This window comes from Equus quagga, chromosome 6, assembly GCF_021613505.1.
Source record: "Equus quagga isolate Etosha38 chromosome 6, UCLA_HA_Equagga_1.0, whole genome shotgun sequence".
Taxonomy (NCBI): Eukaryota; Metazoa; Chordata; class Mammalia; order Perissodactyla; family Equidae; genus Equus; species Equus quagga.
Window position 1 is genome coordinate 128,225,781 of NC_060272.1, and position 144,179 is coordinate 128,369,959.

The window sequence follows — 144,179 nt, forward strand, 5'->3', positions numbered from 1 at the left end:
AGCACAATGTAGAAACAACAACCCAAGATAATATTCCAGGATGTTATTTTTTTCAATATAAGAAATTATGGAACATTCAAAGAAACTGTTGAACACCCAGTCCTCTGCAAATGGCTGTGGGGTACATAAAAGTAGCTAATATTTAGGTTAATACTTTCCTATTCAGTTTGAAATCAATCTCACTCTTCTTCCCATCTCCTAAACTGGCTTCCTCTCCTATTTTTAATATCTCAGTAATTGGCATTATCACAAATCCAGTTGGCCCTATAAGTCATTTACATTCCTCCCTTCTCGATCCCCACAGCCAGTCAACAAATCCCATCACTGGTACCTAATAACTACGTCTCTCGTCCTTCCCCTTGTCTCCATTCCATTGCTTCCATTTCAGTCAAGATTATCAACACAGTTAACACAGTCTACTTACCACGATGACGAGTCCTTGCATATCTTTTCCCCTTTCACTGGACCTCAGTTATACAGAATTAAATGAATAATGATCCGCTTTTCATGGTACACGCTTATCATTTTTCCATACGAACAGTGCTGCAATAAAAATACCTGTACTTATCTACCAGTGAATATACACAAGAATTTTTTTGGTAAGTGATATGTATCTAAAATTAGAGTTACTGGGTATGAGTAGGTTAAATTACAAAGTAATCCCAGTTGTCTGAAATGGTTGTACTAGTTTACATCCCTACCAGCAATATATATGCAACCTTCTCGACCCACATTTGCTACAACACTTAAGATTGTCAAATTTTTCATCTTTATCAACTAAATGGATGAAAAAATACTTCTATCTTAATCATCACTTCTTCTGGGCCCTAATGAGGTGGAGCATCTCCTGTTATTAGCTTTAGCTATGCCTCATCCCTGCCCCTGGTGGAACTACAAAATGCCCACATGCAAATACACATGCATACATACACTCCAACTCATACTCACACACCCTTCCTTTACATAGTTTTCACTCATCTGTGTCTCAGCCTAAACACCATCATCTCTTCAAAGGTGTTTTTTTCATGATTTCTTCTGTATCTGGCTTAGTAACACACCTTTGCATGCCTTACAACATTTTCTATTTCTTTTGTAATGGCACTGAACTATTCCATGTCAAACGGACATTTACTTGTTTGAATTTCCAAACAGGAGCCCATGAAATCAGTGACCATTTATCTCACACACTAGTGCACCTCAATGCATAATAGGATGAACACTAAAGTTTCTTAAATGTTTGTTTTGCTAATCTTAATATAAATTTGTGCTGCTTCTAGTAAACTGAAAATATGAAAAAGTGCTTTCTACTTAGTGATACCAATTACTTTGGTTTTAATATTCATTATGCTGTTTTAGCTTTCAGTATTTTTAAAATGTGTGTATGTGTATATGACAGAGAGAGAGAGATCCAAATAATATAGACTTACATATATAAGTACTTAATCCTGTTATATATATTCTTATCCAAAATTGTATACTTGAGACTTTAACATCATGATTACCGGAACATGAAACACTGTGAACCCCAAACACCCCAAGTGATTTCTGGTTGATTCAAAATGCGTGTCCTGGAAAAGTTCCCAAATTATCCTGTCTACTGATTTACTGTACACCTTGGCCATATTGATCCTCTCCTGATCCAGCTCCCTGGATTATTTATTCAATCATTCCACCAATACTTCCGAGCCCTTGAATATTCCAAGTATGTCTCCAGACTGAAGATAAGGTTGTGATCAGTACAGTCAAGGTTCATGTCGTCCAAGAACTTCCATTGAGGTGGGAGAAACCAATATTGTACAAACAAACAAATGAAAACACAGGATCATTTCAGAGACCGGTAAGAGTTAGGAAGAAATTTGATTAGAATATCCTGCTAGAATAGCTGGGGCAATGACTGCTATTGCAGAAAGTGCAATGAAAAAACAATGAAGTGACCTTTGAGCCTAGAACTTAATAGTGAGAAATTGGGCTGATGTTTATTTCTTCGAAAGTTGATGAAAGAAATCTCTTTTTTGCCAGTTTTTTTAGTGCCCTTGATGAGATTGCCAATGTCATGCCAAGGATGCCACCTCCAAACACTTTCAAATGCTAGGACACCCTACAGATTGCCACAGGGGTGCTATGTTCTGTGCATCAGAGAGGAGAGGGCCCTCTCCCTTGCCTCCCACCACATAAGCCCCCGAACACTCCAAGGCTTCACAAAAGATGCCCTTTACTTCAACGACTCTCCTTTGCTCATCGTCTTCTGCAGGCAATTTTCAAAAATTCAACAACAACAAAAACAAATTCTCTCCACAGGAAAAGTTTCTGTGTAATTCAGATGCTCTGGTTACAAACCTGAGAAATCCATATCCCCTCCCTCCAAAAATGGCCTTCAAGGTAAAAGCTCTGACATAGACATAGTGCATGGACTTTGAAATGGGAAAGCTCAGATACAAAGCCTTACTTCGGTTACTTCTATGGTATTTAAAATGAGACATGCAATCTAATGGTGTCCTATGGCTTGAATCACCTACTAATCTTCAATGAGATATGTTTGAGTCTAGGGAACTCAAACCTTAAAGAGTACTCAGCAGGTCAGCTGTATCAGAAGGGAGTGGATGCCCAGTAACCACCCTTATAGATTCTGTTGATAGAGAGTAGAATTCAGGAATCTCAAACAAGCAAATGAGATCATGGTACACATGCTCATGTTTGAGAACTGCTGTTCTCTGTGACAGCAAGAACAAGAGCGATAATCAAGCTGATGCAAGACAAGCATCCATTTGAAGGCTCTGAGGATCTGTTCCATGCCTCTCTCACAGCTTCTGGGATCAGCTGGCAATCCTTGCCGTTTCTTGACTTGTTGACCATCACTCCAATCTCTGCCTCCATCTTCACCTGGCATTCTCCCGATGTCTCTCTCTTTCCTCTTCTTATAGGGATGGTTATACCGGGTTAAGGAGCCACTCCATTCCAGTATTACCTCATTTTAACTAATTACATCTGCGACTACCCTCTTTCCAGTTAAGGTATTCGGGGTTGGGACTTCAACCTATCTTTTTGGGGGAACACAATTCCACCCACAACAAAGAGTAACTGCATTTTCAGTCGAGGGCTTTCTCATAATGATTTGAATCAGAACCTTCTGGGGAGCAGGGTAATGATGCAGATCTCTAGCCTCACCCCAGGACCCCTGAATCAGGATTTTCAAGGCAGTTGACTCCACATTGAAGATTTTTAAGAAACGTACAAATTCGTTTTAAAATCACTAATGTAAACAGATATCCTAATGTTTCTATGGTAATGCTTTGTGTTATTCATAACATAGTAGAACACCTTTTTGACATTGGAACTTGGGGCAAAATAGAATACTAAATTTTAAGTTAGGCCAGTAGCATTAAGCATTGCTTGTATAGGCTTGCTGTGTTACAAAAGGAAATAAATCGTTTGAAATTGTATCTGAAAATGAAGTATCTTATAATAGAGTTCTGTTTCTAGCACATTTTTCACACATCTCTTTATTCCTGTTTTGTATTAATCTTTATTCTTTCTTATATGTTTATGTTTCTTTTCCTTTGTAGATAAAGAATTCTTTCACAAACACATTTCCAATTTAACATATTCTTAGTGAGTACTTACTATATATTTGTTTTGTGCTGAAAGCTGAGGAAATGTTTTCTAAGACTCCATCTCTTGGAGAAATTCTTGCTTTATCAGTGGAGAGAGAGAGAGACATAGAACCTTAAAACAAATAACTACTGTGAAATATGTAAATATGTACTTAAACCTTAATGTGCACAAGAATCAACTTGGGATCTTGTTAAAAAATAGACTCCGATTGAATCAATTTGGGGTGGAGCCTGAGATTCTTCACTTCTAACAAGCTCCCAGGTGAGGATGCTTCTAGTTTGTGATCTATGGTTTAAGCTGGAAATAAAATGGAGATACATACAAAATGACAGTGGAACACACATGGGGAAAAATTATGACAGAGAAAAAAGATGTAGATTTTGGACTTCAGCTATCACTAGCAGTTAATTGCCCAAAAGGATAAAGAATTTTCTTAGCAATGGGAATGGAATAAGTAAGGGTTCAGAAATGAAGAGTAATGACTAATATGTGTGGTTAAACCCATGTTTTTCAAAAATGCACTTGTTAAGGGGGCTGGCCCTGTGGCCTACTGGCTCAGTTCAGCACATGCCACTTCAGTGGCTGGGGTTTGGTTCCTGTGCACCAACCTACACCACACATGGGTGGCCATGCTGTGGTGAGACCCACATCCAAAATAGAGGAAGATGGGCACGGATGTTAGCTTAGGGTGAATCTTCCTCAACAACAACAACAACAATTTTAAAATGCACTTGTTAAAAAGGCAGATTCTTAGAAAACGACCTAGAAATAATGATTTAGAATTTCTGAGACTAAGGGCATGAGAATCTCCCTCTTAATTAAATTCTCAACTCCTTCTCTGTCTCTGCCTCCTCTAGTTTGACAGCCCTGGGCTTGAGTTGTAGCCCTGGGCTGCAGGCTGGACGCCTGTAGGAGGAAAGGAAATCATGTTCTGAGCATATCCTTGAACACAGCTTAGGGCTTAGTGGTGAAGAGCATTCCGTGCCTTGCACAGGAGTTTGGATTTTACTTTTCAAAAGTGGTATTCAGACTTTTTCAATGCTTTGTTCTTGTTGGAAAAAAAAATTGAAACCACCTTCCATATGTGTGTCATTGTATTTTTAATATATATGCAGATATAGTCATATGCATATACTGTTTTATTCTAAATCACAACTCTCTAGCTGATAGAAGCCCTGGACATCAGCCTTATGGGTAGCCTAACAGTGAGACATTTTTTGTCTCTGATTTTAAAAGATCTTGATACATTGCTTTTAAATGTCTTGAAATTTTTTTTTGTCAACACAAGCATTCTGTTCATCATGAGTGCTAATTGCCATGAAGATGAAATTAAGGTAAGCCAAAGGCACCAAAAGCTGCTTTAGAAGCAACTCTTTGTGTTCTCTCTCTCTCTCTCTATCTCAACAGCTGAAATGGGAAAGAGACAGAGTAAAATTGAGCTTCCAGATTCAATAAGACTCCCCCATGTTTCCTATTTACCTCTTTATATTGGAGTAGGAAATGTTTATAGCCTATTGGGTTACACAGCAAAACTATTTATAGCTGGCGTTGGTTGTCAGTTTCATGATAATTTTAATGAAATGTTCTCCAGTCCCTCCAAAGATAAAGGCTGTTTAAAGTATAAGGTAATGCTCAACAATTGCAGGGCTACAACCAACAGGGGACAACTGATGCGGTTATAAGCAAGCTGAATTGTTGGAATGCGACTGTTCTCTTCCAGCAGACTCCGTCACTTCTTTTTATGCTCTGGATAAACTATCCTACGTTGTAGTGAATAAGTAATAATGGATCATATCCCAGCTGTGCACAGTTTTGTGGATAGTAAAATAGGGAGCAACCAGGGATTTCCAATCTCAAATAACATTATGTGTGACAAGTAAAACTTCAGTAATTTGCAGGGAATAATTCTATACAAGAAGAACAAAAACCGATGGCTATGTGGCTCAATTCTTTACAGATAATTGGATCTGTGCTTACGACTTGAGGCTTGGGAATTTAATAAAAAGGGAATTCATCCTAGTTACCTCACTTATGATATTAGGCAAGTTGTTTAACTTTCCCCAAACCTTGGTTATTCCCCTCTGTAAAACAGGAAATTGAATGAGATTTTTGTGTGGAAATCACAGAGAACATAGTGGTAGATAAAATTTGGTTGCAGCCTCTTCCACAAGCACTGGTTCCTTCTCTTCTCCCCATGTCCTCAGCTTTGGAAAGCTCCAGGACTCGGCTGTAGGGCTTTCCTCTCCCCTTTTTACAATCTCTCCCTAGAAAAGCTTTTCTTGCCGCCTGTTGTAAGTACTGCAGATATGCTGGTGGCTCCCGGGTTTTTATTTACGACCCAGACCTTTCTCTTCCTTGAACTCTGCCTTTGCTTATTGAATGATGGCAACTGCATACTCCACAACCCGCCTTAGATGTCTGAGGAGCATCTCCAACATCACACATTCAAAACCCAGATCTAATTTATTGGCTCCCCAAACCACTAACCTCCTGTTGCCCCGCTTTACCCTATATCAGCAAATAAAACGAATCCTATTGTCTTTAAATCAAATTCAATCCCTCAGCAAATCCCATCATCTAAACTTTCAAAATACCCCTGAACCTCACTCATTTGAACTACGTTTACTGTTTTCATCATGGATCAAACTACCATCATGTCTCACTTGGATTGTTACACTAGCCTTCTAATTGGGCTTCCTGCTTTGACCCTTGCCCAGATGCAGTCCACTCTCTGTTTAGCAGCAAGAGTAATTATTTTAAAGTGTAAGTGGCTTCCCTTATCTTTCAGAGCATAACCCAGGCACTTGCATTGGCTTCCATGGCCCTGCTATGCCTCTGCCTTCATCCCCTTCTACTTGTCCTTCTTCACTTTGTTTCACCCGAACAGTCAAATTGAACAAGCTCCCATTGCAAGGCTTTTGGAATTGGTGGGCACTTTCATGAATTTGGGACATAGCTGCTATGGCTGGCATGGCTGGAGCATCTGGGATGGCTGAGGTCTCTCTCTATCCATTTGTATTCTCCTATCCTCAAAGAGGCTAGCTTGGTAGATAACTAGTAGTCAGATAACTGGATCATAAGGTATTTCTATTTTTAGTTTTTTGAGGAATCTCCATACTGTTTTCCCTAGTGACTGCACCAGTTTGCATTCCCACCAGCAGTGTATGAGGGCTCCTTTTTCTCCACATCCTCTCCAACACTTGTCGTTTTGGATAAAGAAGACGTGGTATATATTTACAATGGAATACTACTCGGCTATAAAAAAAACAAAATCATCCCATTTGCAACAACATGGATGGACCTAGAGGGTATTAAGCTAAGTGAAATAAGCCAGACTTAGAAAAACAAACACCATATGATTTCAGTAATATGTGGAATATAAACGAACACATGGACAAAGAAAACAGTTCAGTGGTTCCCAGGGGAAGGGGAGTTGAGGGGTGGGCACAGGAGGTGAAGCAGAGCACTTGTGTGGTGACAGACAAGAAATAAAGTACAAGTGAAATTTCACAATGATGTAAACTATTATGAATCTCAATTAAATAAAAAGAGGCTACCTTGGGAATTTTCAAAGGGTAACAATGTTTTCCCACAGCAAGAGGGGACAGGCTCTAAAATATATGCAAGCTTCTGGTTCTTTCATGTGTGTTAATGTATCATTGACCAAAGTAAGTTCCATGATCAAACCCAAGAATGATGTGGGAGGGGATTAAAAAAGGGCATGCATAAGTGGCACTGTAATTTAATGGTGGCATTATTGTACCAATTTCATTGGTTTCCTATTGCTGCTATAATGTTACCACAAACTTATGACTTAAAACACATAAATTGATAAAGGTCCCAAATGAGTCTGACAGGGCTAAAATCAAGATATTTTAGAGGTCCGTGTTCCTTCTGGAGGAAGACTCTGTTTCCAGAGAAGAATGTGTCCCTGCCTTTTCTAGCTTCTAGAGGCTGCCTACATCCATTAACCTTCTTCCATCTTCCATCTTCAATGCACATCACTCCCACCTCTACTTCTATCATCACATCTCATCTTCTGACTTTGATCCCTTCCTCTCTCTTATGAGGATGCTTGTAATCACACTGGGCCCGACAGGACAATCCAGGATATTTGTCACATCTTAAAATCCTTAACTTAATCATATCCGCAAAGTCCCTGTGGCATGTAAAGTAACATACTTACTCCTTCCAGAGATTGGGATATGGATATTTTGGGGTCCATTATTCAACATACTGTGTTTATCACATAATGTATTCTCAGGGCCTAAAAAAAACGCTGGTACAGAGTTAGATATTTCTTGAATGAATGAACAAGTTGGAGTAAATTTAAAAACCTTTTTATATTTATAAGATTCTCTAAAGAGTCACTGTGTGTACAAGACAATTCTTCAAATATACTGATCATCTATGATGTATACAAGCATGTCATTGTTTAATGCATTGATACAAAAATAAGAAAGATAATATCTGTTTTAATACATTTATAATTGTGTTTGCAGGTGTATGTATGTGTGTACTGTGAGCACAGGATAAATGTAGTGGTTGATAATGCAACTGATATCGTAAAAGTTTTATATTTATTTTATCATAAAATGGTTTTATGCAACAATAATATTAAAAAATTCACATATTATGTAGTTCTAACTAATGTGCAATGTGTTTTTCTAAGTGTTTTACTTGTATTAATTCATTTAATCTTTGCAACAACCCAATAAGGTAGACACTATTAATATCTGTCATTTTCTGATTAATATACTGAAAAACAAATTGATTAAATGATTTGCCCACTATCTCGTAGCTACTAAGCAGAGGAATCATGAATGAAAGCCAGGCAGTTGGCTTCAGAATCGGCTACGTAAATCATTAAGCAACAGTGCTTTTCTGAAAACAAAGAGTTTTCTGGAAGATAAAGAAAGAAAAAAATTGCATCTGACTGGGATTATCAGAAAGACTTTTTTGGGTTGGTATCATTTATGTTCAGACATATTTTCCAGAGAAAGAAATATTCCAAGTAGAGAAAACAGCTTGAGATGATTCACAGAATCAGAGAGAATCCGTGCCTCTATGGGGAATAGTGAATATTGTTTGAATGGAGCATCTGGAATATGTTTCCCTGTAGGAGAAATTAGGCTAAGAAGGTAGATTGGGGATATGTTATGGGAGAACTTGACGAGGTGAGACATCTGCCTTAAATTTGGCAAACAATGGGAAGCCTAACTGGGGGAATATTCTGATTAAATTGGCTTTTCAGTTTGCTCTCACAATAGCATATAGGGGGACTTGTAGTATGGAGGGGAAAGTGAAGCATTTTGCGGAATTCCAGATAAATCACCGTTTATATGACGTAATAGGAATAAGCGGAGAAGGAAAGGAATAGACAAGATGAAAGAAATTTTAAGAATTTAGCTTCTGTATAACTTTTCAGCTTTATGAATTTTCCGCCAAAAGTTAAGAAAAATCTAAAGACAGCTGATTTTTTAAGTTGGTATCATTTGGGGAAGTCATTATGTTATTTGTTCTATCGTTTGAAAATATTTAGCAGGCACTTACTGCGTACCATACACTATCCCGGTTATTGAAGTTTCACAAGCAAAAATACAAAGGCAAAAATACAAAGTGAAAAAGGGGACACATATAAAGAAATAATTTCAGCGTTGTTAAAATATAATCATAATTATGCCCTTAATGTAAGGAGGAGAGATAAAAAAAAGAGCTAGTTTTTCACAGAAAAAAAATGAGTTGTTTAATGTTCAGAACCAAAACAATAAGAAGTTAAAGATATCAAGGAAAAAATGGGAACTATGGATCTATAAGAGAGGAAAGAAATCAGAGTCAAAAATAAAGACTGGGTTACTGTATAGTCAGGATAGGATAACCATTACAACAAACAACCTTGAAATTTTGGTGGCTTTAAATAATAATGATTTGTTTCTTTCTCATGGCTGACATTAATGTTGGAAGTTCAATATTGGAAGGTTGGGGGTGGCTAGGTTTAGGGTGTAATCTGTTCTGCACACTCAGTTAAGGATCTAGGGTGCTTTCATTTAGCACTTTTATCCTCTTCTAGGGCCATGGAATCATCCACTGGATGAACAACACACATGCAACGGCCAGGGAAGAAAAGCCTGTGAAAGTGTATTGAGTATTGTAGGACGTATATTACTTCCAGCTCAGCTCCATGCATTAGACTCAGCTTCCTTCAGGGGAGGCAGGGAAATGCCATTCAGCTGTGTGCCTAGAAGAAAAAAATAACCTATCTGAAATAGTAGTATCTTTACTGCGGTGGAATTTGCATAGATTGAGAGTTGAAGACATAGAAAGAAGAACACCCACAGGACTGACTGCAGAGGAGACATACAATGTTACATTCTTGGACGATCCTACCATTCACAGGGCAGTTCCATGAACCAACAACGTTATGTACTATTAAATCAAAGAAAGAGAGAATTTACTACTGGACAAAAGTATAGTTAGTAGACTAAATGGTGCAGAGACTTTACATAGATGAAAAATGCATGTGGACATTTGATTTGGTAGTAAGAAACACTTTGGTGAATTCCAGAAGATATTTTACAATAGAGTGATGGCAGCGCAGAACCAATTTCATTTTGTTCCTACACCATACAAATTGTTGATAATTTGTTTGGATTCTACACATAGCCTGAAGTTAGAGAATTCTCAATTAAAATTAAGATATTTGTTGATATGTTCAATTTCTTTATTTCTCTGCCTATTTATTGATACTCACATTTCTTGGAATCAGAATGAAATTGTGTTCTTTTCCTTACTCCCTCCCCACAAAAAAAATCTTAATAACATTAACCACACTTTCCAAACAGGAATTGGAAACAAAAACTTTTACTTCACTCTTAGCAAAGGTTTGAAAATACTAGAATCAGTTGGAATGTTTCTGCCTCCTTTTCACCCTCTACCTTCTTAGCAGGGAAGCACCAAGGCAGGGCAGAGAAAAATGATGGAGTTGGTTTTGATTATGTAACTGTCCAAGGTTTACTTATCTCTACCCAAGCCCATCTCCACCCTTATCCTTCCTAGTTTGGCTGTTTACTTCAATATAGTCTCCATTTTTTCTTGATCTAGTTCAAATTGGGTTTCTTTCCCTTGAATTGAGTGCTAACGCACATGTAGACTTTTATATAAGAAATTTGGGGAATAAGTTCTTCTACAAAATTTATTTAAGGGTAAAGGAAGCTCAGAAAGAAGGAAAAATAGTAGGAATTAAAGGCTTAAAAGAAAACATGTGAACATGAAGGGATGTTTACCTGTGTCTGAGGAGTATGGGAGAATGGGAATCCTCAACGGATGCTCCATTCCCTTACATTTCAAATGAAAGATCATTGTTGTTCTGTTGCATTTTATTTATGCCTTTCCTTCCTTTTGTACTAAAGTGTTTATCTTTTCAATATGATTATGATAACTGTCACACATCACTTCACAAATCTCGATAGATACCTAAGATAACAGCTTTGAGGAAGCCTTTCTCATAATTCTCAGAAACTCACTCGGTGATTTCCAGGTACCATCTTGCACTAACATATGAACAAGTACTTATTTTATTAATTAATTTTGAAATCCCAGTGTTTCACAATGGAGATCTCATTTTTCTTTAAAACTAGTTAATTACTAGCAGGTTGTCTTTCATCAACACTCTAAAACACGATAACAATACAATAATTTGCTTTTCAAATTAGCTAAGTTTTTTGTTGTTATTTTAATGAGACTATCCTATGTGTTCAAAGAAGGTCATATATATTGGAAACATAATTATATTGTTAGGGAATTAACTCAAATTTCTAGAAAGTAATTTGGGAATATTTCCTAAGAATCTGAAAAGTGTTAAGGTCTTTTGACCCAACAATTTCTCTTGTAGAATCTACATGAAAACATAATTCAAAATAGTGGAGCAGGCAGAAAAAAGACTAATGTATAAAAATGTGCATTGCAAAAATTTTTATGTTAAAAAATTTGAGATAACCTGTGTAATGAAACTGTTTTAAAATATGCCATATCCATAAAACAAAGATTATTTAACAATCAAGTGATATTCAGAAGTTTTTATAGCATGAAAAAAATGTGCAAAATTTCTAGTGTAAAAAGTTATCAAAGTGCACATTATAATATTGTTATGTTAAAATATACATTAATAAGGGCATTGAGGGAAACAGACCGAAAGGTATTTTCTGATTTTCTCCTTATAAAATAAATAGTTCTCATGCATATTAACGTCAACATATAATTTAATCTATTGACCTTATATCTGCTAGATTTTTGCAATGGTTCAGAGAGTGCTATTGGATAATACTGGAGACACTTGGGAAACAAATTTGAGGGAAAAAAATCCATCAGTTAATACAGTTATTCCCCAAGTTGATGATACAGAAACGAAATGAATTTTCTACCTTCAGCATGGTTGAATAAACAACACCATAGAACCTCAAGGATGGAATGAGCACTGGAGATGTCACTTATTTCATCCCTTGCTGTCTATAAACTGCCCCTAGAAAAATGAGAATGTATCCTATTTTTTATTATAATTCTCTAGAGAAAGCATTTCTAGAACTTCTCACTTTAACCAAGTTTATTCAATATTTCAAGGTTCTTTTAAGCTGATACTTCTTTCTCAAAAACCCAAGGCAAAAATATTAAATAACTTTCTTTGGAGAAATTTAAATTTATTCTTTTGGTGAGAAAGATCGGCCCTGAGCTAACATCTGTGAGAATCTTCCTCTATTTTGTATGTGGGATGCTGCCACATCACGGCTTCATGAGCGGTGTGTAGGTCCATGCCTCGGATCCCAATCCATGAACCCTAGGCCACTGAAGTGGAGCACGTGAACTATGCCACCGGGCGGACTGGAGATTTAAATTTTTTAATCATCAACTTGAATTCTTTACATTCTTATTGGTCACTAGTCATTTTCTAGTTTTCTGCTTTAGTTAAAATGGTTTTATATCCTTCAACTTTCCCCAATCAATGTACGTTGTTTTTCAGTCCATTAATTAGTATTGAACCCTTTTCTGAATAGTCTCCAGCTTCTCTGCATACCAGTTAATGTGTGTAGTAAAGAAGTGATTGAATCCTAATTCTTTACTTCGTAAATTCTAGTATTCACTTTAATTTCTTAATATATTGCTCAAACTAAAATTTTGGTGTTAATTATAAACACGGCCAATATTTTGTCACTTAAAAGTTTATTGGTAAGGAAAATAGTAGCATTCAATGAGCATTATTATATATCTGCCATCAAATTTTCTTTATTATGATCTCAGAATAAGGTATAATTTCAAATTTTTCAATATCAGGCTTTTATCTTTTAGTTAGATTGCTAAAATAGCATGCCAACTTCCTAAAGGAACACCTACTTATGTTGCATGATCCTTCCATAATCAAACTTACAAAAGCATCATTCTTTAAAATGAAAATATAATTTTACCATACTCTCCTCAAAAAGCTTATAATGACTATTGCTTATTAGGTTAATTTTTGTGTGTAGTAAGAACACAGTATAAGATCCACTCTATTAAATATTTATGTGCCCAGTTCATTATGAGCTATAGGCAAATGTATCACAGATCTCTAGAACTGTTCACCTTGCATAACTGAAATTGTTTACGTGTTGAACAGCAATTCCCCATTTACCCCTCCCCAGCCCCTAGCAATCAGCTTTCTACTCTACATTTCTACGAGTTTGACTATTTTAGATACGTTACATTAGTGGAATCATATACATTTGTCTTTCTGTCACTGGCTTATTTTACTTAGCATAGCATCCTCCAGGTTCATCCATATCATATCGTCACATGTGACAGGATTTCCTTCTTTGTTAAGACTGAATAATATTTCATTTCTATGCCACATTTTCTTTATCCATTCATCCATCCATGGACATTTAGGTTGTTTCCATATGTTGGCTATTGTGTATAATGCAGCAATGAATTTGGGAGTACAGCTATCCCTTTGAGATACTGAATTCAATTCTTGATAAATTCCCAGAAGTAAGATTCTGGATCATATGGTATTCCATTTTTAATTTTTTGGAAAAACTCCATACTGTTTTCCATAGTGGCTGCACCATTTTACATTCCCACCAACATTGTGCAAGTGTTCCATTTTTTCCACATTCTTGCCAACACTGTTTGATATCTTTTTGTCTTAATACTGGCCATCCTAAATAGATGTGAGGTGATATCTCATTGTGGTTTTGATCTGCAGTTTCCTGATGAGTAATGACATCGAGCATCTTTTTGAAATCTGTTGGCCATTTGCATGTCTTCTTTGCAGAGGTGTCTGTTCAAGGCCTTTTTCCATTTTTAAATCAGATGGATTTATCGCTATTGAGTTCTGGGAGTTCCTTACATATTTTGAAAATGTATCCCTTATCTGATATATGGTTTGCGAATATTTTCTCCCATTCTGTAGGTTGCCTTTTATCTCTGCTGTTTCCTTTGCTGTGTAAAGACTGTTTAGTTTGGTATAGTGCCACTTGTCTATTTTTGCTCTTGTTGCTTGTGCTTTTGGTGCCATATCTAAGAAATTATTGCCAAAACAAATGTCATGAAGTTTTCCCTGGGTCTTACATTTAAATCTTTAATCCATTTTGAGTTAATTTTTGCTTAGGTTGTAGACAGAAGTCCAATTTTATTCTTTTGCATGTGGATATCCAGTTTTCTCAACACCATCTGTCGAAGAGACTATCCTTTCTCCATTGTGTCTCTTTCCCATTGTGTAATCTTGACCTCTTTGTTGAAGAATAATTGACCATACATCTGTAGCTTTATTTCTGGGCTCCCAATTCTGTGTCATTGGTCCATATGCCTGTTTTTATGCTAATACCATACTGTTTTAGTTATTGTAAGTTTGTAATATATTTTAAATAGGAGTGTGATGCCTCCCTCTTTGTTCTTCTTTCTCAAGATTGTTTAGGCTACATAGGATCTTTTGTAATTGCATATGAATTTTAGGATTGTTTTTTGCTATTTCCGTAAAAAAATTTCGTTGGAATTTTGATAAGGATTATCATGAATCTGAAGATTGCTGTGAGTTGAATGGATTTTCAAGAATAAAAATTCTTCCAGTCCATGCATATAGGATTTATTTCCATTTATTTGTGTCTTCTTTAATTTCTTTCAGCAGTGTTTAGTCGCCTTCAGTGTACAAGTCTTTCACGTCCTTGCTTAAGTTTATTCCAAATTCTTGTTGATGCTACTGTAAGTGAGATTATTTATTAATTTTTTTTGGATACCTTGTTGTCAGTGTATAGAAACACGACTGATTTTTGTGTATTGATTTGGTATCTTGTAACTTTAGTGAATTTGAAACCGCCAATTAAAAAAAAAGCCTTGGACCACATGACTTCACTAGTGAATTCCATCAAGTATTTAAAGAAAAATAAACATCAATCTTCTCAACTCTTCTGAAAAATTGAGAAGAGAACATCTCTAAAGTCATTTTTATTGGCCAACATTACCCTGATACCAAAGCCAGACAAAGATATACAAGAAAAGAAAAAAAAACAAACTAATATCTCTCATGAATACAAATGCAAAAATTCTCAACAAAACATAAGCAAACCAAATTCAACAATGTACTAGAAGAATCATACACCATGACCAAGTGGGATTTATTCCCTGGGATCCAAAGACAATTCAACATATGCAAATTTATTAATGTAATACACAACATTAACAGAATGAAGGATAAAAATCTTATTAGATTAATTTTAAAATGTTTTGCTTACCAGAGTTTCTTGTGCACAGGATATTTGGGAAATCTTTGATTTGGAGTAGGCAAATCCAGTTCGTAGAACAAAATATTTTCATAATTTATATTACTAGATTTTATCAACAAATAAATTCTAAACTACAGTGAATTTAGAGGAGGTGGAATTAAATTCTAGCCTCAAACCTGGAACAGGATGTGGGGTGGGTATTTGAGGAAGTGTTGGTGAGAGAGGTGTAGAAGTAAGAAAACATAACAGGTTTTAGTTACCTATTCGTGGACCAATGCTATGTGGAATATTTTACATTTCCCATCTTAGTTTTTTTTTTTCTTTTTCTCAGCATAGAGGTTTAATTGAAACACAGTAAACTGTATATTTTAAGTGTACAATTTGATGGTGTATATATACTTCCATGACACCATCGGCACAATAATGACAATGAACATAACCATCACACACAAAGTTTCATCATATACCTCTGTAAGTTCTTACTCCCACCTCTCTCACTCCCAGCCTCCCAGGCAACAATTAACATGTTTTCTGTTATTAGAGATTAGTTTGAATTTTATAGAATTTAATATAAATGGAATCATACATTATGGACTTCATTTGTTTAGCTTCTTGCACTCAACATCATTATTTTGAGATCTGTCCATGTTGTTATACGTATCGGTTGTTTGATTCTTTTTATTACTGAGTAGTACTGAGTTGTGTACAGAACCACAATTTGTTTATCCATTTAATTGTCAAAGGCACTTGAATTGTTTTCACTTTTGTGGTTATTGCCAACATCTTCTATGAACATTTTTGTACAAGTCTTTGTAATGGACATGTGATTGTTCTCTTTGTTAAATATCTAGAAGTAGAATAACCAGATAGTATATGTTTACATTTTACCAAAGTGTCAGCCTGTTTTCCAAAATAGGTACCATTTTACATTACCATTAACAACGTATCAGAGTTCCGGTTGCTCCAAATCCTCAGCAACAGAAGTCTTTTTTGTTTAAGCCATTCTAGTGGGTATATGGTGGTATTTTATTATGGTTTGAGTGGACATTTCCCTACTGGCTAAACAAGATTGAGCATTTTGTGAGCTTATTTGCCATCCACATATCTTATTCACTAAAATATCTATAAAAACTTTTCTGCCAATTATCAATTAGGTTATCATCTGGTTATTGAGTTGGAATAAATTTTTATATATTTAAGATAACACATATATAATTCGTATATGCTGGTAAGGATGTAGAGAAGCTGGATGACTTATAAATTATAGGAGCGAATATAAAATGCTATAGCCAATGTAGAAAATAGCTTAATCTCAACATATAAGTACCATATGACTTAGAAATTGCATTCCTGGGCATTTATCTCAGAAAAAGGAAGACTTATGGTCACACAAACAAAAATGTGTACGTGAGTGTTTATAGAAGCTTTATTCATAATAGACAAAAACTGGAAAAAAACTGGATGTTTCTTTAAGGGATAAATAGTTAAACAAACTGTAGTATATTCATATAACAATGTTAGCAATTAAAGGGAATGAACTATTGATACATACAACATCTTGGATGAATCTCATTTTCACTAAGTGAAAAAAAAGCCATCCTCAAAATGTTAATCTGTGATTCCAATTATGTTACATCTTTGAAATGACAAAATTTTAGAAATGGAGAGCAAATTAATGTTGATAGAGGGTAGAACAGGGAGTGGGGGAGATGAGGGGCTGCATGGGAGAGAAGTGGGTACGTTTATGAAAGGGCAGCACCAGGGAGCTAAGTGGTGATGGATTGTGGGGGAGGATACATGAACCTACATATTTTGTAAAATTATATAGAACACACACTCATGAGCACAAGTAAAACTGGTGAAACCTGAACAATAATGGCGGATTTTATCATGTAAATATCTAAGTTGTGATATTGTACTATAGATTTTCAAGATATTACCATTAGGGGAAACTGACTTAAGAATATCCATGGTATTTTTACATTATTTCTTACAACTGCTTCAGAGACTACAATTATCATAATAATAACTTGAATCAAAAATGAGTATTTTATAGCTAAGTGCAGCACACAGCTCTAACATGAAGGTGTTATTAATACATCCAGTAATTAACAAAGTGCTCCCAGGTTTTATATTTGGTATAATCATCTCTGGATGATCAGTAAAAATGGGCAAAGCCACAAAAGACTGCAGCATTGCCATTGTAATATTCTTATCCACATGTCAAAATGGAGGGATTTAAAAGCCTTTGAACTCCTGGAAAACAACATACTTGACAAAGATTAATATTCTCAGCTGAAATATATGGATTTTGATATAACTTGGGCCCTGTATATTGGAAGACTGAGGGAAATGATTGATTTTTTGTAAATGTTTATTCATTACAACTGCAGTTTTTGACATTGTAAATACTTTCTCGTTAAGCAAACTAGTTGAGATTATGTAACAGTAAGAACTGCTATATATTTAGCCTACTTAAGCCTAGGTGAGAATAAACTTGTTACTTACTTGTACATCTACACGCAAAAAAATTGAATCTGGACACAGATCTTACATCCTCCACCAAAATTAATTCAAAATGGATCACACATGTTATTGAAAACTACAAAACCATAAAACTCCTAGAAAGTAACATAAAAGAAAATTTAGATGAATTTGGATATGGTGATGACTTTTTGGGTACAACACCAGAAGCACAATTCACAAAAGAAATAATTGATAACCTGGACTTCATTAAAATGAAAACCTTCTGCCCTACATCATACAGTGAAAAGGGAATGAGAAGACAAGGCATAGACTGGAGAAAATTCTTGCAAAAGCTGCATCTGATAAAGGCCTCATTCAAAATACATAAACAACTCTTAAAACTCAAAAATAAGAAAATAACCAAATTAAAAAATGAGCTAAAGACCTTAACAGTCACCTCGCTCAAGAAGATCTGTTCATTATTACCAAAACTTGGAAGCAACGAAGATGTCCTCCAGTAGATGAATGGATAAATACTATGGTACATCCAGACAATTGAATGTCATTCAATACTAAAACGAAATGAGCTATCCAGCCACAAAAAGACACAGAGGAACTTTAAACGCATATTACTAAATGAAAAAAGGCTCTCTGAAAAGGCTACAAACTGTGTGATTCCAACTATATAACATTCTGAAAAAGGCAAAAGTATGGAAATAGTAAAAAGATCAATGGTTTTGGGGGTTCAGGGGTGAAGGGATAAGTAGAGAGAGCACAGAGGATTTTTAGGGCAATGAAAATACTCAAAACAGTACCATAATGATGGATGCATGTCATAATACATTTCTCCAAACCCACAAAATGTATACCACCAAGAGAGAACCCTCATGTAAACTATGGACTTTGGGTTGTTACTATGTGCCAGTGTAGCAGGGTTATCAGTTGTAACAACTGTTCTACTCTGGTGGGGGATGTTGATAATTGGGGAGGTTATACATGTAGGCGTCAGGGTTTTGTGGGAAATCTCTGTGCTTTCTCCTCAATTTTGCTGTGGACTTTAAACTGCTCTGAAAAAACAAAGTCAATAAAAATGTTTTAAAATAGAATATACCATCTGGCTTGGAAATATCAGTTTCCTTCATAAAGGGGATAAGCTGTTCTTTTTTTAGTTTAACCCAGCTGAAACCGAGAATGTCTGTAGTTTCCTTGTGAATTACTACTTCCGAGAAGGAACTGGTAACTTATGTGCCTATTCCTTTGGTTCCATTTCCACTGCTACTTCAGTCATAAAGAATTTATTACACTTTGCAACTAAATTATTCTAGCTGCCTGCCTCGTATTCCTTCAAACAGTTCTGAACATTACTTATTTTATAACACCTCTTTAATTTCATCACTTCCACTTTCAAAACCTCTTGCCTACAGAATGAAGGCTTTCGGTTCTCTGTTGTGTCATTCTTAACTGCCCTAACTCCCCTCTTTATAGATCCATCTTTAGCAAAACCGTCAATAGCATCATTGTGCTTTTGACCTTTACACATTTATACCTCAAAACATTTGCCCTTGTCAATCCCTATTTTGCTTTTATCTCCATCTTATCCAAAGCTCCACCTTGAAATTCTGTACATTTTTTAAAGGCTGGATCATATTTAAAGACTGGCACCTTCTCTGTGAAGCCTCTTGTGATCACTGTAGGTGAAAATGACTTCATTCCTTTCTTTGATCTCTGAACACTTATTACTGTTGCAACAGACCATAGACAGAACATCAATTATACACTTCTTTTTTTATAGTTACTTGATGGTATATCTTTTCACCCTGTGTGGTAAATTCCTCTGGAAAGAGACTGTGTTTTAAGTTCCTTAAAAATTCCTGACAGACAGAAACTAGGAATATCACATCTACAATGATGTCTTAAATATAATGACTATATACTTATTTGTTCAACAAATATCTCTAAAATTATGATTCATTAAATATTACTGCCTGGCAACAATTTAATTCATATTTATAGAGGGTTTATTTTGACCCAGGACCTGAACAAGGCACGGAAACTGCAGAAGTGACATTAACAGGCCACATGCTTGCAAGGAGTTTATTCTGACAAGAGGTTCAAACTTAAATTAACAACATCAATAAAAAAAGTTGTTGATTTGTATCGGTAAATCGTGTGTTCACAGACAAAAGAGTTCTTAACCAGTCTTGGTATCATAGATATTTATGCTTGATCTGAGTCAAAAGTTGAAGGCAATCTGGAAAATATGGCATATAAAACATTCCAAGAAGGAGGTGAGTAAAGAAACATGAGATTGTGTGGTTACCAATGAAATACAATGTTCGTGTGCAGAAAGGGCTGGAAATGAGACACAGGGAGAATAAGTAGTAGTTTCCAAATCACAGAATCTGGTCTAAAATTATGAGTTTGAAAGGCAAAGAACTGGATCCCTCTTCCCGACTCTGACATTGGTGCACAAGTAGGTCCTTGTGTCAAACATCAGTGGTCATGAATCTTTCTTTAATTCTTGTTTTTTTTTCTCCCCTTATTACCAACCACATTTCGCCTTGACTGAGAGAAATATAATCATATTACTTTGATATTATCAAAGCCTCAAATCAATAACTTGGTTAAGTACTCAAACCTAGTCATAGCATTAGTATGTAAACTTAATATTTATTGACCAATAAAGTAAGCCATCAAAATGAAAGAGTCCTAGATCTTGGGGTTTCAAGAAGAATTGAGAGTACTTATGACAGAATAAGGTGTTGCTTGACCACGAACACTCTTATTTGGGGCAAAGCAAATATTTTAAGTGAAGGACCATGTTTCTTGGAGTAGGACTCTCCTCTCCCTTATAATCCTATAGAATTTTCCCATTTAAAACTGTATATAGAAAAGAAGAGGTATCAGAACAATTGTAAGGAATTTTATAAAAATGAATCATGGAAATTGGTATGGTGAAGAAGCTAAAGTCCACAGGTTTAAGCAGACGTGATATTTTTTTCAGCTTTATTGAGGTTTAATTGACAAATGAAATTTTAAGCTATTTAAGGTATACAACATGATGATTTAATGTACATATACCTTGTCAAAGGATTCCTCAAATTTAATTAACACATCCACCACCTCACATATTTAATTTGGGGGGTGAGAAAATTTAAGTTCTCTTAGCAAATTTCAATTATACAGTACAGTGTTATCAACTATAGTCATTAGGTTATACATTAGATCCTAAGACATTATTCATCTTATAACTGAAAGTTTGTACCCTTTTACCAACCTCTCCCTATTTCCCCAACCCCTAGCCCATGGAAATCACTTTTTCTCCTCTCTGTTTCCATGAGTTCAGCTTTTTTTTTTTTTTTTTTAGATTCTGTATATAAGTGATACCATGCAGTATTTGTCTTTCTCTGTTTGGCTTATTTTACTTAGAATAATGTCGTCAGGTTCATCCATGTTGTTGTAAATGGCAGGATTTGCTTCTTTCTCAAAGCCGAATAATATTCCATATTCCACTGCATGTGTGTTGTCACGTTTGTATGTATGTATGTACGCATGCACATTTTCTTTTTCCATTCATCTGTTGGCGAACATGTAGATTATCTCCATATCTTTGCTGTTGTGAATAATGCTTAAACAAACATAGGAGGACATATATCTTTTTAAGATAATGGTTTTATTTTCTTTGGATATAGCCGGAGAAGGGACTGCTGGATCATATGGCAGTTCTATTTTTGCTTCTTAAGAAACCTCTACATTGTTTTCCATAGTGTCTCTACTAGCTTACATTCCCACCAACAGTATACAGGGGCCCCTTTTCTCCACATGCTCGCCAGCTAGGAGTTTTATGGTTTCAGGTCTTCCATTCAAGTCTTTAATCCATTTTGAGTTGATTTTGTGTATAGTGTAGGATAGGGGTCTAGTTGTATTTGTCTGCATGTGGCTATCAAGTTTTCCCAACACCATTTATTGAAGACACTGTTCTTTCCCCGTCGTATATTTTTGGAGACTTTGTTAAAAATTAATGAACCATATATGTATGGATTTATTTCTAGGCTCTTCATTCTGTTGCATTGATATACGTGCCTGCTTTTATGCCAATACCATACTGTTTTCATTACTATAGCCTTGTAATATAGTTTGGTGATGCCTCCAGCCTTGTTCTTCTTTCTCAAGATTGCTTTGGCTATTTGGGGTTTTTTCTGTGATTCTATACAAATGCTAGGATTTCTTTTTCTGTTTCTTGAAAAATGCCTTTAGAAATTTGATAGCATCTGGGAAAGTATGTATTAAGGCCCTTCCAGGGAGAAACTAGGTGATGGGTGTTTTTGCCTGCTCCGTCTGCACTGATGCTGGGTGTATAGCCATGGGGGGAGTACTCCTGTGCCTTAAAATTTTCTTCTTTGTTTACTACAGTCCTGTGGGGCTCATGAATGTATGCCTCATTCACTATTAGAGCCAGTCATCAAGGGACCCACCCTCCAGGGGCAGTCACAAAAGTTGGGTTGCTAGCCATGTGACAAGCTCCTTCCAGGGAGACACTGGTGACTTGGTTTTATTGTTCAGGTAGGACAGAGGGAGAATGAGGGAGAAGGGTCCACCAACTTTCTCCATCTCTGAGGAGGCTAGGCCAGCCCCTCGCTGTGTGCTAAAACTAGAAACTGGACCCTCTGGAAGTTAGGCCCTTTTCAGGAAAAGACTGGGAGATAGGTATTTTGGCCTGCTACCTCTGTGCTGACCCCCGGGGCAACAGCCCTGCTGAATGTGCAAGCACCATTTGGAACTGTTCCTTTGTTTGCTGTAGTTGTGGGTGTTATAGAGGCAAATCCTGTTGGCTTTCAGAGCTAGGTGTTTGGGGGGCTCATCACTTGGGTGGGAGTCTTAAAAGCTGGCTCACTAGATGTGCAGCTGAAACCCTTCACTCCTCAGAGAGAAGCTGGGAGTTGGAGGTTCCCTCCGCATTGTATGGCACTGCTGTGGGGGTGGGTGTATGGCGAGAGCACATCAGCCTTTCCAACCCGTTTCAATGTGGGTATTTTCTCAGTCACCCAATAGGTAAGAGTTGCTCGTCTAGTTTCTGTATTTCTCTCAGAGGGTATTTCTCCATGTGCATCTGTCCTTTTGGTGCCTTCATGGGAGGAGGGAAGTTCAGAAGCCTCCTATGCTGCCATTTTGGCCGAGTCTCCCATCTCTACTCATTCTTCAACCTAAACAGACACGATGCGAAATTTCAGTTCTGTCATGTAATCTAATGACATCATTTAACCTAATGCTCAGTTTCGTCATTTGAAATCATAGGAAAAACAGTACCCCTCTTACACAGCATTTTCTGAAGATTAAATGAGACAATGGGAAGGATAGAGCAGTTTCTGGTGCTTTGTGCATGTTTTATAACAAATGTTGATTATGATGATTATCATCACTTCGATGAACTCTTTATTTCCAAATATGTGTTTTTCTGAGTTATATCTCAGAATATTCTCCTTGGAATATTAATAGAAAATATTATTTTCCCCTTAAATTTTTTGATACTTTCTCATTGTTTTTATATATCCTTTATTTGTTTTAAAATTCTCTATATTTTTTATTACAAAGTTCATCAAATTTATCATCAACTTAATTTACTTATTTCCAGAGCTATTATAAATATTTGCTCTTAAGCTCTTATTCTAACAAAACTACAGTTATATTTATAACGAACATAAGAAAAAAGAAGCTGGTCATACTGTATATTAAATTCATTTCTTACTTTAATTGACTTGAGATGACTAAATGTGATCCTTCAAATGCCTAATCTCCTTAAAACATGAAAAATGTAATTGAAAATTAGTTGAAAATACTATTAGAGTATCTTAGTTTTAGAAAATATGGAGATTAAGCAAACCAGCAAAAACCAGGTGTTTTTGTTGTATAAAAAGAACATAATTCCTTTGAATTTTCATTTTCATCTACATAACCCCTGTGGTCACTTACTGGCTGCTGCCTTCCAGTCTGTGAAATGCTAACAAGAGGAACAAAGGAAGTTTATCGTGGTCACTACATACGTGAGAATAATCAGATATGACTGACTAATAGCTTTGAGCACATGGTCCTAGGTCTCAGCCTATAATATAAAATGTCCCCCTCGTATTTCATATTTTTTAACTGATGAAAGGACATGCTCAAATTTCTTCCTCTTTTGGTAATGTTAATACCATACTAATCATATTCTTGCATGTCTTGCTGTTCTAAATGACTTTCTGGGACCTTGGATGTATCAATGCTTTAATTATATTGTGTGAGTTTATTACTAGCATCTTTGTTTTGTTGTTAATTAGATGAGAAAAGAGAGAATTAAAGCAATTGAAATAACTGAAGAATTTGGGATAAACAACTTATTTTACTCACTCAAATATATCCTCTATGATAAATATACTACACTATCTGTCCAGAGAACTGAGTGACTGGCATAATTTAGTGAAAATTCCCTATATTTTTCTATGTCAATAAATATTTATTCAGAAAATGAATTTCCAGCAATCAAAAACAGTACATTGCAGCCAATCAACCGATCACAGTGGAAACTCAGATGCACAAAAACATTACGTGCCAAGTGCCACCACAACTGATGAATAATCATGACAAATAAAAGGCTAGTGAGAATTGAACATTGCATGCCTCCAACTCTAAAATCACAATCATATGCTAAGAAATTAATCAGAATGAACTTCTTATTTTATAATGGAAACTTACACAAGGTAAATTGAAACTTCCACTATATCTCTTTCCTGCAGAGCCCAAGAAGTGTCAATAAGTGACTACAGAATGATGGACAATGAAATAACATAAAAAAAGTAGGAAAGGGTAAATGAATCTCTTGTAGATTCCGAGATCTAAGTAGGCATATAACCTACATGAATTGAATATATAATCCTACAATTTACATCCATATTTCATATAATAACATCAATAAGATTATATAATAGGGAGGAAGGAAGGTAGGAAAAGAAAAAAGGAGATTGGAATAATTTTATATTTAAATAAACTCTCTATAAAAAATCAGATTGATCAATAAAAACTGTTCATTTTATAAATAATACTTTCAGTTCTCTCACTAAGGTGTCCCAATAAATAGTGTTCCCCATTGTTACTATCTTTTATTCATCTACAATGCCCCAATGCTAACCTTATTCTTCACTAAAAGAAGATAAGGTTTTTAGGAGTTATCTGTGTAAAGATAGGACGAGAAAACTGAATTGTTTACAGACCATAAGATCACTTTCAGGGATGCAAAGGTGTTGGCTTGAAGACGATTCCCTAAACAACGTGTGATCACCTAAGAATTCAATAGGAAAACAATATTCTTTGAAACACAATAAATATGTGATGATACTAAAAATATGTTAAAGAATGGGTACATAAAATTAATTTCAGCTGTTTACAGAAATTGCTAAACATGAATATTTCCAATTTAGGTGCTTATCTCATTTTGGTCAACACTTAAATCTAATCATACTTATTTGACTGTAAAGGGACTAGTTCTACTTCTGGATGGGCTATCAAAAATCTAAGCAGGTGAAATCATGCAACAAAAATGGTGAGGACAGTGTAAAGATTTATATTAAATTTGTTAAACCCATGGAAATATGTTTCTCCAACTATTGGTTCCACACTGGAAAAGTGACAATTTTAAGGTATAAAATTTACTGATTGAATCCTTATTCTGTTATTTTTTCACCTGTCTAAGGTGAAACCCAGGAACTAACTGGTAAATGTTGTTTTGAGTAAATGAATTTTATTCAACATCCCCTTACACACTCTCCAAACACACACACGCTCTCTCTCTTTCTCTCTCTCTCACTCATACACACATGCATATACATTTAAGCAACAGATTATAAAAGCAAAATTTATGGTCTGTTTAGCAGATGAGGGGTTACCCATGCTGAAAGAAAAATCATCATTTGGTAAGCTGCATTATGTAAGAAATAGCGAACAAAATCAAGTCTGTGTAAATCTTCCCAGAAGCTACATCTAGATCCCAAAGACAGAATCCTAGGCCATTAACTCCAGCATAAAATCAAATCGGCCATAGCAGACGTGAGATGGTCATTATGTTTCACTTCATTAAGAGAATTTATTTGTAACCCTGGGATGAAGAAATGAGTATATTATTGAAAATTTTACGTAGCTGACAGTAATATAAGTACAGTAATGGATTTTGGAGTCATTGCATTGTGTGTTTATACTTTGTTCACAGTTGACTCAAGTGGTTAAATTAACCTGAGTTAGGAAATTTACAAATATGGCTTATTACACTTACAAACGTTGCCTAGTGCATAGGCAAACTTTGCTCATAAGATTTATATATTCACCTTATTAGATGTTTGAAGATGATTAAAATAATCAGATAAATTTTCGCTTGTAGCTTAAAGTCTAAGTGATTTTGTGCAGTGAAGTATGTAAACAGAGGTAAATGTTTAAATAGATTTTAATCTTTCAAGTGAATAAGTTAGTCAAACAAAAACTGAAACCGAGTAAAATGACTAATCTCATTTTATAGGTAATCATTAGATTAAAATAAACAGACTCAAGAAAAATTGAATTGAAATTTAAGTATAATAATTGAAATATTAATTTTAAAAAAGTAACAGAAACTATTTCTTACTGTGTAAAATTGTCCCCCTCAGACATTAAAAAAAAAAAAAAGACCAGGTAGACTTAAATTACATATTTTACCATTTGCTATAACATATGTTCTTGGATTATAAGCATATAATATTTTATTTATTTCATTTTGATGTGAGTAGCAAAGATGTTCAATAATTTTTTTCAAAAAAATCTCAGATTTCTAATTGTCAACTTTTTCAACCAAGATCTTCATATTCATATTCTATGACTAAGAACATCCTTAGGTAGCCTCTCTCTGAACCAAGGTAAGTGGGAAATGAATCAGGAAAGACAGATCAATTGCTAAATTAAATACAATTTGTTTTATTAATGCAGCTATGCTTAGATGAAAAAAATACATTTTAGGATCTGTTGTTTAGCGAGTTGAATATTTTGTAGCTATTTCAGGAAGGAAATAATACAACCAAATATTTTACAGCTTTTTCAGGAAGGAATAATAAAAAACTATATTATCTCGTTTTATATACTTTAGATATCTTACACATCACAACTGGTACGTTTCACTGAGTTCCAGATTCATCAAAACATTACTACGTCATCCTGAGAGAAACACAATTTCTTCCCCCCCGACTCCCTTTATCCCTTTCTCTCTCTTTCCTTCCCTCCCTCTCTCTTTGCCTTTCTTCCTTCCTTCACTTCCATCTTTGTTTCTTTGCTCCCATCATCTATTTCTCCATCTTTCCTTTTCTCTTTCTTTCCTCTACATGGTCCTCCTTTCTCCTCATTCTTACTTTCTCTCACTACCTTTTCTCATTTCTTTCCAAAAATACATACTTTTGTTGATGTGCAAAGAGTTGCATAGCCAGATAAAAGAGGTGGAGTAAATTTTTTATTCAACTCCGTGAACACACACCCCAAAATTAGAAAGAAGAAGAAACAGTTTTTACTGATTCTAGACAAATGCAAAAATCTATGAAGTACGGTTGCCAAATTCTATAAAGCCTAGATAGAAAGGAATGAGGTAAACTGCATACACTGCTTCATATTTTAAGCAATGTAGGAATTTTCTACACGTCAACTGATTTATTTCAAAACACAAATCCAGGGTGACTCAGATTGTAGCAGTGACTCCTGGATACCTGGCCAGACCATTGGAAAGGCAGGACATAGTATTTTAGAGACTTAATTCACCAGTTAGGCATGACCATATATGCTGTCTACCCTCGGGCCTCCTGAGAGAGAGTTTAGAGAAGTTCCTTTCAGAGTGGAAAATAAATAATGTGTATCAGTGTATCATTTACATGCTCTCAATATCCACCCTGCATCTGCCCAGGGGGGAGCAAATCGAATAAGAAGAAGGATATTCTTAAGACAATCAGCCACGGTAGAATCTGTAGACTGACCCAGTTGACACCCCTCTCCCTTTCCTCTTAAACTGTTTAATTCATTAATAGCTTATAAGAGCACCTACATGCACTAAGCCAAAAACACTTTAAAAGCTAAAATGAAAAAGTGGGGGCATATTAAGGTAGTATTTCTCAACTTCAAGTCCACATTTTCTACACTCTGTGAATGTAGACTAAGACAAGCCCGCAAAGCGTGTTTCTTCTTTGCCCGCTGGCTCTGTCGGTCTCTACCAATAGGAGGCAGCGGAGCAGTCAGGAGTGCACTCAGGCGGAAGGAGCAGGCCCGTGCTTTTCCTGCTTCCTGGCTGCATCTGCTTTTGCTCCCAGTTCCTCTTTATGCTTCCTAGTCTATTAGTGTCACCACAGCAACGCCTCCTCAGTCCCATGTGAAAGTTTGTCCAGAAGCGGCAATTCATTCTAGCTTGCAGTTTTCCCAATACGCACACAACCAGATCCGATACACACTCGCAGGGACACCTCCTCCTCCAAGGTCTGATTGCCAGGCTCGTGGGGACCATTCTCCAATCTCAGAGACACCAGTACTAAGGGAGTATCATCTCATTCTTATACAACCAAGTTCCAGCTTTCTGGCCTCCTTCCTAAAAGCATCCAAGTTTCCATAATTCCTATCAATTCTCCTTGTCCTCATAGCCCTGGGTCAGAGCTGTTCCAGCAGTTTCTCTTGCTGTAATATCTTAGTGTTTCTTTGTTACCTTTTAACATCTTCAATACCTAGTTAACAATTCTTTATAGTAAATTATCTCTGTGTTATAATAACTAATATGGCTGTGTTTCTTGACCAGACCTTGCCTAATATACCAAGTAATTAAAATTTTGTTCTCTCAAATTCTCATATTCCCTGCATCCACCTTACTTTATTTCTCCTCATAGTAATGATCTCTAATTGACAAACTGAATTTTTCTTCTTAGCGTTATTTTTCTTAAGTGTCCCAATACTAGAATGCAAGTTTCAGAGAGGCAGAAACTTTTATATGCTATGCTTACCACTGTGTTCACAGTGACTGGAACACTGACAAATAGTAAATAAAGAATAAATACGTGATGAATAAATAAGTAAATGTGTATATTACAAAAATTAATCACTTTAGAAAAATGTGAAGAAATAAGTAGAAAATATCTTAAATCTCCCGCTCAGAAATATGCATGATTAACCTTTAGAAAGCATCTCTCTTAGCCATCTATGGATATTAACAATTGATAAAAAAAAATAATTTAGATAGGAAACATTTAGGAAAGTGAAATAAAACTATTATATACTTTTTATAAAATATTAAATTCATTTTAATTTAGCTGACAAAAAACAAACTGAAGAAAAATCATGGAATAACTGAACATGAGACAAGTGTTTACTATGTTGAAAATTAGTTCTTAAAAAAGAGGTTGAAAACTAGGAGGCAGATTGCTTGAAGAATTTGTTCTACTGGCCTTTTTGTGTGTATAGTGTTATAAATTATTAAAAATGTCTTTATCATAAGCATATGGATTTCAGTTCCTCACAATTCCACCTACTCCCAGTTACCTTAAATCCAATTATTTCATTTCTTTATCATGTGCCTGGCATCTGGTAGCATTTGAGTTTATGACCCCTGTTTAAAGATCTCTATAAAATTAAGGGAAAATGGTTTCATGAACACTTGAAGTAGTTGAACCTTTATCATTTGACAAATGTCTCAGGAGCAGAATTGAAAATATATTGTTCTTCAAGAAATTAAAACCATAAAAGCTGTCTATAATACTGTCAATCCAACAAAATACAGCTGGTTTGCTTCATGACCCAGAAAAATGATTCATTTCCTCAAATATCCTTAGCATAAATGAGCTTTTATTTTGGGTTGCAATATAAAAGTACAATTTATTTAAGAAAACTTTATTTTAAATTACTTCCCACCATGTCAATGTGCTTAGTATGATTATTTATACAAATCTGTTCTTTAGGTCTGTTCAATGGTTGACTGAATTTGAACTGTATGTCAGTCCCTGTATTGGGAAGAGGCAATGTAGACAAAGTAGACTATGAATATGTCTTGGTCCTCAAAAAATTTACTGAAATTTACATTTTGAGATCTTTTATATTTAAAAAGAAAACTGCCATAAAATAAACATAAAGTTTGCAACTCCTTTGACAAGGTCATATTATAATTCCTCCCTTGAATATAGAGTGAGCGGAATAAACAATCCTGGATTATCTTTTCCCCCAATAAAAACTCACAACAAGTTCTCTTTGGCAAGTAACTTGTTTGCTATCCATCTAACTATACATCCGTCCCTCCCTCACTCCCTCCATCCGTCTATATTTTCAGACAGAGAGCGAGAGAGAAGGTGAGATAGCATTACTGAGACCATTTAACTGGGGAGAGCTCTATTTATCAAGTCACTAAATACATTAAAATAATGTTCAAATTGGATATCAAGATGAATCTTCAATTTGTAATTCAGGAAAAATTAAAAGGAAAAAGGGGATGGGGTGCCCAGACATCTTTTCATCCCTTCTGCCAGTTACTAGAACATGCCTGGAGAGGACGGTATTTGGTTGTAAGCAGTCTCTTTCTTGTGTTCTCTACGGATGAAGGAGTCTTTCATATACTAGCTCAGAGATTTCAGAAGAGGGCAGAGTGTGGTGCTGGTAATATCTACCACTGTAGTAGACATGAAAGATAAGGGGAAAGTGCAACCTAATTTGAACAGGGTCTTTTGATTTTATTTGTTTGTAAATTTAAAAACAATTTCAAATTCAAGTGTGGTAACTCTGAGGTTATTATTCCTAAATTGGAAGGGCCTCAGACATCAGGACATTAACATTTTCTTTTTCATTTAGAAGCAGTCTGAAAATTTAAGGGCAAGAACATGGAATTGATTTAACTACTAACCATTTGATGATACCTGGGAAAGGAAAAAAACTAATGGTTATAGAGTATCTATTCAATGCTGAGTACTCAGGTTCTTAGTGGTCATTTCGCTTCATTTACTGATTACAACTCTGTGAAGCATGTTATTCTACCTCAAATTTACAGCGGAAGAAACAAAATTTGAAGAGTTTAACTTATTTTCCCAAGGTACACATCACATAATAGAGTTGGGACTAAACTAAGGTCCGACTAGAAGCTCAGTCCATGAGTATTCCACTCTTGTTTGCCCAGCTGTCAAATTAGGAAAATATCTCTTAGGTTTTTTTCACCTTTGAAATCTTGATCCTTATTTAAATAATATCTCAACTAGGTATTAGTAAAATTCCTTATATCCTTTCCTTTTCTTAGAAGATTGATTTCTTTGTATCTTCAAGTATAAACCTTGAATTGGACTAGCAAATGACATATATGTCTTAAACATTTTCCCTTCGATTCTGGGACATATTTTCACATTGTAATAAGCAAAGAAATGGGACAATAGCTCTAGCTTTAACATAGTTTGGCTCTCCAGTCTCCTTTAACCGAAGGATCCCATGCTATTAACGATCTAAACATTCTCATAACTGCTTGCAGTGCTAGGCAACACAGGAAGGCTTCAATAGCTAGAGACATAACTCCATCATTTCTTCTTCATTTACTTTTTCTGTATTTCCACGCATGCATGTGTGAGCCTGATTTTCCTACCCACAAAATACGCTGGAGGACTGTTAAGAAAGCTGCTGTCCTCTGTCTTTTTCCTTCACTCTTTCTTGCTTCTCATTCTCCCTTAACCAACTTATTTGTGATGTCAGACAGACCTCACACAGAATTCATATCGGGAGTTTGTGGCAGCAGAAAATCTTAAGGAAAATACACACACACACGACAGTTTAGCTTGAGGGGATTTTTGTTTAGTAGGTTCCTTGTGTACCATTAAAAGGAAAATAACATGTTAAAACAAGTACACATTACAGATCTCAATCTGCCTCAACTGCAGCCATCTGCTAAGGTAACATACACACTGATGCTCCCAGCAGTGAAAGTCGTTACCTACTCTTGTGATGACAGAAGGGAAATCTAAATGCAGGAAGAAGCGTTAAGTGAGAAACAGCGACCATCCTTTGAACAGGTCAACAGTCATTTCTATTGCCTCCTGACCTAAGAATAGACATGTAATATGTTCTCTGCTCTTTAAGACACGACACTAGAAAGAGCTCTTCACGGATTTAGAATAAAATGGCCATGATTTCCTTAGAAGACAAAAAAAAAAAAAGTCCTAGGTGTTCATATGTTCATTATGTGTCTCCTAACATGTTTATCGTCCTTGAATTGCTCCATAAGAACACGTTGGAGGAGAAGTTTAAAGTTCTTGCAAAGGTCCCCAATATCCCCTAGGAAAAAACCTATCACTATTTTGTCCATCTCATTCTTTGGATACTTTTGGCAGTGCCATACCTCTGTTAATACTTTTCTTCCTTGTTTCTGCAACAGTGGAAAATTCTGGTTCTCTTCTCATCACTCCTAACTTTCTTTTTGTGGGAATGCTTTTTTACCTCCTAGCTGATAAACGTAGGCATTACCCATTTTTTTCGTATTGCCTTTTTCTCTCTAAATACTACCTTGGAAATATTTCAATCCCTATACTTACCCGTAAGAATGTAGATCCCAAATTTGTGGTATTATCCCTGGCTTACTTTCAGAACCAGCATTTCCAATCACAGATATTTCTATCTTATGATAGAACCGATATTCCATTGATTATCTAAATTTAATGACATCTCAGATGTTTCCTCATAAAGTCTCATGCATAATAATTCCAAAGGTGGTTTGAGCCCCAGAATTGTCTGAAATGGCTACGCAATGATGTCTACATTTCCACTCAATATACCTTGGTATTGGCCTTATCTTTAGGCTGGTAGTGAGAGAGCTTCAATAGTCCTTGGCACCACACCTGGGAATGGAATTGTTCAAAGTTAAAGTGATGAACTAGCTGTTCCTATGGTTTTTATTAGAAACAAGTAGCTTTACTCAAAACCAGCTTTGACCCCAACCCACCAGTAGATTCCCTTCACTTATTTCTAGCCATAACTGAGACTAATTGCCTTTTCTAATCCATTTATTAATAAGGGGTACTGAAAATCATGATTGACTTAGGCTGATGCTAAGGTTGAATGGATGTTGAGGAGGCAATAACAACAGCCACCACTATATTATCTCCTTTCTATCTCCACCTGCCAAAATTCCATTAATCCTTCAAAGTGCATGTTTTCTATGAAAATTTTCATTCTTACTACTGATAAAGCCCTCCTATCTTTTTTTTCTTCACACTACCTATATAGCTCCTATTGTGTGTTGACTTGTAAATCAACATTTCTATGTCTTGGCAAACTTAACATTCCCTTTGCCCTATTAATTTGTAGAAGCCAACTTCACACTGAGAGGTAGACACGAAGTCCTCTGTATCCATGGGCTTCACCAGCCTCACTCCAGCTTGAGGCTGATTATACACTCTAATATCTCTTGTACGTCCCAACAAGGACTCTCACAGTCTTTGGTGCTGCCACTATCCGTACCTCTGTGATAGCTATGCTCTTGCTCTTTTCATTGTCTGATTGACTTCCACTAACTGAGCTATCACTCACAGGCAGGTCACAGTGTTTTCTTCTGCACAGTTCAGCTGACAGCCTAACCGTAAGAACAAACTCCAAATGATAATAAATCAACCGTTTTGAAATATAGAACTTAAATCGATAATATACAGATATCTAGACTTTATTGGGAATACACAGGGAAAATATCAATGCAGAGTATGTATGTAAAGAAACTGTAACATATTTTACAACCACAAAACATCAACAAATATTTACTTATTTCATGAACTATTCAGTCTATAATGGCAAAATGTGAGATAGACTATATATATATTATCTGAGATCAGTTATATTTCTTGAGATATTCCCAGCCTCTAGAGCCAGGTAACTCACATCTTGATAAGAAGGCATTTTATTCATTTTCACTTCTTAACATTTTTCTAAAAAAATTCGAGCTTTCCTAGATAAAGACTCATTTATTTGAAAATGAAAATTCATAAACTTATATGATTGTAGATACAGAGTTGTCTTATTTTATGATAGGAGAAAAAGCAGTATTTTCATGTGCCAATTACATGAAGTTCACATTACTATAACTTCCTTCTGAAAATCTCTGAGAAGCACACTCAGTTGCCATATGCAGATGAAAATTAATTGTCTGTCAGAATGTCAGCTTTATAGATATATATGCAAAGAAAAGAAGTTTTCCTATGTTTCAATCAAATTTTTTTGTTCTTTTCCTGGTAAGGCAAGTGTCGCTGGGAAGTTTTATCTGTTTAGAATTATAGAGATCTTTTTAACTTTGAATCTTTGTTGAGAAAAATGAGAAGACAAAGAACAATCCATTTTGGTCTGTTGTTTCACTGACATCTCTGAACACAATATCAACACAGCTGATCCTCTGACTACTTACAGCTTTTTTTGACATGAAATACATTCTTTATAGATGGAAGAAAATTAAATTAGCTTTAACTCTTGGAAGTCATAGTTTTAGTATTTAGGCTCCATTATCTTCTTTATGGAATTACTGAACTTTCTCTTTTACTACATGAGAGAAGAAAACAAATGGGATTTGAACATGGGACATTTGAGCAAAATAAACAGTTAAAAATCACGTGTTCCTCTTTAAGAAACAGGAAACACAAAGAAGTCATTTGTCAGAAAATATGAATGATTTATTATATGAAGACACAAAAACAAAATAAAAAAATAAATTGTTCAGATAAATGATCTGAAGCCTGATGAAATGGCTGATGGTCAATACCACAGTAATTAATTGATTATTTTGTTCTGTAAAAACAGGTGAAGCCTGGCAAGACACCATGAGCAAGGAATGATAACCTAAATATTTCAATCATGGGCAAACTATAGAATTAAAAGTTATACAATGATTTCAGGAAATAACCAAATCAGCACAAACCAAAATGAACCAAACGAAAACAAAAAGACAAATTAAAAAAAGCATAAAGAAACATGTAACAAAAGATTTGACTATTGTAAATAATGCTGCAATAGACATGAGAGTGCGGATATCTTTTCTATTTCCTTTTCATTTCCTTTGGATATATGTTCACAAGTGATATTGCTGGATCAGCCAAGATAAACAAACACCTAAGTGTCTGTCAACAGATGAATGGATAAAAAAGATGTCGTATATGTGTACAATGGAATAGTATCCAGCCATGATATAGAAGGAAATCCTGCCATTTGTGACAACATGGATAGACTTGAGGGCATTATGCTAAATGAAGTAAATCAAATAGAGAAGGGCAACTTCTGTATGAAAGAGCTGAATTCATAAGAGACAGAGAGTGGAGTGGTGGTTGTTAGGGGCTGGGCATGAAAGAATTGGGAAGATGTTAGTCATGGGGTACAAATTTCCGGTTAGAAGGTGAAGAAGTTCTGGGGGTCTAATGCATGACATTGTGATTATAGTTAACAGTATTTGGTTGTATACTTGAAAATTACTAAGAGAGTAGATCTTAAATGTTCTCACCACAAAAAAGAAATGATAATTAAGTGATGTGATGGAAGTGTTAGCTGACATTACCATGATAATCATATTGCAATATGTAAGTGTATTAAATCAACATGTTTTACACCTTAAACTTATACATTGTTATATGTCAATTATATCTTAATAAAGGTAGGGAAAAGTTTTGAGAAGATTCTCAGAAGACTGAATGCTATATCTCCCTAGTATATGGGGTGAGTTAGAAGCTTTAGCCTGGAGCAGACAGCAGCCAAAGGGGAGCAGTGAGAGTCTGAAGAAAACTCTGTAGATCTTGTTCTTGTCTTTCTGCTATCCAGTGCTCTGCGACAATCATCGCCTTCTCTTACTGCGGTGGACCACTAGTGCTGATCTATGCACAGAAGAGGTGAGCAAAAGACATGCTAAGATAACGTATTAAACAAAATAAGGACTGAAAAACAAACTACACCGGGACATTCAATCTTCACTGTCTCCTCCAAATCAGCTAGATTATAACATTATAGAGTGATGCCATCCTTTCTGCTATGAGATAATAACACTAAATATATGCATATATGTATATTTATATAATATGTATATGCATATATACATAGCACTGTATATATGTGTGTGTATATATATGTAGTCACACTCACACACAAGCTTAAACAGAGATTTGATAATGGTGACATTGAAAAAATATATATAGGCAGTTATTCACATTAGTAACTAAAATAAACCTTAGCATTAGTAAAATACCTAGCATATTTTTATCAAGACATAAAGGAAGACAAATAACTAAGTCAGCCTTAAAAAGAGAATATAAAATGAAATTAGGTGGTCAGATGGTAGTTGGCTTGCTCACCAGATATCAAGATGGGCTACAAAGCCATAGACATAACAATAGTGTTGAAAAGGAACAAGCACAGGAAAAAAGACACCAGAAAATAGTAAAAACTTTAGGAATAGACCTAGGTATGCATGAAGGTTTAATTAAAAAAAGAAATTGACACTATAAATTAACAGGAAAGTGAGTTCTCTAGAAGAGAATATTGGGATATTGAATCATTACATAAAAAAAATATAAAACAGGATCTCATATGCAAATGTGGGCTATACAACATGAACTGTATGTGAAAAGTACAGTTAACAGATTAATACAAAACAATATAGGAACTTATATCAATGGCCAAAAATGAGGAGTGACTTTTTTCACATTTTCTATAACGAAGAATATTATGGACAAAATTAAGCAGGTTACAGAAAGAGAGAATATACTTGCAATGTGCAATGTCAACAAGAGAGACGTATTACTATCTATAATATGCAGGTAACTTATACAAATCAACAAGAACAGGACAATAACCTCCATAGATAAATGAGCACAGTGTGTAAACAAGTAGTTTACAAAGAAGGAATCTCCAAAACTAACAAAGAGATGATCAAATTCTTTAATAATGAGAGAAATACAAACTGAAAGAAAAATTAGCTGTAATTTTATACTCATTAGATTATTAAAACTTAGGAAATATCTAAAACCAAGTATTGATGATGATGTAGAATATAAATGCTCACACACCCTACTGATGGCAACTACTCAGGAGGAGAAACTAACACTGCTTAGTTCCTCAACTGAAGTATCTTAATACACTATCAACCAACAACACCACATTGGGGTACATAGCAGAAAGAAAATTGTACATTGTTCCATACGGGGAAGTGTGCAAGGATGTTGAGGGAACAGTGTTATTCACGGCAGGAGGGAGGTGGAGGCAAATAGAGTCAGCCATTCCTGGGAGTGTGTAGACTCATATCATGAAGAAGTATGAAGCAGTTAAGTACAACAAATATATGTAGTATAGCCAAGTAATTTAATCTATATTAAATTATAGATTAAAATAGAGAATGCAAAACTCAGGCTCGAAAGTAAGGTAAAATCGAGAGTATGATTATAGCACAAAATTCAGAGTATGAAATCCTTTTTATTTACTATTCGTGGAAGACATATTAGTCTACCAGTGCAAAGAAAAAAAATTCAACTATGCAATTCTGCATCCATACAATAGAAATCAAAGCAATTACTCTTGAGAATTGAGGGGCCAACCCAGTGGCATCACGATTAAGTTCACGCACTCCACTTCGGTGGCCCAGGGTTCACAGTTTCAGATCTTGGGTGTGGACCTAGCACCACTCATTAAGCCTCGCTGTGACAGCATTCCACACAGAAATAGAGGAAGATTGGCACAGATGCTAGCTCAGCGGCAATCTTCCTCACACACATACACACAAAAACAAAACAGCAATTACTCCTGAGAATTGAGATTTATGCTAGAACTGAGGCAGCGAGCTATTTCATGTACTCATCCTTATAAGAAAAATATTGTAATATGATAAACAACATCATGCAGTGTACAATGATGAGTTTCAAAGGGCTGTATTTTATTAAAAATTCATATCTCAGTAAATAAGTTAACAACAAAGAATAATTCAAAGTAAAGCAGGTCAACCTGCTATAAGGACAATCAATGGACTCAAGCCAAGAGCTGCTATAGGTTTGTCTTGCTTAGTTTTGAGTCCGCATTAGGGGAATAGTCAGAACACACAGTTGTAGAAAACCTCTACACATATATTGTTTTCCTCTCTCTCAGATATTTAATAGATATTGAGTTTTAATGAGATCAGGACTTAGAAATGAGTTAAGAGCAGACTTTATGCTTTAATAACAGCCCCAAGGGGGGTAAACTTGATATTATCTTTTGACTCTTGAAAGCCCAGAAAGGTTACATCCCCAACGGACCACACCAGTGTTGACTAGTGACTCCCCAAAACGTGCTGAAAAATCAAAGATAGGGCCACTAGTCCTCCCACAGTCAGAAGAAGCACGACTTGAGAGAGTTTTAGTAGTGTCTAAGGAGGAGGAATACAGAGGAGGATGTTTATAGTGTTTTAGGAGTTGGACTGAATCAGTTCAAGATGGGTGTTGTAGGAAGGGGAACAGGTTGAGATTCGGCAGAGTTTATGACGTAAGGTCTTGTACTGGGAACAACAAGTTGAGGGCAACAAATAGAAAACAGTAATACAGTAGATATTAATCCAAGCATATGAATAATCATTTTGAACATCAGTAGTCTAAATGTACCAATTAAAAGACAGAGAATGTGAGACTCAATAAAAACAAGACCCAACTATAGTTGTCTACAAAAATCCACTTTAAACATAAAGACACACATAGATTAAAAGTAAATGGATGGAGAAAAATATACCATGGTACTAAAAATCAAAAGAAAGCAGGGGTGGCTATATTAATTTCAGTCAGAGCCAACTCCAAAGCATGGAAAATTTTGAGCGATAAAGAGGGGCATTACATAATGATAAAGGAGTCAATTATCCAAGAAGATGTAACAATTCTTAACATGTAGTCACTTAGTAACAGAGTGTCAAACTATGTGAAGCAAAAATCGACAGAATTGCAAACAGATTACTCCGCTATCATAATTCAACACCTCTCTATCAGAAATGGACAGATCCAGCAGGCAAAAAGTCAGTAAGGACATAATTGAACTCAGTAAAACTATTAATCAACTGAATATAATTGACATCTATAAACAAATTCATTTAACGAAAGCAGAATATACATGCTTCTCAAGATCACAGGGAAAGTTCACCAAGACAGAGAATAGTCTGGGCCATAAACCACACCTTAACAAATTTAAAAGAATAGAAATCATATGATATCTGCTCTCACACCGCAATAGAAATCAATAACAGGAAGATTACTGGAAAAGTCCCAAAAATGTGGAGATTGAATAACACACTTCTAAATAACACACGGATCAAAGAGGAAATCTCAAGGTAAATTTAAAAATATTTTTAACTAAATGAAATAAAAATACAACTTATCAAAATGTGTGGGATGCAGAGAAAGCAGTGCTTAGAGGGAAATTTATAGCATTAAATAAACATATTAGAGAAAAAGACAATGTCAAGAGAATTAAAAGATAAGCCACAGATTGGAAAAAAATATTTGCAAAAGATACATCTGATAAAGGGCAGTTATTGAAAATATATGAAGAATTCTTAAAACTCAACAATAAGAAAACAAACAATCTGATTAATAAACAGATCAATGATCCTGAGAGACACCTCACCAAAGAAGATCTACAGATGGCAAATAAGAATATGAAAAGATGCTCCATATCATATGTCATCATGGAAATGCAAACTAAAACATCAATGATATACTACTATACTCTTATTAGAATAGCCAAAATCTAGAACACTGACAACACCAAATGCTAGCAGGGATATGGAGCAAGAGGAACTTTCATTCATTCATTGCTGGTGGGAACGTAAAATGGTCTAGCCACTTTGGAAGACAAGTGATGGTTTCTTACAAAACTCAGCATACTCTTACTATACAATCCAGCAACCACACTCCTTAGTAGTTGCCCAAAGGAGTTGAAAACTTATGTCCACACAAAATACACACAAGGATGTTTATAGTAGCTTTATTCACAACTGCCAAAACTTGGAAGCAACAAAGATGTCCTTCAGTAGGTGAATGGATAAACTGTTGTCCATCTAGACAATGGAGTATTATTCAGCAGTAAAAAGTAATGAGTTATCAAGCCATGAAAAGACATTGAGGAAGCTTAAATGCATATTACTAAGCAAAAGAAGCCAATCTGAAAAGGCTACATACTGTATGATTCCAACCATATGACATTCTAGAAAAAGGCAAAACTGTGAAGACAGGACAAAGATCAGTGTTTACCAGGGGTTGAGGGAGGAAAGGATGAATAGATGGAGCACAGAGGACTTTTAGAACAGGGAAAATACTCTGTATGGTATTATAATGGTGGATATACTTCACTATACATTTGTCCAAGCCAGTAGAATTACAATGCAAAGAGTGAACTCTTAGGGTAAACTATGGATTTGGGGGGGCTATGATGTGTCAGTGCAAGTTAATCCTTGGTAAAAGAAAAAACAGTACTATTCTGGTGAATGATGTTGATAATAGGGGAGGCTATGCAGGTGTGGGAGCCATGGGTATATAAAATATCTCTTTATCTTCGATTTTATTGTGAACGAAAAGCTGCTCTAAAAACATAGTCTTAAAAAACAAAAAGGAAATGAGCTAATATGACATGAAAAAATATGGATAAAATTTTAATGTATTTTGCTATTTGAAAGAAGTCAATCTGAAAAGGCTACAAAATGTATAATTCCATTAATATTAAATTCAGGAAAAGGCAAAAATATAGAGATATTAAAAACCTTCAGTGGTTGCCAGCAGCTTGAGTGGAGGGAGGATGTTTGAATAGACAAAGCACAGCTGATATTTGAGGGTGATGAAAATTTTCTGTTGCTATTGTAATGGCAGTTGTGTTACACTATGAATTTGTCAAAACACATAGAACTTAAGAGAAAAAAGTGAACCTTAATGTATGCAAATTAACAGATTGGGGAAATCCTGGGATGGAATGTAAAATGTGACAAAACAACCTAACTGTGTTACAAATCTATGAAAGAACCTCACTGAAGAGGGTAGAGAAAAAGGTACTGACCTAAGTAACTTTGAAAATGGGTGGCACCTGTGACACTAAAGGAAATATAAACAGCACATACGCACTGTACTCTAGTAAATAAATTTTTCCCATTGGAGTATAGATTAACAATGCTGACACAATATATATGCATACCAGATTTAAAAAATCCAAGAAAGGAATGGCAGATGGTGGGAGCCAAGTTCTCATCATTAGAGTGAGAGGTTATAGACAAGCAAGGAGAAGAGACTAGAATTATTCATGTGGTAATGGATTAGAGTTGAAGACATAGGTGTGAATTCATGTGTAGCTGAATAATTACGCATAGAAACAATTATAGATACAAGTGTATATGCAGGTTAGTAAACACACATATATTTCCCTGCTCTGTCAGTGAGAAGACCTAGAAGCAAGACCACCCCCGGAGAAACAAGCACATTTATCACTGAGATCTTGGTTTCTAAGATACTCCCATAAAAGGAACCATGGTTCCTTGGAGAAATGGCCAATTCTAGGAGGGTGCAGAAATTACACAAAAAAGCCAGGAACATTTTGTACTGCCAGAAAGTAAATAAATTATTTTAAAGATAATCCACAATGGTGAACTCTCACAGCTTTTTACTGAAATAGAAAAAAAAATATATTAAAATTCATGTGGAAGCAGAAAAGACCCCAAACCATAAAATCAATCTTCAGGAAGAAGAACAAGGTGAAGGAATCACACATTGTTTTTTAAAAACATATTACAAAGTTATAGTAATTAAACAGTATGGTACTGGCATAAAAACAGACACATAGACCAATGAAATAGAATAGAGAGCCCAGTCAGAAATAAGCCCAAGTATTTATGGGCAACTGATGTTTGACAGGGGTGCCAAGAATACTCAATGGTGAAAGAATAGTCTTTTCAACAAATTGTGTTGAGAAAACTGGATATCCACATGCAAGAGAATGAAATAGGACTCATCTACACCATACACAAAAATCAACTTAAAATGGATTAAAAACTTAAATGTAAGATGTGAAACTATAAAACACCTAGAAGAAAACATAGGAAAACAGCTTGATGACATTGGCCTTAGCCACGATTTTTTTGGATATAACACCAAAAGCACAAGCAACAAAAGCAAAAATAGACAAGTGGGACTACATCAAACTAAAAAGCTCCTTCTCAGCAAAGGAAAGAAACCAGAGTGAAAAGGCAACTACTACAGAATGGGAGTAAATATTTGCAAACCATATGTCAGATAAGGGGTTAATTTCCTAAATGTATAAGAAAGTCCTACAACTCAACAGCAACAAAAACTAATAACCTGATTGAAAAATAGGCTAAAGACTTGAATAGACATTTCTGCAAAGAAGACATACACGTGAAGGATACATACATATGAAAAGATGTCCAGCATAATTAATCATCAGGGAACTGTAAATCAAAACCATGATGAGCTAGCACCTTGTACCTGTTAGGATGGCTATCATCAAAAAAACGAAAAAAGGAAGTGTTGATGACAATGTGGAGAAATTGGAACACTTGTACACTGTTGGAGGAAATGCAAAATGATGCAGCCACAATGGAACACAACACCTAGATTCCTAAAAAAATTAAAAATAGAACTAACATATGATCTAGTGACCCCACTTGTGGACATTTATCCAAAAAATTTGAAATTAGGATCTGGAAGAGATGTTAGTACTTCAATGTTCATGCAACACTCTTCACAGTAACCAAGATCTGTAAACAACATACATGTCCAGTGGCAGATGAATACATAAAGAATATATTGTACATACCTATGATGGAATATTATTCAGCCTAAAAAAAGATGGAAATCCTGCAATATGCAACAATATGGATGGACTTCAATATCTTATGCTAAGTGAAATAAGCTAGTCACGGAAGGACAAATACTGCATGATTCCACTCATAGGATTTATCTAAAATAATCAAACTCATAAAATCAGAGAGTAAAACAGTGGCTTCCAGAGGCTAGGAGGAGGGGGAAATTGCGAGTTGCTAACCAACAGGAATAAAGTCTTAATTATGCAAGATGAATAAGTTCTAGAGATCTGCTGTATAACGTTGTTGCAATAGTAAGTAATACTGTATTGTACACTAAAACATCTGGTAAGAGTTTAGATTTCATGTTGTCCTCTTACCATAATAAAACAAAGTTTAAAAAAATAGCAAACTGGGTAGGGCTGCAAGGTAAAACACAATAAGTGGATGAAAGTAGGTTACCTTGTGTGAAACATTATTTAGTGAGCTTTAAACATAGAATAACACAATGTTGCAAAATACAAAATAATTATCAACAAAATAAGAAATTAATAAAGACAAAAAATCCACAATGGAAAAAAAATCCACAATGATTGAGATATGTCAAAGGAACAGAGGAGCAAACTGAGAGTTCTCAATGACCAAAACCAAAATAATTTTAGAGTATTATTGAATTATAACTCAAAGTATAAAATAAATTTTTATTATTCATACTAATATTAATAAATAATTGAATAAATAAATAATTGAGAATTTGAGTTAATAAATAATTAAATAATTGAATAAATGAATAAGGGAGAATAGACAAATCCCGTCTAGTAGATGATTTAGAAATAATTTATGCAGATACCCCACCTTCAAAGTGTTGGAGCTTAACTCTCCACTTCTTCAACATGGGCTGCACATAGCGACCTCATTCCAAGGAGTAGAGGACGGAAATCAGGAACAAAGTAACCTTGCAGTGGAGAAACCTGGAAAAAAATGACCTCAGCCAGGTTAACATCAACAGTGTCAAGGTTAATGTCAACAATGATCAGTTATGTCAATAGAATGTATCCTAGATATGATGTGATGAAAATGGCACTTTACCTCTGTGGTCCTCCTCCCAAAAGACAAAATCCTTACCTGATCATCAGAAAACATTAAATATATCCCAACTGAGGAACATTCCACAAAATATGTGATGAGTATGCCTCAAAACTGTCAAGGTCATCTAAAACATGGGAAGTCTGAGAAACTGTGATAGCCAAGAGCAGCCCCAAAAGAAGACTACTTATATGTGATTGTCTTACTGTTTCACACAGCCACACACTAAGTTCTAGATCATAGTGAGAGCTTCTGGAAGCTCCTGTTAGCTTATGAATATCATGACTTTAAACCACCTCACCACGCAATCTTTATTTGCTTAGGTGAAAGTTCCAATTTAAACGTCTTCACACGTTTGATGCTCTTTTAGCTCCCTTCTTTAAGGGGTAATTGTTCTAGAAGTCATTGTAGAAGCTAAGACAAAGAGGCCATCCTGAAAAAAGAGACTAAATCATGCAGTGTGTGGTTAACTGTAAGCACACTACGTTACTAAAATTCAACTGTGCACCATAATTCTTTAACGTTTTTTATCTCCAGGAGGATATGTGCCAGGAGAATTAGGCAGTGTCTTTGAAATGCATTTAAAACACTCCAGATATGCTTTGCTGATCCATTTAAAACTCATCTGTGTTTTGTTGTGACAAGGTTAATAGCTGAACTCATGTCACATGTATGTTTTAGTGGAGACTAACTGATGGTCTGACTACTCTCTGTCCACATTGCTGCCTGCTTACAAATAACTTCTGGGGAATCTTAAGAATGGAAAATGTCATATTGCAACAGAAACTACAAAATGATATTCTCATAGTTTTGACTTTTGCACATAGGTAAAAAAATATATACCTTGTTGACATGACATAGCAAATACAAAGATAACAGTGGAGAGAACTAAAAATGTCACACATGACTGAGAGGTCCCACGCCACTAATTTATCAAAAAAACAGAATGACTCACTCTATGTGTGATTGTAGATGTGGGTTTTTCTGTTTTTTAATTGTCATGGTACTGCTCAGTCATGCATGAAGTTCTTTCTTCACTTTATTTTTTTCTTACATTTCTTACATCTGTTTAGATACTGCTCACCATGATACAACTTAATCCTATGGATATAGCAGAATATGATGTACATAGTACTATGACATATCAAGGCAACAACTCTTCTACGTTTCTCCATAGGTACTAATCTCTGCTCTTTCAAGAAACAGTCCAAATTTGAAGATTTCAAACTATGCTTGAAGGGTTTGCTTAAATATGTGTCTTGTGATGATGTTAATCCTTTTATTATCAAGAAATTCTATTTCTAAGTGTATTATTGATTCTTGATGTTAGAAGCCTTGTGAATTTATTTAGAACTGAATTTTTTCTAAGTATACCTACCTTTTATTGAAAACTACGTGCTTAAACCTCCCGATGAATTACTAGTGTAGTGAAAAATTACCACATTACTGTAGGTAGAAGAGCATAAAATTACTATGTCCAGCAGTGTAAAATTACTAAATATTATTTTTAAAATGTGACAAATCTTATAACTTTGAAAACGAAAGTAATACAAACTTTGAAGAAATAGATTTTTTTATTTGTTTAATTTGAAGCAACAATAATGAGGAAGCATTTATTTTTCTGGCTAGCTCTTGCATCAAATGGAACGGCAGTCAACATTTTACAGGGTAAGAACAAGTAGCTCTTTGCTATATTCTGAGACAGAAGAACACAATAGAAAAATGTTGTTTGTCTTCTTTCTTTTGGAAACTCCTTGGATGTGGAGTTTATGAATTAGGTGGCCTTCAGCAATCCTTGAACTAAGCAGCTTGAATTACATGACTCTCAACCATAGATGTAATAATATTGGAATAGAATTAACATGCACTCAGGTAAAATGGAGTATTTGTATATGTTGCTTCCTCTCCTCTTCCCTACAAAGAGCTCCTGAAAAGCAGGATGATATTAACGTCACCAACGGTCAACATAATAGATTTTACTTCAGTTAAAAAAAACAGTCTTCAGAACTTGGACAAAGCAAAAGCCGTCTGTAAATTAGAGTATGGTCAAGAAAATTAAAGGATATGTGTTTTCTGATATCTTCTTCAAAAAATTTAGACTTTAGGTTTTTAAAGGCGTGACCTAGAATCCTGTGATATCTGAAAGGACATTAGATCAGAGACTGCAGAGCTCTGTGAGTGAAGGTGGAACCAGTAGATTGCCTATCTAGAAAACAAAACAAACAAGTTTATTTATATCACCACTCCCTCTTTCTAGTTAGATGGATGTATTTGATTTTGTATTACTTTTATAATTAGTTGGGAGATACTGGGGAGGTTTTAGTAATTTTAAAGCTAATGAGATATATGTTAAAATCTCACTGTACTTAGGTCAAGCTGGAGATGTGATTTGTTCCATGATGGGGAAGTGTAAATGGTTCAACCACTCAACCATTCAAGGAAAAGATACACCTTCTCATGATGTAGCAATTGCACCCTTAAATATATATCCAAGAGGAATGAGTGCCACTGGACTTCAAGAGACATGTATAAGTGTGTTAATAAGAATTCCGTTGATAATTGCCAAAACCTGAAAACAACTCAAATTTACATCAAAATGAGAATGGAAAAAATAGATTGTGGTATATTCATATAATGAAATATCCTTCAGTTACAGAAAAAGAAAAACATGGTTCAGACAACATAGATAATCTCATATCTATAATGATAAATGAAGAAACGCAAAAAAAGTGATGTATAATTCCATTTATATGATGTTCAAAAACAGGCAAAAGTAATTGATGGTCGTAGAAGAGAGAATACTCGACATTTCTGGGTGGAGGGAAGGAGCACAAGAGAGTCCTCTGAAGTTGTTGGGATTGCTCTATATCTTGACCTAGGAGGTGTTTACACACATACATAAAATTTTTCAAAATTCAAGTCCACGTTAGTGTCTCAGTTTTGTAAGTGAGGAAGTGAACGCTTTAAAAGCGTATGTATGTAAATGCCTATGGCCTGACTGGGGGCAAGAGGCAGAACAAGATGAAACAATTTATAATATTAAACAATGTTTGAAAATGTCACTTGAAAAATCAGACTCTTTAATGTTTCAACACAGTCAAATTATTTTTAATGTTCTATGCCAAGTTTAAAATTAAATTTGAACGGTATCTAAAGTTTCAAGGTTAGTAATATTGTCATCTTACATTGCCAGCTTGTTTGAGACATGCATAATTTAGAAAGGCTCAGCCAAATAAGTAATATTTGAGAGATGTTTAGGAAGAAAGCTTCTCTGACAGATATATTTGTATCAGCTTAGAACTATTTGCTATTAAAACTAAATTTTGATATTCCCTAGGTATGGTATTTCAAATAACTGAATCCTATAAAATATAAAGATTACATTTCTATGATTATTTGAATGCATTTTTACACCTTTATACACATTCTTTTTTCCTTACATTGTATTCTTACTGTCAATACACATTCTACTTCATTTTTGTCATTCCATAGGGCACCGTATTGTTTTAAGTGGCCTAAACACATCTGTTTTTATTTCCCTATTGCTTATGTATCAAGTTAGGTTTTACCAAGAAAATAATTTTGATATTTTATATTTATGAACACATCATGAAAAACATTAAGTAGAGAGAACTTGAAGATCCATTTAGTTGAAGAGAAAAGGTTGTGTATAATCTTGTCATTTGAACTAATTTGACATTGGGAGAATATTCTTAGCTCCCTGAATTGTGTTGTCAGCTTGTTTCTAATTACAGGAGACTCACTAAACATGGTTGTCTTAGTCAGCTCAGGCTATCATAACAGAATACCATAGACTGGGGGGGCTGAAACAACATACATTTATTTTCTTACAGTTCCGGAGGCTGGAAGTACAAGATCAAGGTGCCAGTGTGGTGGGTTTCTGATGGAGTTTTCTTCCTGGGTTGCAGACGGTCCCCTTCTTGCTGTCTTCTCACGTGGCAGAGACAGAGAGAGAGATGGCAAGCTCTCTGGAGTCTCTTTTTATATCACTAATCCCCTCAAGAGGACCCTACCCTTATGACCTCATCTAAACCTAATTACCTCTCAAAGGTTCCATCTCCAAATACCATCACATTAAGGGTTAGGGCTTCAATATATGAAATTCAGGGTGACATAATTCCTTCTACAGTATGGTTATTAATAACGTAATGTTATTACATTATTACAATGTTATTAATAAGGGAATGTAACAACTATAGTGATTACAGCATTTCCAGCACACAGTTTAATAGACTTTTCCTGTTCTTCCTTTATGCCTCACATGGTCACTTTCTTTGAAAAATAGTCTAAGTGCTTTTTCATGATCAGTTTTCAATTTTATTTGTCATAATTCTAAAGCAGTCCAAGGTCTACAGAAAACAATTTGATACTAACTATATAAATTATTAAGAAATTTTAGTTCATATTCTCATTTTAACTGGCATGATTACACCAGGGTATACAAACTATTGATAAACTGCAATGAATTTATCAATAGATCAGTAACTCCATAAATACCAATATATCCCTACTGTGCATATAATTAGGTGCAAGTTGCTAAGTAGTGTCTATACTTTAAATCATTCTAATTGTAAACTGACCTCAATCCTTTATTATAAAGGCTTGGATTTCCAGAAAATATGCTAATAAACGTATAAATGTATACATAATAGAAACAAACAGACTGCAAAACGGGAAAGAAATTTCCTTAAACATGCTTTTATTTAAACTTGCTGATCTAGAGTTTAGTTTTGTGATTGGATGTTAATCACACAACATTAAAATTTCCTTAGTAAATTGAACATGAGAAGCTCTTTTTGCATTTTGTTCAAAACAAGCAAAAATACATACACACATATTTGTACTGGAGAATGTTTAGGAGAACACTATGGGACAACTAAAACCATTAATGTGATAATCAGTTTAATTAAAAATAAAGTTCAGGAATTGGTGTGTGGCGATGTCGCTAAGGTTCACTTGAATCCTACAAAAATCAGCAATAAAAGAGGAAAATATCTCTCCAAAATATTATAGTCCAAACTAAAGAGTCAGAAAATGACAGCATGAGAACATTCTATATGCTAGAGTGGGCTCCAGCTAACCTTTAGATATCTATATCTTTCAAATATATTTTTCCCACTCTTTTAAAGTTAAGTATAATTGCTTAAATATTGCAGAGTAGGCAAAAAAATTGTGTTCTTCATTCGTGAGATTTCTAGAACTTCTTAAAAAATAAGACTCTAAAGAAAAATGTTTGCAAACTACAAGTTTTACAATAACCCCCCCTTTTTTTTACATTTAAATATTATTTAAGTATATAACAATTCACGACCCAATTAAAAGTAACCATTCATCCACTAGAACTACAATTTTCATCTCTGAGTTAATTTCCACCATCGCTTAAATTCACTACGGGCATTTTCACCTTTGCTCTTTTGCACAGATTGTTATTGCTGTCTGGAATGTTCTTCTGCTTTTGCCTGCTGAATAACATCTATTACCTGAATTTCTTCGAGAGTGAATTCTCATTTTGATTAATTTTGGACGTACCTTAGACAACTGTTTACGGGGATAAAAAGGCAGGTGCCCCTGCCTCAATAAAGGATAACTCTCTGAAGCAGTGTATGCTACATCTTACCTGGGAACACAGTCTTGTTCTATTCTTCTCCTTTCTGTATCCTACTGTAATTTCTCAATAGATCAAAAGCAACTGAGTTCTTGTCTAGTCTTCTTTACCAGGGAACCTGACCCATTGTAGGTTTAACTTAATTTAAAGAAGACTTAAGCTTCCTTATTCTAGCCATTTACCACCAATCCCCAACTTCAGGTGCCAGGTCCTCATGCCTATGAGAATTCTATGATACAAATTAAGCTGGTTCTTTGTTTTCCCCTCTGCCTGATAAAGATTTGTATTTCATGGATCTTCTTAGTCCATCTGCTTTGTAGTTTCCAAAATGCCACTGTCGTCAGTTTTCTTTTCTCACTGTCTTTCTGCGAGAATACCTTAAAAAAGACCTCCCTGTTACCGTATTAGAGTTTCAGAAGGCAACAAAAGGGGACGTGTGTGTTCACTTTGACATTTCTATCCAGTTACTTCTTTTTAAACATAAAAAAAATTGTTTAATTTTGCTTTGTATCTATAGTGTGAATGCATAAATTTGAGGTGAATTAGGGAAGGGAACATTTCCACGTGAAATTTACACTTCTATCTTAAGTCTAAGCCTTTTATTAGTTGTTATAGTGTTGAAAATATCTTTATTTTCTCTGAAATTTGAATACTAATTAAACTGACTATTGAATTTGGGTTAACAGTTTTTAGTTCCTCAGATTCCTGTATTTCTAGCATTTACAGCTGCTATTGAGATGTTTCCTTGCAGCCAAATTGTCATTGATTGCAGGCTGTGGGAGGGGCCTGGGGGGGCGGTGAGTGTGTACTAGTATAATTTAAGATTTTAATGTTTTTACCTAATTATTGTAGATAGAAAAATTCCTAGGAACTGGTATATACACAAATTCTACCAGTTATTCAATCAAACACAAATCTAGGCATTGATATAAAGGAATTTTACAGTAATTAAGGTCACAATTCAATTGACCTTAAAACAGGGCAATTATCTGGTGTGCCTGACCTAATCACAGGAACTCTTTAAATAAGGTTCTACAGGTCAGAGATAAGGAAATAGGAAATTCAAAGCACACAAAGGATTTGATGTGCCATTGTTGGCTTGAAGATGGAGAACACACAGGGAGGAAGGCAGATAGCCTTTGGGGACTACAAGCAGCCCCTGGAGACAGATCTCAATCCTGCATCCCCAGGAACTTAATTCTGCCAATGACAAGAAAGAGCTTAGAAGCAAACTTTTCCATAAAGCCTCCAGATAAGAACTCCACTCAGTCAACATCTTGATTTCAGAATTGCAATATCCTGACCAGAGAACCGAGCCACACCGTGCTGGACTTCTGATCTGAAATGTGAGCAAATAAATGGGCATTGATTTAAGCTGCTAATTTTATGGTGATTTGCTACAAAGCAATAGAAAACTAATACACTGATCTCCTGCAGTTTTGCTGTACTTTCTATTGCGATTTCCTTCGTATTTATCCTTCTTACTGCTCCATGTAGACTTCTAATATGAAGGCCTATATCTTTCTTTGGTTAAGGAAACCTATTAGCTAGAATTTTCTAAAACAAACAAGGAAAACAAACATGACACAGAACTAATTCAACAAATAATGATCCACTCCTGAGGAAATGGAAATAAATGGGCAAGATCTGAAGAGGATTTTAAAATAAGATTTAAAAAAATGTTCTCAGTGATAAAGAAATTGATAACATTAACAAAGCAAAAATAAATTATAAACATAGTTGACAGACATGAAAAAAGAACAACTGAAGGGAAAAAGAGGAACTAAATAGAAATACCTAACATTACATAGATAACTAAAAGAAATCATGCAGAATAAAAGCTAGATTAAGCTCAAATGAAAAGAGAGTACTGTAAAATTGATTCAGATTCTAGCTCAAGAATATAAAGAAATGGATATATGAAGAATTTCAGAGTCATTTATATGGAGTTCTAAGATTAGCAAATAGAGGATCATGGGCCAGCTCTGGTGGCCTAGTGGTTAAGTTCAGTGTGTTTCGCTTCAGCAGCCCAGGTTCAGTTCCCAGGCAGAGACCAACACCCCTATGTTAGTGGCCATACTGTGCTGGCGGCCCATATACTAAAAAGTAGAAGAAGATTGGCGTAGATGTTAGCTCAGGGTGAATCTTCCTCCACCAAAAAAAAAGAGGAACAAATAGACAACTGCTATCTTTGGCTGTCTTCTCCCAGTGTCTTCACTTCGTCTTCATTCTGTGCACGTCTGTGGCATAATCCCAACAGAAACACAGTTAAATCTCGGTTCCACTCTGTTTGCTAACCCATTCTCTTCTCATATTTTTGTACTGTGCCTTCTGTAAACCCAAGAGCACTACACATGGATGCTCCTACCTCTTCTGACCCTGCACAGGTTTTATGCTCCCTTCTGACCCACCAGAAACCAGGCTTTCCCATGGACGTTTATCTCTCTGTGCCCCACAAGCACCAGCAATCCTTCTCTCCCACTTCCTATATCCGAGTTCAGATTTTGTTCTTAGTGTGAGGATCTGAAGGCTCCTATTGCTACCCTGCTTCTTCCAGATCATTAAGTTCCGGAAGATGGTCATCTGCCCTTTCTGATTTCTTATAGTTGACCTCCTGATTCCTCATTGATTCCCTTATTTGGTTTACGTTTTCCCTCTCTATCCACACACCATCCTTCATCTTGAACAATGTCAATGTTCATACATCTGATGCTTCCACTTCTAAGTAAAACATGCTCTTATCTCTCCTTTATTAAGATAATAATACTAATATGAATAATTGGATTAACTGCAGTCACTTTTCTGTTTTCCCATCAATATCCCTATTTGCATTCTTTTTGCCCCAGGCTAGTTTAGGGGCCCCTCCTTTGTCGCTTTATAATGCAGTGCAAATTCTAACTATATATTTCTCTGAACTGCCATCTTTCCCATGCTCATTTTTCTGCAATACTCTCCCACATTAGGAACACGTGTAATTCCTTGATACTGCTGATCCCATTGGCAAGTGTGATCTGCTTCTGTCTTACAAATACCGTTCACAGAGAAGCTGAAATTTTTACTTCCCTATCATGTTCTGGTGCAGACTCAAAGGCTAACAGTTTTCTTGGACCATTTTAAGTGTCAATTATCATTTAGTCAAGGCACACAGTTGGAAGCCTTCATTGAGAATTCTATATGTAAAACAATGCTACAAATTATCTTCTAACAAAATCCAAAACATCTATGTTGAGACAGATTTTTAAATTCCACATTATGATAAAATCCTAAATATTTGTGCATTCTTTTATAATTCACCATTTCCTTTGACATGCAACATAACATTGTATCCTGTCAACAGACTTGTGAAGATAGTATGTTAGGTGTTGTTTCCAACTTATTGATAAGGACTGAGCCTCAGAGAGGTTCATGATTTGCCTAAGGTATTATATGTAACACAAATACTGGAGCTTGGATTCTAGAACACTATCCATTCTCCTAAGCCTTAGAGCTCTCATTTAATTAAATGATATGTGACATAATTACTAAGATATTATCTAATCATCAGTCTCACAAGTTCATACAGGCTGTATGGAATGTGAAAGGATAGAGTGTGCTTGGACCTCGAGCTGTCAGTGTACCATTCTTCATTGCATAAAATTATCAGTGTGTGCCACTCATCAATATCGTTTGACTGAATATACAACACAAGAATCACAGCATATGGATACTGTGAATCTTCATAGTATCAAATGCTAACAAATAGCCGTGTAAAGCTCATCATTGGTCTAAGATTCAGACTCCACTAATACATACCAAGTACTTCCTATAAGCCAGTTTACTCAAATATTCAGCATCACATTCAATCCCTAAGTGAAAGCTATAGATGTTGCTGTCTCAATATATAGTAGATGTGGCTATCTCAACTCAACAGATGAAGAAACTGAATCTTGAGAAAGATAAAGCCACCTCATATTCTCTAGACTGCAAATATGAAAATGAAATGCACATATTTGGACTCTTCTTGTGTATGCCACAAAATGCCAAACAAGTCTGTGCTAATTCCCGAGTTCTATGAAGCCAGGGAACAAAAGCTTTTTAATTCAATAGGGGGTTCTTTTATACTTTTTCCCTATGGCAAGACTATTGAATCCAATGCTCCATGTGCTAAATTAAAACAACCTAAACTTTTCTATAACACATAAAGAAAACTTACTGTAATTCATTTTAGATAGAATTTACTTTGTTTTTTCCTATGAAGTTAAAACTAGTGAAACTGATACTGGCTTTATCCGAAATGTGCATATGTTGGGTTTAAGACAGCACACATCCTTTTTCTTTAATAGAAGACTCAATCTTATTTTTCTTTCCTTTTAAAGAGCTGCCCATGACAGTCTTTGGATGGTGCTAGACTAAATAAGGTCAGTTTTCTTACCAGACTTTTTCAAACCAGCGTCTTAAACTGCTGAGAAGCAATTTTGGTAAACATGGCATCTTAATGCTGCATTCTTTGTTGCCTCAATACAGGGAGAATTCACAGATTGAAAATAATCAATAGAAAGCAGCAAGCTGGTCAGCAGCTAATGCCCATCTTCCTTATAAGTCCCAATAAAAGCTTACATCAGCAAAGAAAGTCATGACTACAGCAAGATCAAAAGTAAAATGGCAATTTCTGCTCTTAGAGTATCTGAAACCATTTAACGGTCTAGTTAACTCTCTCCAGAGTCCACATAATGCTGGATTATTGTTCTCACATTTTGGGGAAATTTTCCGTTTTATCCATGGACCTGACATTGATTTATACTGACAGAGCATCTTCTAATCTTGATTCCATTTCATATTATTATCTACCACTTTTCAGAATAGTCTAAAAATATCCTAGTATCAATTACTAAGATAAAACATGACAGAGTGAGTTCTGGTCTGGGAACAAGACTCAGGTCTCACATTCAGAAAGAAAGTAACCATATTTATACCTGGTATGAATAAACGGCTTTGCAGTGATTAGTAACTAAATATTCTATAACTCTAGTATTGTGCTTGCTAAAAGTATTGCAATGGTAACAAAATATGATCTTTTTATTCTCATTTTTTAAATTCTCATTTGAGATTCAGTGGTTGTAATCTCTCCATGAAGATGTAATAAATGGGTCAACGGAGAAGGTATTATTTTCCCCTCCAGCCGGTTACACGGAGAGCTGCGAGACTGGAAAAGGAGAAGGCAATAAACATTGATTGTTGGGCATTAACTCCTATGAGGTTCTGTCCCAGATATGTAAATCATGCCACCTAAGCAATACTCACAACTACCACAAGTGCTAGGTACTAATATCATCCTCAATTTAAAGATGAGGAAAGAAAGTCTGGACGACTAAGCATATCGGTCAATTTACCTGGCAGCGAGAAGAACTTATAACTCCTCGGGACTTCCGTTTGTTCATCTGAATAAGTTTAACTAGATTGCTGCTAAATTCTTTAAATCACTTTCCTGAGTGTGAGAAAAAGTCACTCTTTGGAAGATGTATGAAACTAACGAAATCACTGATATGTCAACATATAATTTGTGTCGTTGGTTATATGAGCATAACAATAATCTTATTTACCTGAAGGTTCATTTGAGAAAATATCTAAACCAGTGACTTGTGGTTCCCTCTGGCTAGAATAAATGCTACAGGAAATGAGAAGTTATTGTGGTTTTAAAGCTATATATTATTTTTTATGTTACACAGTATAAAAATTACATTACTCTAGGGGCCGGCTCCATGGCCGAGTGGTTAAGTTTGTGCGCTTCCCTGAGGCGGCCCAGGGTTCGGATCCTGGGCGTGGACATGGCACCGCTTGTCAGGCCACATTGAGGCAGCGTCCAACATCCCACAACTAGAAGGACCTGCGACTAAGATATACAACTATGGGCGGGGGGGTAGGGGGGGGTGGTTGAGAAATACAGCAGAAAAAAAAAAAAAAGGTTGGCAACAGTTGTTAGCCTAGGTGCCAATCTTTAAAAAAAAAAAAATTACATTACTCGATATAATTAACTATAAAATTAAATTACTATGCTAAACATGAGTTCATACCAATGTCTTCAGCTTTCATCTGGTATGATATGTTTTTTTCTAGACTTCCCACCTTATGTATCTGTTAGCTTTCCACTCCAATGGTACAAAACCTGGCTTCTACCATCTGCTATTTTCTTAATAGCCCCATCCCGCTATACACATATAGTAGTTTCAGAATTTTTAACTCATAGCCTTACAAGAAATAGCTTTACAAAGTAGAGCAAGTGCACATGTACAGTTTCTTTTCACTTTAGTCTTACAATCTCCATTTATTTCAAAGTTACTTAGGTTAGTACTTTTTCACCCCACTCCCTTGTGAGGTTGTGTGAAATAGTAGAAAATACATATATTTGTCTCTGCTCCACTTCCTAGCACAGAGCTCCTAAAACCCTTGGAATTTATTGGGTGATAGGACTGTCTTCTGTTCTAATAAGATGACTCGGTGAGATTCTATATAGCTTCAGGATGGGGCTGGTCACCAGAAAGACCGAGCCACGATTAGAAGCTTGGAACTGTCCAACCCACCCTCCATCCTCCTGGAAGGGGAGAGAGACTGGAGACTGAGTTGATCAGTCATGCCTGCATCATGAGGCCTCCATAAAAATCCCAAAAGCACAGAGTTCCAAGACCTTTGGAGTTGCTGAACGCATGGAGGTGCTGGGAGAGTGGCGCGGCTGGTGAAGGCGTGGAAGCTCTACACCCCTTCCGCCACGCCTCACCCTGTGCGTCTCCTCCGTCTGGATGTTCACCTGCATCCGTTAATACATGCTTTTATAACAAAGCAGTAAACTCAAGTAACTGTTACCGTGAGTTCTGTGAGCCCTTCTGGCAAATCATCGAACCCAAGAAAGGGGTCATGGGAACCTCCACCTGTACAGCCAGTCGGTCAGAAGTAAAGTGACAACTGGGCTTTCCACTGGCATCTGGAAATGTATGTACGTGTGTATGTTGGACGGGCAGCCTCGTGGCACTGAGCCCTTAACCTGTGGGATCTAAATCTATCTCTAGGTAGATAGTGTTATAATCGAGTTAAATTCAAGACACCCCGCTGGTGTTGCAGAGAATTGCTTGGTGGGAGGGAAAAATCTCATAAACCTGGTGTTAGAGTATTGTCAGTGTGTGCGTGAAGGAGAAACACACAGGAGTGTGTTTTTTCCTGTTATACATGTTGTTTTATACATTTGTAATACAGTTAGATTATTTAGTCACAGTCTGCATTCTGTCCTGGAATTCCCCTGACCTCCTAAGTAATTTTTAAACACTTGTTAACAATAAAGTTCACTCTTTGTGCTGTAAAGTTCTATGGATCTTAACAAATGTATAGTATCCTGCACCGACCGCTACCGTATCATAAGGGGTAAGTTCACCTCCCTAAAAATCTCCTGTGCTACACTAGACAACTTTTTACTTCTCCCCAAACTCCTGGCAAATACTGTTATCTATATCTATATCTATATCTATATATATTTTACCATCTCTCAACTTTTCAACTCTAATTAAGTTGTCCAACTCTTTTCCAGAATGTCACATAAATGGAATCATACAATATGAAGGCTTTTTACATCTGGCTTCTTTCAGTTAGCATCTGCATGTACGTTTCCTCCATGTGGTTACATATTTTGACAACGTACTTTGCATCTTTGAGGAGTATTCTATCAAGAGTATGTACCACAGTTTGTTTATTCATTCATCTGTTGAAGTCACTTCCAGTTTTCGGCAATTATAAACAAAACTGTTATAAACATTCATGGGCCAGTTTCTGTGTGGATAGAAGTTTTTAAATAATTTTTGGTAAATGTGTAGACACATGTTGGTTGGATCATAAGGTAAGACTATGTTTTGTAAGAAGCTGCTAAACTGTCTTCCGAGTGGCTGTACCATTTTGCATTCCTACCAGCAACAAATGCGAGTTCCTGCTGCCCTGCCTCCCGACCTGCGCTAGATAATGTCAGTTTGGATGCTATCTATTCTACTAGATGTGCAGGGGTACTTCATTTTTTCCTACTATAACTTTTATCAACTTTGTTATTATTTTCACGTGTCTGGTGTATCTTTGCCAACATCTTTGCTTTTAACTTTTCAGACCCACTTTAGGTCAGACGTATCTCTTGAACACCGAATATATTTGGATCTTGATTTGTGAATCAAACAGAAAATCTCTTTTTTCTTTTAAGGTGAGTAAAGCCCATTTGTATTTATTAATATGACTGAAATATTTGGTCTTAACTGTGTTATATCATAATTTTGTCTATTATTTTCTATTTACTATGTTTCTGTCTCTGTGAGATTTACGTGTGACTATTTTTTAACAGGATTGTGTTTAGGAGGGTTTTTATTCTTGTTCTTAGTGGTTATTTATACATTTGATTGTCCTTAGACACCTATTTTCTTATTTAACGTTTTACCTTCTTGTTTATCAGTGTTGAATTACATTCTTTTACTACCATATCTTTTCTATGCAATAATCAATATTCTTGCTAATTTCCCTTTTATTTTCTCTTCTCCTATCATTGCTTACTTGTATTATTTATACTTTTTTAATAAAATAATTTTGATGCATCATTCTTCCACCTTTATTTTCACTTTGTTTTTAGTCTTAGATCCATCATGGTATGTATTCATATGCCCACCATTGGTTCTCTCACTATAGAATGCCTGGTCCTCTTTGGCTGAATGAAGTTAACCTCTAACAGTTTCCTTAAAAGTTCTCATGGCTGTATAACACTGTACACCATTGCATATTGAAAACTGCTTTTCTATAGGATTGATACTTGAAGGAGATCTGGTGTGAATATAAACATTTTGGGTCATACTTTCAATCTTTCATTTGTTGTGTGTTTTTAAAAAAGTAGCTCCATTGTTGCTTTGCTTTCTATGATAATTTAAAATGTCTGAAGCCAGTCTAATTCTTTTGCCCTAATAAGTTATTTACTTCCCAACACCCAGGAAAAATCATTAAGAACACCAAGAAAAAGAAAAAGAAAGTAACTTTTTCTTTACAATTGAAATCAAATCCTTTTATTAGGATATGTTTCAGAATTGATTCTTTGGGCTTAATTTTTCCATTTATCTGATGGGCTTTTTCAAGTTGTAGGTTTAGGTTTTCTTTAATTTCTGGAAAATATTCCTGGATAGACTTTTAAACATTAGTGATATCCGTTTTATTTTTCTTCTTTAAGAACCTCGATTATATGAAAATTTTTTCTTCTCTGTCCATATGCCATTGTCCTGATGTCCCGTCTTACACTTTATTCTTCATTCCTGATCTCACCTTCGGTCTCTTGCCCGCTCTCTTGCAGGTCTTCAACACCTCTTATAATTTTCATTAGGGTATTCCCATTTGGACATGTTGTAATTTCCTCTTAATTACTAAGATTTGTTTTTCCTATTGCTTTCCTTATCTTTTTCAATTATCCTTTCCTATATCCTGTCTTTTGTTTATTAATGTTCTACTTATTAATTCATATTCTAGGGGGTTTTCAAACCCTCAAATGCTTGTGTGAGCACATTTCATGCAGGCTGGGGTGTTCTCTGAGAAGTACCTTCTCTTTTACGTTGAGGGAAACTGGGGGGAGCCCCATGTGTTCAGGTGTTTTTAAACTAGTTTTCTCATTTTAACTTAAGATGTCTCAACTTAAGACACATATTGAATTTAAAAAAATATTAGTATGGATACAGGATTGTTCACAAGACTTTTAGTTCAGCGGCACCCTTTTCTCTCAGTTTAGCAAAGTCCAAATTCTTTAGTAGTTTTGTTTGTTTGTTTGCTTGTTTCTGGTGGGAAAAGTAGTTATGTGTCCCAGATTATTTTGCTTCCTCTTTGTCTCATAGAACCCTTAAAGTCTGCTTTTTGCTTCTCTTGCCCTTAACCAGCTAATTGCCAGAGGGTGCCTCTGCTGTCTTTTCTCTTTCTCTCAGAATTTATTTGCCACTTTAAATCATGTGTACTTTGCAGGTGGTTCCCTGCAGTCCGCGTTCTTATCCAGCAGTATACATTTTTAAAGATGTTTAAACTTACAAGGGACCTCCTTCCTCTGTTCGTGGTCCACCCCTGGCTCCCCACCTCTCCCTTACTTGGAGTTTTTCGCAGAGTGCCCTTCTCACCACAGAGGTTTGCGGTTGGGTGGGAGCAGTAGGATTTGGTATTATTTTTTAAATTTACTTTTAATTATTTTTATATTTAGGCATTCTATGTCTTTATGTTACGCTGAGTTAATGTATTTTCATTCTTTTGATTGTTCTATAATTTTTGGAGGAAATATCAAGAGCTACCAGGAAGAGTTGAATATTATTTTTTAAATTATATTAATGGCATCTGTCTCTGTGTGCCCTCTGATTATATATCTCTATGCTCATACTATATAACACTACCTTTTTTATTTGCACACTTCGACGGGGTTTGTTTTATCCTTTTGCTCATATATCAAGTTCCCAAATTTGGCTTCCATATTACTAAGTATTTGGAATATTTCTATTGCCTCCAGTAGGATTGTGTTCAGTAATATTTTATATTCATAGAAACTATGTTCATTTTTATCATGGTGTCTACAGTTCCATAAACCTAATATACTCTTGATTAAAGTGAAATTTGAATCTGTAATTCCAACTAAAAAACTTTGATCTAACTTTTCAATAAATATGCTTCTGAGAAGAGAATCGTTTCACTTTATTCTTTGGTGTTGTTGCTTCTAATTACCTGTAATATCTTTGATCGTTTTGCTGATTTCTCTCTCTTTCTTCATTTTAGAGAAATTTCTTCCATGCTGATTTTCTGTTTATTGTACCTCACTACTCTGGGGCAAAGTATTACTGTGCTTTTCTTGTATATTCTATAGCTTTCTGCAGTGAGAGGAAACCTGGGAATTCACTCATACCAAGGAAATTCTTCCCTAAATTTAGTTCTAGTACCTTGTACGGAATGAGGAAGGGAGACATTCAGCACCATTTTTGAAGTGAAAGCCTTTAGTTCAGTTTAGAGGGTTTTTGTCCTAATATTCTTGATTCCACAGAACCAGTTGTCACTTCTCACATTCAGAGACACTTGTAAGCACAATTCATCCTTAGAAGGGCCAGAACCATTGGGACCAAGAACGTCCATTCCCCTCTCTTCCTGGGAAGAAAAATCCCCCAGCCAAAAGGAAGTAAGATCTTTTGAAACTATTAAGAATGCACAAAAATTATGTCAACCTTCTCCTCTCAAAACTACGACAAAAACTCTTCAGAAATAATTTTTAAAGAACAAAAAAGTTTTATCTCAACCTTGAGGCAAATTTTCTTTTTGTGACTATATTGCGTAATAATGGACTACTTCTCTGCTAAAGAAGAAAAACAAGACTTAAATTAGATTTACAAGTGGCACCCCTTTACCAGTCGATGATCAAAATTATATAATCAGAGTATTACCATACATTCAAATAATACTACATTTTATGGTATTTAATTACTTCAGGATAATGATTATTTCCACCCATGAAAAAATAAAATAGAGATTAAAAAAAAAATCTCTGTCATACATTGGATAAAACTGCCCATGGCTCTGATCCCCTCCCCCAAATTATACATGAAGAAAATTTTCTGTAAATGTACTTACAAATGTATGCTTACTAAATGAGCATGACTTATGGTAATGACAATATTAGAATAACATGAATCTGTTTTATTTAATTTTCTATTTCTTCTACAGCATTTAAAAATGTAAATTATAGGACACCATAAAGACATTTCAATAAAACTATACATATCCATGGGAAGCTTTCATAGACATCTGTTTAATATAGGGTAAACAATCTTTCTCCTATCTACTGGTATTAATTCTCTTATTTAGAGAAATAGAAGTGTCTTGAAGAGAATTGTTAAAGATGCCATCACTTCCACTGGAAAAACAAAACAATATCAATATGCAGGAATCCCATTACCTCCTCTGCATTCTAGCAGCTGGCGCAGGCAGATGTTTACTTTTTCATTTTCTTTTTCTTTTTTTTTTGCAGTTTATTAAAAGGAACAATAAAAAGGCTGCAGCTCAATTGAAAACCTGTGCTTTCTTTCATTTGCTTAACTGCATGCAGAGGTATGGAATTGAAATCTTAAATTTACAACTAAAATTCAAAATACCAGATGGTTTTATAATTGGTTATTTCTTTTCTCCCAGAGCAAGCCAGACTTTCTAAAAGATGAAGATATGGGCTAAAAATATGTGTGCATATAATAGCCAATCTTTGTACTTGAAAGCAGGTAACGTGAAAGAAAAAATAAAAAAACAACTTCTTTTATTATTGAGAATTCTGGAGTTTGACCAAATTGAATTTCATAGTAAATTAGATTTGTATGAGCCATTCTTCATTGGTTTATGCTCAGCCACTTTTGAGTATTTTAAGAAGCATAATAAATCATAATTTTCGAAATAAAAATATATATTTAAATAAATCTTATACAGCTTCAGGTTCCACTTAAGGCAAAAGTAAGAATGAAATTATAAATTTTAGTTGCAGTATTGCACAAAGAGTACAATAAAAGTATAAAAAAATGATATTATATCAAATTAAAAATAATCATGATCTCTGCTATAGGCAAGGTTCAACAAGAACATAATTACAAACATGTTGTGTCCAGGTTATCAAATTTACCTTTTGTGTTTACTCCATAATGGCCCCAAAGATATTCGGATCACAATCCCTGGAACCTGTCAATGTTAACTAATATGGAAAAAGGGACTTTGTAGATCCCAGCGAGTTAAAGATCATGAGATGGGGAAATTTTCCTGGATTCTCAGAGGGGGCTCTAAATGTAATCATAATACTTAAAAGAAGAAGAAATCCACCATACAAGCTTTATATATTGAAATACAAATTCATTTTAATAGTCGTACTAAATGAAGTTGAATAAAATTAAATAAATCGATGTATAGTTTTGAACCTTTTTGGAAATCTTGTTTTACTATTATCAGAAAATGAGGTATAAACACAGAGCAGTAATATGAACCAAACTTTTAGAATCTTTTCATGATTAACATCTTATGATTAACAAAAGTATTTTATACTTAATTTGTTTTGTTTTTTTTTTTGAGGAAGATTAGCCCTGAGCTAACTACTGCTAATCCTCCTCTTTTTGCTGAGGAAGACTGACCCTGAGCTAACATCCGTGTCTATCTTCCTCTACTTTATATGTGGGACGCCTAGCTTGGTCTGCACCCGGGATCTGAACCAGTGAACCCCAGGCTGCTGAAGCAGAATGTGTGCACTTAACCGCTTTGCCACCAGGCCGGCCCCTAATCTGGGTTTTAAATTGTAAAGTTCCATGCTATATTAAAAAACTTCATATAATTTATATTTTATACAACTTTAACACTTCTTTTGTGAAATGCACAAAAATAATCTTTTTGCAAGTATGAAACCCTGTAAGTTTCTTAAATTGAATAAATTCATACCAGCACACAAGTTTATATCTATTATTCAATGATTAAGTTAAACTATGTATACATTAAAAAGAATTTAAAAACAAATGCTCTTGATTGATTATATTATTCCACAGAATACCTGAGAATTGTGAAGTTTGCCCTTTTACGTTGCAGCTTGAAGACATTCAGTGCACTGACTGGAATGCCTAGCTCATTCAAGGTAGCCACTCAGTCATTTGCCCAAATAGTCACTTGGCAATAACCTTGAGTGTTTATATATTGATGTAATTTTAACCAGAGACTTTTCTTATCCTTTCTTATAATCTATTGCTATCAGAGTAGTTTTTGTTGGACCCCTGTTATAATTTCCTGAGAACTAGTTTGACCATCACTTCATGTTAAATTACCCATTTGATTGCCATCATGAAGCCAGTGTATATCAATTTGGTAAAATGTTAGACTAACACTTAGCAGAGATGTTCCTAAAAGACACTGAACATCCCTCAAGTGTGGTTGAGTGGTTAATTCACTTATTCATTCAACAAAGATTGAATAAGTACGTGTTTATTATATGATGATGAACAAATCATTAAAATACTTGTATATCTGGAGTTTAAATTCCATTGAATAGAGACACAAATAAATAGTATATACAACATACAAGGAAAGCATATATTAGAACATAAGTGCTAAAGAAAAACTGGACTAGGATAAAAATAATCAAAAATGTTGGGGAGCACTGTTTGAACTTTTAGATAAATGGTTACCCTCATTTAAGAGAGAACATTTGTACAAAGAAGTAAGTTATATTTTGAAAGGGTTACTCTAACTGCTAGGTTGAGGATACACAAGGTTTTTTTTGAGGATGTGGGGAGGGAGGGAGAGAAGGACAAGTTTGGAATCTGTGAGTCTAGTTGGGAAAGTAGTGGTAAAACCATGTTGGAAATGTTTGTAATTGGACCACTCTTATAGCAGTAAGATGATGAAATGTATCCAGATTCAAGATTTATTCAGAAAGAAGAATCCAGTGAATTTTCTGGCAGAAAAATGTTGGATATGAGAGGAAAAGAAGCATCAAGGATGATTAAAATATATTTGTTTTGAGCAAGTGGAAGGATGAAATGATCACTAACTCAGAAAGGGAAAGGTTGTAGGGTGGATCAAGTGTTCGAGGGAGGTTTGGATGTTAAGTTTGAGATGACTGTCCAACATTCAAGTAAAGATGTGAGCAGGTATTTAAATATAGATGTCTGTTATTTAGAGGAGAAATCTGGGGTGAGAATATAAATTGCATATTTTCACCTTATATGAGGACTTTAAAGCTTGAACACTAGAAGAGGTGACCAAACGAGTTGAGTATAGGACAAGATTCAAAGATTGAGCTTTGGAATATACAAGGTTAAAAAATTAGAGAAAAGAGAAGAGTAAGAAAAAGACAGTAGAGGGGTAGTTTGCCAGGAGTATAACCATAAGATTTTGGTATCCTGGACATCAAATAAAATACATCAAAGAGGAAAGTGCATTCAATTGTATGAAATGCTAAATGCAAAGTTAGAGCTCACTGGTGACACTGAGAGAAGGCGTAAAATGAATTAAGTTCATTTATCTATTGCACAAGAGTTTTATTCTCCTGCTTGTAATCACCTATGTAGTCTCTTCTGAACCAGTTTCCATCAGGCAAAATAATGTTCCTGAAGGAAATTAGCTAGTCTGCAACATATTCTTAGTGTTTAATGTTTGATACAAAGTAATCAGATAATTGGCCAATTACTCATCTAGTAATAAGACCATAATAAAAGCTGATTAATCAGGTGTTCTGAAGCTCATGTCATAGACCCCTTTTCAGTCTATCCTCATTCTTTGATCCCATTCTCCACTTGTATAGCTTTAATTACCTTACACAAGGTGAATACTACCCAATTTATAGTTTCAGCCCAAATTTCTCCCCTAAATGCCAGAAACGTGTATGTAAATACCCCCTCAATCTTTACTTGAACTTTAAATAGATATCTGAAATTGTTCTGAAACACCTGGTCCACAATAATTGAAATGAATTAAAAATGTTATTCCAGTAAGATTAAGTTGAAGCATCCGTTGGAGTCCATCAGGGTGTTTTTTGATGTTTTTCTTCTTTAAAAATAATTTTTATTTGGAAAAGAGTTAGACCTAACCTACTCAGTATTAAATTTATGGATACAGTTTATTATAAATTGGAGAAGTTAAAGATGAAGAAAAGTTTAGTTGCTTATGTTTTGGAATACATCCTATGCACTGAAACAAAGTAGAATCATTTGTTTAGATCTTCAGCAGAATTTTAGGCTCAATTTAGATTTTAGAATGAGACTATTGTACTTGAGTGAAAGAAAAAATAGACTTGAAGAAATTTCCATGACTGAAGAAAAATATTATAAAAAGCCTAAAATAAGGAGAAGTAAGGAAAAAGGGAATTAGGAGACAGGGAATGACTCCAGTTTATCTATCTATTTATTTTAGGGGAGGAAGAAATATTCTACCTTTGTAGGTCCTTCTGGCTGGTCTAAGAATTAAATTGACATGAGACAGAATAACAGGAGGACATCAAACAAGTTTAATAACATGTATACATGGGAGAAACCCAGGAAAACTGAATAACTGAACCAAAATAGTTGAAGCCACCTCCTTAAATACCACCTTCAGAAAAAGACAAAGGAGGATATTGGGGATAGTGGTTTGGGACTTCAAAGGAGAGGAAGGCAAATCAAATGGAGATTAAAAGCAGATATTTGGTCAACAAATGTTTGCCATGCCTTGCAAAGACAATGAGACATGGGAGGACTTTGATCAAATGGGCCTTGCTAGGTTCCTCCCCGTCTATTCCAACTGGTTCCTATCATCCTATAGTTGTCTATGGTATCAGCTCCTTCCTGGAACAGGCCCTCTATCTTATGTTCTTTTAGGTAGTTAGGAGGAAGTTCAAAGTATCTTTCTGAGTCTTTTGTTCCTAAAAATAATTGTCAGAGACGCATTTTGGGGTAGCAAATATTCCTGCCCTACACTATCTATATACCTATCTATATATCTGTTATCTTTTTGATCAAAGCCTCTGCATCATGAGTTGGAATCACTGCAGAAACTAGAGACATTTGGAAGATTAGATTCATCCTAATCTAATAAAGGCAAGGAGAAACACGGCAGGGAAATTGTGTTCATATACTCAATGGCAAACAGTGGACTATATTAGCCTGCTTTCAAAAGTAAGTAAAGCCGTATGGTGAAAGAATAACGAAGCTTAACTAAGATGAAAGTTAGCATCTTTTTTACTGTGAAATAAGATTTTCTGAGAAGAAATGGCAGACTTCATAGTGTTTCTTCTCTGATTTTTCCTTAACAAGTCTAAAGTTAATTTTCAATGTGTATACAGAACCTCAGAAATGAATGATTCTTTTGGTCAACCAAGCTGACCACTGTAGAACACTGGCCAACCACTATATCTCTATCACTGTTAGGAATCATTATGTGGTTCACATCAGTAAACAGGGTACCAGACACTGCAAAAGCAACTCATTTAACCTTCACTTAACTTCACTGAGCTACTTTTGCTTTTCCTCTTTTCTGTTCCCATTACGTCTTGACAAGAGTTTTGTGTCTGTTATTGGCAAATCTGATTTTATCTTCTGTCAGACAGGAGAAACAAATGATTGACATCAACATAACCTTTGTTTCAGGGGGATCCAAGATTCCAAGCTTCAACAGCAAATGTATCAGACATATTCAGCTTGACAGGAAACAAACATTGTACATCAGAGAATCTTAAAAATTAGAACAATGGAGAATGCCATGCTTTTCAGGAACCATTAAAAATGTCAGTTTACTGACTACTGTTTAGTTTTTTTTAATATAAGAAAGAAAAGGAACCTGATTTCTAAAACAGTTCAATAAACTAGGTTTTGCCAGTATAAAATGAATAGGTATTCCATAACACATTTCAAAAACTATGTGAAATTCAGAAAAGAATTTTTCTTCTTTTTAACTGTACCGATTTATTAGGAACCCTGATTCATTATTCTCCTGCATATATTTGTAAACTATTTTTGAGAGTCCAGAGGGTTCTTGTGAAAGGTACAACTGTTGTCACTTTTATTTTTGTTTTTTGACGATATCTATACTGAAATAAGCAAAAAGAGTGACAGTATGCAGTGTAATCCTAGAAGGGAAATGGGGCTGAAATGCAATAATTATGGTTAATGCACTTAGCAGACACCCCCCCACATACACACTTTCTTAATTACAAACTTGTCAAGATAAATATTTAAATACCTTTTGAAGTGATGAGGAAAACCAGCTTCAGGTGATCTTCTTTTTTTCTGGAAATATGAGAAACTTGTGCTGAAATATGTTAAAATAGAGTATATTTGAACAGAAATCTGAGAATTGAACAGCTGAGGAGGTTGGAAAGGACTAACCATCTGCACGCATCATCTGTTTGCCACGAAGGCATGGGTGCCCATTAGCAAAAGAATTGTTCCCTACACCCACAGATGTCCACCCTGGTTGCCTAGAGGAGACTATGTCCAAAAGGAAGAGCATGGGGGAAATGACTGCCAGCAAATAAAAAGAATATGGTTTCGCCATTTTAATACTGTTAAATTGCTAGATTTAGCAGGTCTCTAGAATACGCCCTCAGAATGATTAGAACTTTGACTAATAGGTGTCTGTAGAAGGGTTAACGTCAGCTCTAATTAATTATGTTGGATTAACAGGTAGTTATCTGACAGGTGATCAGTATAACATCACAAATATTTCATTTCTGCCAACTGCACTAATTTGCAAACAACTGACTCAATTGATTGACAAGTTATTGATCATCTCATGTTCCATAGTATGTTGTTTCTCAAGAGTATCATGTTTTTCTTCCTATAACTCAGGTAGAGAAGGTAAGCACGAGTATTATTGCTGTTTTCTTTTTTCTCTTTTTATTTAATTTTTTTTAAAGACTGGCACCTGGGTTAACAACTGTTGCCAATCTTTTTTCTTTTGTTTTTCCTGCTTTATCTCCCCAAACCCCCCGATACATAGTTGTATATCTTAGTTGTAGGTCCTTCTAGTTGTGGGATGTGGGACACTGCCTCAATTTGGCCTGACGAACGGTGCCATGTCCATGCCCAGGATCCGAACCCTGGGCCGCCGCAGCAGAGTGCGCGAACTTAACCACTCGGCCACGGAGCCAGCCTTCTTTTTTCTCTTTTTAAAAAATATTTGAGAATATAAATACACAAAGGTTTATGACCACATATATAGTGAATAGTAGAAGTAGGATACCAATGTAAATGTAATGTCTTATCTAATTTCCACCTGCTTTATTCCTAATTAACGTATTACTAATAGTAACCAAAGTTGGAAGCTCACTAATTAGCTTATTGGATTGGAATCTGACCTACCCACGTTCTTTTCATTCTTGTAAGAAATTACTCACTGCTGGTAGATCAGAGATGGATTTCCTGAGCTCTAAGCCCTCTCCATTAACACTGCCAATCCACAGCTGGACAAGAAAGCCTTATAAAAGTTTTCTTTTAATCACTTTATGTAAAATATTTCAGGAATCTGAACTTGCAAAGAATTGGAAAAGATTTTCCTAGTAACTTACCAATAAAACATAAATAAAGGCAAGCTAGGGAGATGGCATAAATGAAATTTGTTCTTAAACATGTACATCAATATAAGAATAAGCAAGGAAATTGAGCAGGGTACACTTACAAAGTAAATTTTGTCATCAAAATCTCCTGCCACCCAATCCCTAAAGTAATTGGAATTTTAAGTTCAATTTCAGGTCTAATAGATATTGTTAAGGTATTAAACAAGAAAAAAAAGCTATCTGGGTATAGGGTAATTGTAGTTCTTCTTGGAATACACATTACAATAAAAACATCCAATTACAAAGCGTATTTAAATGCTGAATAATGCCTTTAGTTAATTATTTGCAACCAATTGGATTGAATAAACTTTGAAGATGGGATTGTTAGAAGGGTAAAGTCAATATAAATTGAGTTCTGCAAAGAAAAAGTCATTACAACATATAAGACAATCTGAATCCAAAACTCCTAATGGGCATTAATAACATTTACAGATGAAACAAGATCTTAGCTTACACCAATATTAGGATATGGGGAGTCATAAGAATTAACTGTTGAGAAATTATTGTTGTTTAGAACATTATAGTGTTCTTCAATTATAAGACTAGAAAATTCAAATAAGTGAAATGTGATCTTGTGGTGCACATGTAATTTGTACTTTATTTGGCATAAGATTTTTAAAGCAGAATTTCACATAGTCTGGCACCCAGGGAAACCGAATCTAATCTGTAAGATTCAGTAGGATTCTACATGGCCTATACCTGCCTACAGTAATTACATATTTTAGAGATTTATGAAGATAATCTGAAGGATTCATTAAGAATGATCAAATAAACACTACAGAATAATAGCTATATACACTTACTATATAGTTGTCATGCACAATCATACATATAAATCTATAAGTAATAGGATATAAGCTTATTAGATAATCTTCCATTCCTTGCATTCTAGAAACAGAGTATAACTCTGCACTATGAGTGAATAAGGAAACGTGTCTTTTCTGGTTCCATTAGGATTTGTCTTGTACACCAATTTCCTCACATGTATGCAACAGACCATGTTTCTTCTATGGAGGCCTTCATAACTAATTATAGAACCTTTTGCAATATGCATTTGCTCAAATTATACACAAAATAAAATGTTGATGGTATTCCTAAGCAGGCCTTATTTTTATACCAATTTCCTGCCATTCATTGCCCATGACAGTTTTTTACATCAATATTCAAACTTTTATCTTGTGTTCCATTTGAAATTGTTTTCTAATTTTCTCTGTGTCTTGCTACTAATATTCTTCATCAGCAAGGTAACAGGGGATGGGGAATGGAGATACAGGATCATAAAATCAGTTAAAGTCTGAAAGAAAAACAATCATAAAATCCAAAGTAGTAATAGGTCCTCCTTTATGATTAAAAACAAAACAAACAAACACAAAAAAACCCCAGAAAAACGTGGTCACCGGGGCTCAATTTCTAGGTAATATTACCAACCACCCTACCTGATTGCAGTAGTTTTAGAATGTAATTATTTAAGTATCATGCCCACTATTGAGTATAGTGCTAGGATTTCTTCCCCAAATTCTTCTAGTTAAAAATCAAAGCATGTCACATCATGTAACAAATGTCTCACACTAATGCAAGCAGTGAATAACAGGGGAAACTGGTTGAGCTGAGGATAGGGAGGTATCTGGGCAGTCTCTTGCTCTTTCTACTCTTATTTCTATCAACCTAAAACTGCTCTAAAAAATAAGGTCCATCAATTCAAAGGATAAAAAATATTGCCAAGTATCTCCTGTACAGATGACCTGCGAAATCCTTAGCATATCTAAGATTTTCAAGAAGGAGATTGTGTTAGTGAACCAGGTTCATTTTTGCCCGTCCCTCAGAAAGGCGAGCGCCAAGACGACGAGATGGCAGCAGAGAGGTTGTAATCACAAAGCAGCCAAGCAAGGAAGCAGGAGAACGAGCCTCAAATCCGCCTCCTCAAAAATGGAGACTCAGGGATATTTATGGGGTGAGGGCAAGGTGGTCTGAGCTGTGGAGATAGAGGTGACCTATCCGAGGTGAGGAGACGTGAGGTAATTGATGATCTGCTAAGTAGTCAAGCTCCGTGCCTTTTCATAGGACGCATGTTCACAAAATGGCGGTGTTAGCATGACCTGAGGGCAGAGTTTTTAGCCTCTTGACGTTAAAAGGTCACTCATTGGGTACCTGCACAGGCCTAGTTGATGGGTTGGTGGTCTCTACTGGCCTGAACTGGACAAGGGGTCCTAATTCCTGACAAACAGCTCAAATAGTCATTACCATGGTGACCCAGGCTCAAGGGAGATGTTATCAATAGTAACCTAGTGGGAGTCAGATAGCATATTGCCTAAACGGTACAGTTAACAATGAGTGGGTTAAACAGCTAGATGCTCTAATTAGTAATTGCAAAAAAAGAAAAAAGTACTTTCGTTACTAGCTACCTAATCATCAATGGCTGTTTACTGGTTTCAAGATAAATCTGTTCATAATATTAATAATAACTTTACAACAAATGGCTATTCTATTATTTTGTATCCTTCTTAGACGTTTTTAAGAATATTCCATGGCACTTGATAATTTAACTATTCAAAATCACCCAAAATTTTGATGTTGACCTTTTCCACTTAGAGTTCACACAGGTAGAGAAAGCTATTTTATACTATAATTTTCCTTATAGAAGACTATGACACTCAGCACATCGAAAAGGGGAGAATATAACAGAATAACTGAAATGATGTTCATTCCAGCATCAGCAGATTTACTGAGAAGATGACCTAAGAGAGCTTTCCTTGATTGCAGGCCCAGAGGATTAGATATGAATGTATTTCTTTCCCTGGAAACAATAATCTTCCACCTTTGTCCTAGTCTTCTTTACATAACGGGTGCCAAACTAGCAGAAAATTTCCTTAAAGTTGTATTGGTAATGTTTATTTGATTTTATAAATGGAAATGAAAGAAATGACGGTTACTAAAGTAATTTGTAAATCATGTGTATACTATGATAAACAAGTGTTCAGTAATTGCTTTCTAAAAATGTAATCTAAAATTACACTTGATTTGACAGCTGCCACTCTAATCAGTCAAAATATTGAAATACCAGTCTCTAAGTTATAAGAAAACAGGAAAATTCAGGTTAATCAATATATTTATTAGAGAAAAAAGGACACAAGTGGAATGCCTACATCAAAATGTTTCATTTTTAGGAAGGACTTATCTGGCATACCTTTGGTGTCACTAAAAAAAATACCAATTATTCTTGTCACTCAAATAATCACGATTTTTTTTTTTTTTTGCTGAGGAAGATTAGTCCTGAGCTAACATCTATGCCAATCTTCCTCTATTTTGTATGTGGATCACTGGCACAGCATGGTGGCCAATGAGTGGTATATTTCCTCACCTGGGAACCAAACCTGGGCCAGTGAAGAGGGATGTGTCAAACTTAACCATTAGGCCATGGGGCCAGCCCCAAATAATCACATTTTATAAGAAATGTTCATACACTGTGTTGTCATATGAAAGAATTTCAGTTGATGAGGGTTTCTATTTGCGTTTTTCTCTCCCACTTTCCTAAGGACATTTGACTGTGTACCCCTAGTAGTTCTGCACAGATCGTGTTTCCATCTGTGGAAGACAAAAGAATTTGGCTTTCACTTTTTTTGCCATATGCATTTTCGAACTGATTGAAAAGCTGTTGGATGTCATTGTCCTCACAGATATTCAAATGCCACGAAGTTATATTTCCTTTTGTCAATTCAAATATAACAAATGTGGCATCCCAGCTGTCTAGATGCCTGTAAGAAATCTTTTTCTGGCAAGAATTCAGTTGGCTTTAACTCACCTCAGGAATAATGGAATTGAAAACAAGTAAATGGGAAGAGAGCAGGAACACAGTGGCCAAAGAAATGAGAACCAGTTAGTGGTACAATGTGTAATACTTTATTCCATTTAATTAAATTGATAATTATTGATCTCCCATTACACACTGTGTTTGGATCAGTAAGTGGTCCAAAGATCAATTGGACATGACTGCTGTGTTGTCAGAACTCAATCTACTGAAGGAGAGATAAGAAAAGTATATGAAACAAGGCCAATTCTAATAAACAGTGTACTTCAACTACAGACAAAGAGTAGATTGAACAAAAGGATAGGGGAGATTGCATACAATTGGATAATTTGGGAATAATTTACTGAGGAGAAACCATGAAAGGTGCATGGAAATTTTAAAGATAGGAAAAGGCAACTGAAGTAGATGGAACACTATGAACAAAATATTTAGACAGGAAAGGGCCACATTTTTAAAATAAATCTAAAGGAGCTCATTATAGCTAAAAGTTATTGGTAATATATTTCTTTTCCACTAAAACAGTTCAGGGAAAACACTTCTGATCATTTCCTTTTGAGAACCCAATGAGTTTGCTTTGAGAATCATAATCATATTGCTGTTAAATTACCCTTTTATTCAACAAATATTTATTGAGTTTCAGGGCCTGCGTAGTTGTCCCCTAAACACAGTAAATGTTAAAATTTGAACATATTTAAATTTGATGTGTGCCCCATAGGGAAAGGATGAGAAGGCAAGAACATATCTGACTGAAAATAGATAAATGTATTTACTAATAGTTGTTTAGGAAAGTGAATATTTGAGATTTTACCCTAATTCCAAACTGGTATGGTAGCCTGCTACAATTTTATTGATGCTGGCAGAAGATACAGAAATTCTGAGTCAGAGATAAAGGATAGTTTATTACTCATAGGAATAGCAGTAGCCAGAATATCCACATTTTCTTGTGCTAATTCTTAAGTCCTAATTCTCCCAGGGAGACTCCACTTGAGCCATGTGACTGTTGTACACATAGTGGGTGGCCTTACAGGAGAGGAAACCTGAGCTTAGGGAACACAAATCTTTTATGATATGCAGTAAGCATGCCTGCCCTGGGCTCCAAAGGAAGAAACTACCTTGGCTATCCTTAAAAAAATAATCCAGAACAAAGACAGCAGCTCTGTTTGCAAGACATGCAGAAATGTGAGGAACCTATGGAGAATTCTCTCCCAACAGAATAGGAATAAAGAAAAGGGAATTACTCTTTTTGAATAGATAGCAGAAGGGAATAATGTATCATTGACACATTAACACTTGATCTGGCTCTTGACAGTTAAGTAGATATAAAATCTTAAGAGAAGGGCATTATAGGCAGAAAGACTAAAGGCCAACCTATGGTGATGGAAATACCAACAGCATCGTTAGTGAAGATGGTACTGCTAAGGGAAGAGCGGATACAGAGAGAAATAGAACGGAGTTAGTCTGGACGAAATGTGAGTTAGTGCCGGGTTATAGAGGTAACTGAATATTCTTCTAAATAATTTATTCTTTCTATAGAAATAGTAAAAAGTCATCAAAGATCTTTAAGTTAGGCAAGAACGAAACAAAGTAATCTGACTTACAGAGGAAATAGTGACAACAGAGGAAATAGTGACAGCCTTATGAAGGTGGCCAAGACTTGAGACTACAGTCAGAAAAGAAAAAGAGTGAGGGGGTGATTGTGATAGGAGACAGAGGGCTATACACAAAGTGAGAAGATTGCTGAGATATTTTAAAGCTTTAATTGATGAGAGTTCTTCACTAATTGGGTTAAAGTCGTAAGAGTAAAATTGAAGATGCTATTTAGGATCTTAGCTGGGTGTGAGCAAAAATTGCGATGCTGCCAAACAAAAGAGGCAAAAAAACAGAAAAACTGAGAGAATTCTATATTAAAGGGGAAATCTAAGCTCTATTTTTAGACACATTCATGTCCAGGTGCCTGGAGACATCCAGCTACAGAGAGTTAACTGCATAATTTTCCATTTAATTTTATCTTGAGCTGAGGAGAGAAACAGAGGCTGTAGGCAGAACCAGCTTCATAGACAGGCATCCTATGTAGTTGCACAGGGCCTCCTGCAAGGAAGGGACCCACGCGCTGCTCTGCCACGGCTGTCCTGACGTTTTTAATGATGACTGAACACGGAGCTCTGCTTTTATCATTTTGTGCTGACCCCACAAATTATGTAACCAATCCTGACTGTAGCTTTTAATTTGGAAGTCATTACTATATTAGTAACAGTTAAAATTATTGAAGTCAATGAGAATGCCCTAAGTGAAGATATAAATTGAAAAACAAAAAGAGGGGAAAGCAAAGAGTGAACATACATTAATCATTGAAAAGAAAAATAAAGAGTCAGTGAAGTCAATCAGAAGAGATCATCCACATGTATTTTTCTGGAATATGGTCTAAGCCATCAATGTCTTTCCTCTGAACGAACTGTTCTACACTAAAAGTCTATAAAGACTATTCTTGTGTCTCATTAATTCCTTTTTCACACGTGAGACAGATTTTTCTTTTCAAAATACAAATTGATTCTGTTACCCTCAACCGCCACAGTATAGAGCCCTTCAGTGGTTACCATTGCTATTGGGAAAAAGAAACAAGCAAACAAAAAAATACTTATTTTGCCCTTCCTAGGCTCCTCATGGTGTTGCTCCCAGCTCTCCAGCCTCATCTTTTATGCATTGCCTTCTCATTCTCTGCACTCTAGACACACCAGGTTTTATTCAGTTTTTTCAACTAATCTTGCTTGCTAACCTTTTCTTCTACAAAGACCTTGCAGATATCTGTGCTGGGAATACCCTCCCTCCTGGCCCCTATCCACACCCACACATGTCATTCTTATCCTTCAGATCAGATTTTCAACACTAAGGCCTCCATCTTCGACATCTTCTTCTACTAGGAATAAGTCAGGAGCTCACTTTAACCCTTACATAGAACTCGGAATCATTCCAATGTAGCGTCTACCAAAAATATTGATTTATATATTTATTTTATGTGTATCAGTTTAAAGTCTGTATCTTCCCCTGGAGTGTAAATTCTATAGGGGCAGGCACTGCTTTGTGTTTACAAAATTGCATGGTATTGCACAGCATAAAACCTGGTGCATGTTTATTTTCTTCTTTCAAATATTTCAAAAGAATATCCAGATCCTGCTATGTGCAATTCAAGGTTCTAGAAATGTGACACATCCATGACAACAAACAAACAGAACTCCAAAGATTCCCAGCTTTGTGGCTTATATTCTCATCAGGAGAAAAACAGGTAAGAAATAAAAACACAAAAAATAAAAAAAAAGAAATAGAATTGTATTTTAGAAATTGATAAGTCCAACTGAGAAAGACAAAGCAAGGGAAGGTCCTTCTAGAGGGCCTTGGTGGCGGCTGGGGAAGTAGCAGCATTAATTAGGGCGATCAGGTTAAGTCTCAATGAGAAGGTGGGGTTTGAGCAAACACCTGAAAAGATGAGAGGCTGGACAGTGCAGAAGTTAGGAAGAATACTCAGGGCAGAGGGAACACAGAGTGCAGAAGTGTTAAATTAGAAGTTTTCCTGTAATTTCAAGGAATAGGAAGTAGGTCTGCATGCTGGAGCAGAGACAGGAAGGAGAGTTGTGGCATATTGAAGACAGTGGTGCATATTTTACTCAGAACGGATCATTTTAATATCTTCCTCCTTTGTATAAGAAAATTATTTTTGAGGATAATCATGATAGGAAGCAAATATTAATGGGCAGAAGAGAAATACAGACAGTGAATAATTACCCTTTCAATTGATGGTACTTACAAGTTTAAGGTATTTAAAAGTAATTAACAGTTAAAAGTACACTAGACTTTGGGACATTCTGTATAATGATGCCATTAAATATTTTAAAAAATAAATTAATAAAATAAATATTACAGTACAACTGGAAAAAACTAATATCTTTTGTAATAAAGGTGGACAACGTATACGTACATATTGGTTTGCCATGCTAACAGATAATATTGTTAATAGTTAAGTTCCACAAACTATCAATAACTTTGTCAAAATTAATCTTCTTCACATATTCAAGTGTCACAGATAGTAATACTTGCTTTTTAAATTAATTTTGGCTCATAGTTCATCAAAGAACATGTTTTATTAATTTAATTTAATTTTTTTTCTTCTTCTTCTCCCCAAAGCACTCTAGCCCATAGTTGTCTATTCTAGTTGTAGGTCCTTCTGGTTGTGCTATGTGACATGCCACCTCAGCATGGCCTGATGAGCGGTGCCATGTCTGTGCCCAGGATCCAAACTGGGGAAACCCTCTGCTGATGAAGCAGAGCAAGCGAACTTAACCACTTGGCCATGGGGCTGGCCCCTATTAATTTTAATTATGTAAGTTTTTTAATGAAAACAGATATACCAATAATAACAGTTGAGGCCGTAAGAAGTGGTTATATTTTATAAAAAACTCTTGAAGAGAATGCTGAGAGGATTTCATGGTGATGTGAAACTGGGATATGAGGGAGGGAAAAAGAGGAATGAAGGATTATTTTAAGATTTTTGGCCTAAGCACGTAGAATTTACCATTAATTGAGAGGTTTCAAGTGAAGCCAGTCAGACTGAGTGGGGAAATTAGAAGTTCATTCTTATGCTGTCATGTTTTATCGGACATTCAAGTGGAGACGTCCATCAGCCAAATGAACATGTGATCTGAAGTGAGGAGAGAGGCTTGAGCTGGAGGGATAATGTATCATTAGAATCCAGCCATGAGAGAGGATGAGATCACCAATGGAAAGAATGTTGGTAGTGAAGAGAGCCAAGGAGTGAGCCCCAAATTACCAATAGTAAGAGGTCAGCAAAAGGAGGAAATGGATAGGGCCTGGCTCATGGGACATAAGAATAACAAAGAGTACCTGGTCACCTGAAAACCTAAAATATTGCATGCAGGAAGCAATAATTAATTCTGTCAAATGTTACTGGTAGGTTGTATAAGATGAAGACTGATAATTAACTATTGGAGTTAGTATTGTGACCTTGATAACAGCAGGTATGGTCAACAAAAGCCTGATGGGTGTGAGTATATGAGAGAATGGGGGGACGATTAGGAGATGATAAATATAGACAACCATTTCCAGGGAGCAAAGAAACGGGGCACCTCTGATAGAATTGAAATGCCCTTCATTAGAGGATGAAAAGGATCCTCTAATGGATCTTTCATCTAAAGATAAAAAGAGGGCACAATAACATTAGTTCCTGGATTTAAGCAGATAGTGTAACCACAGGCCCATTTATAGCCTGTCAGCAGGGACCCAATCTCTTATCAACACAGTGATTAAGAATTGTCTTTCAGAAAATTTTCAGAGTCACATGGCCAGAGCATGCACAGAAGAGAAATCTTGACCTGAAATGACCAATGAACCAAAGATTTTCCTCCTCACAGAACCAAAGGACCAGGACATGACTGCAACTTAAAAGTCAGACTTATCAGAAGTGAGGGGTCCATCATTCAGGGAGATCTGGTGTTAAAATTTCTTCCCCATCTTACCATAAATGTTTAGAACCTTAACATAAATGCTTGAAACCCACCAGTCAAAACCAGTCCCACCACCATTTCTGCATGCCAGCCTGTTTTCCCTAACCTCTTAAATTTTGCCCCAAATACTAAATCAGGGAGACAGATCTGAGGGCACATGCCCCCCCCTCTCCCCTGCAAATTGATCTCACACGATAAAGGTGATCTCTTTCCCCAAAAGCTGATGCTGTAATTAATTAGCTTGTTTATTCACTTGGGGTAGGAGAAGCCCATTTTTGTGCGGTAACGACAGGAGAGTTGAAGCTGTGAAAACATGGAGTAGAAGATGTGAATTGAGCGGTTTCTGAGCTGCCCCTTCACTCTTGCTGATGGAAGTTAAAGGTCTGGGGGAGGCAAGATCTTAGCCCCACACACTAATCTCCCTGTCCCCTTCTGCAGGAGTGTCCATCCTTCTCTGAGTATGTGTGTTTTGACTCAAATCCTGCTAAATCTACAATTTTGAATAAGTGAATGAACAACTATACTAAACAATACAGGAGTTCAGTGAAATAAAGAGTGCAAATTTCATGAAAAATCTGAACTCAGTCTCCTCCTCCTTTTCTGATCTCTTTCTCTTATCTCACTACAATCAGGCTCCAAAGTATCCATAAGCAAAACAGGGAGGATGTCAGATACATAGTTAGCTGTAAGGAGATCACTTACCTTTATGTGTTCATTCTTTTGGATTTCTTATAGCTCTAATTAAGGCAAAGATTTCAAATTTTCTTTCCAAAGGAAAAAGTTGAAATATTTTATTAAATGTAGAATTAGCCAATTTTATGGAAACTGCAGGGAACCTATGATAATGTTTGTTATTTTGGTTCTTTGTTCATTTGATGATGATGATTTTGTCCATTTGTTTTGTTAATTTGATTTGTTTTCTGTCTGGGGGGGGGAACCCAAGGCTATTGTTCTACATTATTTGAAAGGCTGTCACCAGGCTTTGTTATGTGCCCATTAGCAAAAGGAAGATGCAATGTTTAAACAGCCATGCTATTTCAAATTGAGAACACCACTGAAGAAATGGCATAGATATGCTTTATAGTCCACTGGGAAAACCAGTTCAAAACAATCTCTCCCATATTATAGGCCTCGAATAGATTTGTTTTGGCTTCCATTAAAATATGTTTCCTGTAAACAGTGCAGGGATTTTTTTTTTCCTTTTCTTGTTTCTTTGGGTTATATTTAGGTGGTAAATAAGTGATAAATGTTCAATTAATATGATTTTAAATATTCTTTTTCTCATTGTGATTTATCTCAGGCACATTTTAAGAAAATAATAAGGATCCAGGCAACCAAGACCAGAGATAAATTCTATGATTGTTGTCTCCTAGGACAAGAAGGAGGACCTTCAGGTGAGGTATTCAGGTCTGTGCATTGTACTTGGGGAATGGCATAAGAGGGAGGGAAGAGGATGTGGGTGTCTATTAAAAGTAGAAAATCTAGGGGCCGGCCTGGTGGCATAGTGGTGAAGTTTGTGTGCTCCGCGTCAGTGAGCCAGTGTTCATGGGTTCAGATCCTGGGGCACAGACCTACACATCCCTTATCAAACCATGCTGTGGTGGCATCCCACATATAAAATAGAGAAATATTGGCACAGATGTTAGCTCAGGGCCAATTTTCCTCAAGCAAAAAATAAAAAAGGAATCTAGACAAATGGCCACTGAATACGTCCCTTCTACTCCCATTTTGAACCATAATTTTGTCAGTGTTAGCCACTGGGACTTTTACTTCCTGAGAAAGTCTTATTGCAAATGAACAAAACATTTGATTGTAGTCTGATAGTAACTAATCATATTTCTAAATTTCTACCTTTGTGTAGTAACTGATAGTTCCAGGATTCCATAAGGATGGTCCAGAAAAGGTGTCATAAATGCAATGATGACATTTTTTTTCTAAAATTGGCCCTGAGCTAACATCTGTTGCCAACCTTTTTTTTTTCTTCTCCCCAAAGCCCCCCAGCACATAGTTGTATATTCTTGGTTGTAGGTCCCTCTGGTTGTGCTATGTGAGATGCCACCTCAACATGGCTTGATGAGCAGTGCCAATGTCTGCACCCAAGATCTCAACTGGTGAGACCCTGGGCTGCTGAAGCCGAGCACACGAACTTAACCACTCAGCCATGGGGCTGGGCCCCAGTGATGACATCTTTTGAGTTTACCTATTTCCCATTTTCCTCCACTAACAAAAATGTTATGAGAGAAAGGATCCCAGTGCAATTTCAAATCATGTGATCCATCTACTAATTGTGCAATTAAGACTGGATACTTAGATTGATAAAAATACTTTGCTTCTAGTTTCTAATTTGTTATAAGGTATTGCATTGAATAACATTTTTTACTAGGAATTCTGCAAAAAGAATGAAAAAAAAAAATGGAGTGTCTACCAAGTGCTAGTCAGTTTGCTTTGAAAAAATGAAGAGCTGGGTACAGTGTTGTTGTTTTTCTGTTGTAGTTGTTAGCACTACTGTGCAGAAATAAAGAGATATAAGGCTGTGAGGATTTGATGTGTATATCTATATATCTATATTTATATTTTAACATATAAATCTATTATATATAAATTTGTATAAAAATTTGAAGTTTACTCTTGTTTGACATGTCTCTCTCTGAATGTGGACCCACTCTTAAGGTGCTAACGCAAAGACATTTCTAATCTTACCCAGCACATCCTAATATGTGAAAAAGAAAATCATCTTCTGCAAACTTTTTCTGTCAACTTCTGGCAACTCCTGATAACTCCCACCTGGGCTCATCCGCATCCCACATGTTTTACTTGCCTTCAATTTTAAAGCTGTAAAAAACTTCTTCAGAATGAAGCCATGTAACAGCCTATGTAGATCAAAACTCTATACGTTTTTACTGCACTAATTATTCAGATGGAAACCCAGAGTCTTCTTCCCCAGATGTATGTTCTCTTTCAATTGCTCTTCAGTCTCTCAAACTCTCTTTTCAAAGAACAATATGACTGACGACTCTGAATTTAATTTATTTTAACTCTGCAATCTACTATAATCTCATCATCTGCTTTCTTCTTGCTGAATCTCTATGGCACATCCTTAACTGATCATTCCCACGCCCATAATCTCATATACACGTGGCACATTTTAGGTAACCTTTCCATTTTAGTTTTATCAGGGCCCAGGGTAGGCCTTCCCAAAATATCACACAATGGTATATTGGTTCTTTTGAATTAAAGTTACTTGAGAAGCAGCCAAATCAAAAGGGCGTTCCCTCCTCTGTCTGTTCCCCTGAAAGAAAAATATAAATCTCCCACGTGAAAGGAACCCTCCAGGCACTAGGAGAGAGAGATGTCCTTATTGCCAGAGCTGGGAATTTAGGGCCCGGAAGCCCATATAAACAAACCTTGTTACTTTTCCTAATTTTCTACCTCCAGCCTAAACTTTGCCTAAATTCTTTGTTAATTATTCTTCACTATTATTCACTCCAAACCTAAGCTTCTTTGACCTGTCAGTCTCTCACAAATTTATTGTTTCTTTTTATAAAAAGATACTAAAGCAGCCTGCTTTGCCCATCTTGGAGAGCATCATTTTCATGATTCTCCTGTGTGTAATTAAATTGGGTTTTCTTCCCGTTAATCTGCTCTTGTGTCAATTTTACTGTTAGTCCAGCCATAAGAACACAAGAAGGGTGGAAGCAGAGAATTTTCCACTCCTTGACAATTTCAATAAGGAAGAACTATAGAGTATAAAATAGTGAAGAACATACAAAGTCAGGTACAATTTATTTGAGGGCTATTAAATTGTAAACTTTTATGACTCATTTTTTAATATTCTTTGCTGTATTTTTTACTTCTAAATTAATTATTAGGAAAATAATTTTTGTTATATTCTAAATCATAATGATCAAATATCAGTGTAATAAATGAACTATACACCTGATTTTTTTTTTTTTTGGTGAGGAAGATTGGCCTGGAGCTAACATCTGTTGCCAATCTTCTTCTTTTATTTTTTCTCCCCAAAGCCCCAGTACATAGTTGTATATTCTAGTTGTAAGTCTTTCTAATTCTTCAGTGTGGGATGCCATCACAGCATGGCTTGATGAGTGGTGTGTAGGTCCATGCCTTGGATCTGAACCAGCCAACCCCGGACCACCAAAGCGGAGTGCACGAACTTAACCACTGTACCACGGGCTGGCCCAATCTAACTTTCTTGATAAATGCTGTCAAATTAGTTATATTGTTGAAATTTGAATAAATACAATTCTAAATCAGTATTTAAAAAACTGATTTCCTGATTCCCAGCCAAGTACTTTGTCTGCAATACCGGAAAGTTCCACCACAGATGTAGTATATCAAGTGATCAGGCCATGTGATGATAAACTTGCTATTATGTATGTTAAATAAGTATCTTTATCTTCACATCATTTCCTTTCTCCGGTCAGTTTCTGTGTGTCTGTGTGTGTGTGTGTCCAAATTACAAGAATGAAGCAAACACAGGGGGCAGGTGAACCTGGCACGAATTTGAAAATAATGACATTGAAGAGGGGAGGGAGCAAGGAAGAGGGAGAGAGATTGCCTTCTCTTAATTGTGAGATAAAATAAACGAATCAGCCTATATATCTACGTTCTTTTGAAAACACAAATTTTGGGTGACATCTTGCTGAGAAAGAGAAGAAATTCCACCTGGGGGCGACTTTGGCTTGACTTGTGGAGTTCCATCCTGCTCATGACATTTCCTTCCTGATTGTCTACCCTACAAATCTCAAATTTGCTTAGCCAGCCCCCACTGTCTTATAAGCTAATTTCTTATAATAAATCTCTCTCTCTTTCTCCTCTCTCTGCCTGTCTTTCTTTCTTGTGTGTGTGCATGCAACCTTTCTATTTCTCTAGGCAGATTCTACTTTTATTTGAAGTCTAAAAACAGCAAATTATTAATAATGTGTACTAATTTAAAATTACCTTAAGTTTTAATTAAATATAACAAATTAAAATTCCCAAGATATTTTTCCTGCAGCTAAATTTAAACATGAATATGAATGAATAATCTACTGTTTGAAAATTATATACATCAAGAGGTAATGTTGAAATTTAGAACATTCAAAATTTCAATTCTAAACTTGCAGAAATATTGAATACTTCCTATTGATCCCATTGGTTCTGTTTCTCTGATTGAACCGTGGTCAACACAGTGATGCAACTCTCAGCTGTTACAAGTGTGTGAGATTTCTGAGAATACCCCACTGGCCATTTCCTAGAGGAATTCTGGGATTGATCCACTCCAAGTCCAGAATGGCATTGCGACCTCAACACTTCTTATTCTCTTTTTACTGATTTTACCTTTTCTTGTTTTTTTTTCAAAGTGTCAAAATCAAAATATCTTGTAATTTAGGAAAATTAAAAGTAACATTTTTCCTCCTGAAAAAAAAGAAAGCTAAATGAACAGACATTTAGATATGGTTCCTCTTACATTGAAACTGACAAATGAGGTGACTGGAGCTGTAATATACAGAAAGCAATAAAGTAAACCAGGATTTGAATGAGAAACACGGAGAAGACTTAGAAGAGCATTAATTCCAAATAGATGCAAAAATCATCCTAAAGCTATTGTCAAATCCTTGAATGTTACTGGTCTTATTTTCTGTAAGAAGATATGAATTCACCAAGAATCAGAAGGCTGTGTAGTATTCCTCTTCGTAATCCCAATGTCTTATGCACAGCTGGCTTATTTATTCATTTAAGAAGATTAGTTTTTATTGAGTACTATGAAGTTCCAATCATTTTTCTAGGTTTTGTGATTATAATGGTTAATAAAAACAACATATCTGTCCTCAGAGAGGAAACTGGGATTAAGAGGGTAGAGGACAGATATGAACACATAAACACATACATAATTAAGATAATTTCAGAGAGTAATAGGTACTTCGAAAAACTTAAAACTGGATTTAGGTAGAGGCCTGGGCAGGGGAGTAGAGCTTCATTAATGAGGATTATTAGGACGTTCTTTCCTGAGTGATGGAAGATGGGATTGTGTACGCAACGGCCAGATCACTTACAATCATGTTGCATGTAATAAGCAGGTTTAATTTGATTGTAACTGCAATTGAAAGCCATTAGAGAGCTTTAGATACAGGAATAATAAAATAATTTGTGGTTTAATGTTTTAATATGTTCACATGGGTGCTGTGAGAAGAATAGATTATGGTAGGAATAAAACAGAAAGCAGAGAGACAATACCCAAGGCAGACAGTAAAGATGTGTAGAACAAACAAAATTAATGAACAAATATCTCATAAATATAAAGATTAATGTTTCTGATACTTTTATGTAACTGACATAAAAAAAAATATTACAGCCAAGGGACTAATTAGACATAGATATACTTCACTCAGATGCCAAAACATCCATAATTTATTTTTATCAGCCGTGCAGTTTTGTTGTTTGGTTTTTTAGTGTTTCAGAATCCAACGAGTAGTGAGCAGTTTTCTTGATGGGAAAGCCAGCTTTTTGATTAGACATTTAGTCAGTCCATCATCCTTCTTCATCCATTCACGTCAACTGTTTCATAAATTATACGGAGGAATCTAGACTACTGAAAAGTATAAAAAATGTTTCCATAATGATGGGAAATGAGAATGAAGTTGGTTACATGTCTTTACCTCCAATTTCCCTCTCTTGTAGCAGAAAATTAGTGTCTTATTTTAGGAAGTGTTTCTTATACTGTATATGCGTCAGGAATGGACTCAATGTCCCTTAACAGCTCCTTTTACCCTTAAGTTCTTCATATCATGGCCAATATTTTCATATCTATGATAGGATAAAATAACCAGATCTTTGGAAAAGTAGTACATAATATGTGCTAAACAATATGTTTTGTCTCACTCAGAAGACTACAGTAATTAAAATGTAGAGAAGAGCTGTATATTCAACAATGTCTTCTCATACATAAAAGAAGATTTTTTTTTTTGACAAAACACTGCCATCATTAGCCTGTTTTTAAAGGAGATGGCCATTCTACATTCAAATGCATAGTACAAAGTCCTTCTTCTAAAGGAAGCAAGATAGTACCAGTAAATACGTTTTCTTCTACCATTTGGGATCCTGTTAACACAAAGGACAAAACTGTGTCATAATGAAATATCTGATTTAATGAAAAAAGCTACCACACATAGCGCTTATTGGCTTTTTTTACATCCCACATGAGTGAGATCATTATTGTATTTGTCTTTTTCTGTCTGACTAATTTTACTTAGCATAATGCCCTCAAGGTCCATCCATGTTGGCTCAAATGACAAGATTTTCTTCTTTCTCAACATTGAACAGTTGAATAATTACCCACTTACACAGCACATCTACATTTTCTTTACCCATTTATTTGCTGATGGACACTTTGGTTGTTTCTGTATCTTGACTATTGTGAATAATGCTGCAATGAGCATGGTAGTGCAGACACCTTTTTGAGATAGTGATGTTATTTCCTTTGGATATATACCTGGAGGTGAGATTGCTGGCTCATATGGTAAATCTGTTTCAATCTCAAGTTCATGTGCCAGATGCTCAGTAAGCCAATCACTGAGACATAGGTTCTCAGAGACAGAGAAAGGTTTATCTGAATAGGCCAAAACAGAAGGTGCAGGATAGATTCTCTCAAATCTACCTTCACAAGAAAAGAAAACAGGGGTTTTTATAGAGCTAGGGGCTTGGAAGGAGGAGTTTCGGAGAAACAAAGGGGTAATCCATGTTTCTTTCACTCCAGGTAAGCCTGGGGCAATCTGACTTCTGGGCATCGGTGGCTGCTGGAGGCTGGTTATCTGGTGATCATAACTTCCTTGAAAGCATTCTTTTTCTTCTGTAAAATAAGCTCATAAATCATCGTGACCCTTGAGTCACCCCTCAGTTCAAGAAGCAAAAGCAAATTGACAAGATTAACTTCTTTTCATCTATGTCTGTTTTGGGAACAAAGTCAAGAGGTAATCTTATTGAATATTTACAGTAACCCTCCAGTACCAGCCTCACTCCTATTTATTATTCTTTTTCCTTTTTTTTTGAGGAAGATTAGCCCTGAGCTAACATCTGCTGCCAATCCTCCTCTTCTTGCTGAGGAAGACTGGCCCTGAGCTAACAACCGTGCCCATCTTCCTCTACTTTATATGTGGGATGCCTGCCACAGCATGGCTTAACAAGCTGTGCCTAGGTCTGCACCTGGGGTCCAAACTGGTAAACCCCAGGCTGCCAAAGGGGACCTTTGAACTTAGCCACTGCACCACCGGGCTGGCCCCCCCGTTTACTAATTTTTCTTTTGTTTCTTATGCTTTTGGTATCGTATCTAAAACATCATTGCCAAGACCAATGTCAAGGAGAGTTTCCTTATGTTTTCTTTTAGGAGTTTTATAGTTTCAGGTCTTATGTTTAAGTCTTTAAACCATTTCAACAAACTAACTTCTTTAATTTTTATACCAGTCCTATCAGGGATACATTATTAAGCTCCATATCTAAGAAAACGGAGGCCCAAAAGAGTTAAGTAACTTGGCCAAGGTCACCCAACCACTAAGTAGCAGCCCTGGATATGGAACCCAGGCAGTATTCAAGCCAACCACCTGAACCACTGCTATCCTGAGTAACAGAGCGAGAAGAAAAGCCCAACCTTGAAGTACAAAGATTAGGGACACATATCAGAAGATGTCCTCAGGGGCCGGCCCAGTGGCTGAGTGGTTAAGTTTGCACTCTCTGCTGCAGGTGGCCCAGTGATTTGTCAGTTCGAATCCTGGGCGCGGACATGGCACTGCTCAGACCACGCTGAGGCAGACCACGCTGAGGCAGCGTCCCACATGCCACAACTGGAAGGACCCAGAACTAAGAATATACAACTATGTACCAGGGGGCTTTGGGGAGAAAAAGGAAAAAATAAAATCTTTAAAAAAATAAAAAATAAAAGAAGATGTCTTCAAATTGTAGTTTACGAAACATTTGCAAAAACAAAGCAAAGTCATATTTCCAAATTTTAAAAAATCAGCTTTGCTGTTTTGCTATTTGTAGTATTTGTTGAAGTTTAGATACTTCTATAATTTCAGTTTAAACTAATAGAACATTCAAGGAGTATTTTTAGAGTATTTTAGTATTTTTAAGTCAGTGTTCTACTAACCTTGGGAGATTCCTGACCTGCTCAATTGTTTCTAAGAGTCATATGGATTTAGAATGTAAAAGAATGAGAGGACAGTAAGCAAGGAGACACACATAACCCCAAATGTTGTCTTGAACTATTTCCATAACCCTATCCACGGCTTCCCTTCTTACCCACACGAAAGCTCCTCCTTCAGCTTATTTTGATATGTACGCGTGTTTGAGGGCTCTGTGGAAAGTGCTATTACAATGTTATTTGGTTTTACTTGAAGAACATGTCTATTTGTTTGTTGGTTTTAGTAGAATGAAATGGTCATGTTTCTGAATTTATATCCATCGCCTTTTAATGCTTCCCTTAGCAAATCTAATATATTCACTTTATATTGTGTTCTGCAATTTCGCAGTTCAAATGCATGGCCTTCTGTTACTTTCTTGGGGAAAAAAGCTCTCAAGACTTGTAATACCTATGATTTAGGCGGTGTCATCATTATTATAGTGATACAGTAGGAACCAATGAAAATATCAGAACACTTAGAAAGCAGTTTTAAGTACGTAATATCACTGAAAGGTGATCATGTGGAAATAGTCTAAAATATTAAACCAGTCTCCAGTATGGCAAGGCTAATACTTTCTGCCCCCCATCTTCCTGGGTGAAGCAAGTCATTCATCATGTGTGATGGCTCTAGAAATACTTCAGAACCCTGAAAAACTCTAATAATAGTGATTTTATATGTCTATAAAGGGCAAATAGAAACAACTCTATACCTTAAAAATAATAGTCTATTATAAATAATATATGACTCAATCTGGGAACTCAATCAAAAAAATGAAAAGATATGTAATATTTTAATTTTAAATACACAGGTGGGTGTGATATTGGTGAAATCAGGTTGCTGAGTAGAAACACTGCGAGTTTAGAACCCATTTCAACATTTCACTTTCAGTCTCTTACCAAGAAGCAGGACTAGTGTTTGTGCCTAAAGCCTTCGTTGACCCTATTTCAACAGAGCCTGCTCTACTCTTTTCTCATAAAATATATATTGCTTAAACTGTCAAGAACTCACGAGAAGAATACTTTTTCTATCTCTCTTTCCAGTGATTATACAACGAGAGTCAATATTTCTTTTTCCTCCCGACGGAGCAGTCACTTCCAAATGTTTGACCCTTAGAGAAGTTGTGCTAACCAAGATGTAAAGGAAGAGCTCCATTTCAATAAAAAGGTATGTGTGTGTGCCTATTTTTTTAAGAAGGGCTATTCTTTGAATTTGCATATGGTCTATAACAACTCTATAGAGCGCGTTGGTATCCGTCATAGAAAGGGTTCTTTACGTGCTCAGGTAAATTGACATGATTACAGCATAATGAACATGAACATACATGGCAACTGTTTTACCCACTTAATTCATTTATACCTTCATTCATTATCCCACTTAACAAGCATTTATGGAGGGAATTCTATGTTCCTGGCACAATGTTAGACACTAGCGATATGATGAAAACAAAGATTGACATGATCTCTGACTCCAAGAGCTTATAAACAACCCTAGGTTTATGCAAGTAGATGTAATTGTTGTATCTTGTTATTATAAAGCATTCTTTTTGTGAGGGATGTAAAGGAAAAAGAGAGAAGCAATGGATATATGTTAACACTCTTGCTTCTGTCAACAAGAAGTCACTGCTCTTAACTATCCCCCATTTACTTCTCCTTTTTACATTCAGATAATTCAATCACCATTTTTGCACTCAAGTCACTTTTTATACCCCCAAGTTATAGTTACTTTTCTATACTCTTATGGTACAACTACTTTTATAGAAAATGCCTAAATATTTCTTTAAAACTTCCAAAAGTATTCAGCAAATATTTCTTGAGCACCTACTATGTGCCAGGGATAGGACAAAGATGCATCACTTTTCTCTTTCTCTCACTGGGCTTACAGAATTTTGCTCTCCTATGGATGAGGAACAGAGCAGAGAGCAGCATGGAGAGGAATGGCATGGAATGAACAACGATAGAGAGAGAGTAGATGGATTGGAGTTGACTTCCCCCCTTCAGGGCTACCTTTCACAGTATTTCCCAGGAGGGTAGGTAAATAATTTTTTAAAACTAGAAGTGCATTAGAAGGTTAAGTTTGGCCTAGATGGTAATAGCACAAAGACAATGAGTAATTTGTCAATATTTAAAAATCAGAATATTTTATATAATAATCCGTATTTCCAGCTTATCTTGGAAACTTGCAAGGTAGTTGGCACTAGACCCTGCAGCCATAGACATCTCTCACGTCACCACATGCCTCACTCACCCCACTTCAACCACTTAAATCACCCACCTAGCTCTATCGGTTAGTGTTTCTGAAAACTTCCAGATCAGGAAAAGCCCTCTCAGCTCTTTACTAAAAACATTGATCCCCAGCTCATCCTCTGGAGATTCTGGCTCAATAGATCTAGAACGGTCATGGACTCTGTATTTTAACAAGCATTCCAAGTGATGCTTTGTACATAAAGTAGTTAAGGAAATGCTATCGTAGCCATTTCAGTTTGCAACCCCAAAATGATTAAAAACATGTTATTAATCTCACATTAAGAGTTAGTGATCTCAACATGGTATTAATTTACGGAAGTTTAATAAATGTGTAAGTAGAAATCAATAATCTCATAATATTGTTTTATGTGAGGAGATAGATATAAATATAGAAATAAAGATATATATCCATGGGAAAATAATTATTGACGTGCTTAATCTCAGTGCCCTAAATTGATGTGACATAGTATTTTATGCATCATTATAGCATTTCCTGTGCAATGTAGTTTGAGTGTTTCTGAACCAGGTCAATTTCAACTGTGACTTCCCATGGCTATTAAATTGGCTAGGGAGGGTTCCAAGTACTCTCTAAAAATCAAAACAAATTAAAACAAAAAATTCCAGCTAATTCTAATATGCAAACTTGGCTAAGAGTCACTATCATATGTATAGAGACATGGTTTCATATCAATATTGATAAACATTTAATCAGGGACGTGTTAATAAATGGTTAATAACAGGCTCTCTGGCTTCGGGGGAAGCCCTGATTTGTGGCGTTTGTCAATGGCTATGATGTAAATAGTCCCACCATGGCTAATTTCAAGCTAACAATATGAGGTCACCGAACAAGAAGTTGAGAATAGGAAGCGATGTGCCCAGTCAGCCCTGATGTTGGTGCAAGCTGAATCCAGCACATTGCATAATTCAGTGATCATATACTATGGTAGGTGTTGAGGGAAAAAAAGGGCCTCGCTTTCAAGTCTTTTGTTGTCACTGGAGTTTTATATCATACACACACAAAAATACAAGTTAATCTAGCTGCTTTTGGTAGCAAGTGAGACAGCAATGGTAACAGTAATGATAAACACTATTATTCACTGAATATGTACTCTCTTCTGAGCATCGTGTTAATAGCTAATTACATACTGACGTATGACATTTATTTTATACATACATGATATATAATTAACTGAATCCTTACTATGTGCTGGACATTATTCCTAACACTTTACCATATCATTTCAATAATGTGAGTACCATTTTTCTCTCATTCAGAAAAGGGAAATAAGATCTAGAGAAAAAAATACAACTTTTGTAGTGCCCTAAAACTGGTAAATGTGAATATGAATCTGGACCCAGGTAATTTGACTTCAGAGCTCACATCGCTAGCCGTTAATCCCATTGCTCTATTGGTACAGACCGTAAGTGATATCAGAGGTAAGAAAAGGGAATAAATACCCAGGCATAGTGGTCAAAGGTGGATTCATGCTTAGGTGACCTATGAACTCTTGCTCTCTTCAGAGTTTATAATCAATAATTAATGCTGCTGACATCACTGCAAAATCAGGACAAGCAATCATATTAGAGCCTCTGTGCCATGAAAATCTACAAAAAATATATTAATTATGACAAAACAAAATATTAAGCCACTAGACTGATAAATTTGTATAAAACCTATGATTTGATATTTTGCATAAATCCCCAAAATATAGTGACCACGGTCCCGAGAGCTTTATTATAATAAAGCTAATTTTTGTCCAATTTAAAGTAGAAAGTAAGATTTCTATTGTTTTCGAATGAGTAAAACAACTGTGCTCATTGCCAAATTATTGAGGAGTTATCTTAGAAACAACGTGCACCTTACTCTATTTTCCTCTAGTATTCAATATTGCAAGGCTGTCTAGGAGAAGTCTTATTTGTTTCTCCCTGGTGTTAACCCATCTTGCTCTCTTGCTATCTCTCACTTTTTTTTCCTCCCTGTCTGGAAGCAAAGGGAATTTCTTTAAACTTTTAGTTAAAAAATATGTCTCTAGAGTCTAGACTCTAGCAAGGTGTGAATGGATCAGTTTTCCAGGAATATATTGTGCACGTAAATATGCATCCTAAAAGTCTTTTCCTTTGATTGTTCTCTAGTAGTTTTAGTCTCAGAATAGATCTAGAAAAAAAAGGTGCTAATAGGAGGAGAAGTAATAAGCAGTATTTTGCTCCCCTAACAAACCAAGCAACCACATAATGAGCGCCCACTGCTCGAATTCTGGATTGACTCTGAGCTTGCATTTCCTGACCAGAGACAGAGGATACAGGGGTGGGAACTAAGTGACTTTCTTCTACTTCTCTGTAGGCTGTATCTGGTACTTTTCTAAAGAGTACACCTAAATTATTTTATTTAATCTTCATAACCATCTTAACAGTAAGGACCTATAATTAACTCTGTTTTAAAGACAAGAATGCTATGGCTTTGGGAGTTTATGTAACCTGCCTAGGAACAAACTATGAGACACAAAGTTAAATTTAGAACTCAATTTTTGTCTAATTTCAAGACCTGAACTGTAATTTACATATCTAAGTGATGACCTTTTACCAATACTAAATACTAAAATAATAAAAGAGACACAGTGAGGAAGGTGCCTGTACATTATTTTGGCTAATCAGAAAATGCAAGTAGTTTAAAAAGTCCCATAATAGTCAGTTCTACCAATGATAGATTAAAAATTATTTGGGGAAAATATAAACTGTCTTGACATTACAGGTTATTTTTTTATTTTTATTTTAGGAATTATCTGCCAATTTTTTGTTGGCATATATTTCATAAAACATTATCAGAGGAGAGAAATTTTAGAGTTGAAATATTACTAAAAATTTCTAACTACATAAAAGTCAGCTTTAATTTGTACACCACCCTTTGCATATTATGAGCAGAGAAAATATTCACAGGAGATAGAAATATATCATGATACTACAGTTTTTTTTTCCTTTAGCGATCAGACTTGTGACAGCTCTCATCACTCATGATGGAAAAATCTAATTTCACAGCCAGTTTCAAAATCTTGCTGTTTCAGCAAAGCTTTCAGAGATATGAGAATGAGTAGAGTCTGTCCTTTGGTAGAACAATTATGAAATCTGTAATTTCAGTGTGCTTCATATGCAACTTACATTGCTAATGTTATACTTCTTAAAATGAATGGGGTTTCTATGGTGATGGGTCCCCTAAAAGTAGGAAGGTACTGTAATTGATCTTACATATCTGCAGTGGCTAATGCCTATTGCCAGAGTATCATCAGGAGTATACTCAAAATATTTTAATTCTATAAGAGCCTTCTTACAGATGGAATGAAAATAGGTTGGAAGAGGTAGATATGAGCTGAATTGTACTAACGTTTTATTTAAGAACCTGGAAATTGAAATTGTAACCTTTTATATTTAAAAATTGCGAGTTTGAAGATTTCTTTTAAGTTTCTTCATTTTGAACATAGCAAAATTTTGCCAAAAGTAGGGTTGTTTCCTTAGATTTATAAGGAATAACTATCTTCAGATTCCTACAAAATAAGAATTCAAAAATGTAGGTTCTTAACATTTTGCTCTTCAGTAATTAAAAAACAAGTAGACGAATAATGTATCAGATTCTCAGTAACTGACAAGTTCGAATGGTCAGACTTCCTATTTGTCTACTGGCTTGAAAATAATGTTAAATTACATTCCTGATGGACATTGCTTACAGGTTTGTGATGTAGCAAAAATAACACAGTGCAAGAGTGGATGATACTCACAGGTTTATCACTGCTCAAACTAATAAATATTTAAATCACACAAGCATAAACTATACTCATTCTTCAAATATTTCTGTTATTTCTAATAAGGTTGACATATAAGTTTACTTCTTAAAACTCAGAACTTAAAAAGAAGTATTTATATAGCTAAATACTTATAAAATTTGGGTTTAAAGTGTTTTTCTACTACTGAACATATTCTGTATTCTTTACTTAGTTACCAGTAAATATATAAATAAATAGTAGAATCTTAAATTATTGTAATCTCTAAACTTATCTTCTGGGAGAGGTGTCCCTAATGTGACTGAACTAAGATCGTTTTCATCATAACACTGAGGATTGTGTTTAAGGTAAATGTTTCTAAGACACATATCCGTCAGCTACATACAGAAATTAAAGTACAATATGTGAAAGAAGAGTACATTATATGTCATATTGTTATTTCTACATATGGTCACAGATGATTAAAACAAAGTGAATGACATCCATCAATCAATCTAGGCTGTGATGGTTGGAGAGGAAGTGCCAACAATTATCTACATTTCTATTTTCTCCACTACCTTGACCAGTACCTTCCACACTGTGAAGGTTTCAACAGATGTTTGTTAAGTGTTTATTATTTACAGTATTTTCTGTCTTTCCAGAACTACGATAAAGTTAGTCTACTATGTTTATACATATCACTACACTCTATTAATTTGTAGTCTAATGCTAAAAAATTTTAGTAGGTGCCACTAGAGCATTTTATTCATCGTTGTTAAACAATAGTTTCAGAAAATCAACCTGCTTTTGAGCATCCTGTATAGACATCATCGTAGAATACGTTAGAGGTCACAAAACTAATACATACAAATATGTGACATAATAGCTGTATATGGCTACACTTGCTAGGATATGTAGAATCACAAATGGCTGCATATTCTAGGATTCCACTTATATGGAAATCTAGAAAATAAAGAACTACAGGGATGGAAATTAGATCAGTGGTTTCCAGGGACTGGGGGTGAAAAGAGATGATTAAATACAAAGGAGCATTAGGGACTTTTTTAAGGTGAAGGACATATTTGAAATCTTAATGATGTTGGTGATTATGTGATTGTATGATTTAATAAAACTCGATGAACTACACACATAAAAAAGGATGAAATTTATTATATATAAATTATACCCCAATAAACATAAATTTAAAAGAATGAAAAAAATCGACATCCAAGTTTAGGATCTATACAAGAAGTACAATTTAAATATAAAAATAATGATAAGTAAAAAGTAATAGTATGAAAATTATATACTGTGTAAAACTAAACATAAGACAACTGCAGTGGCTATACTAATATCAGAAGGATCACAGATAAATTGGTAAATTGTTTAATAAAAGAAGTTCAAGTCATCAAGAAGGCATAAAAATCCTAAATATGTGTGTATCCAGTAACAGAACATCAATATAAAGGAAGCAAAAACTCCCAAAACAAGAAAAAGAACTTCCACAATTACAGAAGAAGATTTCAATACTCGTCTCTCAAAATTGATAGAAAAATAGACAAAAAATTGGTAAGAATATACAAGACTTGAACAACAGTACCAGATAAATGGAGCTGGCTGACATTTACAAAACACTCCACACAACCAAGGGGCAATGGAGTTGGACTAACTATACTCCCATATCCATCAGCCTTGGGTTAAGAGCTATTCAGATATGTAAATTCTCAGACAATTCCAGCTTTTCACCACTGGGAGAGATAGAAGAGCAATTACGACGATAGATATATGGAAGGAGAAGCAAGATCCAAGGTGAATGAACTAAGCAGGGAAAAACTTGAGCATACCTCTTATACATTAGGGAGAATGTGTGGAATGTTCAGAATGACAGCTGGCAGGTACAGGAGCGAGATTTTAACACATCGGAAGAGTGAAATCTAAAGCACACAGCAAAATGGAAGATAATTAATATTGCTTAAATGAAAGAACAAAATCTAAAATACATGAGCAAAGTGGAACAGAATGTTTCAGGCCAAGAAGAGTCCACAGCTTCTCGGCAAGTTACGGTGATGCTTCTGTTGTCCCTGAAGCCAGCTCTACTGCTCTACTCTAGTAGTTTTGCTAACCACCTGCTAAACTCTACAGTAAACCTTTCCACTAAGCACAGCCTTTCTAAGACTGTCCTCTCAGGAGGGAATTCAAGCTTAATGCAGAAGCAATTCCCCTGAATATCATGATCATAGGCATAATCTTGGTTTTTGACTGGTAAGGACCGCTCATTTGTATAGGACACTTCATTCTCTCATTCCCATTCTGTGTGTCCTACTTCAAACCCCCTTCAATTGTTTTGATTCCTTGTATTGTGATCATAATCTCCTTAATTGTGTTTCACTTAAATCTTAATTTCTAGAGCCAAGCTTGTCTATCCCTGTCCAATTGGTTTGGATCTCTTAGTGTCAAACTAAATTGCTTATTTGTACTTTAATTCTTACCTTCCTCTTTCCTACTGCTGTGGAACATCCCGAGTAGGAAAATGGGCATCCCTTCCCTACTCATGTCTTCCCCACATTAAGCTATTGGAAGTCAGATAAGTAGAGGAGATTTAAGCAACCATAATGCATTGTTATAGATGTTTCACAATTAGTTCATCATAAGAGCAAGAAGAAAAAGAAAGGAAGAAAGAATTTGAGAGCAATTAAAATAATTTTAACTCATATGGAAAAGGGTGTATCTATACTTTGAACTCCTTTTGTAATATTCATTGAGTATAATTATAAAAGCACAAATTAATTTTAAAGTTTTTATCTAATACGAAACTTTATTAATACTCCAATAATAATAATAGACTATGTTGTATATCTTTTTCATATAGAAGAGAGCACAATTCATAAGAATAAAACTCTGAATTTTCACAAAGAAAACATACCTATGTAACCAGCAATAAGATAATGACATAGATTTTAGCAGTACCCTAAAATCCCCATTATACCAGTCTCCTTCCACTACTCTGTGGAAAGTAATTATCACCCTGCCTTTTGTCTATTTTTGGAGATAGACATAAATATAAATGGAATCATACAGTATGTGCCCTAGGATGTCTGGGTTCTTTTTGCTTGGACTTATATTTGTGAGATTCATCTGCATTGTTGTATTAGAAATAGTTTGCTCATTCTTAATAATTTATAATATTCCATGTTTGAAAACAGCACTATTTATCAATTCAGTTGTTCCTGCATTTCCAATTTTTGTCTATTATGGATAGCACTATGAACTTTGTCTTTATTGGTAAATATGCAAAGGCAATTTTATTAGGTAATAGCTATGTGTCTGCTTTTAGCCTAGCTACACCATCTTTCCTTGGGTAGTGTATGCATGACATAGCCATTCAATACATTTTCTTTCTATGTTCTTGTATTTAAGATATGTCTCTAGTAAGCATTTTATAGTTGAGCTTTTTTCAGACTGTCTAAACATCTTAGTCTTTGGATTTGAGTTTTTACTTTATTTACATTAATGTATTACTTTCATATTCTGGTTTATGTCTACTAGTTCACACTTTGTTTAAATAGTTTTCCTCTCTTTATCCCTTTTCTTTTGGATTATTCAACTTTTTTTTTTTTTTTGAGGAAGATTAGCACTGAGGTAACATACACCACCAATGTTCCTCTTTGTTTGCTGAGGAAGATTGGCCCTGAGCTCACATCGGTGCCCATCTTCCTCTACTTTATATGTGGGACGCCTGCCACAGCATGTCTTGACAAGCAGTGTGTAGGTCTGCACCCGGGATCCAAACTGGCGAACCCAGGGCTGCTGAAGCAGAACACATGCACTTAACCACTATGCCACCAGGCTGGCCCCTATTCAACTGTTAACGTATAACTTCTATCTAGTAGCTTGATAATTTACATTGCTTTTTAGTATCTATTAAAATTGTCAGAGTTTAAAAACATCCATCTTTGTTTTATTACAATACGAAATATTACTTTACTCAATTTAATGCAGACATTAAACGCCATTAAATCTATGTAAGTTGTCTTACTATTGTATTACTGTTGCCATGTATTTTAACTCTAAATACACTTTTAACAAGAAAAAATTATTTATTTTGTACAGTCAATATTGATTTATATTTACCTACACACTTGCCTTTTTATAGCTCTTGATTATTTCTGTATACCTGTGCTTCTGTCAGTCATAGTTTCCTTTAGTCTGTAGAAATTTAATTGTTTTTTAGTGTAGATATGTTGTCAACAAATGACTCTATATTGTATTTCTTTTTTTTTTTAATTTTTTTTTATTGTTTTTCCTTTATCTCCCCAAAGCTCCCCAGTACGTAGTTGTATATTCTTAGTTGTGGGTCCTTTCAGTTGTGGCATGTGGGACGCTGCCCCAGCGTGGCCTGACGGGCAGTGCCATGTCCGCGCCCAGGATCCGAACCAACGAAACACTGGGCCGCCTGCAGTGGAGTGCTTGGACTTAACCACTCAGCCACGGGGCTGGCCCCTCTATTTTGTATTTCTTCATTTGTAAACATATTTCTTTTTGTTTGTTTGTTTGTTTGTTTTTGAGGAATGTTAGCCCTGAGCTAACATCTACTGCCAATCCTCCTCTATTTTGCTGAGGAAGACTGGCCCTGAGCTAATATCTGTGCCCATCCTCCTCTACTTTATATGTAGGACTCCTACCACAGCATGGCTTGCCAAGCAGTGCCATGTCTGCAGCCAGGATCTGAACCCTCGAACCCCGGGCCACAGAATCGGTACCTGCTCACTTAACTGCTGCGCCACTGGGCTGGCCCCTGTAAACACATTTCTTACATAAATTATTGAAGGATAGTTTTATTCAGTGTCCAAATCTAGGCTCTTTTTTTCTTTTTAGTCCCTTATAGATTTTATTTCATTGTCTTCAAGCTTTCATTGTTTGTGTTAAAATGTCAATCTAATTGCTGCATCTATGAATGTAACATCTATTTTCTCTGGCTGCTTTTAATGTGTTCTCTTTTGCTTTGAATTTCTCATTAACTTTCTGCAGAGAGAGTTTCTTCTTTCCTTTGTTAAGTAGACAGATTGGGGACTGATCACCTGAATCCTACTTAAGAATCTGAGGCTGCTCGAGGCTGAGTTGTAGATGAAGCCATCATGTTTACATCTGGTTTGCTGTTAGGGGAGCCCTCCAGGTGTTTCTGCTCTAGGACCTGTCTTAATCACAGGGCGTCTAATCAGTTAGGTTCTAAACGCGAATCCTTATTTTTCGGATCAAGGTAGAGCTCAGTTCTCCACTCCTCTCCTCTTACAGGATCACCTGCCCCCCCACGTCTATGTCACTCTCTTCCTATGAAGCAGCATAAGCGATACAGGCTTCTTTGCTTCTTAATAGTTGTCATCTGATGGGGCCTTTGCTGGGATCCTCAAACTTTTGCCCTTATTCTAGAACTGGCATGTGTTTTTTTAGGGAAAATGTAGCTGCCAAATGCAATTCTCTTCTCCTTGACATCCCTCATCACTTGGGTTGTGTTTGTTGAAGTCTTAGCACCTTGCTGTTTTCTATGCTTTCCAATAATACATAAACATTTTATACTTTTGTTATTTCACGTCTTTTTCAACAAGTGTTTTGATCAGCCCAAAGCTGCTTCGTTATTGTCAGAAACAGGAGCCATATGGAGAGTTGATTTAAAGCCACACAAGTTGTTTGGGGGAGGGGTGAACAATGGGGATTTGTAGAACGGAGAGACGAGTGTATAGAGAAACAGGGGTAAAGTAATCGGTAGGGATATACAAAGAGCTATGTTTCTGGATTTGCTGAGATTAACTGTTCTCAAGGCTTTGTCGCATGTAAAACTGAGACACTTGACATCATACGATGTATCATGGGCTCCCAAGAGGAAATAATGGTGTCCATAATGAATACAGTTACTAATCCAAAAGACATTTCACTTGTGGTTTTGTAACTCATTATGTAAACTTTTCAAATACTGTTTTAAAGTATCTTGTACTGTTTATCATTTCATCGATTTTTTTCTGAAGAGATCTTTTTTTCCCCGGTACACATTAGATTAATGGTTGTATTAGAAAGGGTTGGCTAGGTTGTAATAACAGACCACATAATATAAGTTTGTTTTCTCAATTATTTGACTGTCTGAGTCAGGTGTTCCTCATCGGCATGTGGCTCTTCTCTGTGTGCTGATTCATTTATTGAGGATTCTTTCTTCATATGTCATCACTATCCCATAGAGTTTTATAATCAGATGGTTCTGGTCAGTTGGTGGAGGAAGAGAACGTGAAGACAATAAATGAATGTCTTCAAAGCCCCATATTGACCCAGCTTACTTCCACTAACATCCCTTCAGCTAGAACTCAGTTCATACAGTCACATCTATCTATGTAGCTAGAAACTACGGTTGATGTCCACACCCAGGAAGGAGCAGAAATATGGTTTCTTGGTGAACAGCAAACACTCTGCCAACGGTGAGGAGAAATAGCTCAGAAAACGCTAAGTGAAGCTTGGAAACATGATGTGGTACTGCTTATATTCTCAACATTCTAAACAATATATATTGAAGTGTATACTGAGTTCCTGAATAATTATGAGTCCAGAGCCAGCAGTGGCTGAAGGGAGAACCCCTACATGATGTTTTGTATTCTTTACTTCATATTCAATAGTATGCTTTACAAGCAGAACGAGATGATATTCTGATTATAAAAGTAATACATTTTCATTTTAGAAACATAGATATTACACAAAGTGAAAATGGTTTTAAAAATTTTTATCCTTCAATTTACAAGATGATACAGCCATTGCTAATATTCTTTTCTATTACCTTTCCATTTTTATGCACATTATATATACTGTTTTTGTTTTACATTAGAATTCACAAAGTGAAAGCTATTAGGCCAAACCATAAGGAAATATTGATATTCTGCGTCTTTGAATTACAAGAATGGCAATTTTATATGGTCTATAAATCTCCTTCAATTAGTTAAAGTTCTTGGGAAAATATGTATTTATTGTTAAAATGCTTCAAAACAATAATTGGATGGGAAGACCATACAGAAATAAGCTATTTTTTTAATATCAAAGCTATTTAAAATAAAAAATAGCATTTTTACTGGAAAGTGTGGAATAACGCTTCAAAAATAAATTGCTATCTTACAGGTAATGAATATTTAGATGCAATGAACATGTTGAAATGTCAAGTATATGACAGATGAGCTAATATCTATATCATTAAAATTATAGCTTAACCCAAAAATTAACGATCTTTAAAATCGGCAAAGGTAGATATTTCATCAAGTACCCAATGTTTTCCTAATTTTGTGAGATATTGTAGAATCATATGAGATAAGTTATATTCTTTTATGAGCCAAAACATATTGCAAATATTACCTTAAATAATATTAATCTAGGAATTCATTTCAAGTTACAGAACTGGAAGACTTGAGTCACTGAATTATTTCTATTTCATTTGACAAAAGTAATAATGCTTCAACCAGAAATACACTGCAGTGAAATTTTATTGAGAATGCTTCTCTTATTTAAGTTTCTGTTTATTTAACTTATTGAAGTGAAAATTTCACACCTTAGTTGGAGGTATCTGCAAAATTTTTATTCCGTTTTATCACTTCCTGTTCTGAAAAATTATACTTTTGAAATCATTCAACTGACAGCAATGAAATATAACACACACATCAGTCGAAACACGACGTTCTGTGTTTTTATCACAAGCATTTACAATATATATTTTAGGCTATAAAGAAAAACACATTCAAGTACGTATCTGATGACCTGATAAACAAGGAAAGCATTATCTATTTGATAACTATGCAAATAATTTTCAAATATATATTTAGAGGTTTTAGAGACGTAATGAAGTCCCATCTTTCATTTAATAGTTGAAAATCTTGTGCACCACAGAGTTTCAGCGACCTGGTTGAGTTCGATTTCTTGATCACTAGGGTTTCCCTCTCCTTTATTCACTTCCTGTGTCTGGAATTTTATTGACTTAGTTTCTTTTTACCTTCAGTGTTCTGATGGGCATAGTTTTAAAATTATTTTCTGATTTATCCAGTTCATTCTTGTTGTTAGGTAGAGGATGACAGTCCCTTGTCTTTCTACAATCTACCGGGAAATGGAAGTCTCATTTAGATTGCATTTTTGTCTTCATCAAAAGGGTTAATATGATACCAACTACCTTGTCATAGTCAGGAATAAAAGTCCTTGTTTGTTTTTAACAGAAAATATATAATCAGTGAGAAAGTATAAACATTACAATAGGGCACAAATTGCAAAAGTTATTTTTTTTTAATTCTGGAATTTCATGTTGTTATTGAGATGTTTGAAGCAAGGCTCATTCTTTCTCACCTTTGAAATGAATTTTTAAAATTTCTACACAATTATTTACTTTTTAAGTTTCACAATTAAATTACAACTTTTATTCATTGTTTTGTATTAATTTCTTCTGTACAGTGGTGTTTTACAAGCTGCAGGATTTGTTATTCTGTTATTACTTAATTAAATGTTTTTTTCTTCCAATGTAAGCTTTGGATACATTTTCAATTCCATGTGTTGATTCCATCTCTTTATGATCATCATTTATTGCTACTTTGGATAATCTTTGTCCTGCATTGAGTCTTGACTACTTATTTTATTGTCCTTTTACTTTGATTTCACTGTATCTTAAGCTTTGCTTGCGTCTACAATTTAGTTCTCAATCCTACATTTGATTTCTTACTACTATTCCAGAAGGACTTTTTAGTTTCGTAATGGTATTTTTTGTCCTATATCTCTTATCTGAGCTCTCATAAATCTTTATGAAAAAGACAATATTTCATCTTTGATGTTATGGCAGATTAAAGTATTGGCCCCAATTCGTTGTCCCTTTCTGTATTCAAGCCCTTTTGCTTATATCATTTTGCTGTATATCTCACCATAAACAGTGTACTTTAAACCCCCTCATATTTTTGGTCATATGACTTCATTTTTCAAATGGAATATTAGTAGATGTGATGCCAAAAAAGGGCTAGAAATTTGCCTGCCCAGAGAGTTGGGCTTGTTCTCTTGTGATTTTCTATTTCTTGTGATAATTTAATTCAACAATTGATTTTCATTGTTTGCCTTTCTTCTTTCTTCTTTTGTTATGTTGAATTTTTCTTTTAATGGTATGATATGTCTTTTTTTTCTTTCTTCCTCAACAAGGGAATCATGTCAAATATTACTTCATTTTGGGTGACTTTCTTTGACTTTGGGTGACTTTCCCACTATTGTGAGAGCTGTTTATCTTCTCCATAAATATAGCTTCAAGTTTGAAGAGTATCTGTTGTATTTATTTTTAGATGGTCTGCCAGAATAGTTAGGATAGGAAAGCTCAGCTAAAGCAATGATCAGACTTGGTTGTTGGACTTCAGTTGTCTTCTTCAGGCTCTGTTTTTATTTAATGCATTGTATTGGGTTTACTCAACATATTAAGATGTACTTTTTATTCTTACAGGGAAGCCCCTTAGATTTTCCAGCGTGGGAATGTGTCAGCTTTGACTATTGTTTCTTGAATTTTAAATATCTTTTGTACATAAGCAGTCATTCTCACTCACAAACTCAAAAGAAGAGGATGAAATTAATATCTGCAGTTTTGGGTTCCTGATTTATTGTTTATTGAAGGAGGGGGACCTGGGAGTGAGAATTTCACTGTCCGTTTTCCTCTTAAATTTCTACTTCCTTTTAAGATTCTCTCCTATTTTCTCTTTTATTCTGACATTGATTCATGTTGCTTCAATTTTCTTTATTGCCAGGGATAGTTTGATTTTCTTGTCAGATTTCCTTGCATTTATGGTTAGTCCAAATTGCGTTAGCTTGAAGAGATACTAAACTGACTGGTGGAGAGATTTACTCTTTGGGTTTTTATTATTTTCGTATTGAGCTGCTACCTTATCCCTTGGTCTGCTTCTCTACAAATTCAAATATATTCACATTAAGTTTCAGGATTTTGTCACTTAACAAATCTATTCCCATTCAGGGGAAGACACGGAGGCTTATGGGGATCAGATTATGATCCGACCCAAGCAGCAACTTGCTTTCTTTGCTAGTTTTAGAAAATTATTGTATAAGATTATGTCTCTTTGATATTTGTTCTCTGCTGTTGAAGATTTGCCAGGCTTTTTATTTATCTGTTTGCATTTGGTTACTTACTATAAAACAACACGCTGTTATTGGACTTTCTACTATCTTACCTTGAAATTATGCATATTACTTTTGGCTTTCAACAACTTTTGCAATTAAAACTGGCATTTCAATCATATATTTAATCTCAGCTTATTTTCCCAAAAATGATTTATATGTTCATTTAACAACATTTCTAATTATAACTCTAGTATTAAATTTGGAATATGAGTTTTCGACTGCTGAGTTATTTGATACAGTCATTAGTGTACATCTCAATTTTGATTAGACTTTTATTCCACATGATGTTTCTTCTATTTCTTTTTACTTACGATGTTAATGGATATTCCTATCTTTGTCAAGATGCTTTACCAAAGTCCTTTTTCATAAATAGCAAGTACTTTCGACATGCTTCCATTTCTTTCCTGTGGTCACTGGTTACAATAGATCTACGCATATTTGTATTTCATTTTTTATCACTCTAAGTTATGTGTCTTTTAAAATTCAAACCGTATTTCATTCTCTTTCTGATTGCTTCTTTAATTTGTAATGTATGCATTCTCTGCTGACTTCTAGTTAAAACAGGTGGTTAATTTTTCAGACTGAAGGTCTCAAATCTCCAGAACAGTGCATTAGAAAGCTTCAGAAGCACGGTTAATTGAATAATTGAACCAGCTCCACAAATTGCTAAACCCCAGTCTTTGCATCTGTTGAAAACTCTCACAAGTGCACATTAGATGGAAGATGCAGGCTTTGCATAGATACAAAAGAAATCCCGTGTCCCTAATGTGCATTTGATTGTCTATAGCAAGAACATAAGTGAATTCGAAAGTAATCTTCTTACGTTAATTGATTTGTTAATAAACATATACTGCCTTCTTCAGAACAATGGATAAACATGAATGATACATTGGGAATCACAGTCACACCAAAACAAAATTCTTTAATCACAAACACTTGAGACTTTTTTTTACTTTAAAACACTCAAACTGATTTTATACCAGATGTGAAGTATTTTCGCCAAAATATACGCATTCAAAAAATAAAAATTTTAAAATAATAAAAATAAAACAATACCAAATGAGTGTAGATGATATAATAAAATTAACACTGACTACTCAATATCCTGCATTACAGAGATTTCATTTAGATTATTAAGGTAGAAATAATAAGTATAATGTATTTTTAATATTTGCATTTAAAACTAATTTTTTTATGTTTGTGTTAATATGAAACCATAACCCTATTGATCAATAAAAGTGAAATACAACTGGAGATGTGTGAAAGAAACATTTTGTAATGTTTCCAGAGTGCCATGGATAGAATAAAGCGTCAAAATTTTGAAAAGATAACATGGGAAGTAGTTCCAGATGTTTAATGTGACCACGCTCATATTTTTCTTTCTCCAGAAATGTATAGGCTAATTCGACAGTGAGGAAAATAAAAGAACAGTTTATTTAAAAGGCTTCATGTACTTGAGTTGATGAGCTATTTGTTTAGTTCCAAACCACCTTCTGAAGCTTCACTTCAGTTATTGTGGCTGGGACTAAGGAAACATTTCTGCTCAGTTAATGACAGATTGTCAGGTAAGTCATTAGACAAAACACCCTTATTTTGATGTAAAAGCAAAAGGCTTTTTTTTTAAAAGAAGAATATTTTACAGTCTACCAGGAAGACCACTGTGGTCCTTGGTGGGTCACTGCTCTGGGAGGAGAGACAACAAAGGATGATGTGACAAGTAAACTGTAGAAGATGCTTGAACACACATAATGGGCTCGATGGTGGTACGGGGATGAAATTGTTCCATGAGATTATCTTTATCTCGTTTCTGTCATGCCCCTTTGGCATCATCCATCCTCATAAGGATGACCTGGCTCTTCGGTCTAAGGCCAGTTAAGAAGCAGAGACTGCATTTTGAGCAATTGTGAAATATTAGGGGCAGATAAAGTTAGCAGCAGATATATGGAAAGAGAAAAGAGAGAGCATTCATATTTTGAATTGTTACCCTTGGAGGGAAGGCTGGTTTCTATCATCAAGTCTTCTTCTATCATCTTAGAGAAGTGTGCAGAGGTCAGAAATTAACTGAATATGCCCAAGCCTGAAAGTAAAGATGTAGTAATACCTGTTTTCTAATAATTTCTTTCTCTTTCTTCACTAGGTTTTACCATTTAGTGAAAGGAAAGAACAACACACACTTTAACACACATACTCACTCTGAAAGAGAGTTGATGTAATTTTTAGAAGTTTTTAAAATGATTACTCATTTACTGAAAATACTCTATAGTAATTTCATTAGATTACACTGTTACCTTTATCAATCCATTTGTTTCTGTAATGTAAGAAGACTTGCAAAAGTCAAAATATTAAATCAATTGCTCCTATTTTTATAGTTTATAAGTGGCCTATCGTTCTCCCTCAACATGACTCTCTTTTTTTCCTTAATATTTTCCTTTACTCTTCCTTTTTTGCAAAATCCAAGGTCCCCTTAGACATGATCAAATGATTCTTATATTTAGATGACTATCTTATTTTTATTTCATCTGATGTTATGAAGAAAAAGAGGTTGGGGAAAGGGGAGTTTAACATTATTTTCCACCAGGCATTGATTGAATCTCCTCTTACCGAGTGCCGTGTTGATTGCCTTGTCAAAACAAATTATATATACTTCTTCTGTCCAATAAATCAAAATCTAGATGGAAGCTTGCTATATTAGCAAATACAATACGATGTTATTAGTATATTAAAGAAATTTAATGAAAAGAATAAAGGGTGTTCAGAACTTGAGATAAAACTCTCCCAAATTATTAGAAAAAAATGGATCTGAGGAACACTAATTTAGTAGTTTAAGATGATTAAGTAGTTAGTAGTTCAGATGATTAATACTGGCTCTATGCCAATTCAAAGCTGTAAGATATTGGACACATATCCTCTTTAAGCATATTTCTCTGGCTGTGAATTCAAAGTGATCAGGGAACCATAAATTTGGCACTTTTATAAATATCAACTCTCTTGCCACAATTCAGAACTGAAAGCTGATACCCCAGCATTATACCCTTCCAATAAAATGCTTAGTAAGAGTTCAACGATGTCATCTGTAATTATTATCACAGTGTTTCTTGACATTTTTTCAAGTTGCATTTTTGCAACTTGTTTTTCACACTAAATTCTCACTTGTACTAGAAACCCCACAATGGCAAGCACAATAATTTATTTATATTGGCAACACAAGGATCTAGCACAGTATCTAGAATTTAGTAGGTATTATATAAATATTTGCTGAATGGTACTTGATATCAAAGAGACAACTCTGCATTACTAAGCTACTGCATTAGTCATGTTCTGGGTTTTCCCTAGTTAAAATTGGGGAGAAAAGGGGGCCAACCTGGTGGCACAGAGGTTAAGTTAGGATGTTCTGCTTCAGCAGCCTGGGGTGGGGTTCGCCAGTTCAGATCCCGGGTGCGGAAATGGCACTGCTTGTCAAGCCATGCTGTGGCAGGCATCCCACATATAAAGTAGAGGAAGATGGGGATGGATGTTAGCTCAGGGCCAGGCTTCCTCAGGAAAAAATAGGAGGATTGGCGGCTGATATTAGTTTGGGGCTAATCTTCCTCAAAGTAAATAAATAAATAAAATTGGGGAGAAAGATACATTGCTTTGAGTGTGAGAGCAAAAAGCCACAAATGCCCTTCCCCTCTGCTCCGGAATGAGTAATCTGTGAAAAATTATCATGGTATAAAAATAATATAACTAAAAGACTTGCTGGTAAAAGAAAAGATCAGCAGGGTCACATTGGGGTATGATGAAATTAGATGTCTCTCTCTCCTTTCTGGGTCAGAATGAATTTTGACTGTTTAAAGACTTTTACTAAAACAAATAGTAAGATAGCAAGAGAATGAGATGCATCAAGTTTATATTCCTCTTCCTTTCATTTTGTCTTTACTGTTTTGTTTGAGGTGGGAAACTGATCTCTAAAGAGTCCAGAATTTTGGATATGGCACAGTTTACTCAGTGATGCAGTGATGAGCAAAGAAGAATCTTGTCTGGCGTTTGCTAGGCGGTGACCTCAGACATTGTAAGGGGCTGGGGTTGGAGGTAGGTCAGTGGGTGATTTCTCACGTCTACTGTTTCATTCAGGTTGGAAATTAAAGGTGCATGATAACATCCAACTACACACACACACACACACATATATATACACATCCTTATTTTTGAGATGCTCATGTGTAGGCTTTTCCTTAATTTACTATCGAAAAGGTAGCAAAATTTTCAAGGAGAAATTTGAAACAGCTTTTTTTGACATTATATAATAGTTACGCAAAAATAAACTTAATTTCAGACCTTCAGATAGTGACCATCCTGCTACCCACAAGAGAAAGGCAAACTTTCTTTGACTTGGAGCTCAGAGACATCAGTGTACTTGGCTTAAAAATAGTAGCAAGAATCATATAGTCCTATTTGCTTCTCAGGAGAAAGATGAAAGAACATAGTGGTATTGAGTATCAGACAGTATACAGATTCATTTCCCAAAGATACTCCATAACACACCGGACAATCTAAAATAGAAAAAAAATACAGATTTCAATTACCCCCCCTGCTGCAAAAATCAAATATCCTTTCATTGTCTCACTAAAAAAAAAGAAAATTTACTTAGCTGTTACTATTGTCACACACTATGCTAGTTTTGGGGTAAGGAGTAAGCAACAAAAAAATTATGGTCTTAACATGATGGAGCTAATAGCATATTTTAGAGTCAGCAGACACGTCAGCAATTACCCTATAGTATACTACATGCTAAGGTAGAGAGAGCACAACGTGCCAGGGTAACACATGGAGGATATTGTTGATAAGAGGAAGGGCCACAGCTACTTCAGACAGGAGTAACCCTAAGTAATGAAACAGACTTGAGAGAAAGTGTGATGCATTTAGAGATCTGAAGAACATTTAGTATGATTCCATTTTGTACAGGAGATAGAGATTAGTGGTAAACCAGAAAGATAAAAAGGGCAGAGAAAACCTCACAAACCATCACTAGGATCTAGAGCTTTTACCTTAAGCACAGTGGGGAGTCATTTCAAAGGCTTTGTGGAGCAGAGTGACATGGGTACATTTACATTTACAAAGATCATTCTGAGCTCCCTGTGAAGTTTGGATTAGAGGGAAGCAAAACTGGAGATAGTGGGATTATTTAGAAAGCTGTTGAGTTAATGTGTACCACATGTTTTCAGAAAGATATGTGGTAGATGAATAAGTGAGTAAATGGGGTTTTGTAATTTATTGATATGGATTGTAATGGAAAGACCTGATGTGAATGATAGTAAAAGAAATATGGTACTCAATTATAGGGGCACCTTTGAAAAGGGCAATTCTGTTCATTTTTGTAATCATGATTCATGGAGTTTGTAAAACATACAACTGCACATGGTAAAAAGTTGCTAGATTTGTGGATTTGAACATCAGCACTGATATTATTGCTGTTTGATTTGAAATAATCAGGATACAGATGATTATTGAAGCCACCATAATAACCAATAACCGCACCCAGGAAGTTTAAGCTGAAAATACACCTTGGAAAGAATTCGGAAGATCCAAATTTAACACATGTGTTTAGTGGAGCCTATAAAAAAGGACTGAAAAAGAAGAAACCTAAAAAGTGGGTCGATAGCCAGACTTACAGAATCAATGATGTCAGTAAAAAAAAAAAAAAAAGTTTTGAAGATGAAATGGTAAAGATTACTAGATGCTAGATAGATCAAGTAGTAGTCCTGAGAAAAGTTTATTGGGTGTGATAATGAAGAGGCACTGATGCTCTGAAAGCAATTTTAGTTAAATAATATCAATCATATTCTAATAGTTTAAAAGGTGAGTGAGAGAGAAAGATTTAGAGATAAGTCTGAGAGCAGCGTGACTGTGAAGAAGAGAGTTAGTCAATGCAGTAGTTGTGAACAGTAAGAAAATGTAAAAGACAAAATGCCCCAGACAATTAAGGAGATTATTTCAGGCTATTGCAAGACAAAGACTGATCATTAATAAAAAATATCTCAGAAAATGAAGGAGGCCTGAGGTTTCATAGAGGCAGGCAAACCAGGGAGCCATATGTGATGGCTAATTTATGTGTCAACGTGACCAGGTTACGGTACCCAGCTGTAAGGTCTTGTATTACTATTTTTACCAATTGAATTTTAAAAAAAGAAATCATGAGAAATGGCTACTTTAATTCCCTGAGAGATTCCCCTTCAATCATGATCTCTTTTCTCCTTAAATATTTCAAAAAATTAAAAGAAAATATATTTTAGTCTCCTACTATAATAATCTATTATTTCCAGCATATTTAATTTTTGAGCATATTCAGTCTTTTGACATTTATATTTTATTCTTATACAAAATGGGGGTTTTGATTTGTAATCCATTCTTGTACTCAATTCCTTGATTGATTGTCTATTGATTAAATTTTTCTATCTATAAATCAATTTTCTTAAATCATAATCTTTTATATTATTACAAGTTTTCCCCTTTCTTTCTTCTCTTCCGTTTATTAACTTTGGCAAAACTGTAAATCATATATTTACATATCAATGATAATCTCAATAATCTGTTATTAACAATTTATTATTAACCATTATCATATTAATCTTTTTATTCTGATACAGATCTTATTTATTGAATGCATGTTTTCTGCAGGCTGATTTAAGGTGGATTTCTGATGTTCTATTAATTATGCATAAAACCTCCCGCCCTCTCACTCTGCTCCCAGGCAGATGTGGCTGGGTATTTGTTTCTGACTCTGTTGGGGAGGATTCGGTTGAGGGTAGATGTTTGGCAAGTATGTTTTCTGAATTCTTTAAGCACTTTATTCCCAAAACCTACATATTAGTTCTAGTTACTCCCTTTTAGTATTAGTTAATTCATTTTAAATATTAGCTTATCCTTTTATATTTTTCTGAACATTTTAGAGGTTTCCAGTGCTTCTCCTAAGAGATTTAGGTATATTTTTCAGAAACTTTTACAACTGTCTGATACATCCAGAGTTTCCAGAGAAATTGTGACAGTGCCCATATTACTTTTAACAAAAGCGATGAAAGAGCTGAATCCCTCCTGACCAGTTTCCAAACTTATTTATCTCAAAGCCACACAAATGAACACGTTTCCTAGAGGAATCAAGTTTCTTATAAGAGATATCTGGCACTGACATATTATTCAATAAAATTAAGTACTTCCCGAGGCAACCTATTGAGAGCATTCCTCAAAAGAATTCCATTACCGACTGCCGAGAGAGACCTTCGCAAAGTAAACAAATTCACAAAATCAAGAATAGCAATGAGAATGTATTTATAGGCACTTTGTTGTTTGTTTTTTTTTTAAAGATTGGCACCTGGGCTAACATTTGTTGGCAATCTCCTTTTCTTTCTCCTTCTTCTTTTTCTCCCCAAGGCCCCCCAGTACATAGTTGCATATCCTAGTTGTGATCCCCACTGGTTGTGCTATGTGGGATGCCACGTCAGCATGGCCTGACGAGTGGTGCCATGTCTGTGCCCAGGATGGGAACCTGTGAAACCCTGGGCCGCCAAAGTGGTGAACATGAACTTAAACACTCGGACACGGGGCTGGCCCCTAGGCACTTTGTTTCAACTTCAGGATTAAATGTAAAACATTATTTGAAATATTACAAGGATGCATTTGTGTGTGTAAGTGTGTATCATATTGTGAATTAGCTCAGTTTTCTGTGACTAATTTAGGAAATTAAACATCATAGTTGTTGTATTTATTTTTCAACATTTCTTTTTCTGCTGAAAGTGAACTTGTTTAACACGATCATCCATTTTAATGTCAAATATTTATTAATAATACAATTTAAAATAGGTAAGTAGCTTTCTATTAAATGTTTACGAATATTACCTATTAGAAAAATAAAAGCTGGTATTTATTTATACTGCTTTTGTAAAAAAAAATGTAGTGTCCATTACTTGCAGTTCACTTTACTAATTGAGGGGAAAATGCAGCAATAAATACGAAACACTGTTTAAAATTTAGTTGAGAATATGACTATGCATATATGTAATACAGGCAGAGAATTGAGACAGAAAGGAAGACAAAAGTTGCTTGCAGAACTTAACAAAATGATAGCTTATTCAATCAGTAAACGAGTGTGAGTTTAGGAAGAACATACACAAGAAAAAAAACTGTGTATTTTATACTCAGCACTGAGAAATCACAGAAGATAATTTTTGTATTAAACCAAAATTAGTCAGTTGTCCTGTTTACAAAGAATTACCCTAAATTATGTGAACTTAAATTCTTAAGGTGTTTCTGAGTTAGTTCCTATACTAAAACTTCTTTTTTTTTCCACATTGAAACTATTTGGGTTGCAATTTCCATAATTTCTGAAACCTTTAGGAATGTCCAATTTATACAAGCATGTATTTATCTGTAAGCCAATCACAGCAGACTTCTTTTAAGAGATTTCATTATCTAATTTGGTAATACCATCCAGAGTTAGGAAAATATTATACACTCACACAATCAGAGGTAAAGGCCTTTGTGAATTGCAGACATTTAAATAAACAAAAAACAGAGAGGATGGTTATAGCTTCAATTCTAAAATTACAGCCATGAGTCAAGTACAAACAAAGAAATATAGAAATCTCCAGTCTACATAATCACTTCCCAAAGGGCATGAAATTCTTCATCGATTTGAGATCGAAATAGGCAAAATAGACAAACTTAAAACATGGGCAAACCACGTACTCTGTTGTCTTTCACTCAACAGAGACAAAATCTAAGTGACCCATCAATCCATTTACAGAGACGACCAGAAGATAAGACCATAAAAGTAAAAGAAAAAGGCACTAGAAATGATGTGACCATTCGAGAAGGATCAAAATCAATTCCTTACACTGCTACCAAAGGGGATAAGAGCTATTCTTCCATGAGAAGGAATGAAGTACTGACACATGGTACATGGTGAATCAACATTGAAAACATTAAGAAAACATCGTGAAAGAAGCTTGTCACAAAAGACCACATATTACATGATTATGTTTGTATAAAATGTCCAGAAAAAGGAAATTTATAGAGACAGAAAGTAGATTAGTGGTTGTCCAGGGCTGGAGACAGGAGGAAATGGGGAGTGACTGCTAATACCTATGTTTTAGGGGGATAATATAAATGTTCTAAAATTAGATTGTGATGTTTGCACAGTCTGTATATACTAAATACTGCAGTGTGTATACTTTATTTTTTATTTATAAATTTCTTCCAGCTTTATTGAAGTATATTTGAGAGGTAGAAATTGTATATATTTATTGTGTAAAACATGATGTTTTGATACACATATACATTGCAAAATGATTACTACCATCAAGCTAGTTTATATGTCCATAACCTCACAAGTTATCATTTTATTGTGGTGAGAACATTTGAAATCTACTCTCTTAGCCAATTTCAAGTATTTTATACAGTATCACTAACTATTGTCACCATGCTATACATTAAATAGTATACTTTACAAGGGAGAATTTCATAGTCTATGAGTATATTTTATTTTACAAATATCCTTTAATATTACAGCAAGTGAAAGAATATAATTTCCCATATTTTACACTAACTTGTTCAAGCCTCAGAGCTAGGCAGAGGCGGCAACAGAGGAGCTCCCTCTGTCGGTCTCAACAGCTCCCAAACCCACGCTATTCACCACCACTGCCTTGTTCTGTAGCATCGAAAGATTGTACCTGAATTCAGTGCAGTAAAACAACAATTAACGCACAAGGGAAATTTGAAATGGTCTACTATATGTGAGCTAGCTCACCAGAAATTAGAGAATGCAGTATATACATAACCTTAAAATCCAAAGGACCAAAGCATTATTGAAAAGAATATATACTGACATTAATGCTCTCTTTAATAAGAAAGGAAGAGATTCTTGCTTTACTAAAAATATATTTTAACAGTATAGAAAAAAACAAAAGATCAAAAGTTAAACAGAAAATGGTGAATAATAAAATGGAAAATTAAAAAACTGAAAAATAAAATTTGACCATTACAAGTGGCTAAATTATTTGGTAAATTCTGCCAGATTTCAGAAAGAAAAACACAAAATAGTAATTTACAAAGAGAATTAATAAAGTACATACAATATTGACAATATATAAAAGAGTATTATATGCCTTTTTTTGGTAATAAATTTGCTCTTCACGAAAAAATAAAAGTGATTAAATAGATAAACTATAGTTCTTGAACAGGAGAGGGGCCCATTTCAACCTTCAAAAACGTGAAATAAAATTTTAAAAGTTTTGTAAGACTTTTGTCTTTTCACAAAATTTCTATTATATAAGATTAGTATTTAAATAACCTGCATAGATTTGCATTTTTAGATAATTCTCACATTTATATCCTGGGGAAAATTGTCAGAGGGGACAAATATCAATTTAAATTTAGCTATTACATATCTCTCAAATAGATGGTATACATTACATAAAAGATGCTAACAGATGTTGGAAATTGATTAATTCTATTTTCTATCACTACCGTTTAGGATAGAAATCAGAAAGTTTCAATATTCAGGACTATATCTTTGCTGGCAACGAGGTGTTAAATTTGTGCACCTAAAGAAAAAAGTCTATTTTTCTGATCTTCACCACTCAATAAACCATCAATGCGACTTTCCTGGGAATGGTTAAAATGACAGTAACATAGGAGGTGCTATGGTGTGAATGGGTAAAATCCTTTACAGGGGTTGGTGACTTGTAGAAGCATAAATTCTGTTAGTTCTCAGGTTTAATGACAAAAGAGCCCCAGTGACACAATTTGTAAGAAGGGGAAATAGCAAATTAAGTGCAAGTTAATTTAAGCCAAACTTTAAACAGAATGAAGGACCTTAGAGATCAGCAGTATAAAGCTGATTATGTCAAAAATTCAAGCATGAAGTTGAATAGATGGGGGCTTTGTCCTTATGCTTTGATGTTTGTCTCAGAACAGCAAGTTGTTATGCTGGAGAAGGTGATAATTGCATCTAATAATTATTAGAGACTAGCTTCTGCACTAATATTAATGAAAGAAAAGATCAGGTTTTAAAGAATCAGGGATTCTTCAGTTAAAAACCAATGCCACATACTCACTGAGCTGGATGAACTCCAAAGATCTTTCTAACAAACGTTCTAAAAAGCATAGAATCAAAGAATTCTGGAATGGGAAGAGAGCATGCAGTAATCAAGCCTAAGCTGGTTGTTTTTCATGTGATAATAATGAGGATACAAGATGTGGCTTAAGTTTGCCTTTGTCACAGATCCATGAACTACCAGCAGTTTAAGTAAACTTGTGTCAGAGGATGATGAGAGATTGTGGTGAGAACTGATGGTTCTTGCTGTGCCCATATAATGCAGGTAATACTAACACCCTATATGATACTCATCCCCACAACTGATCCCACTGAAAATATATATTCAAACAGCTTTAACTATTATGGGCAATTTTGATTAAATCACTATTCATTTAGGATCAAAATTTATAACTCTTCTTTTCAGGTAAATAAAATAATATACTAAGAGACTTTGGGAGTTTAAACACTGGTATTACGTTATGGCAAGATATAATGGAGAAGCTCTGGACTCTGAGTTGGAAGATATTGTTCTAGTCTTGGGATATGTAACTATAGCAAAATCGCTTTCATGCTACTTTGAGAGATTGCATAGCCCCTATTACAATATTCCCTAGCACTTTCATTTGTTTCTCTATTAAGAGGAGTGAAACTTTGTAACAGTGAATATTCATATATAATCCTATTTGTGATTGGCATCCAGATCCCAGAATTTCTGGCCAGCTAGTTTTGCAGGCTCACGTTGGTTATTTCATTAGCCTTAAGAGTAGCATGACTTCTCACTTCATAAATAGTATTTTATTTCTGTATCATACTATTTTGGTTATCTACTGGAGCATAACAAACCACCATGCAAGTTGTGGTTTGAAACAACAAATCTTTTATTATCTCTCATGGTTTTGTGTGTTGACTGGGCTTCGCTAAGCAAGTCTGCTATTTTGCTCCAGACCTTTCAACCGGTTGCAGTCAGATGGCTTCTGGCATTTAAGTCATCCGGAGGCTGGCATAGGATGCTCCCATGTCTGTGCCTCAATCTCTCTTGTTCTCTCTCCATGTAGTCAAAAGGCCTCTCTCTCTCCCCATGTGACTTTTACATAAGGTCTCTCCAGTAGTGCAGCCAGATTTCTTATATAGCCAATCAGGTAGACCCAAAACGAGAATCCAAGTAAGTTGACAACTCTCATGAAGGCTAGTTTGGAATTGAATTGTCATCCCTTCTGACATATTCTATGCTCACAGGGTCAGCCTAGATTCAGTCTGAGAAGGACTACACAAGGAGATGAATAATGGAAGATGTGGCTCATGGTAGGGTCATATTTGAAGGCTAAGTACCCACCTACTTTAGAGTTAAAATGAGAGAGTACTATATTCTTTATTCAAATGATTAATAATAGTGTGGGGCACAGACGTATTTGCATATTGCATAATAGAGATGGGAATGACTCTGAAAGGAAAAGCTTAACAGCTGGTTTCTGAACTTTCTTCTAGTCTCAGAAACACCGAAAAGTTAATTTTTTTAAATGTCCTTGAAACACTCACTCAGAGAATTTATAGGAGCATACCAGATCCAGATCCAAGATTTACAAGAATTCAGTAAGGATAACTACATCCTGGGACAACCACTTCTACTTCAATGTCAAAGCAATTTTTTTAGTAGTAAGTAACTGGCATTGATAAGATTCCATTGCATTCATGAATGGAAGCTAATCATGTACCACTGAGGAGCCTTCATAAACAGAATGTTATAAAAGCTGACAGCACCCTGGAGCTGATGACTTTGCTGAATTGTTGTAGTCTTTGCCCAATCAGGCTAGTTTCTCATGACCACATGTGTCTCAAGTAAGGAGTGACTGGGACATGGGGAAAGTTCCTGGAATTTATGAGATTCTAACTCTGAGGTTACTTTCTTGCTGTGTTGCTGTGTTTTCTCAGTCCTGTATTCATTCTCAGACCAAGTAACACTGGGTTCTGGATGAAGCCTATTACATTTTTTAGCTTTGTTGTCAACATGACACCAAGACTAACCATAATTTGGTTGAGCAGAATTTGTAAGTGCAAAATTCCAACTATCTTCACCCTTCTCCTCACTTTATTCTCTTACTCTTGGACATAAGGCAGGTAACTAACTCATTAGTTGGAATAATTTCCCTTTAGATATAATTGATAGATCCAGTGTCACTAAATCCTCTTGCATAATGGCATGGCTGCAGTACTTTGAGAGTATGTGTGTATTGGAGGTGGAAGGAGTAAACTTCTACATTACTCACTGCTCCTGTCACTTAGGATCAGGTCCACATCCCATCAGAAGCAGAACAACTAATCTGGAGCTGATTTAGTTTCTATTTTGGAACTAATCAGGTGCTGTAAGGCATCTAATTGTTAGCAACTCAACTATTTTAGTAAAGTTAGAAAGGAAAGACATCGCAATGCATTAACAAACCTGATTTCCTTCCTTCTTGGTCAACAGCAGGACCATTTCTCCCAGCTTCTTGTCTTCTATGTTGATCTAAGTGACAAAATGTTGCATGGAATAAGAATAGAAATGATGTGTGACTTCCAGAGTAAAATGGTCAAAAATATACATACCTTTTCCATTGTCTCATTCCTTAATTATCTGGCTCATAATTTCAGGTTAATCTGAATATCTCAGGTTAAATTTTGAGAGAACTAGTATTATATCCCTTAACTTATAAAGAAATTGGTACAAGTGAGTGGAGTTCTGGTCCAACAAAAAATTTAAGTGTTTGGCTTTGGATTAGGAGTTTGGGAGTGGACAGCAAGAAATTGAGATTAGTGGCTAGAAAGTTGGTGATGCATGTCTTCCAGTTGCAAATATTTAGAAAAATTATGGCCTGTGATAATTTAGGAGGCAAACCTCAAGATTGTGCGTCTGGTGTCTTCTTCTAAAGTAGTTAGAATAAAGTTTTAATGTGAATGGATGGTTTTTAGCCACTTGAAAAAGTCCTAAGAGAAACAGACGAGCTCAGGAGAAGAATGGTTAGTTTCTAAACCGACGTGAAAATACATTCTTATAATTTAGGAATTTGAGGACTTGAATGGTTAGAAAACTGCAAAAAGTAGGAAATAAAAGATTGAAAACATTGTTTATTGGGAGAAACTTGTAGAGGTGGTCACATTAAGAGGTCAATTATTGCCAATTACATTCTATAGGTAATGATATTAATATTGAGCAAAATTAAATGTCAGATGCTGTGAGATGAACCCTTGACTTTGGGCTGTGGGGTTAAGATAAACGATTTGGGAAACATCAGTCCCTTCCCTCATGTGATCACAAGCTGGGTTCTAAGACTATTTCTAGTTTCTACTATAAAGTGGTACCTGTCTTGTCCTCCGGCTTTGTTCCTCCTCTTCAGGATTAATATTTGGTAGAGCATAAGCTCCTCTCCTAGAGTGATTGGAACTGGGGTCCAAGCTTTCCAACTGTAGTTCTAGGACTTGTCAAACTAGTGATTTTCATTCCTGATTTGCCAGTTCAGCATTCAACAAGGATTACTGATGCTAATACTCATCTCTAGCTGATTTCCGTGAAGCAAGGTTAAATTCTCAAATGATCTTGCTCTTCAGAAAGTCTACTTCCTCTTTGGAGGGTAGTCCACAGGGCATCAATTTGGGACATGTTAATTCTTACCTTTCATTAGGGCTTAAGACAACCTGCTGTGAATAAGAAGTGAACTGTGAATATTATATAGCCCCCAAAGAAAGCATTCTCTCAAAGCTTCTGAAAATATGTCCATGAAAGATGATAAACCAATCCCTTGAGGGTAGAGCTGGGGACCGTGGAGGAAGGGGATAGATAGAAAAAGAGAACTAGAGTCTAAAAAAGTAAATACACTTCACCGCCACATTTAAGAAACCACAGAAAGCTTGTCCCACAATATTCTAACATGGCTAGAAATCTAGCATTCTATGAATCAGTAACGACTGGGCTGGCTTACTTTTTCGAAGTAGGGTATTTCAAGGAGGTTATCCTGTCTGTGGCTCCACATTGTGCAAAGGGTTTGGAATGTGAACTAACCTCTTTATTTCAAAGTTTTCCAGAGAAGAGTAACCATATCTGTACTTGATGGAGCGGACTACACGTCACCTGGAGCTCTTGAACCTTGCCTTTGAGGCCATGATTCCACAGTGCTTTGGCTCCTCTACCTTAAGGTAGGTGATAAGGATTTTATGTTTGGGAAGCAGGGACAATAAAGTATCCATTAGGTACAGTTGACACAAGGCCTATTTATGTCCCATAATACTTTTAGGAGCCCACAAAATTTTGTTTTCTTTTAAAATCCTAAGAGAAAATAAATTCTTAGGTCAAATAAAATATTTAATATATAAAGTTAACATATTTACCTTCATATCAAGGCAGTGGTAAAATACAATTTTAATGATTTTGGAAAAGGAAATATCCCGTGGAGCCTTTCTAAAAACTTTCTAAATCTCTCGAAATTCAATGTTGCCCTGGTGGGAATAAGAGTGTAAGGCATATTTGGTAACAGAATGACAAATTGTGGTAGAGACAATGGTATGTGTTCCGTAAATACTTATTATTATTGTTTTTCTTCATGAGCAAAGAGTTAAACTATACTGGCCAGCCTTCTTGCTTCCAGGTGCTGCTATGTGATTATGCTCCCTGGAGCATGATGAGGCGAGTGAGAGAAAGTACAGCGTCAGTTTCAGGCATGGATAGTTAAGATCACACGTGTCTTCTCCATCCTCCCTCTCATTCTCCATTCTCCAGCTCAGTGATGCAGATGCCCTGGAACCTCGTGTGAAAGGAGTCTGGATCCTTGAAAGAAAGCCTCAAAGCTCCCTAATGAGCCACACTGTACTTTGATGTGAGCAAAAAATAATGTTTTATGATGTCAGGTCACTGATATTTGGGGGTTATATTTTAGAGTAGCTAGTGTTATGTATCCTAAATAATACCAGGGTAGTTTGAATACATCAGAATATTCTTTCAGCTAATCTTCTCAATTAACAGACAATATCTTTGTTCATGATACATTTTATGGCAACGTATACTTTCTTTCTGAATCCTAAGTATACCACAGTAGGTAAGTATTTGTATATTTTCAAAGGTGGAAAAGATATAATTTTTTCTGCCAAACACAAGAGGATAACTAATTTAATTTCTTCAATCCAACTCCTAGATTAGATAATCTCAAACATACACACATACTGCAAAGAAATTTCTTATATTGTATATTTCACAAAGGGAAAAAAACGATTTTTTTCTGCCACAGGATAAACTCTGAGGTAACTTTTTATTCCAACCTCCCCATCCATATTAATCACAAACACACACACATACACACACCCCTTAAATTCCCTATCTTGTGAGTTATGTCTCACTTTTTTCTTTTATACAGGGAAAATACCATTTTTCATAGTGACTGACATAATTGTAACAGGTTTGAACTTCGAGTCTACATGTAAAAATATTTTCTAAATTGTAAAGCGCTGAATTAGTGTCTTTGACGACTATTGTATTATAGAATAAAGATAGGAAAATCTTTCTGCCTAGTAAAAAGGCAGTCCAATGTCTAGTGATAGTCAATTTAAAACATTCCGAAGTCTTCTAAGAGATAAGAAAAAGATGATGTGGAGAGGAATCAAAGATAAACTTTAGTTAAAATTTTTGCTTTGTTTGAAGATTTGTATTATGGAACTTGGGAGCCAAAACAAAGGTGCGTTTACTACATTGAAAAGCTGGGTCTATTTTAAACTCTGAAATAGAGCAAGCTCCACTGTAGAATACATTGTGGCCTGGGAAGATGATGACATGTTAAATTTTACCAGATGGTGAGAATGAGAAAATATTTTGTTTAATCTGAGATGCTAGACACAGTCAAATATTAAGGTAGAGGAACAACCAAATAATACTATTTTATTCCCCTCCTAGTCTCCATTTTATAGATGAACTAAATGAAAGTCAGAGAGAATTATGACTTTTTTCCTTAAAATTTCCTTGGTAGTTTTAAGGATACCAATGTGCCAACTCTGCTAAATTACGTCAATGGGTAACCAGTGAACCTCAGACAACAATGCCACAGCCAGGATGAGCCCGCGAGAGTGCGTGTGAGGTGGATTTTGTAGAGGTTGTCTTCTAAAAAATGATCCCCCCAAATATAATGCCATGAAATAAACATTAAGGATTTATTTAAACCTCTAAATGTTACATGTATTTCTATTTGGAAACTTTCAGATTCCGTATTCTTTATTATTTCAGTTTTTGACTACTGTTGAGAAAAACAGATTTTATGCAGTCTTGTTCAAATGTGCCTCTCATCAGAGAGTATTTCTTCTTCTTTTGTTCAAATTTAGTTTCTATATCAGTTAACCAAGCTAGCCAGGAATAATTCTTCTTTATTTACAATAAAAAATAAAATTATATATGTTCCAAATTTACCTGACCCAAACAACAGGAAAGGTTTCTTCACAGAGTAAAAATAAAAAATATATTGTGGGTTTAATTTTGTTTCTTATTTAAAGACAACATGATAATTTCAATAGGAAATATATCATTATTCAAAAATCTACTTTAGAATAATTTTAGATATTTTTCCAATACTGTGTATGTGTATACACACAAAAATATATTTAAATTTCTGATTACTAGATACGTATTAAGCAGTGAACAGAAAACATTTAGAATTTTCTTCACAAAATAATGGAGAATTTATGCTCTTTTTCTAAAGCTTATTTAAATAATTTGATTTTTATATCCTTATCTCCAGTTCAAAACTCAAACCAAATACCATTTTTTGTCAATTCTAGAGTATAGGCATATAATTACTTTTCTTATTACTTTTGGCATGTAAGCGAGCGAGATTTACTTAAAATCTCTACTCAAAGGAAGAACAAAGAAAATACAGGAAAAAATGGATACAAACAACTGTAAGTAAAATAGAAAACATTTTAAGAATACTGGGGTAATTCATAAAAAACAAAGAAGAATTGAAGAGTCCTATTTTAGGAATGCTTAGAATTGGTTAATCCCTGGAGACTTGAGCAGAAAGTATTGCTGGATATTTCAAACTGTCTCTTAGTCTAAATTTCTCTGTTCCTGAAAATATTATTGGCCCAGCATGGATCCATCTGCTCCCTCCTAGACCAAATAACAAAAACATGGATGCTAGTGGGGCCAATCCTGTGGCACAGTGGTTGAGTTTGCACACTCCACTTCAGTGGCCTGGGGTTCACAGATTCGGAGCCTGGGTGAAGACCTATGCACGGCTTATCAAGCCATGCTGTGGTAGACATCTCACATAGAAAACAGAGGAAGATCAGGATAGACGTTAGCTCAGGGTCAGTCTTCCTCAGCAAAAAGGGGAGGATTGGTGGTAGTAGATATTAGCTCAGGGTTAATCTTCCTCACCAAAAAAAAACCCCATAGATGTTGGAAATCACTCTAATGATGGGAAGGGGAAATCCCAAAATAGCAAAGTTTCAGTGTATGTCTATTATAGATCTCCAGGAAAAGGAGGAAGGGAAAGCAGAAACAACTCTATATTTAATTCTCTAGGGATTTCATATATGAAAGAGATATTTTTGCCTAGCTCTTCCAACTTTTCTAAGTATATAGGGAAAAGAACATATTCAGCATTGACCCATTCATTAGTCTACTACTCATGAAATAATTTCTCTCTGGTTTGGAACTGGTACTGTAAGTTAAGCGTTCTATGTATGGCGACGAACATTTTTCAATGTTAAGACATTAATACAATTATATAGAGCAATATGTGCATAAGTTGGGTAATTATGTTCCTTGAATGACTTGATTAATATGCCAGTATGTCCTTCCATATATCTTATATTCCAATACATGGTGAAGAAAAAATGGTAGGAACAAAACTACCTATTTGAATGATTTTAAAGATCACCTTCCAAAGCATTAGATTCATTTATAACATATGTACATGTTTACTATTCAAACTAATACTGTAGATTTCATGCCACTGATGAATAATATTGAGGTTCAATTTGTTGAAATGGACTCTGATTGGAGCTATGAGTCATATGATTCCAGTGTATTATAATTCTTATAAGCCTGAAAATTAATGTAAAAATATTTACTAATTCCTAATCCACAGCTCTTGTAGGTTGCTGCCAATTTGAGGATGTTGTTTCAGCTTTGACATCTTTTTTCTTTTTAAAGTGTAGTTTTCAAAATCTTTATGTAAAATATTTCAGTCATTGAATAATCACATTTAGATGTCCTTTTTAATTGTATACAAACTAAATAAGTCTTCCATATTCTTAAAGTTCCTTCCATATTGTTAATTAAGACAATATTAAGTGTTGTATTTTTCACATTCTCCTTAACATTTTAGCACTCTTACTAAAGAATGTACTTATGGTTCAACCAACTGAAAGAATCTATCAACATCTATTTTTAGCTGTACTTATCTATCTAAAATACACATAACATAAAATTTGCCATTTTAACTATTTTACAGCTTACAATTAAGTGGCATTTAGTACATTCACAATGTTGTACAATCATTGTCCCCATCTAGTTCAAGAACATTTTCATCACCTCAAAGAGAAACCTGTACCCATTAAATAAATAGTCGCTCCCATTCCATCCTCCCCTCAGCCCTTGGAAACCACTAATCTGCTTCCTATCGCTATGGATTTGCATATTGCGGGTATTTCATACCAACGGAAACATATGATATGTGGCATTTTATGTCTAGATTCTATCACTTAGCATAATGTTTTATTTTTTTAAAAAGCAAAGAGACACAACTTGATGTTTACTGTTGAAATTTAAACATACTTTTTGAAAAAGTAATTTGCGTGCTGAGAAAAGCTCTCGTACATATAATAAAGTCATTTGACATAAGAATATGCTTACTCTAAACATCGTTTTGGATGTGTGTGGAAGTGGAGAGAAAGCAGTTTTGATTTTGTTTCTGGTAAATTGTAGCAGATGTCCTTGCTGTTAATGCCATCTTGGAATTAATTTACTCTTTCTTCTTCTTTTTCCCAGGCTCATTTTTTTGTCCTAAGTAGGCAATAAGAAAGTGGGAATTCACTCTCAGATGGCTTAACTCTGAGACATTTTATAATACTCCAGTCATTGGGAGAGCCCTACTTGTGAGCTGTTCACGTTTTAAGGTATACAAATAAGCTGTTTTAAGGTCTAAGTGTAAGTAAACAACTGATACTGTAACTTTCCAGATAAACGAAGAAGAAAATGCCGCAGAAGATAAGGAATAAGTCCAGGTCTGTGTTTATAAAAACTTGGATAGCATTCTTTGTAACACTGCCACATCTGTGAAGAAGCAGTATTATTTCTTCCAACCTCATGCTATCAAAGAAGTTTGGAAAGCTTTGTGTTGTCTCTTCTATTTATTTATTTGTTTGTTTCTTTATTTCTTATCTGAGAACTTACTATTTTTGCACTCTATTGATAAGACTATAATAACAAGACTAATAGTTTTCAAGTAATAATTATTTCTTTCATTCTACTTTGGAATGTTCCATTTTATAATTAATATGTTTCGAAAGTATCAATATCAGAACAGAATCCAAAATTAGATCTGTGTTCCCTGTATTCTCATCCCTAAGTCTACTGAACCTAAAATGCTATTTTTATTTCTTGTTTTGTAATAATAAAAGTCCCATAAAATAAAATCGTATATGAGGGGTGATTGGGAAGCAGCATGAAAAGCATCCGTCTAATCTGAAGATAAAATTATTGTTTTGGAACCAAATTAATAAAATCAATGTATAAAAATCCAAGAAATTTACTTTATTGATTAAAATTCATATAAATCAGAGAGGATATTTCACAAATTAGAAGCATACTAAAATTCATCTAAGATGGAATAAACTTGTATCTAAAAACTGGCTTAAGTAAAAGAAACTTCCATCTAATAAGTCGTATCAACAAATCTTTGGAAATAATTCCAGCAAGATAATAGTTTTAAGCAAAAGTCTTAGATAAGGGAGAATCGTGTTAGTTTTCATTTCCAGTAATATTTAAAAATGAGACACTAATATATGGAATTGTTACAGTTTGCTCATAAAGAAATTATCGTATTGTGAGTCAGAAAAAAGTTCAGCAGGCTTTGTCATCACCTAAATGAAATGTTAATCAAGATCATCTGATGCTGTTTGTTCTAACTTCTTATTTATTAAATGGTGTCTGATGGTGTCTGATACTCCCTTATATTTTAAATTCAGGCTAATAAGTTTATAAAATTCAAGTGATGATTTCTAAAAACGTTGTGTGGGCATGTGTGCTAAAGTTGCTTAATAATTCTGCTGGAATTATCATGTTTCCAAATTTCAGGTGGCAAGTGTTTCTCTTCCTGCTGGATGTGAACAGGAAAAGCACAAGTCTGATGGCAACTTACACGGACATAAAGGGACTCAAATTTAGAGATGAAGAAATCATTGAAGGCAAGAGAGTAGAGAATCTGAGAGAACATGCATTCTCATTGGCATAATTGACTTCCAGATTCTACTATTACTTACGTAATTTTTCCTTTGGACTTCAACTATGTGAACTATCAAATTCCCTTTCTAATTGATCGAATGTGAATTGGAGTTTAGAGTAGCTAATTGCTTCATAGTTGGTACACTCACTGAGGCAGAAATTTTTGGTTTTCTACAGCAACATGCCACTGTCTCCCCATTTCCATTCATATTTATGTAGTGTGTTAAAGCGTCGACTAAAAATACATTTCACTGTTTTCCTTGTAGTGAATTATGATTTGGATAAGGTGATATTAGCAAAAATAAATTATTGGAGAAGACAGTAAGAACATGTTAAAGGAAGGAGTTTTTATCCTCTCTCCAGTCTGCTACTTGTAATGTAGATGCAATAGCTACAGCCTTGAGGATAAATGCTTCGCTGTAGTGAGACACAGGGAAAATGGGAAGTAGTTGTGGTGTGACCATCTCTTCTTAACTGACTAGCTTTTGACCATTTTTTACATTAGAGGGAATTGAAATTCCACCCTGTTTAACCTTTAATTTTTGAGTCTATGAATGGAAAACCAAAAGTGGTCCTAACTAACACTGACCAAAAAAAAATCTTTCTGATTATCACTTGTTTCTTAGTTACATTAAAGCTAGGCTAAAGATGCCCTACACATACTAATATGTTAGCATTGTGAGTTATTCATTAGTATCCTGTACATTTGATTAGTGCAAACCTGTCCAGTCATGGAGCTCTGGAAATATCTGTGTTCGGAAACTAATCTCCATTATGCTTCAGTTGTGTGACCTTGGAAAGATATTTATTTAATTTGATTGGCATTTTCTTCCTCATCTGTAGAATGGAGCAACAGTACATATAAAGAACACATGAAATCCCTCAATACATGTTAGTTGTTGCTATTCCAAGACTTGGGATAGAAACTGAATGATGCTGACTCAAGTGAATTCTTGCTTTTTCTGAGCAACAGACTGAAATCCACAAGAGTTCACATAATTCTTAGTCACATTGCTTCCAGGAAGTGAAGAAATATGTGGCTCTTCAAGTATTCTACTCTCAGGTATGGATGTTTCACATAATTTAAATATTTTAAATAAATAGTTAAAGCTCTTAAATAAATGTCCCAAAAATATGCAGTGCAGCATTGACAGCATTGAGATGTGCAGAAGATTATGAGGAAGTAAATATTGCTAATAATGGGGGAAAGTAAGAGAGGGTAGAGAACGCGTGGTAAGCAGAATTCTAAGGTAGTTTCTATATGAGTTTTGTTGAGCTGCTATAACAAGTTATCACAACCTTGGTGACTTCACAGAAATTTATTTTCTCACAGTTCTGGAGACTGTTAGTCCAAAATCAAGGTGTTGGCAGGGTTGGTTCCTTCTGAATGCTGTGAAAGAAGAATGTGTTCCAGGCCTCTCTCCTTGGCTTATAGTTAGCTTTTATACTCACATGGCATTATCTTTGTATCTGTCTTTGTCCAAATTTCTCCTACCAGTCATACTGGATCAGAGTGCATCCTAGTGAACTCATTGTAACTTGGTTACTTCTGTAAAGACTCTGTCTTCGAATAAGGTCATGTTCTGAGGGACTGGGGTAAAGACTTCAACAGAAGAATTTTGGGATCATACAATTCAGTTCATAACATCAGGATCCCTGTTCCCTGGCGTATATGCCCTGCATTAACCTGTGCTTTTGACTGTAATGTGAGTAGGAAGGGATAGCCATTCTCTTTGTTAGGTTATATTATATGGTAAAAGTGAAGAGAATTTTCAGATCCGTTCAGGTCCCTAGTCTGTTGACTTTAAGTTAATCAAAAGGGAAATAAGCCTGTGGGAGCCTAACATAATTAGATGAGCTGATTAAAATAGGATCTAGAGGTCAGAGGCAGAAGATGCTCTTTTAAGAGCATTTTAGTTTACCTTGGAAAAGCAAAGTGCCATGTTGTGGAAGAGGGTCAAATGGTAGGGGAGGGTGGGCAGCCTCCAGGAGCAGAAGACCTCAGTCCTATAACTGCAAGAAGCTGAATTCTGCCAATAACCAATGAGGTGAGACGGCCCTGAGCCTTCGTTGAGATACCAGCCTCACCTGACACCCTGATTTCAGCCTGATGAGATCCTGTGCAGAGCACCCAATTAACCTGCACATAAGCTCCTGACCCAGGGAAACTGTGAGAGAATAAACTTGTGTTGTTTAAGCTGTGAAATTTGTGGCAATCTGTTAGACACAGAAATAAAAAATGAATACAAGAGAAAATAAATGTTTAACAAGTACATACAGTATGAAAGGTCATACTTCTTTGGAAACAGATTTTACATCAAACATGAGTATACTTTATGCAGGAAAAATTATATTTTCATTACATACTAATAGGCCTACAGATCCATGTCCAGAGCATAGGAGCTTAAGTGCGTATGTAATAAATTTAGTACGTGAAAAGAGGCTATTGGGTATATGGGTGAAAACTTGATTTTGCCTCGTAAAACACATTTTGTAATTCTATCATATAATATATATTTTCGGTTACACATAGAGAAAGGGTCTGGGATGATACATACCAACATGTAAACAGTGCTTATCTTTGAGATATGAGATAACCAGTTGGAATGTCAGAAAGGAGGGAGAAGATAATATGATTATTATGATTATTACTTTTTTGAGAATAGAAATTTGCTCTGTAGTCATTTAACTAGTTTGGAACTCTCTTAGTAGAACTGAGTTTAACCAAGTCAAATGATGGCAAATCAAAGGAAAGCGAAGTTATAACAGTAAAAAGACAGAATCTGTACAGTGTCATTAAGAAGGAATTAGAGTTTATAGTGCTAGATTCTAGTCATTGGGTGACACAAATTTATTTTTATCTATTGTTAAAGGAATAAGGGAAATCCATCGGATTTCAAGGAGTATGGCAGGTCTGGTTCAAATTTTGCTTGGCATGTTACTTAACTTTTCAATCTCTGAAATCCACATTTGGATATTTTGTGTCACTTAACTTTAGGTTTTTAATTTAATGAAAGCCATTTTATTCTCAAACTATAAAGTTAGTATTTTGATAAACCTTGCTCTAATAAAATTAGAAGATGAAAATTTCTTTATTCCCCAAATGGATATTTCTGTTAGCTCCCACATTTTTAATCTTTCTCAGTATAGATGTGGTTCTGGGTGTTAGGTTTTCATTTCACCCCTCACTCCACCAACACCAATATTTTGCACTCCTACACTCTCGTATGTTCCAGATTTGAACCAAGAGTTCATGGGTATCTTAGCATAATGTTCCTCCCCAACTTTAGCCATGTATCACTTCCTTCTTGCTACAAGAGCTAAACGGAGAGAACAGGACCCAGTCATGTATGAAAAGATTTAGAAGACTTTAAAGTGATTGTTAGTGCTCTTAAGTGGGATAAAATTAAAACCCCATAAAATAGAAGAATTGCCATTCCACTTTTCAGGATTTTTCCTTACCTAAAACCCTTGCATTCAAAATTTTCAAATATCAATTCTTCTTTTTTTTTTTTTTAAATTGGCACCTGAGCTAACAACTGTTGCCAATCATCTTTTTTTTTTCCCTGCTTTTTCTCCCCAAATCCCCCCAGTACATACTTGTATATTTTTAGTTGTGGGTCCTTCTAGTTGTGGCATGTGGGATGCTGCCTCAGCAAGCCTGATGAGTGGTGCCATGTCCGCACCCAGGATCCGAACTGGCGAAACCCTGGGCCACCGAAGTGGAGCCCACGAACTTAACCACATGGCCATGGGGCCAGCCCCTCAATTCTTCTTAACTTCACCCTTCCTCCCCAATAAGCAGTCACATTTTGACCTTCTGGTTTTAGAAAAGGATTCTGTTGTAACCTCTTACTTTCCTTATAAGGTGTGCATACTGGATTCAAGGAATTTCTGTTAAAATTCTACACTAATGTGCCACAGAATTTCAGTTTGGTTTGTATTTCTCTTATTTTGTTTAGAGACACCGTCAAACAGCAACATTGCTTCAAAAAAAACTGCAACAGTAACTAATGCATACTTTTTAACCATGAGCTTTCAAAATGCCTAAAGCTATCAGTTGTTCAAAAAACTTTCCCAGCCCATTTTCTATTTTTCTAAAATATGGTAACATATTTTCTGTTACACCAGTTGAAGGACTGCTACACTAGAAAATAACCTTTCCATCCATCCATTGACATCAATGGAATGCTTTCTTCTGGCCCATTCTGAAGTTAACAATGCTGCATGTTCATCTACTGGTACTTGGTCTTCATTTCTAAAAGGATTGTCTTTGCTTGCTTTATTCCCTTAATTTCTACAATGCATCTTTGGAAAATGTTGTAAAAATTATATCCTTATGATTAAAGATGTGAAATCTCAAGTGGATTTGCTACATTGTTTATAAACCACAGTATGATTTAACACGTCAGGAGGTGCAGAGCATTTGTCTTCAACTTTCATAGTCTTTTCTGTTTCATGAATGATAGTGGGATAAGATAGTCAAAAGAACATTTTGTTTATTCTTCTCTCTTTAAAATCTTGGTCCAATGGACAATATGATAATTATTAAGAATCTAGATAAATCCAGAACCCTAGAGCTATGTAAGTGGTTTATCATCTCTAAGCTCAGCTTTAAGTGAACTTGCCCAGCCTCCAGTATTTATGGCCATTTTTTGTTTGACATGAACCTGTCATGACAGCTAAATCAACTGGGAGTGGGCACTTTTCCCAAGGGCAGCCCAACAAAATCCATGGGAATCAATTTGTGCTGGTTAATAAAGAGCTGAAGTGGAACAGTCATGATCCTTAATGAGCCAGGGAGGAGTCCTTGCAATTTCTAGTAATTAAAATGCCTAAGTAGAATGCTAAATAATGTCATCATCATTTATTCAAAATAATGTATAATTTAAAGCTATTTGCCTCGTGAAAAAATTAAAACAAGAGAATGTTGAAATATTTAATCCATTAAGTAGAGTCCAAATACTTGTTGTTTCTTTTGATACTAAATTTTCATACATTATATTACACATATATAAAACATATGCAATAACTGAGACAAAACTATTACACGTTAGTTGATACAAGTTATATATCACCAGCAGTTTGAAAAGAAAATCTGCACATGAGATGTATGCACTGTAAGACTGCAGATCTACACTTTCAAGCCTTTTCCGTCAATGACTTCTCACTAGCACACCAGTTTTCCCTCTTCCAGAAAGATATTGTCATTTCATCTAGAATAGCACTCTTTATTTTGTTTAAAAACACTGGTTCCTCAAGTATTTTTCTTTCTTTCCATTTAGGTTTCCTTTTACATATATGTGTGTGTGTGTGTGTGTGTTTGTATGATAACATTCTTTGTTTCCTTAGTCAGAGCAAGAAGATTGTGAGATAAATTTATAGTATATAGTGTACAGGCTTTTTCTTTCCATGTCTTAAATCATATACAGTATGTCATGATTCTGATAGTCAGCAGGGAAAAATGGAAGCAAGAAGACCAATCACCTAAGGATTGTTGAAGTATTTCTGTAAGCCAGCATTCTAGAAGATATGAGAATTCTCGGACTGGAAGAAACATGTTGGGATATGATTGCAATGTCGGGTTGACAGTACAGAAATAAAATGGCCATTATTGATAGAGGCTTAATAGGTTGAATAAGACAAAATATTCACAGTGTTCTGCAATGTCTTTTTTCACAAAAATTATTGTGCATATATAAAAATGTTCTCTGTTGTTTAGATTGCATATTGAGGAACCATAATATATAGAAACAATCCTTTATCAGTGGACACTTAGATGGGTTCATCTAATTCCTATGTTGTAATGAACTACTATGTACATATGCCTATGCCTCAGTTCCATCTATCACTATCCATGTCTGACTTACGTGCAAATTACAGTTGGAGAGTATACATGATTCATATTCAATTTGTTCAAATTTTATTTCTGCCTTTTATTTTCTGTATTGAAATTTGGGCTTCATAAATCTGCTTCTTTCTCTAAGTAATGCTTTTCCAGTACTTAGTCTTAAAATGGCAGGCCCTTCTACTATATAGTAAAAAAAATATTAGCAAGACGAGTAATTGAAAAAATTCTGTATTTTATGAAGATCTTGAAAAGCAGATACTATTCTTCAAAATAAAATTGATCTTAGAAAAAAAATTATGAAAAGGGAGTATTATAAGACATCCAGCCTTAAGAAATTATGTTCTGTAAAAATAACCTTTAAGCTCCAGAAGTCTGTGATTCTCACTAATTTGTCACCATGGTAATAATATTGAAATTTCCATCTATGTTTACCGAAAGCATCATTAGTTGCAAGTTTTCTTTGTTAAGTCAGAAGGAGATCATTGGCATTTCCCTCTTTTTCACATGCATGGCTTCAGGGAAGACCAGGCTCATGAAAATTAGTAATAGACACCCAGAAGATATGCAGTTTAGTAAAAAAGTAGAAGTAATTAAATTTAGACCAGTTGGACAAATCCTCCCAAAATGGCCTCAACCATTTCTGCACCAACTATAGCAATGAGAAAGGGCGCCTTTCTCCACACTCTTGATAACTGAGATACTATCAATGTTTTCACAGTCTGAAAGATGAAAACTAGTAATTCATGTAATAGTTTTAACTTGCTTTTTAGTTGACTGTCAGAGATGTGAAACTCTGATATTTCTTTTTCGATATGTGCCTATCGATATCTTTATATATTATTGTTTGGCTTTGTTAAACTTGTATTGCATTACTGGATTTAAATTTACACTGCGTTGAATAATGTAATATTATTTATATATTCATATACATGTTACAAATGTAACTGTGTGTTATAAAAGTGATTATAAAATAGATGAATATTTAAATATATAAAACAAATCAACAATCTTAAAATTATATAACTTCATCTCCATAAATAAAGTTATCAAAATCTAAACTAAGGTATTCATTCTAAATATTAAAAAAATGCAGAATTTTCATTACCACATTATAAAGTGAGGACATTGGCAGCAAGTGAAATATGTAATAACACAGCAATTATTGACCATATAATAATCATTCATTATGGGATGAGTTTTATTTGATGATTCAGTAATTTCATGAGTATTACCTTATATTGTTGCCTAGGAGAAGACTCTTCCTCATCACAAAGTAATGGAACAACTCCTTTCATGAGCAACAAGGTGGTAATTGAACAAGTCATCTTGGCAATATCTTATTAAAGATTGGAAAATAGTCATTATAGTACTATATAGTACTAATGTACTATATACTGTATATGGTACTATATACTGTATAGTACAGTATAGTATAGTACAGGACAGTCATTATAAATACATTTTATGTATTTCTATAATTATACATGCAGGTTATATACATAGATACAGCTTTATTCCATAAAATTTACCTATTATTCATCATTGCTCATCAAAGCCTAGCCAAATAACCAATTTTACAATAGGAGAGAATAAAGATTAGTCTTTGTGGAGAGATCAGGAAAGGTTTTTGTAGAAAATATGAGTATAATTATCTTTGTGGAAGGCTTTAAAACAGATATTTTATCAGAAATAAACAAGCGATAAGAAGAAAATCAGTAAATATACTGAAAATTATAAGAAGAGAAAATTATACGAAGCAAAATGCATTTGACAATGCAGTGGGAGAGATAAGTGGGTGAGATAATAGACTGAGAAAACTGTGGGGAAATTAGCAATATTTAGGCTGTTCATGAGCTTCAAGAGGGGTAATATCTCTCTTTTGGCAAGCTAGATCGTAGACAGCAAGAGGTTAAGGACATATTTAAAAGGTAGACCTATATATATGTATATGTACCAGAAAACCTTTTATTGAAGCAAAACTTACGTAGAGAAAACTGCACAAATTATGTGTGCAGCTCAATGAATTATCCCGAAGTGAACACACGTGAATCGATTGTTCAGTTAAAAATTTATGTTACCTGTACAATCAAATAGACCCTCTTGTGTCCCTAATCATTACCAGTCTTCTGTCTCAAAATTAAACCACTATTATAACCTTTTATTGTGTGTGAGGAGGATTGGCCCTGAGCTAACATCCATTGCCAATCTTCCTCTTTTTGCTTGAGGAACATTGTCACTGAGCTAACATCTGTGCCAATCTTCCTCTTTTTCTGTATGTGGGACACCACCACAGCACAGTTTGATGAGCAGTGTGTAGGCCTGTGCCTGGAATCCACACCTGTGAACCCCAGGTTGCCAAAGCGGAGCATACGAACTTAACCACTAGCCCACTGGTTCGGCCTCACTATTCTGACTTCTACCACCATTGGTTTGTTTTGCCCATTTTTGAACTTCATATAAATTGAAAAGGGCTATGTATATTATTTCATGTTTGGCTTCTGTTGCTCAATATTACATTTGTGAGATTTATCAATATTCTTGAAGTAACAGATTGTTTACTTTCATTTCTGTATAGTTTTCCATTATATGAATGTTACATAATTTATTTTTCATGCCATGGTTGATGGGCGTTTAAGTTGTTGAGCAGTAAATGCCTGCTCTATTCCTCTTCAGGACATGAGTTTGCCTGTGCCTGTGAACAGTTCCTGGCTTGCTAGAGGCTCCTCAGCTCAGGCTCCTAAAATTTGTATCTTGTCTCTACCAGAAGGCTCTCTCTGACACTGAGGGAATTGTGCAGCTGTGTTGCAGGCACAACTCAGAAGTGTGGAGAAATGTATGCTGTTGGGGCAACTTTCAGCTCATGGGGAATGGAAGCTAGTAGATCAAAACCTCAGTTTTCTTGTCTTCCTGTAGGACAATGAGTTGTGTTAACACATGTGTCTCAAAGGGCCCCCAGAAGATTGGACTCAAGTTGCTTGCTCTTCCAAACTTAGTTTTTCTTTCTTTCCTCTCTCACTTGGAATGGTTTCTCATTGGTGTTTCACAAGTAATCTACCTCATGCAAGTTCTTGTTTGTGCGTTTGGTTTGGGGAGAACGAAGACTAAAGCAGTTAGCTCCGAAAGGTACCTTAGAGAGAAATTTCCATATTTGATTCTGGAATTTTGTTGATCAAGTGGTAACAAAAACCACACTGCTGGTAGAAGTTAGGGTGACAACACCACCTGGCATACTGTCACATTACAATCACTGACTTTCACCTTGGTGGACAGTGATGAACAGTACGTGGAAGAGCATACACATATTATGCAAAAGTTCTGGCATTTGAAGATGTGAGGCCAAAAATAAAAATTGTAAGGATTGAAGATTTGGCTGGCTTTTGTTAACTTCTCCAGAAGCCTTGAAGGAGGAGAACGACAAGTCAACTTCTTCTCTTACATTATTTTCTATATTTTCCATATTTTTCTCTCTTTGCTTCAATATATTTTCTTCTGAGTATCTTTCAGTAGAATAATTCTCTCTTTAGCTCTGCCAAAAAAGCTCTTAAACATATTTTACATAGTTTAAGTTATTTTTTAGCTCTTAAATTTCCATTTATCTTTATATTTTCCATTTTATTCCTGAAATTTGCCACCTATGTTTTATTTCCTTGTTAATGAGCGCTATTTAAAAATCTGTATCCCACAATTCCATTAGCTTTATCTCTTTGAGTCTCTTTCTAATTTCAGTAATTTTCTTGATTTCTGTTTAAGCGCCCTTGTGTGTCTCGTGATTTTTAAATGATTAGTGAATATAGTATATGAAGAATTTTACACAGCATTTTGGATGATAGAAGAATATTCTTTTACATTTTGTTATGAAGGTAGGCTAAGTGAAAATCATCTTAAACCAACCAGGGATTGAAATGAGGGTAAACTGGTGTTCAGTTCTTGTGAGAAATCGTATATTCCAGTTACCCCTGGGACGTTTCTCTTCCTGGGTCCTTTCTAAAAATGTAGCATATTTACCATCTACTTGACAGGTCCTGCATTCCACTATCTGTTTCCACGTTTGTATGAGATGAGAGTGCAGAAATATCTGCTCAACATCTTAATCTCTCAACAGGATTTGCAAGTTGGCATTATTTTACTGAGGAAACATGCTGTCAAATCCTTTGCTTGCCTTATATTATCTTCAGTCACCTCCCTCTCCTTCAAAATTTAATCTGCTAGTTTTCTGATACCATAAATGAGATTTTTTTTAACCATTTGTCCATCTGTTCTATTTATTCTCTTAGAAAGTATTAATTTGAAATAATCTATTTCACAATTGCCAGAAACACAACTCCTCACAATTTTTTCTCAGTAAGTATCTGAAATACTCATTTTTTTCACATTTTAGATCTTCTACTATGACATATCTCAAATTAAAGATTTTTATGTGTAATAAATTTATATATAAATAATACTTGCCCTATTTTTATTGCAGGCATTTACAGACTGGTAGTTTGTCTTACTCATCTTTACCAATTATGTTGTAAATTAGGCCCCCAATACTAGTTGCCATATTAAATAAAATATAAATGGTTATATTTTTTTTGATGCACTTCAACTATTCCAAAAATTGGATCTATCCCCATTTAGCCAAAGTTTTTTCTTGGTAATAAAAAGGATTTGTTTTCATTTTGTTCATCATATTTCATTTTCCTGATTTGCACAGCAGTAGAACCACCTGTTATTTATTTTATCAAATCATGAAATGGTTTGAGATGGCTGTAGCATTTGCTAATAACACCCTACCTTGATATCTAGTAAATATCATATCCACCTCATTTGACTAACTTAAAAATTTTTTTTCCTATCTAAAATATTCCATTCTTGAAAGCCTGGTGTACCCTAGGCAGTACAATTTAAGGGTGATTGTTATGTTTTCTGAGAAGTAAATTACACCACATTAAAATCAACCAGTGCCTGATATAATCACCTGAAAATTTACTACCTACTGCGTTTCATTACTGAAAAAATAGTTGCATTTTTTAAATGTTTGGAAGAATATAAATGTAATAAAGTTAGAAATGATAATTACACTGTTCTAAGGATAACAGCTTCTGTTGCCTGCCAACAAAGTAAGATATCTATTAAAATAATTAAAATAAGACTAAAAATATCCCATAGGAGACATAGTATTACATAAATTGAGTGTTTTTAAGAATAACTCAATAATGCTTATTTTATAAATGTTTCTTTGAAAGAAAGATATTTTTCATGCTAATTTATTGTACTTCAGATATCACCCTAACCCTTTTCCTGCCCTAAGACATGAACCATAAGTTTTATACATATTTCATGTAATTTGAGTTTAGATATATAGGATTTTTTTTCTCTGAAAAGACCTACTTTAAAGGTAACTATTAATTACTAATTATTTGTTTCACTATTGCAACTCCTTGTCTTCAGGAGTGAAACTTTGATATTTTTTTTTTTTTTCCCAAGAGGATTGGCAACGGATGTTAGCTCAGGTGCCAATCTTTTTTTTTTTTCTTTTTCTACCCAAAGGCCCGAGGTACATTGTTGCATATTCTCAATTGTGTGTCCTTCCAGTTGTGGCATGTGGGACACCACCTCAGCATGGCTTGATGAGTGGTGCCATGTCCACGCCCAGGCTCCGAACCCATGAAACCCTGGGCCGAGGAAGCAGAGCACACGAACTTGACCACCGGGCCAAGGGGCCTGCCCCTGATATACGTATATATATATATATATATAAATATTTTTTTTTTTTTCCAGGAAGATTAGCCCTGAGCTAACATCTGCCGCCAATCCTACTCTTTCTGCTGAGGAAGACTGACCTGAACTAACATCCATGCCCATCTTCCTCTACTTTATATGTGGGATGCCTTCCACAGCATGGCTTGCCAAGTGGTGCCAGGTCAGCACCCGGGATCTGAACCAGTGAACCCCGGGCCGCCGAGAAGCGGAATGTGCGAACTTAACCACTGTGCCACCGGGCTGACCCCCCTGATAAATTTTTTTTTTTTTTAAAGGTTTTATTTATTTATTTATTTTCCTTTTTCTCCCCAAAGCCCCCCAGTACATAGTTGTATATTCTTCGTTGTGGGTCCTTCTAGTTGTGGCATGTGGGATGCTGCCTCAGCGTGGCTTCATGAGCAGTGCCATGTCCACGCCCGGGATTCGAACCAACGAAACACTGGGCTGCCTGCAGCAGAGTGCGCGAACCCAACCACTCGGCCACGGGGCCAGCCCCCCCCCGATAAATTTTTAAATAAACTTTTTTAGGTATAACTTATGTATAATAAAATTTATCCATTTTACATGCACAGTGCAATAAATTTTGACAAACGTATTCACTTGTTTACTACAATTCCGATCAAACTACAGAAATGTTGTCACTCTAGACTGTCCCCTTTGCCCCTTTGTAATCAATCAACCCCAGCCTACCACTGATCTGCTTATGTCAAAATAAATTACTTATGTCTTCTCTAGAATTTTAGAAAAATTAAATCACATAATATGCACTCTTTTGTGTCTGCCTTATTTTTTCTCAGCTTAATGTTTTTGAAGTTAAAAATCTATTTTAAGGAGCCAGCCCAGTAGTGTAGCAGTTAAGTTCACATGCTCCACTTTGGCAGCCCAGTGTTTGCCAGTTCTGATCTGGGGCACAGACCTAAACACTGCTTATCAAGCCATTCTGTGGCAGGCGTCCCACATATGAAATAGAGGAAGATGGGTACAATGTTAGCTCAGGCCAATCTTCCTCAGCAAAAAATAGGAGAACTGGCAGTGGTGTTAGCTCAGGGCTAATTTTCCTCAAAAAAAAAAATCCCCATCCATTTTAAATGTATAACTATCTTTAAATACTATACTCAAAATATTTTGTTAAAAATAGTAATTATTAGGGGCCAGCCCAGTGGTGCAGCAGTTAAAGTTCGCATGATCCACTTCAGTGGCCTGGGGTTCACTCTTTCAGATCCTAGGTAAGGACCTACGTACTGCTTGTCAAGCCACAGTGTGTCAGGCATTCCACATATAAAACAGAGGAAGATGGGCACAGATGTTAGCTAAGAGCCAGCCTTCCTCAGCAAAAAGAGGAGGATTGGCAGCAGATGTTAGCTCAGGGCTAATCTTCCTCGAAAAACAAAAAATAGTAATTATTAATGTATTTATTTCTATGTTCAAAGTACAAATTATGACATTTAATTATCTAGAGACCAATTTTGCCAGGAGTAGAACGAAATCAGAGTGATTAAACAGGCTCTCTATTGTTCCAGAAGACACACTGGAACCAGTGGGCAGAAGTTACAGGAAAAAAGATATCAATTCAAGAGGCAAAAGTAATGTCTGTCAGTCGGAATTGTTTAGCGTTTCCTGAGACATATCCACCATGCTAAACTCCCGATGACTGCAAACATAAAGTCAAAGATGACTGACTATGGTGATCTATAGGTGTCATCTTCCCAGAGAAGAATTTTTTCTTTCAGGAAACCACTCAAACTGCTTTTAAACCTCCAAGACTCCTCCACACCTTCAATGAGTTTTAAATCTAGGGAGGAAGAGAAAACAGAAACACAAACTGAATTTCAGTACAGAAAGTAACATGTATATAAAGAAAAGTAAAGAGGGAGAATTGGGGATTTCACACAAAAAAAGGTCTTTCTCTCAAATATAGAAATAGGTCCTTGACCTATAGGCAGGATTTCATCAAATAGAGAATGAAGTTGAAGAAGTGATTTCAGCCAGAGGAGACAATGAACAAAGGTAGAGAGATGGATAAAACATTCAGGATGTGAAAATATCACTGTGTGCTGAAAATGAAAGGAAGGAATTGAAAATTTGGCTAGAAATGTAAGTACATCAAAGGCAGACCATGGGAGTTCCTAGTCACGAAATATACTGGTCCATATTCTATTATAACTCTGTGTGCACATGTGTATGGATGCATGCCTCTATGTATGTATTGTGCACATATTAAGGAAATTCTATCAATTTTTATTTCTTGAAAGTTTTTAACATTTGTGCATGTTGGACCATGTTAAATAACTGTTAGGTAACTGAAAATTACCCTACGATATTTTCCTTTAGTTTTAATAATGGGATGACTCATATTAATGTGTTTCTTAAAATTGAGCTACATTTGCTTTCCTGGAATAAATCCCATTAGTCATGGTGTGCATTTTTTTTAGTATGCTTTTGGTCTGTTTGCAACTATTTTATATGAGATTTTGCATCAATATTCATAAGTGAGTTTGCTTGTAGTTTTCTTTTATGGTACAATCTTTTCATGTTTTAGGATCAACGTGTACTAGCTTCATAAAACAAAGGTGGAAGTTTTCATTCCATTTCTATGCTCTGGAATAGTTTAAGTAGCTTTATGACAATCTTATAATTCTCCTGTGAAATTATCTGAGCCTGGTGCTGTCTGTGGGTATACATTTAACTTGATTTCTGTGACAGTATTATGTTTATTTAGATTTTTTATTTATTTGGTAATCTCTCCTTTTGGTTTAGATTTTTCTGTCTCTAAAGAGGTAAATTTGGGAGAGTTTCATCTTTCTTAAAAGCTGTGCTAGAATTGTGCAGAGTAAACTTACATTCTACATTCCTCCAGTTGTCATTCATCCTTGCCATTTTCAATTACAGTATTTGTACTTTTTCTTTCTTTTCACTTTTGGTTGGATTTGTTAGTGGTTCAGTTAGTTTTCAGATTTTTTTAACAATTCTTTTTTTTATTTATTTTAGGTTTGTCAGACGAATTACAGATTGCCATGTTAAATTAGAATTTCAGAAAAATGATAGATTTTTCTAGCATAAGTTTGTCCCAAATATTGCATGGGCCATACTCATATTAATAATTATTTATCTGAAATTCAAATTTAATTGTGCATTCTATGTCTTCATTTGCTATGTCTGGCAGTCCTAACGTTTCCTTCATTTCTAACTGTTCATGTTTTAGATATTTTTTCCTTCATTAACTCTTTGCTTCTCTTCTGTTTTGGCTTACTCTGATGTCATTTTCCTATGTTTTTGAGCTGGGTGTATAATTCATGTATTATATTTTATTTACTTTTATTGATACGTGTATTTGATGGTAAAACGCTTCTTCAGACAAATGTTTTAGCTCTTTTTACGTGATATGCTAACATTATCATTACATTCAGGAAAGTCTGTCACCTTAATTTTTATTTCCCTTTTGACTCAAGATTTGTTTAATTTCATTAAAAATACCAGGTGGAAGGACTTTTAATTTTGGTAATAATTTATAATTTTAATATATTATGGTAAAAAGGCTATTTGAATTATTTCTATTATTTCAAGTGTATTAAGGATTTCTTTGTGGTCTAATATATGGCCAAAATACATCAGATACACTTCATCAACGTTATTTATTACAGGAGTTCAAAATTTGATATTTTAAATCTTCCTTCTTAGTTTTAGTGTTTAGGGCTGCTTATGTTTATTGGTTCATTTTGTCTAGGTCTGTCTTCTTGGTCTGTCTTCATGAGGAAAGTAAATTAAATTTTTCTCATATTACTATATTTCTATTTTTTGTTGAATCTGCTATACTTTCTGTTTTAGGAAAGTTATTGCTGTATTATTGGGTAGATAAATATTAATAGCTACTATCATGCAATGGTGTCCTTGTCACTTTAAATCATTTTTTGTGTAAATTCTACTTAGTCAAATAAGAAGATTGTGACTTCTGCTTTTTTTGTTTTGTTTTTTTTTGTATTTACATTTGCCTGTTATGCCTTTGTCCATCCTATCATTTTGAACATCTTTTTCCTTTAGTGGGCTGGTTAAGGACATATATTGATATGTTTGGGCTCAGTTCTGTAGTATTTTTCTAATTTATTTTTAATACATCTAGTCTTTCACAAGATACTTTAATTGATTTTCTTTCTTTTGGCCTATCTTTTGTTACATAGGAAGTCTTCAAAAGTTTTATGTATGTTATGTATACTTATTTGTCCAAATATATCAATTATATTTACATTTTATTTTTCTGAATTATTTAAGTAAATTACAGATATATGTCCAATTACCACTTAGCCTAGTGAATATTTCCTATTAAAATGAATATTTTCTTTTATATAATCACAGTAAAAGTGTCACAATCACAAAATTAACAGTGAAACAATAGATTACTAACATATAACTCACATTTAGATATCAACAATTGTTACTATAATAGTCTTTTTAGTAAATAAAAGTCACGTATATTTATGGTATGCTATTTTTTGGTAAGGACAGAAGCAAATCTACAAAAATACACAGTATTTGCTCATTTGTGCAAGAAACATAGGAAGGATGAATTAAAAATAGTGAAGTTCATTCCATGCGAGAGGTAGAAGGGAACAGCCTTGAAAAGACAGGGTGAGAGGAACAGGGACGGAATGAAGGAGGGTCCTTGGAATACCACTTTTTGTTTATTTCTCACTTTTAGAATTAGGGTAATATTTCACATACCCAACAGAGAATGAGAATGGATAAGGTTAGGATGGGTGGAACAAAACCGAATACAAGCAAAACAAATGAAACTAACTGTCGGGAGAGAGAAATTATCTAAGTAAATTCTGAACATAACATTTTAACTACATTTTCAGGCTTACAGAAGAATTTCAGAAATATTCTATGGGTATTCTGGAACAGAGAAAACTAATAAATATATTATGGATAATGAGAGTGAGGATTCTCACCTTTGGAGTAAGAAATTATCAGTGTGGAAAGGGGTAAGGCTATAATGAACTTTATCAAGTTTGATTGGACGTATAATTATGAGTTTATTTTTAATATAAATATGAATAGGAAGAAATATATTTATAAAATGTGTTTACATATACACATAAATTCACATACACCTATGTCTATTTAGATATCAATGTATAGATATGTAAATATGCACATGCATATATATACACACACATATACATACACACACATATATTTGATTACGAATACTCATTTGTGTATAAGTATGGAGATAAGAGTATATAGAAATTATGTTTTAAATTTTCTAAGCCTGAAAACATTTTAAATAAAAAAAACTTAAATATATGCTCTTTCCACTGACATCATCTTAAAATCTTCCCCAAATCCTTCTTTTTCCTTTTTGGTGCATAGTCTTAAGCTATACTGCAAAATAAAATCTCCTTTTTCTTCCTTCACTATAGTTTGCCTCTTTCACTGTGTTCTATGACAAAGCATTTCATTTTCTCATGTTTTTGCTATTTTTCTTTACAACTGAACACACTTGATGAGTTCAAATAAAATAAGTGAATGAGGCTAGAAAAATCATAACTTTTGCTACAATTTCCATCTATTTATCAATTGAATTACTATTAGCATCTCCAGCCACTTTTTGCTATACAAATCACTCATTAAAGTTGATTCATGTCATATTGTGACCATTAAAGTATACTTGATGTCATTCAGTGAGGATAATGACTTTAGAGTCTTGATATCTTTCCAAGTGAGTTACCACAAAGGTGACAAGACTGAAGATGCAGTTTGAATACTGTATTTGTCTTCAGATACAGTGCTCTACGCTTAATAAATATTTACGATCTCAGCCGTTTGTCATTAACACTTATAGGACTTATCCTACAGTTTCATTTATTCAGAATGTCAATAATTGCTCAGTTTTGGACACAGAATTTGTGCAATATGCTCTGCATTTATGGAAGTTTATTTTAGATAAAGGGCCATGAATGCAATGGTGTGTTGGAGCTGGCTCACACTGGGCTCAAGAGCTGACTGAGCATAGCTCTTCCCAACTCCATGTCCACCATCATACTCATGGCTTAAAATCACCATACGGGGCATATTTGCAATGTAAATGGCACAATGCTATCAACTGAACTGGTAAACGGTATCAAACCAGCCGCCTTGCCTTTTTTCCCCCAGGAGCTGTTTTGCTAAAGATTAGCTAGTGCTCTGCTGCACCACTGTTCTCTGGGAACATGAGACGTTCTACACTGATGACATTTTACATGGAAACTTGGAAATTTAAAAAACCTTTTTTCTTCCCACATTCAGCTTCAGCCACAAGATCCTTGTTGCTTTCCTAGGAAAAGTAGGCTCTAAAAGCAGGGCATTTTCCTCTGCCTGGAATAATATTCGCCCAGATAGCTGCATAGCTTGTTTCTTCAATCCTTCTAGTTATGTCTAAAAAGCAATTAATCATCGATGTTTTTCCCGATCACTCTACATAAAATAATTTCCCTGTGCACACGTCCAGTAATCCTCTTCCCAAACAATACATATGTTTGTTTTACTTAACAGCACACATGACAGTCTGAAGGACTCCTCATCGACTTGCCATTTGACGACTGCCTGTTTACCACCAATATGATGCCATCTCCATGACAGCAGCCGCCTTGCCAATTTTGCTCGAATTCCTATCTCTAAAGTTAAGAAAGTGTATGTAATTGACAATCAAAATATATGTTGAGTGAATAACAATAAAGTAAGCCCAACGTACATAGTAGTTATAAATATAAATTGCTTATTTTTATCATAAAAGCAATTAAAGGTATTTATATTCTTAAAAGTTGGTGCTTTAATAATATATATAATTTTTCTTTCTTATTTATCTTTAACATCATACAAATGTTTTCTTTAAATGCTCCTTTAATATGGCTTTTTAGCCATATTACTAGATATTTATTATATGTTAGCTACTACAAAAGTCACATTGAAGAACTGCTTTTTCCATAAAACAATTTTGTTTTATGCATAAAACTGTTTTTATGTGAAAAAACACATTTTATGCATAACAAAGTATTTACACTTCCAACATATGCTTATTAATATTAAGAAATAGCAATAAAAAATTTTTTCTATTGTTAGTAGTGAAAGGATATAACACCTTATAGTATGGTATGTTCTTAAATGTACATTAATTCTTTCAACAAACTCTCATTGATTACATACTTTAAACATAGTTTTCCTGTGCTAGAAACTTATTTTTACTTGAATTTTTTATTAGTAGTGATGTTTACAGAATTTAAATTGTGCAAAATTATTGTTTCATAACTCACACATGTTAAATGCATAGACCCTTTGCAGTTTAGAAAGTGCCTTCATAAGTATTGTCTCACATGATCCCTATAATGGGACTTATTGTCCCTAATTTATAGGTGATGACACTGACTAGCCTTTTTGCATACAAATTTGTTTCTCTTGTCAGACTGTGATCTCCAAATTCCTTGGAAAAAAAAAACCATATCTAATTGATCTTTGTATCCCCAGAAAAATCTAATGTCATAGCTCTTAGATAATAAGTGAGAATCATTATGAATGAACGAATGAGTGAATGAATTCTCAGGATACTTGCATTAGAATATCTCAGAAAGTAATGTGTAGAAGGTACAATGAACTTAAATTAGGAATTTCTGACCTCAAGCCCTTTGTTCTTTCTTCAAAGAAAAATAGGACGCAGCTTAATTTTTTACTTAAAGAAATTTCATGAACACTTTTATTTTTTAGAGCAGTTTTAGATTCACAGCAAAATTGAGCAGTAGATATAGTGATTTATCATATTCCCCTCCTCTTGCCTCTGTGAATGCCTAGCCTTCCACACTATCAACAACCTCCACTAGGTGGTACACTCATTACAACTGATGAACCTAGGTTGACACATCATAATCATCTACAATCCATAGTTTGCATTACTGTTCGCTCTTGGTGTTGTACATTTTCTGGGTTTGG